The sequence below is a fragment of the Ctenopharyngodon idella genome, chromosome 24 (genome assembly GCF_019924925.1).
Source record: "Ctenopharyngodon idella isolate HZGC_01 chromosome 24, HZGC01, whole genome shotgun sequence".
Taxonomy (NCBI): Eukaryota; Metazoa; Chordata; class Actinopteri; order Cypriniformes; family Xenocyprididae; genus Ctenopharyngodon; species Ctenopharyngodon idella.
This window is the reverse complement of record NC_067243.1, coordinates 9,245,785-9,361,978: the sequence shown is the minus strand read 5'-3', so window position 1 is coordinate 9,361,978 and position 116,194 is coordinate 9,245,785. Positions and strand designations below refer to the sequence as shown.

At 38.4% G+C, this 116,194-nt stretch overlaps 4 protein-coding genes and 2 long non-coding RNA genes across 6 annotated transcripts; 1 reads left to right on the top strand and 5 right to left on the bottom strand.

Annotated features, from left to right (window-relative positions):
- Window positions 1-3,832: 3,832 nt before the first annotated feature.
- LOC127507718 (mucin-2-like) lies at window positions 3,833-78,829 on the bottom strand (the record flags this gene model as incomplete). Its single annotated transcript, XM_051885014.1, has 43 exons — window positions 3,833-4,145; window positions 4,206-4,328; window positions 4,438-4,478; window positions 4,605-4,709; window positions 4,797-4,956; window positions 38,327-38,446; window positions 38,526-38,624; window positions 38,838-38,957; window positions 39,157-39,245; window positions 39,343-39,529; window positions 39,634-39,665; window positions 40,156-40,256; window positions 42,036-42,105; window positions 42,275-42,450; window positions 42,557-42,764; window positions 42,939-43,122; window positions 43,227-43,474; window positions 43,988-44,162; window positions 53,937-54,277; window positions 54,576-54,698; window positions 55,160-55,316; window positions 55,413-55,652; window positions 55,819-55,998; window positions 56,471-56,575; window positions 56,645-56,783; window positions 57,197-57,348; window positions 63,926-64,026; window positions 64,366-64,418; window positions 64,534-64,789; window positions 65,760-65,886; window positions 65,998-66,092; window positions 66,221-66,385; window positions 68,675-68,812; window positions 68,917-68,983; window positions 69,071-69,181; window positions 69,365-69,503; window positions 69,662-69,779; window positions 72,268-72,387; window positions 72,662-72,881; window positions 73,070-73,197; window positions 73,359-73,443; window positions 78,344-78,458; window positions 78,552-78,829. Coding segments are annotated over 43 exons (6,093 nt in total), but the record flags the coding sequence as incomplete, so codon positions are not given.
- On the top strand, window positions 7,158-12,630 carry LOC127507553 (uncharacterized). Its single transcript, XR_007928376.1, has 5 exons — window positions 7,158-7,366; window positions 7,443-7,682; window positions 7,781-7,937; window positions 8,176-8,279; window positions 11,788-12,630. It is a non-coding gene; the product is annotated as an uncharacterized LOC127507553 (long non-coding RNA).
- Window positions 33,426-34,676, bottom strand: LOC127507554 (uncharacterized). Its single transcript, XR_007928377.1, has 3 exons — window positions 34,220-34,676; window positions 33,541-33,639; window positions 33,426-33,437 (listed from the first exon to the last, which is right to left on the bottom strand). It is a non-coding gene; the product is annotated as an uncharacterized LOC127507554 (long non-coding RNA).
- Window positions 78,830-83,025: 4,196 nt separating the features above from the next.
- LOC127507543 (intestinal mucin-like protein) lies at window positions 83,026-93,385 on the bottom strand. Its single transcript, XM_051884744.1, has 19 exons — window positions 93,335-93,385; window positions 89,330-89,476; window positions 89,019-89,193; window positions 88,319-88,566; window positions 88,043-88,226; window positions 87,713-87,926; window positions 87,443-87,618; window positions 87,210-87,276; window positions 86,872-86,972; window positions 86,724-86,755; window positions 86,071-86,248; window positions 85,862-85,966; window positions 85,716-85,756; window positions 85,478-85,600; window positions 85,294-85,392; window positions 84,720-84,848; window positions 84,574-84,613; window positions 83,566-83,689; window positions 83,026-83,447 (listed from the first exon to the last, which is right to left on the bottom strand). Exons 3-19 carry the CDS (start codon window positions 89,158-89,160, stop codon window positions 83,231-83,233), a joined length of 2,220 nt encoding a protein of 739 aa, XP_051740704.1. The 5' UTR covers window positions 89,161-89,193; window positions 89,330-89,476; window positions 93,335-93,385; the 3' UTR covers window positions 83,026-83,230.
- Window positions 89,168-95,617, bottom strand: LOC127507717 (salivary glue protein Sgs-3; the record flags this gene model as incomplete). Its single annotated transcript, XM_051885013.1, has 3 exons — window positions 89,168-89,193; window positions 89,249-89,256; window positions 94,314-95,617. Coding segments are annotated over 3 exons (1,338 nt in total), but the record flags the coding sequence as incomplete, so codon positions are not given.
- A 10,585-nt stretch (window positions 95,618-106,202) lies between these two features.
- On the bottom strand, window positions 106,203-112,976 carry LOC127507716 (mucin-2-like). The gene is made up of 12 exons (XM_051885012.1): window positions 112,922-112,976; window positions 112,750-112,784; window positions 109,922-110,012; window positions 109,641-109,762; window positions 109,285-109,504; window positions 108,718-108,843; window positions 108,104-108,218; window positions 107,161-107,299; window positions 106,912-107,025; window positions 106,682-106,748; window positions 106,444-106,582; window positions 106,203-106,361 (listed from the first exon to the last, which is right to left on the bottom strand). The coding sequence occupies exons 1-12, from the start codon at window positions 112,974-112,976 to the stop codon at window positions 106,343-106,345; spliced, it is 1,242 nt and encodes a 413-aa protein (XP_051740972.1). The 3' UTR covers window positions 106,203-106,342.
- Window positions 112,977-116,194: the final 3,218 nt, after the last annotated feature.

Genomic DNA, 116,194 nt, shown 5'->3' with positions numbered 1-116,194 from the left:
TAATAACTGCTTGAACCACCTTTGGCAGCAATAACCCCAAGCAAGCGCTTCCTGTAGCTGTGAATTAGACCTGCACAATGTCCAGAAGTAATTTTGGACCATTCTTCCTTACAGAACTGCTTCAGCTCACCCATATTCTTAGGACGTCTTGTGTGAATGGCTCTCTTGAGGTCATTCCACAGCATCTCTATTGGGTTGAGGTTCGGGCTTTGACTGGGCCACTCCAAAAGGTGGATTTTATGTCTCCGCAGCCATTCTGTAGTAGATTTACTTCGATGTTTAGGGTCATTATCCTGCTGCATCAACCAGCTTCTTCTGAGCTTTAGCTTGCAGAGAACCACCTTGAGATTATCCTGTAGGATATCCGGATATACTTGGGAATTCATTTTCCCCTCCACAATGGCAAGCGGTCCAGGTTCAGAGGCAGCAAAGCAGCCCCAAATCATGATGCTCCCTCTATCATACTTCACTGTTGGGATGATGTTTTCATGTTTGTACACAGTTTTCTTTTTACACCATACATAGCGCTGCATGTTCTTCCCAAACAATTCTATTTTTGTTTCACCTGTCCACAAAACATTTTCCCAGTAGTGTTGTAGAGTGTCAAGGTGGTCTTTGGCAAACTTTAGGCATGCTGCAATGTTTTGTTTGGAGAGCGTTGGCTTCCTTCGTGGTGTCCTTCCATGGATACCATGCCTGTTCAATGTTTTACGTATGGCTGACTCATGAACAGAGATGTTAACCAGCTTCAATGAATCCTTCAAGTCTTTAGCTTCACTTTTACCCCTTATTGAGCATTCTGCTTTGGGCCTTTGGAGTGATCTTGGCTGGGCGCCCACTTCTATGAGAGGAACCACAGTACAATATCATCTCCATTTATAGACAATTTGTCTAACTGTGGACTGATGAATATCTAAAGTCTTTGAGATTACTCTGTAACCCTTTTGTAAGACTTGATTTTCCTGCTAAGACAAAAACTGAGATCAAGCACCCTGCAATAAAGCAATAAAGCTTATCTGGAGAGAAGATCTCAAAGAAATAGCATAGGACAACGCCTTGCCCTCACACATCTACAGGATGCAATAGCCCTCCCCCCAAAACACACACACCCTCCTTCCTTTCCCCCTGACTCAAGTCACTGAAAGTTCTCCAAGAAGTATAATGTATCTGGTGTATCTATTGTTTATTCCTTTCATGTTTGGTATCATTTTAAATGTCTCAGTGCGATTGGTAAAATGGTCTCAATTTCACAGCAGTCACTGGTATTATGAAGAAGATTGAAAACTAAGGAGAATTCTGTCCTCCTTTTGGGTGGTGTCACTTGTGAAAACCCACTCCTCTCCCCCCAAAACAGGTGTTGGTGTAATAAAAATTTACAATCCTTTTGTTCTGGTCTTGGTATATAAGGTAAAGTGCAAAGCAGGAAGGGGGATTTTCTGTAGCCAGAAGCCCCCACACAGTGGTGGACAAGTGTCTTCAAACACTAATCCACCACTGTGAGCATGTGCATTTCAGTTGATGTTATGCATTTATTATTTCTGAATTGGCTTCTAATTGTCCAACTATGTAGTTGGCATGATACATTTTTACTTGACAAATAAAATGTTATATTTGATTTACTCTGGATTCTTCTGAAATCATTATGACCAGTAGATTATGGAGTCCGTCATTTCCGTAAATCTGCGTCAGGACAGGCCAAGCCAGAGAGCCCCATGAAAGGAGCATATTGGCACATCATGGGACTTTTTGAGTTTGTCTGTTATTGAATTAGCAAGTTGCAGTATCGTGACTAAGAAAACTGTATTTTTGTATGAACAAGCATGTGGCGGTTCGACTCAAATGCATTCGTTAACTCTGCATCCTCTGACTAGATCATAAACTGGCGAATTTATGTCCGTGAGAACGCAGTCGGCCGATGTGAATTTCTCTAAGCGATGATGAGACCGTAATGAACGAATAATTGAAATTATGAGATACCCAGAATAATCAAAAATCAAAATTAATACATAACAAATGATTAATTTCCAATTGGGAACAAAACCTAAGAGTAATAATCATTTAAAATTGGAGTCAGATTAAACGAGTGAAATTAAGTGAACTTCACAGATGCGCTGAAAAGGCATACACGCGTTAACCTTCGCCCAGGCCGTCGGATTCCGTTTTTGGGCCGATGCGGGGTTCCTTACACTTTCCAGCTACATGCATATCAACAACTCTTGATTATAGGTCTTCTGAGATTTGTATTTTTGCAAGGCATAGCTCACATCAACTAATGCTGCTTGTGGATAGCACACTGACACTTTGGGTGTTTATATAAGTCAATTTAGCTCTAAACCACACCTTTATTCTCGTTTCATTGATTGGACTCCTGGTTTGCTAACACCTGACTCCAACTGGCATTTAGTGACACCAGAAGCCTAGTGTTTCACATACTTTTACTTTTTACTTTGTTTGTTTAATGGGTGTGCTCAAAAAGACATGAAAGATGATGATTGATGTTTTATCAGCTTAGAAATATTGTTTGTGTTGATTTTTGTGACTTTGGTGAAAATCAAATTTCATGACCAATTTATGCAGAAGTCCAGAAAATTGAAAATTGGTATTTGCACTTCTGATAAGATGCTAACCGCATTTCATTGTGTCTTGTACACTGTAAAGTTATGCTACATCATGAAATGAACATGAAATGCTGTAAATGTACAGTATCTGTCAAGTTTGCATTCAATAGGAATACATAAATATTCTCAGTGCAAGACTCAGTACGCATGAATTTAGTTTTAAAATGTCTTTTTAATTGCTTTTTTTATTTCATATTTCAAGCAAAAGAGTTCACATTTAACAAAGAAAAAAGAAAAGCTCTATAGATAGTTTAAGAAATGTTAAAGAAAGCATGTGCAATTTAAATTAATTTCTGATCAAAGATACTTGAGAGTAGTTTTTCAGAGAGTTGGGTCAATGATTCACTGCTGCTGCTCACGGAAGTCCGAAGCTGCGTTTTCTTCCGCCGTTTTCAGTGAGTGTCGCTCCCATTTTATGACAGTTAGTTCTGCTACAGGAGCACTCTTCAACATGGATGTATGTGTGAGTTATTATCTCTCCATTTACGCAACCAAGATTCACTGTGCGATTACTTGAGCGTTTGGCCTGGCAACAGCTACAAGATGACAACCCAGGTTCTGTGTACCTGTGTATGCGAGAAAGAGAGGAAAACATGTAAAGCATTTCAAATTGGTCTCTTATGAGGGTGTTTCAGTTAGTATACTGCCTATGTAGGTTTCGTAACAGAGTCTGCATGTACTCACCTGCTAAAACTGGTACAATCTCCACCGCAAATGTGAGTTATGTAATCGTGAACGGTCTGTACTTGACATCCTTTAATTTGGTCCACACCTAAAAACACAGGCAATTGAACACACATGGACACATTAATAATCAACTCAAATCAACAAAAATATGCATTGTTTTCTTTTAAAAAATACTCACAAACATAGCAGCAGCCATCAGCTGTCACCTGAACGGTGCCCTGTAGAGAGAATCAAACTGTGTGTTTGTCGGGGATGAACTGTCCATTAACTTTAGTGCATGTGATTTTGTCACAGCCCTGGTTTGGAATGGGCAAAGTGGCTCCTTCCTACAAACGAAAAGAGGTCAAATTCGGTTAAAGGACAGTGCAAAAATGTTAGATTTAGATTTTCAGGGAATAATGACTTAAATTTTGGTCGTTTCTCACATTCAGAAAACTTGCAATATAGTGCACAACTAATTTTATATTACTTTTTTGTCCAGATGATGACCCTGATAATGACAATTCACTTCTGTTGTATGGAAAAAAAGCAGCATGAACAGTTTCATTTTGTATCCAACGGAGAAAAAAAAGAAAAGGTTTTGACATGAAGATAGGTTACTTTTTTTTTTTTTTACATTTATAATAATTTTAAATTCTATTAACTATTCCTTTAATTTCCATTTAACTTGAATATTTATTTAGGCCTTTTGTCCTTTTCAGCCACACCTCAAGGTGAATGAGCTTTTGACATTTGACCTTACCGGCAGTATTGAGTGAAGCCATTGATGTTGACGATGCAGTGAGTTTGAACACACTTTCCACAGCAGTCGTCAAAGCTTGTTTCAACATATTCATAACCCTGGGGAAAACCAGCATCGCTCCTGAGACAAGCCATTCAAAAGCTTGTCAAACAACTTACAGGATCACATTTCTCATTGCACTGCACAAATCCACATTTGATCTTGAACCACTGCGTTTTAGGATCCACGTCCCATGTACAGCTACATTCCTGACAGTCAACGATGGGGATGTTGGTACCAGGCTGAGGGAAGTGAGGGGAGAGAGAGTTGAACATGTAAAACTTTGATTAATCATTAATTATTCAAACTAAAATAATATATCAGAATATATTCCAGTCATTTTAGTTTTACCTCATACTCTGTGTTTTTGTGGACACACACTTTCTTTGGCTCTGAGGAGACAAACAACAAAAGAACATAAAGCTATATAGAATGATATTTAAGGTGATACAGACAGTATATGAGATGAAAACAGGCATACGAATGACACCAAAATATAGTGTGAATAATAGTGATACCACATTTGATTTCTGGACTGCATTTTCCGTTAGGCACTTCCAGGACTGGCGCATATCCGACTGCACACTTTTTATCCAAAGGTGGGCACATGATGACATTACAATCTACACCAAAAAACAGAGTAGAGGAAACTTAGGAAATGCAAACCTAAAGCAAACCCCTTTAAAAATACTGTAAAAAGCTCATCTTACTGCAAACTTGTTTGCTGCAGCATGGGTCTGAAGGATTGGTGACATTGACCAGCACAAAGCCAGGCTCAGTGCAGCTCTCAGGATTCACATCAGGACACTTCTTGGGCTTACAGATCACCGATTTGCTGGCCTTATCACAGATACACTCTTCGCAGTTGTACTTTTAAACCTCATCAAACTGCCAAAACAAATGAAAGGATTCGGTTAAATGTCTAGTCCAGTCATTATTCAGCTAAGTAATTCTTTAAAGTTGGATGAAAAATGTAAATTCACTCAATTAATTTTCTAAATGCATCTTATAGATTATATTGTGAGTCATCCTTGCATACAGTGAATTTATTATTATTATTATTATTGTTATTATTATTATTATTATTATTAACCTTGTAATGTTTATTAAAAAATGTTGATCTCGAGCTTCCAGTAAAAAATGACAAACTTTGTATGCCGGAGGTGAAGTTTGCTGGATTTCTGCAGTTATTTAGTCACCTTAAATCAGACTGAACCCCTCCACAACCAACTGCAAGCTTGCGTTAATTTTGGGGTGAATATTTACACTATTGTAAGTTTTTTGTTGGTTTGCTAGTAATACTGGGGCTCTGTTCCAAAACCTAGTAGGCTCTGTTGATGTGTACCTACATAGGAAGCTGCCTTCTATGACATTTCTAACTGACCTAGAATGCCATGAGTGACCAATTTTAAACTCTACATAGGCAGCAATTACAAATAGTGCAAATAGTTACAGCCCGTTCAAATGAACGATTCATTTGCTCGGTAGTAAAATAAGTGACTCTTTCAAAATTCCCTATAATTCTTTTAATAATTCCCTTTGAGCTAAAGTGACCTGTTTCCTTTACAACTAATATTGAGTGAACAGCTGAATTAACAGTTTTAAACACTGCTGTACTTCACGTGGTGTCCCAGAGGCATCCAGGCATCCTAAACACAAAAAGGAAGAATAAAATCAGAAAGATACATTGTTAAAAAGGGGCTAAGATATGCAGGATGATGCAGAAATGCATGTTTTTTATATCTCATTTTGAATGCCTAATGCATGCACACACTTCTTACCGCATTTGTTCACACAGATTCTGGACTCATCATGTAAACATGATGGACAGTTTATGCACCAGGATCTGAGATAACCATTGATTGCAATAAATTTATTGCATTGTAGTATCATTAATATACTATTATTTTTTTTATTAATATTTGAATATATACATTTTTGTTTAAATTTTAGTTATTTTAGTACTTCAACTTAAACTATACAAAAATTAGAAATGTTGCAACCCTGACAGCAACAAAGTGTCGGCCCAGATCCGGCCCACATCTGATCCGCATGTTATCCACATGTACCAAATGTGGGCCGGATCTGGGCCACACTATGTTGCTGTCTGGGAACTAGCTGAAATAAAAAAGGTTTTTTATATTTTTATGTATATTTATTTTTTTAGTTAATGATAGTAACCCTGTGTAAAAAAAACAGCCATTTCCATTGCCACATTAAAGTTAAATTGCAATAAAAAAAACCTGAACAATGAAAAAACACTAATTAGTTTTTAATGATCTGTAGTATTATACTGTAGAATGACACAAGATTTAAGTCTACCTCTATATTTACAGCACTTGCCGACGAGGAAAGTGGAAATATACACATTATAAGTGTTTTTTTTTTTTTGCACCATATACGGCAGTGGACATTATAAAACTTTTGATCAGCAAAGATTTGGCTTCAGGGGAGACTGCAGTTATATTGCTGCTCAGGTATGAGCTGTGGGTGGACACAGCAGAATTTGGTTAGATATTTCATGAAAATAAAGTTACAAATAAACCTTTTCCTTCAGGAGGCCACAGATCACATTTTCTTGTTTTGCAGAACAAGTGTGGAAATAAAACTGGCAATTTTCACCGAATTACTGTACAGAACTGTACAATACTTTTACAAAATCCTCAAAAGTTTACAATGACTCCAGTAGTTACTAGAGAGTTATCATGTTTCTCACTTTAGAGTACAGATCCAAATAATTAGTAATTACTTCTGAAGGATTTGGTAATACTTGAAGTCATTACTAGTGGGTTACCATGACCTTTACTTTAGAATTAATTATACATTATGCATTATTCACATTAATTATGAACCTGTACATAGTAGTTCTTAGTAGTTCTCTGGGAGGTATGAAAAGTTACTGATTAGCTAATAGTGAACTACCACCTTCAACTGAGCACTATTACTTACTAATTCATTAATCAGAGTTTCTTGTTAGATAATAGAGTGTTAATAATGCATTACAAATTTGTTCCTGTGTAGTTATTCATTAATGAAGGATCAGTATTCTAAAGTGTTACCAGTTTTTTCTTTCTAACTTCTCTCGCACACTTACACACAGAGGACTCGGCTGCTGCTTTCTGATGGGACTGTAAAAGCCACCGATACTGGAAGTGGTCCAAAGATCAAGTACAATGAGAGAAACGTCGGGATGTACCTTGTCATTGATGCTGATATCGGACTGACAATTTTGTGGGATCGCAAAACCACCATCCGCATCATTCTGCAACCTCAGCACATGGTAAGTTGAAGTCATGAATCATGATCAATTTAATTTATTTGTAGCCCAACCTCTTTGCTTTGTTTTATTTTCACAGGGAGACGTTTGTGGCTTGTGTTGAAATTTCAATGGAAATGGAAAAGATGACTTCACCACTCAGGGAAATTTGCCAACTACAAATGTATTGGAGTTTGTGGACAGCTGGAAAGTGTTAAGCACCTGCCCTGATGCAAAACCAGACTTTAACCCGTGCCTTGAGACCCCCAATCGAGAGACATGGGCAAAAATACAATGTATCATCATAAAGGAAGTTACGTTCAAAGACTGCCATAACAAGGTATAGATGGAAAGCATTTTGAGTCAATAAATTGAAGATTCCTGTTATGTGGTATACAAGAATCCAACATTTAAGGTGGGAAATGCATGTTTCCACAGGTGGATCCAAACCCATATTATGAGAACTGTGTGAAGGACTCTTGCTCATGTGACACAGGTGGAGATTGTGAGTGCTTCTGTACAGCTGTGGCAGCTTACGCTCAAGCCTGCAATGAGGCGGGTGTTTGTGTCGTTTGGAGAACACCTGAGATCTGCCGTAAGCATCTTTAATTTTAAATCTGTAACCTTTGAATGTGATTTTCGTGCATAATCTGATTCTGTGGATTCAGTATCTTCAGCCACTGTGCTGAAAAAATATGTGAATTAATTGATTGTCTAACTGATCAACGCTTAAAGTGTTTTCTTTTTTTTTTTTAACAATGTATTGCAGTTTTATTGCAATTTAGGTAGTTTGTTTGTACACGTTCATACTTGTATCCATGTTTCTCTGTCAGTTGTGTAGTGACTACTACAATAAACATGGAGAATGCACATGGCACTACAGTCCTTGTCATACACCTGATGGTATATGCAAATAACACTGGACCCATCCTGGAAGGTGAGTACACACTGTTTTGCATTTTTGAAGACTGAATGTACACACACTCGATATTTCTAGGCCTAGACAAATTCCAAGTATGGGTTATTATACTTGGCCTTTCTTGTCACATTCACAGTATATTTAGTGCTAAACTGGGATTAGAAATTGTTCAAGCATTAAAAACCAAAACAAACAAATAAAACATTTTTGGTGTAAAGTAATAGAAATGTATTTATTTTTTCAAGCAGGGCTAGAAATGGCTTTGATTCACTGGGGGACTCATTTATTGGAAATATTTATTTATTTATTTCAATGACCTTTCAGACGTATTTAAATATAAAATATTATATAACGAATACTCCGCTGCATTTGTTTATTATATATCGGTTATTGCACTATGTTGCATTGTAAGGCTATTGAGTGAATAAAAGATAGAAATCCCTTTCATTTCCCTTATAAACACCATCCCCCTCAAAATTAATTCTCCCGACTCCATCCCCCTGTGTCCCCCCTCATTTCTACTCCTGGTAACAACTAAGAATGCTTTTTCCTGAAGAAAGTGCTTCCATCCACATACATTACTTCATGGAATGGGTTTCCATGGCTGAGCAGCTGCATCCAACCCTTACATCACCAATTGCAATGCAAAGCGTCAGATGCAGTGGTGTAAAGCACGCCGTCACTGGACTCTAAAGCAGTGGAGACGTGTTCTCTGGAGTGACGAATAATGCTTCTCTGTCTGGCAATCCCATGGACGAGTCTGGGTTTGGTGGTTGCTAGGAGAACGGTATTTGCCTGACTGCATTGTGCCAAGTGTAAAGTTTGGTGGAGGGGGGATTATGGTGTGGGGTTGTTTTTCAGGGGTTGGGCTTGACCCCCTTAGTTCCAGTGAAAGGAACTCTTAATGCTTCAGCATACCAAGACATTTTGGACAATTTCATGCTCCCAACTTTGTGGGAACAGTTTGGGGATGGCCCCTTCCTGTTCCTACATGACTGCACACCAGTGCACAAAGCAAGGTCCATAAAGACATGGATGAGCGAGTTTGGTGTGGACGAACTTGACTGGCCTGACCTCAACCCGATAGAACACCTTTGGGATGAATTAGAGCGGAGACTGCGAGCCAGACCTTCTCGCCAACATCACTGCCTGACCTCACAAATTTGCTTCTAGAAGAATGGTCAAAAATTCCCATAAACACATTCCTAAACCTTGTGGAAAGACTTCCCAGAAGAGTTAAGGCTGTTATAGCTGCAAAGTGTGGGCCAACTCCATATTAAATCCTACGGATTAAGAATGGGATGTCATTAAAGTTCATGTGCATGTAAAGGCAGGTGTCCCAAAACTTTTGGCAATATAGTGTATTTTAGTACAGAGCATAAACAGTTCTTGATGCTTTACAACAGTTTGGAAATACAGGAACTGGAAACTTGGACATGTCTGGTCATTTGCGTGTAGTGGAACTGCAGCAGCTCTACCATGTCTACCTTTCTTGTTTTGCACAAGTGGGTGATAGTGTTGCCACAATTAATTCTACCCCATGTATTCAAAAATTGACAAGAAAAAAAATGACTCGCCATGACTGAATCTTTTCAGTAGATTGTAGTGTAGATTGTGTTCTCTTCCACAAGGATCCCTCCTATATGCACAGGCAGCGATTTACTTAATAAAAAAGAAATAATTAAAACAAGTTTGCAGCTATTTTGCTGTGGGAAGAAATAAGCAATGCTTCGATTCCCCAGAATCGTACTTTTCTCCATTGACCACAACCTGGTTCTTGGTCAACTCAATGACGATGACATCAATGGTAATCGACACCCTGCTTATCTTTGTGCCATTGGTGAGTTCTGTTCTCTTCACATTAAGAACTGGTGAATGAGGCTTTGGCAGTCAGACACCAGGTTATACTCGCACATGCCTGGGAACTGATAAAAGTCCCCATCAAATGTCTTGAAGTGAAAGTTTCCCCACATGCTGCAGATGCTGTTGACATGGTTTTTGGCCAGAACTGGTGAAAAAATAAAAGAGACTTACTCCAGGATTCACCTACATGTTATGTTTCAAGCATGGTTTTTCTTAAACTTTGTTAACCTTTGAGATGTTTATGAAGTTTATATAATATCTGCCTCAAGTGTGCTTTTGATTAAAACAAAGACAGAGATATGTTTACAGAGATATGTTTACATGAATTTTTAAAGTTTGAAAAGTCTTTTTTTTAGTCTGCTTATTACTTCTGTATAGCCTATTACAGTGTCACAAAATATTCCCAATGAGTTTAATGTATAGGTCCACTCAGACAAACATAAAGCAGCAGTTTTACTTAGAATCTTTTAATAATTTTGTTACTTTAGTTTCTTTGTGAATCACCATTCACTATAATCTGCATCTCATACAGTATAATCAATAAAAAATGACATATTCACCTGTTATAGTTGTTGGCTGCATAAATTCCATATATTTTGTACTTCCATAATTTTGCTTATATCCTTTAAAGAAAGAAAGATACAATCATATTGTGTAGTCTATATTGTCTTCATCTCATTGTAACTGGATTCATTTAAAAAAAAAACACAAAAAAACAATGTGTAATTAAAACATTCAGCACATTCAAATATGCTTGCACGCTTTGGCTGGGGCCGAGCCAGAGCTGGATGCGCTCAGCGCTTTGCATATATCACAAATATGCAAATATGTAAATATTTAGTGTTTCAACCACATAATGTTTATTTTACATTTCAGACATTTTAAATACACATAAGTACTAAGAAAACAATACATTTAGAGTTTGTAAAATACACGCTAATGTCTATAGAAGCGGCAATAACAATCCCTTCCATTATAATTAGATGACACGTTTTATTCATATCATATACACATTGTGTAAGGAACTTTAAACTTTATTCTTCCCCAGTTCACCGGCTCACTTACTTTCATGTATTTCAGGAGAACTGGATGAATTCACGTGTTAGATCTGATTCTCTGTACTGCAGCACAAACTAACATGGCGGCGCCCAACGCTCGTATAGTTCAACTAACGCGATCATTTTAAATGTGTTTAAACAGCAAAACACATCCACTTGCTCATATTTGACAATTGTAATATCAGATATTTCATATTATAGTTAACACATTTGTGAATATTTTGAATAAAAATGGAAAAATGAAATAAAAGCAGATCATCAGTCATACAGCGCTGCAGTGTGTGAAGAGACGAGCAATGATGTGTCACCAGGAAATGCCATTGGGCTAGTTATGATGAGCAATTGGGTGGGTTTTGTTGTAAAAACCTGGCAAACATGGGGGCTCGGCCAGAATATTTTAAATTTATGTGTGAAAGGGTTAAAACAGGATTAAATCCATGGACCACATAGTCAGTCATGGTTGTTAGACCACTTGATATTTTGACAAAATACAATGAAAGATGACTGGAACAACCAGCTGATCTACTGTTGTTTAATTACTGTACGCAATGCTTTTCTATTTTAATTATATGTAAAAATTCATATCCTGTTTCATGCTGTCACAGACACGCCATGCTCCAACATCCACCAATCACAGCGCACAGCTTCCCCTGAGTACTGATCACCGCCACCTGCACCTCATCAGCTCACTCATCACCAGCACTACTTAAGACACTCACACACACAGTCACATTGTCTGGTCTCATTCGCATCTAAGGACTTACCTGTATGCTTACCTCAAGGACGCTCCTCGCTACTTACCGGTTCCCTTGTCTCTGAGTTCCCTCCATCGTCTCCAGTCTGTGTGTGAAGTATTGTCTGCAGTCATCGTCTCCAGTCAGCAAGTATCATTCTCCATCGGCACTCTGCAACCACAAAGGACAGTATCATACTCTATACCATTCACCAGTCACGAACTTGCATCTGCATACTCACCTGTTGTCACCATCTACTCTGCTTGTGTTCAATAAACAACCTGTTAACTTATCTCCTGTCTCCTGGCTGGTCCTATTGTAACACATGCCTTGTTTCTCTTGCATTGCATGGAAAGAAAGTGTACCTAAGCAATGTCTTGTATTATCAAACAACTTACATCACATGGCCATTATTACATTAAATGTATTTTGTATTAAACCAAGTTTTTCACAGAACCATAAAAAAAAACAAAAAAAAAAACACGTTATATAAACACATTTATAAATGTATTGCATTTTGCACTTCTGGTCAGATGACAATAAAGTTGAATCTAATCTAATGTTTTGTATTAAACCAAACCAAGCTACCAAAGACAACCTGTTCATGTTTGTTAGAGATCTTGGTACTTGATGAATTTCACTTGAATGTAATTTCATTTCTTGTTAGATGCATTTGACATCCTGTTAGTACAAGTTAAACAAATTTAACCTTGTTTTTCATGATTAAACCATGTATTTTATGTATATGCTCTCTTTATAACAGGTTTACAAAGTCAGTACAGCTGATAAATATTAAATTTGTCAGTAACTAAGACTTTTGTTATTTGTTGAATGATCAAAAATTAAAATAATTAAAATGTAGGCCTATATCATCTTGCTATGATAGCTATGAACCATAAAGGCCCGTTCACACCAAGAATGATAACTATAAAGATAACTATAAAGATAACGTACTCAGTTACTGACGTAACCTCAGTTCCCTTAGATACGTAACGAGTACTTCGTTGAATGTCTTATTATATATAAGACGAGACACATATGGGGAAAACTCCTTTTTTCTCCAATTTCTGAAGCCTTTTTCAATCAGGCAGTGAAACTGCATGGCCATTGGTTCGTGAAGTTAAAATAAACCAGCCAATGGTGAGTGAGCCTGCTCGAGCCCGCCAAAAGGGACGGGGTATCGGGCTATATAAGTGACCGTCTCACCATGGCAAATCGATTTAATTTGACTGAAGCAACGGCATGAGGCGTCCTACGAGTAGCGCAACAAAGTACGCAGTACTCTGTCCGTATCTAAGGGAACTGAGGTGACGTCAGTAACCGAGTACGTTCCCTTTCGATAATACACTCGTACTGCGTCGAATGTCTTATTATACATAAGACAAGATGCATATGGGGACAGTTCAATCACATCGTGCTACGCAGGGGGATGACAGAGCATCAGGACAGAGCACTTAAAAGGGCTCACGCCAGATACCTATAGGACAGGATGGCCCGGACAACGGGGACTGAAATACTGTAGTCATTCTCCCAATCCTACATAGCCAAGGCACCAGCGGGGCCTAGGATGCATATAGTGGGCATAAAATGTAGTTATACCCGGACATGGTTGGGGACATGACAGGAAAAACATAAAAACGCAAGTCACAGCAGTGAGGCTTAAGTAGAAAGGACCTGTGTCTGAAGCGCAGGAACGTCCAGGCTATAAAACCTGACAAATGTGGACGGCGAGGCACAGATAATGGTGATGGAAACGCCACAGGACCATGCCCACGAGGAGGCCATGCCTCTCGTGGAATGCGCTCTTATGCCTAAAGGGCATTGAAGGCCTAAAGAGGAGTAAGCGAGCGCTGTGGCATTGACAATCCATCTGGAAAGTCTGGGCTTCGTGACTGGAAGACCTTTCATGGCAAGACCTTTCAGGGGCTCACAGAAAGCGGTTTTCAGCGACAGGGGACATAAGTCGGCAGTCTGGATTGGCTCAAAGAGAGGGCCTTTAAGACCTCTAAGAATCACGGATAGGTCCCAGGTAGGAACCATGAGGGGACAGGGATGGTTCAACCTCCTGGATCCCTTAAGAAAGCGAACAACCAAGTTGTTTCTCCCTAATCGAATGCCCTGCTATAGGAACATGAGAGGCTGCTATAGCTGTGACATAGACCTTAAGGGTAGAGGGAGTACGGCCTCTATCCATTAAGTCTTGAAGGAAGGACAATATCTGTGATATGTCACAAGTCAATGGATCCACGCCACGGCCCGTGCACCAGGCGGCAAAGATGGACCATTTCAGGGAGTAGAGGCGTCTTGTTGACGGAGCTCTAGCTTGTGAGATGGTGTTTAAGACATTCTCGAGGAGGCTTGCAGGCTCCCATTGAGAAACCACACATGAAGATCCCACAGCTCGGGTCTGGGGTGCCATATCATTCCTCTCGCTTGAGAGAGGAGGTCTTGCCTCAAAGGAATCAGCCATGGTTTCTTGGGCGATAACTGAGACAGGTCCAAGAACCATGGTTGGGTCCTCCAAAGAGGAGCCACCAGGAGGACCTTGTGAGCACCCTCTCTTATTTGTTTGACAACCAGAGGAATCAGAGCGATCGGGGGAAAGGCATACAGGAGGTAGCTGGGCCAGTGGTGGGCAAGCGCATCCCTGGTTTTTGAGAAATATATTGGGCAATGATAATTGTCTTCTGAGGCAGAGAGTTCGACCTCTGCCCTCCCGAAGACATCCCAAATTTTCTGAACTGTGTGGGGGTGGAGCGACCATTCCTCTGAGGGAAGGTTGTTCCGGGACAACATGTCCGCCCCTGTGTTCAATACGCCCTGTACATGCGCTACTCTCAGTGAGAGCAGGTTGCGTTGGGCCCACTCTAGGATGGTTTTCGCTAGAGAGAAGAGGGGCTTTGAAGAGAGCCCGTTCTGGTGATTTATGAAGGACACCACCGTCATGTTGTCTGATCTGACCAAGACGTTTTGTCCCACCAGGAGAGGAAGGAAGGCTTGGAGAGACCGCCATCATTTCCAGACGGTTGATATGAAGCTCGCTTTCTGGGCCGTTCCAAGTGCCGAAGGCTGGACGGTTGTCGCACAGAGCTCCCCAACCCATCTTGGAGGCATCTGTAAAGACAACCTTCCTCCTGTTCATCGTCCCAATTGCCACGCCCTGCTTGAACCAGGTCTTCCAAGAGGCCAGGGTTGCGAAGCACGCCTGGTTCACCTTGAGCAAGCAGCTACCATGTCGTCAGGCTTGGGACGGGACTCGTGGGTTCAGCCAGAACTGCAGCGGGCGCATGTGAAGCAGGCCCAGCTGTAGAGCTGGGGATGCTGAGCTCATTAGACCTAGCATCTTCTGAAACGCTCTGAGTGGCCAAGAAGCCCCAGGCATAACGTTTTCCGTAAGCTGCTGAATGGCCAGAGATCATTCTGGCGAGATCACGGTCCTCATGCGGGTCGAGTCTAAAATTATCCCCAGGAACGAGACACGTTGTCTGGGAGATAATGAGCTCTTGACCCTGAGCCCCAAGCACTCTAAGTGGTTGAGGATGATGGATATGTGAGATATAAGCTCCGCCTCCAACTTGGCCAGAACGAGTTCTGTATGTGCATACCCATCTGTCTCAGAGGGGAGAGAGCCACATCCATGCACTTCGTAAAGGTGCAGGGAGCTAGGGACAGCCCGAACGGAAGGACAGTGTGTTGATATATATCCTTGCTTTCCACAGAGGTCTGGGCCACGCCGTTGAATAACGGCACCCGTTGAGTGAACTGGAGTACATAACCTCATTTTATTATGTTCAGCACCCAAGTTGACACTCCGGGGATGGCCTGTCAGGCCTCAGCCCGCGTGGCAAGGGGCTGGAGAGGTTCTGGCACTAAGTCGCTGTGAGGGACTGTGGTGCACATATGGAGTAGAAGAGGAAATTTGCTCTCTTTTTGAGTATGTTTGTTTTTTATTACTTTCACTATAACAGTGGTGCACTGCCAGGGCATTTGAACAGGCTCTGTTCAGGCAACAAACACATTTTCTCAAGCACCCGGAACTGATTGGGGTGACAGGAAAATAGAGCGAGGCATTTTGGAAGGTGGTCCGGCCGAAGCAGGACTTAACATTCTCCTCTTCCTTTCTCAGGCATCAGGCCAACTTCTGAGGTGCAGGGTCCAGCACTATCTTGGGCCAGGGTCCCTGTCACTTCGAGGGGTGGCGCTTAGCAGAGCGCGAGTGCTGCCGGTGCTCAGGTCATGGCGCGGGCTATGTGGTTGGCGGCGTAGCCTTGGGTGGCTGCTGAGCTGGCGCAGGTTTGGGGTGGCTCGAAGCAGCAGAGCTGGAGCACTTTGGCAGGAAGTGTTGCATAGCTTGGGACAATTTCTGTGCGGCTGTGAAGCGCTAAGCAAAACCATCAACAGCGGGACCAAAGAGACCAGTGGGGGAGACAGGCAAGTTGAGGAAGACGACTTTGTCTGCGTCCTTGATCTCGGTCAGCGTTAACCACAGGTGGTGCTCCAGCACCGCCAGGCTGGCCATCGAACGCCCAATAGCCTGAGCCGTGGTCTTGGTGGCATGCAGGGCCAGGTCTGTGGCGCTGCGCAGCTCTTTGAAGGTGGCTGAGTCATGACCAGCCTCATCCAGGGCCCGCATTAGCTTAGCCTGGTACACCTGGAGTACTGCCATGGTGTGGAGTGCAGAAGCTGCCTGGCCGGCTGATGAGTACACCCGTCAAGCAAGGTCCGACATAGTGCAGCAGGGCTTGGATGGGTGGGTGACCTTCGTTTTCCATCCAATGGCGGCGGGCGGGCACAGGTGTGCGGCCACAGCTTCGTCCAAAGGAGGCAGCTTCTCATAACCTTTCTGCTTGGCGCCGTCAATGGAAATGAGAGCATGAGAGGCAGGAAGATGTAGGCGGGCTGAGTATGGGGCACACCAAAGACGGCAAGGAGGCAGAGTCATGAAGTTGGGCCGACCACTCCTCGGCATCCGAGGCCGCTATGGACATGCTGTCATCCAGCAGCTCTTCATCAGATCCCCCAAATGACACCAGGTCGCTCGCAATGGCAGAGGGGCGCTGGTCAGGGTGGGAGAAACAGACGGGTGAAACCTCTCTTTGTGGAGAGAGAGTTAGGTATGCGGGACTTACGCCGGCGTATGCTCACTCTTATCTGAGCGCTGGGATCCTCTGCCCTGCTGTTTTTTCCTCACAGGTCCCTGGGAGGAAGAAAACGAGAGGGTGCAAGGGGCGGAGTCGCTCTGTGAAAAGAAAGCCATAACAAGGTACAGATGGAAATTTGTGATGAATGGATGTGGATGGAAGCACTATCTTCAGCTCATACTCACTGATCCCTATCACCGCCATTATAAAGCTCAGATGCGTCAGAATATTTATTAATATTTCTGCGATTATGTTCATCAGAAAGAAGAAAGTCTTAGTACACCTAGGATGGCTTGAGGGGTGAGTAAAGCTTGGGCTAATTTTCATTTCAAAGTGAACTAATCCTTTAACATTGCCTGTAATAGGCTGCTATGCAGGAAAAAATGCTTAACGTACAAAAATTTTCTTTCCCTGTAGATTGCAGAGTCGTCTTGGAAGTCGAAAGTGTTTTAAAAAAAGAGGCATGAAAGAAATTGTGTTCTTCTTGGTCGTTGCTGTTGTATATGAAATCACATTTTTCAAGTGTTTTAAAATATAAGATTAGGCCAACAGGATTGGTATAATTAAGTTTAACCCTTTAAGACCTGAAGGCTTTTTTAGAGTTTTTTTTTCTGAGCGACATACACAAAAGTAAAGACTCATAACTCCAAAACTGTAGCAAGGAGAGTCAAAAGGTAGGTATAATTTGATAGAACACTTTTTACATTTTTAGAAAATATAAAAAACATTACATTTGGACATTTTTATGCTGAGAAACTGCTGATAAAAGACAAAAAAAAATATATAATTTTTTTATAATTGTTCTTTTTTTTTTTTATTTGACATGGAATAACTCAGGAAGGCAATAAGATTGGAGAAAAATTATTTTTTGGTGATGCTCTCCTTAGATGCATTAAAAAGATGAGATTCTAAGCTTTAAGATGATACCTATTTTGTGTTATTCCACATTGGAAAACGAACATGGATGGGTCCAGGAACATTGGATACACATTGCATCCCGAAAGATGAGAGACATGTTTTTAGCCAAGTATGTTAAATCATTCCGTGAGTAATATCTTGTGATCAACGCAATATATTATGTTGATTTTGGGTTCAGTCTGCTTTAAATAATGATGTGCCATTTTCTATGATCTGTGCATTTTTAATGAAGTTATGAGCACTGTGAAATCTACATATTTGTATTCAGTTAGCGGCTGTGCTGTTTTTATTGTAAATGCATATTACTCAGACTTATTAGAGGGTGAAAACAACGCAACAGAAGCATGTTGGAGGCTTGATCTGAACATGTAAAGTCTCTGGTTTTGTATGCAAAAAGAATTTTTGTGCTACCTATATGGATTCAGTTTTTATTGGCTCTTAAAGAGAGACACGCAAATGGGAGCGCCGGCGCTCCATCCGGTCTTAAAGGGTTAATGTGAAAATGTTAGATAAAATAATCATCGAAAAAAAAAAAAACATTCTTAGTTGTTACCAGGGACTAGAAATGTGGGGGAACACAGGGGGATGGAGTCCGAGGAATTAATTTTGAGGGGGATGGTGTTCAAGTTCAAATTAGTTCACTTTATTAGGGAAATGAAAGGGCATCTTTTTTTCACTCAATAGCCTTACAATACAAATTCAGCACAAAAACATAGTGCAATGACAGATATATAATAAACAAATGCAGCGGAGTATTCTTTATATAAGATTTTATATTTAAATACATCTGAAAGGTCATTGAAAGTAATAAATAAATAAATAACTAAATAAATATTTCCAAATTAGAGTCCCCCAGTGAATCACAGCCATTTCCAGCCCTGCTTAAAAAAATAAATACATTTCTATTACTTCACACCAAAAATGTTTTTTTTTTTTTTGTTTATTTGTTTGTTTGTTTTGGTTTTTAATTGCTTGAACAATTTCTAATCCCAGTTTAGCACTAAATACACTGTAAAGTGACAAGAAAGGCCAAGTATAATAACCCATACTTGGAATTTGTCTAGGCCTAGAAATATCGAGTGTGTGTACATTCAGTCTTCAAAAATGCAAAACAGTGTGTACTCACCTTCCAGGATGGGTCCAGTGTTATTTGCATATACCATCAGGTGTATGACAAGGACTGTAGTGCCATGAGCATTCTCCATGTTTATTGTAGTAGTCACTACACAGCTGACAGAGAAACATGGATACAAGTATGAACGTGTACAAACAAACTACCTAAATTGCAATAAAACTGCAATACATCATTAAAAAAAAAGAAAACACTTTAAGCGTTGATCAGTTAGACAATCAATTAATTCACATATTTTTTCAGCACAGTGGCTGAAGATACTGAATCCACAGAATCAGATTATGCACGAAAATCACATTCTTACGGCAGATCTCAGGTGTTCTCCAAAAGACACAAACACCCGCCTCATTGCAGGCTTGAGCGTAAGCTGCCACAGCTGTACAGAAGCACTCACAATCTCCACCTGCGTCACATGAGCAAGAGTCCTTCACACAGTTCTCATAATATGGGTTTGGATCCACCTGTGGAAACATGCGTTTCCCACCTTAAATGTTGGATTCTTGTATACCACATTACAGGAAACTATTTATTCAAATATGCTTTCCATCTGTACCTTATGGCATTTTTTGAATGTAACTTCTTTTATGATGCTACATTGTTTTATTGCCAATGTTTCTCGATTAGGGGTTCCACAAAATTGTCAGTCCGATGTCAATGACAAGGTACATCCTGACGTTTCTCTCATTGTACTTGATCTTTGGACCACTTCCAGTATCGGTGGCTTTTACAGTCCCATCAGAAAGCAGCAGCCGACTCCTCTGTGTGTGAGTGTATGAGAGAAGTTAGAAAGAAAAACTAAAATGATACTGCATAATAGATAATATTAAAGAGTCATGAAACACCCCATGTCAGCACAGGTCAGTTCTCAAAAACATCTCAAAACAAATTCCGAAGAAAAATGGGGAAAAATCATTTATTAGCCTTTTAAATGAAAAAATGATGAGCACTCTCATTGTCTTAAACCATATGTAACAATGTTAACATGCTGTACAGCTAGCTTTAGTACTTCACAACCCTTTAGAAACATCTTTTATTTCACTCTGAATGAGCTTGAGACCTACACCTGTAGCCTTACCCCCAAAAGTATCCCTACAGCCTTTGAACATGTAGTTCCTGTTGTTCCATAAGGCATATTCTCGTGGTCACGTGAAAATTGAGACGTCCTGAATTTTCCCTGAAGGTCCACCAAATAACGTCTCCCAACCCTTAAAAGAACTCCACATCGTGACCGTCACTGAACGTTCTGGGAATGTTACTAGGTGACAAGTTCCCCGCTAGAAATTTACGTTCCCAGAACATTCTCAGAACGTCCCCACTGGTGTTAAGGACGTTGTCTAGTAACGTTCCCAGAACGTTCAGAGACGGTCATGATGTGGAGTTCTTTTAAGGTTTGGGGGACGTTATTTGGTGGACCTTCAGGGAACATTCAGGACGTTCTGGGAATGTTTAGGGGACTATTACTATAGGACGTTCTGATAACTTCCCAAATATCCTCTTTGTAACGTTCTTATGTGACCATAAAATTAACCAAAATGGAATGTCCCCCTAAAGTCATATAAGGAACCTTAAACTGCAGCACTTTCATTACCAAAAGAGGACGTTTTAGGAACGTCCCGAATGTTCTGTAAAGGTTCCGAATTTTCGTCACCTTTAGAGAAATTTTAGGCAACGTTTCACAAGGTCACGAGAATGTCGCCTTCTGCGTGGGTGTTTTATAGAAAATAATAAAGTTTGAAGTCACTGTTATGGAGGTGAGCGTTTGCTTTAGATGGGCTCTTGATTCTTGATATTTTAGCATTAGATTTTCTCTGACTGCTTTAACTGTGTTTCCAAAACACAATTCCAAGAGAAATTCTGATCAGATTGATTTGGTTATTTAATGTGTGTTAACTATTAGTTTTGCGTTAATTAACGGTTAGTTTTTTTTTTTTTTTTTTTTTTTACATTTATTACACTGAGGGAGTTTTGAACAGTGTCTTTTAGACTCACACAGACATTATGAATCAGCATATGAACCTCAACAATGGTGACAATAAATTTAAATCTTTTTTGTCACTTTAGTAGCTTGTTTTGTGATGCTCAGAGTTAATCTGTTTATCTGAAAATTTTGTCACCATTGTCGAGGTTCATACACTGAATCTTGATGTCTGTGTGAGTCTAGAAGAATAATTTCTACATGATGATGAAAACTTTAAAATTATCAAAGCAGGATTTTATGTGTTATCATAGGACTACAACAACATGAAAGAAATACAACATTCAGAGATTTTTTTTTTTTTAATAAGAAAACTTTTGGATTATATTGAAAAAGTAGTGATGGGCAGATCGAGGCTTCGTGAAACACTGAAGCAGTTGAAGCAAATGTGCCGTAATGTGTCGAGGCTTCGAAACGATCTGACACCCGTCTCCACGGTGAACCCTAGTGGTCAGAACAGTGTAAATGCAACAAAACTCAGGCCAAATATGCATTAAAAATACCCTTTTACAAATGTATTGCAAAAGTTTTATTGAAAGTAAAATCAATCAAATGCAATTAACTAATCATCTAATAAGATTAAATATAGAGTGTCTGTATGTGTTCTTTTATCAATTTTCGGGGCTTGTTTTTCTGTTCCATGGCTCAAGCTAAACAGATCAATAAGAGATTAATAACTACCATTATTCTTTTTAATTTTTCTAATGTCTAATTAAAACATCTACAAGTGTATAAAACTGATCAGAGATCAGTTAAAACCATAGGGTAAAGCCCTAGACACTTGTTCAATTGTTCTCAGTGAATCTGCATGATTCATGGGTTCACTTTATCATCGCCCTCTACCGGTGAACCATTGAAATTTCGAACTGTTTTGAAACGTTTCGAAACAGTGATGACGTAATGAAGCCTTGTTTACTAAAATCACGTGACTTTGGCAGTTTGATACATAAGCTTCGTTTCTCCCATCATCTCTACTATACGGGCCGTCGGCCGGTACTCCCACACCACTCTCACCCACTTCAAATGTTGACTACTGTACTTAGACTTTTCTGTCAGTATGTCAAGTATACTTAAGTGAAATTTTAAGTATATTTCTGAGAAGTATATAAAAAGTAGACTGAAAGTATACTTTCTTATTTTTAGTTTAAAAGAAGTAGGCCTATGCTAATGGCACACTTGAATAAACTTTGTTTTCCTAAGGGTAGGTTGCCTTATTTTTTAAGTTAGGTCATTTTTTTTCTTTTTCTACACATCAACAACTTTGTATGACCCCAAAAACAGTTTGTACATGTTTCAGTTGGCTTACAAATAAATGAACATCATTTCTGCCTTTAGAAATATCACTTTATCGCAAAAGTGAAAGTGCCCTTTGTGGGAACGTTCTGTTAATGTCCCAAATATCCTCTTTGTAACATTCTTATGCGACCATAAAATAACCGAATTGGAATGTCATATTAGGAACCTTGAACTGCAGCACTTTCATTACCAAAAGAGGACATTTTAGGAACATCCCGAATGTTCTGTAAAGGTTCAGAATTTTCGTTACCTTTAGAGAACTTTTAGGGAACGTTGCGCAAGGTCACGAGAACATCGCCTTCTGCGTGGATGTTTTATAGAAAATAATAAAGTTTAAGTTGAATAAAGTTAAAGTTGAAAGTCACCGTTATGGAGGTGAGCGTTTGCTTTAGATGAGCTCTTGATTCTTGATATTTTAACATTAGATTTTTTCTGGTTGTTCAGAACTGATCTGTTTATCTGAAAATTGTTGATCTTGATGTCTGTGTAGATCCTGAATGAAAAATTTCAGAATATCCGGGGCTGGATTATCCATAGAAAGGATTGGGCGAGTGCTCTGGGGCACCAGCCAATAGGGGGGCACCAAGTGATTAAGATAATGACTAGACTTTTTTTTTTTTTTTTTTTTTTTTTTTAAGTCATGTTTTGTTTATATATTATTTAGCTGGAGAGATACGGATACAAAATTAACATTTAACGATACAATAAATACAGAGAGAATATAAAGAGCCCTGCCCCTTTAATCACGAAAATGAAAGTGCCCTTTAGTTTGCGGTCGCATCGCGATAGAGAACCGCGGGACCCAGTGCAACAGAGTGCGGCGCGGGACAAGATTTGATGGGCGTAGTCCTCATACATGCCTTTCATGATGGAAATAAAGATATTTAGGATGATATGTTCATGTTGGGGGGGTTAACACTGTGTTAATCCGGGCCTGAGAATACCAAAGCAAGACAGGATTTTTTTTTTTTGTGTAACAAATGTGCTTTAGAAACACACAGTTACAACAATTGGTGAAACGTCAAGGATCAAGAGCCAAACTAAAGCAAGCGCTTACCTCCATAACGGTGACATTTATACATTTTGATAAAACATCAACACCTCATGTGAAGATGCAGAGATCTAGAGAGGTCTGTTAGTGTTTAATGTTCTGTTTCTGTTATCTGAGTTTTGAGAGGTTACCATTGTGCTGGAGAGTAGAGCCTGTGCTCCAGTCAATGATGATCCAGAAACATTGATGTTTTGCTGCATGTTGCATTATTTAAAGACAGTAACTGTAGTTGTTGATTAGCTAATGACATTGCAAATGAAGAGAATGTTTCATAATAATAATCCAGGAAATACCTGTATAAGAGCTTTTTTTTGTAAACATGGGTTAAAGTTCTTCGTCGCTGCGACGGATTTCCGTTAATTGCAGAGTTCCCGCCTGTCCTAATGTCTTAAATTCACTTTTCATAATTTTAAGGCCGTAAATAGGCTTACATTTCTCAATATAGTGTAATAAATGTCTTAATTTTAGTTTTAATGGGTCTTAAATTAAGGAAAGACTGAGTGGGATGTGATCAAAGCCTGGAGTGGAGCAAAAGCACATTCCTCTCTCTACTCTAAGCGTTCTGTAATCACTCCGCTGTGGATCCACTCCGGGTTTTCCATTCCCGCTTAGTATTTGGAGAAGTGCATGTCAGGCTCGTCTGTATTTATTGTCTATGGTCAGGCTACGTTCTGAGCTAGAACTTTATTTCAGCTAACATGGACACAGTTGCAGGAAGGATCGACAAAAGTGTAAAAAAAATAAACGGAGATGGGCTTGGCTTAGAGAAATGGGTGAGAATGGAAAGCTAGTTCGTGGGCTAAATAAATCAAACAGCCAGGTACGTGTCTGAAGCCCGTTTCTGCCACAGTTCTGTAAATCATAATAATGAGAAACTTTAGTGTAATAATGACTTAGTTTCGCATAATACTGAGAAACTTTCTCGTAATGAGAAACTTCTACGCATGCGCAAAGCAGCGGAGCAGAAGGGCGTGGCACGCTAGCGACATCCGCTGGTTAAAGCCGTAAATACGAGAACACAGCAAACATGGTACGTTCTGCAAAACAGTTATTTTAGTTAAAGTCAGTGTAATCTACAATTGCAACCTATAGTAGGCCTATTATTAAATAACTTCAATTATAAATTATCAGTATATCTTCCATACTTTTCCATGCGCACAGAAGCAGAGCGGTTACCGTGGTAACGACCGACTCCTGCTTGTGCTCACCGGTGGAAACTGTTGCATGAATCAGAATATGACATTTATTCGTTGTGTAACGTCTTCATAAAATAGCATTTCTTTAGTTTAAACACTAGATTGAGGCACTAGCAACGTGAAGGCCATGACCAAATGCTGTAAATGTAAATGCATCTGTCCGGTTTGCATTCTATATGGAGAATATATATGTAAACATTATAAAATAAGTCTAAATGACCAAATGCTGTTGTGTCAAGTTCAACCCATAACACCTGAGCAGCAATATAACTGCAGTCTCTGAAGCCAAATCTTTGCTGATTGAAAGTATAATGTTTGCTGCTGTATATGGTGCATTATATGGTACATTTCCATTTTCCCCATTTGCAAGTGCTGTAAATACAGAGGTAGACTGAAATCTGTAAATTGACTTAAGATGTGATTCTACAGTTTAACATTATAGATTGTTAAAAGCTAACTAGATTATTCCCTCATTCTTAAGTAAAGAATATATCTAAATTACTTTCAGCTCACAATTTGTATTTTGATACCTATAAGACATTTGATTTTGAAGTGTTGGTGTTTGGTTTTGTTTTCAGTGCATGCAGGCTGGCACCTATCCGGGTATTCAAAAAAATCCACAAGACTGTAATTGATGCTCTGTATTATGCTTTATTGATTGTAATTCATATAATTGGAAGGAAAAGTACAACATTATATCATGCATTACGAAGGATTGTAAAGAATGAAAGAAAAAAGAGACCAGAATCCCCTTTGATATATAACTGCTTAGAGTTAACTATACCCCTAGATTAAACCACAAAGAAAATAAATGGTGCAATATTTTCTAAAATAATTTTAGCCATAACCATCAGCTTAAATCATCACTATTGTCATTTTCAGTTACATATTTTAAAATTGTTGTTTTCTTAGTGTGACATTGAGTCATGTTCAGATCAGCAGTAGTCAAGCTGTGTAGTTCTTGTCTACACATTTGGTAGGTGTGCACTTGCAGCTCTCTACGTACATGTAGACAAGAGTCTTGTCGCTGCTATCGGCACACGTGGCCAACACCGTTCGATTGCTGTATTGATCCATCTCGCAGCAAGAACAGTCGTTCATCATGATGTTCTTTTCCATTGAATATCTGTGTAGGTTTTCAAGAAAACACCAGTCAGATGAGTGTAAGCTGGATGTGCTCTTATGAATGCATCCTGATATACCGTGTACACAAAAAAGGTTTGAATGCATAAGGCACACTTAAAAATGACAAATTTGCTAAAAAATGATGTTAGAGATTTTTTCCAGTGCCAAGTTCTCTTTTCTGAGTAATTTATTTATTTATTTTTTTTGAGCAGCTGGTGCCAATGCAATTTTTAGTGGATGTGTTAAAGTAATTTCCCCTCTTTTTATGAGCATAGTTCAATGTGGTGTCCCATTACTGTTTTTAAAGCATTGTTTCTTTTTATTGAGGGAACTATTATATATGCAGAGCTGGATAGATTACTTACAAATTGTAATCAGTTACTGATTCCAAATTACATGACAAAAATGACTACTTTTTGATTACTTTTAGATTACTTTTGACTAAACTCATTTATCACATTGATTTGACTAAAAAGGATAAAGAAGGATAAAAATATATATATTTTATGTAAATCATTTTTTTTAATCATATTCAAATGACTAGTGCAATTCCACAAACCTAGAAGTCCTTCTGAACATATATAAGCAGAAGACTTTTTTTAGAAAGAAAAATTAAAAAGATACAAAAAAGAAGAGGGGAAGATCAATGAATTATGAATAATTTACTGCCATTTTGGGAATAACATTTAATCATGTAATCGATAAAAAAGTAACTGTAGTCTGAGTATTTTGAAATGTAATATAATATAATTACAAGTACTTAATTTTTGGAATCTGATTACGTAAACCAGACTACATGTAATCAGTTACCAGCTCTGTATATATGTTAGATAAACTATTATCTAACATAACATTAACCTAGCATAAAAAGTAGCAAGTTTTAAATGTATCAAATGTCTTTAACCCCTTTTTAAAATGGTGGTTTTGGCCTGTCCCACATCACAGGTCTTTAACTTCTTGACTGAATGCTCAATTAAAATCAAACATCATAATTTGACAATCTGTTGAATTGTGTTGAATTCAATTCAGCGTAGTAAAAATGATTAATAAACTAATTTTAATTACCAAGCACAATGATATTTCTCAGCCCTGTTACTCAAGCAAAAACTAATATTTTTATTTAGTTTTATGAGAAATAAGTTTACCTATCAAACAACAAATCAACATTTTGTCCCAAGCTAGTCCCTACTGAGTGAAAGCTTAAATTAGGCTGAATTTGTAACCCTGCATGTTGTCCATTTGCGCAGAGATTTTTCCACAAAATATTATTTGTATTAATTGTATCATTTAAAATTTTGTAATATTGATAATTATTTAATGTTTATTGCCAAATGTTGGTAACAGGGTTAAAAATAATAATAATAATAAAATACAATTAAAATAAAAATTCGCATTACAATTTGCCACACATTCTAAGGTTGACAATCCACATTACCTAAAGGTTAAGAATTTATTGACTAGTCTATGTTTGTGATCAACAGGTGTTGTTTTGCTAAATTATGAGTGTGTTTCTTTTGCTCTGTTAATTGTTTTGGGAGCATTGACCTCAGTCAAAGTCCCTTTAAGACAAGAAATTTTGTCAATTATTTCAATTATTATTGAAATAATAAATAAATAGCACATTGGTGCCATTGTCGCTTTCTGTCTGAAAACGGTTGCTGCAGTGACACCCTGACTTTACCAATCGGCAATTGGCTCTTATTTAGAAGGCAGGACTTATTCTGCCATATTGCATGTTGCAATTTCTCCCATTCATAATAATACGAGTGCACCATCTTTCTATATATAAAGTCTTTGCCGTAGTCTAAAGAAATGGTGTGGGGGGGGTGGGGGGGGGGTTACCTGTAATTATATCCTTATTGTAACAAATTCTATAAATATATTACAAGACAATTACAAGAACTATAGTTTTTCAAAAGGCCAAGTACAAGTTAGAATTAAGACAAGAGCACAATTGATTTTCCCCATGTGTAAAATGTGTTCTGCTAATAATTACAGATATTAGGAAAAACCTAGCAGATGACAGGAAATTAACATTTTCAATATAAGAACCGTTTAAGTAATGTTCTTTAAGTAAAATTCTCTCAAAATGCTTAAGATTTTAGATGCTTAAATATAAAATACATGCAGCTATGTTAACCAACTTTGTATGTGGATGTAACCACAAAAAAATAAACAAATAAGTGCACAATAAATCTCATGAGGGAGCATGCCCTGTGACCCCGCTAAACCCCCCAATGTTCAAACCAAAACTACACCCAACCCTTTCATTTTTTTTTAGCATTTTGATTTTACAATTCCTAGATGAAATCACTTGCCTGTGATCAAAAATAGTGAGAGCTGATGTTGGGGAATATAGCCAAATTCATGCTAAATTATTATTGATGCAGTCAAAAACTCTCACAACTGCTTTAAGCTTAGTTTGGCTATCTGAAACTAAGGAAAGTACTAGAGATGTATTTCATTATATTATTTCAAATTCTACTGTATTAATACTCTTTTCAGCAATGTTAAGACTACATCTTTTAAAGCAGAGCTCTCTGGCTATCATTTCAGTAATATTTAATTTACTGGCAATGCATACATTAATCATTGCATTTGTCTGTTTCAAAGATGTCAGAGAAAAAGCAAAAGAGTATTATTTCATTCTGGGCACCAAAGGGTCAGCCCCCTAAAAAGGTTGCTAGATCAGAGGAGGAGACAGTGGAAGAGGTGGAGGCAGAGATGGTGGAGAAGACAGTAAGATTGACAGTTGGAGAGAAAGTAGAAGAGACCATAAAGGAGACAGTGGACAAGACAGGGAAGAAGAAGAAAGCATTAAGTGGCGCAGCCACCAGGTGTACTTTAAAAAGTGAGTGGTCAACCAAATGGCCATTCATTACCATAGGCACCAGCAGCTCCAACAACTGGTGCTCTGTTTGCAGACAGGAGAACTCAGGTGTGAACAGGCATATAAAACATAAAGGTCATCAGGCCAAAGAACAAGCACTTCAATCAACAAGCAGCATAATTTCTATTTGTGCTGGTCAATTATGAACAACACTGTAGGTAAAATTAAACTGCTAGCAAAAACTTGAGAGAATTGGTGGAGCAGAGGGGCCACTGCTGCAAATATTTGAGTGGCTCCTCCCCTAACAGATGTAATCTCACTCCAAACTTTTAATAAAACTTGAGAGCTCTGATATACAGTTTAAACGGGTTCATTTTGAAATAATGTAGGCTACGTACCTTAACTTTTTACACGGTTACTTGGCCATGAAAATTTAATTTAATTTAATTTACATAATTTAAATTTCATTACATACCGTACATAGCAACGAATGCTTTTCCATTCGACGATGTTAATGGAGATTACAGACAAAAGCCAAAATCTGAGGCAAATCGGACGATGGTTATGTGATAAGAAACACATTCAAGTAGCGCCGGACGTCGGTTAACGGTCATTATTATTCAAAAATATTTAACCACTTAATCAAAATCTGGTATTCTATAATATGCTAAATTAAGAACGTGTGGATAATTGTTTCAAGATCACTGATGTCAACAGAAATGTGCAAAAAATAACTTGAGGGAAATTTGTCCCTTTCAGTAGGTTGACAACAGTGACCTCTTATGGTAAGATGTAGACAATGCACTTTTTCCCTGGCCAGGTACTGAAGGCTTTATGTATACGGTGAGATTCAAAATCTAAATTAAACATGGTTATAGAAAATTTTTAAGAGTTTTTTTTCACATGAAACCATGTACTGGAGATTACATTTAAGTAGGGCTATAGGTTACAATGATAAATAGCATAAAATGATAAATTAAGATACAGATAAAAAGAAAAGGAAATCCTTAATTTCTTCTTCAAATTACTTGTACTCCAATGCTTTGTACTATCAATGTATGCAAGCTGGCAATTTTTCAAAATAAAAAAAGGAAAAATAAAAATCCACAAGACTGTAAGTGATGCTCTTTATTATGCTTTATTGTGATTTTGATTCATTTCATTGGAAGGAAAAAAACATTATATCATGCATTACCAAAAAGAATAGTCTAGATCTTTTTTTTTTAGATTATGCTTAGAAATTCCTACACCCTTCGATCAAACCAAAGAAAACATGAGGTGCAATATTTGCCAAAATAATTTTAGCCATTAATGCACTACAACAATCAGCTTAAATCATTGTTATTGTCATTTTCGGTTATATATTTTAAAATAGTTGCTTTCTTGTGACAGATCAGCAGGTCAGATGGGATCTTTTTTATCCACAGGTGGTCTACACAGTAAAACAATGTTTGTAATTTTAATAAAAGACTGAGAGCAATGGCAAGAACCTGTTAATTGATTACTAATGGGCCATTTTATGTAATTTTACAGTAAAATACTGTTATGGATCTTATTTACAGTGAAAAACTGTAAACAATTCCCTGAGTGACACTAAATAAAATAATTGACATTAATTTTTTCTTGTTTGTTTTTGTTATTAATTATGTAACTTTTATGTTATATCTTATGTTGTTTAATGTTTCTTGCATTATTTTCGTGTCACACGTGTTGGTGTTTTGTATTTGTGTGCACCTTCTAGAATCTAGATATTAGTATTTACCTCAGCTTGTGGAAAAGTGACTTGTGATTAACTCTAATTCATCATTTGCCTTTTACCAACTGTATTATTACAGTGGTTATGAGTATATTATATAGATTTTATTACTTTAGATGGAATATTAACATTATATCATGAAATGTGCAGATTTTTACCCTAAGTGCAGTCCCCTAAACTGATATTTTTTATGGTTCTTTTATCCCAGGAAGTGTTACAAGATTTATTTCTGTAAATTGTCCATGTTCATTTTTTCCAGTGTCTTCACACATGGTAGGAGTGCATTTGCAGGTCTCTATGTACGTGTAGTGATGAAGGATCTCGCTGCCATTGGCACACTTCAGCATCACCTCTTTACGGATGATACTCTCCTCCCGGCAGCAAGAACAGCTGTGCATCATGATGTCATTTTCCATTGAATACCTGTGCAGATTTCCAAGAAAACACTGGTCAGATGACTGTAGCACAGCTAAATGTGAGTTTATCCTTATATACAGTATCCACACAAAAATTTAGATGCTTTAGAAACTTTAAAAATGCATGAATTTCATCAGATACTTGACAAAATATCAACCAAAATGGCTTTTCTGAGCCATTTTTGGAGACCTTTCAGAAACCAGTTTCAATGTGATTTGTTTTTGTGGATTTTGTTGTTGTTGTTTTGGCAACTATTATATTACAATGCGATTTATAAAACGGTTAGTTCCTGTCCTTGATTCTGATTGGTCAATAGCTGTGTTTTATTCACAATAAAACACGGCTATGACCGCTTCACCCGACGGTTCTTAGCAACCATCCTTAGCAACCACTCTTAGCAACATAAACTGTTTCAATTGATATTGTTCATTGAAGCTTACTGTATTATGTAGAAGAGTATTGTGAGAAAGAGATCGGGTGAGTGAGTTTATTACCTGGATTCAGATTTAGCATTTTCCTTCAGGTCAGTCCTATGTTCATAATAAAAAATCTGTTTAAATGTCCGATGTATTATCTTGTCCTTTTAACAGTTAAGGGGTTTTCCCATGACTGACAGCGCTAGTCAAAGCATTTGTCAGTTGCGTCTTGCTCCGTGTTCAAAACAATTCAGTCTTTTCAATATAAAAGTCTTCGCTACTGACTGACACACTCATAAAGACAGTCTTTGCCACCATCTAATGGTGTAGTAATGTAACTTCTGTTGCTGTTCATGGTCAGGGACTATTTTTTCTGGCGGAAGGAAGGCTTTAGTGAAAGTTTTTCTCCTTAATTAAACTAAACCACACAAATCAAAAAAAGTTTTATACTGTATTTGCACACATCCTAAATTTTGGTAACCCAGCTGCAAACCTCATATAAAATGAATGGCAAATAAATTAGTTTTACTCTGTAACACTAAGACTTTTATGGTTCTTCTGAGAATTCGATAGGAAAAAAAAATGTGTGTGATCAACAGGTGTGTAATGCTCTCACATTGATCCATCGTCACAGTGGCCAGCGCAGGAAGTAACTTCTACATCCTCGATGGAAGTGCATTCATTGACATGCAGACGGGTGCGGTTCTTCTCAAGAACACAGTTGCTGAGTTCACCTGAGAGATGATAGAGGCAGACATGCATTTTATGCTGTGCCTAATATGTTATTTATGTAACATCTATTAAATGTTCTGCATAAATACAATAGGGTGGACAAAACAATTTGAACATTTTTGTCAGAATGTTTTGTACAAGGAAACAATATCTTACAGATCTCGCAGCATCCGTCTTTGTCATATTTCACTGTTTCCTATAAGGACATAAATATAGAAAGGAAACATTGCTTAGAAATTTTGTAAAGTATGGTCAAATCTTAAAAACTATGGAAGCATGATATTAGTTCGGATGGAACTCAACGTCAGAAATATCAGATATATTAGATCCACCCCCAGACGCCGAATCCCTGCCAGAAGATACAAGTCTTCTATCAGCCTAAGAGTTTGACTGCGAAAGCCAGGGAAGAGCATAAGCAGGAGACTAAGCGATGATTATAAAAAGAGCAGAGTTTACTAAATAATCTTAGTTGTATGTTTCAAAGCTCAGAGTCAGATTTTGTCTGAGCGTTTTCAATGCTTAGTCAATTCTGACTTTCTTTTTCACAATTCTGAGGGGGAAAAGTCAAAATTGCCAGATGTAAGCTCAGACTTAAAAAAAGTCAGAATTGCGAGATATAAACTTTCTCACAATTCTGAGTTTACATCTCGCGATTCTTTTTTCTCAGAATTGTCAGAATTTTAAGATATAAACTCAAAATTGCGACAAAAAAGTCTGAATTGTGAGATTAAATGTCAGAATTACCTTTTTTATTTTTTGTGGCGGAAACAAGCTTCCTTAGTTTTTTGGTTCGCCACAGAATAAAAAAAATAAAAAAGGTAATTGTGACATTTTTTCATGTTCCTTTTAAAAAAAAAATGTATCCCATGGTAGAAACAAGCTTCCATACAAAACAATTATCATAGCCATCTGAACAAAATTACTTTTAAAAAACATATTGTAATTTTCTTTGATTTACTACAATTGACATTTTATGTTCTTAAAACATTACATGAAATTCTCTAACTTAAAAAAATATATATATATATTTTTGTCCCATCTTGTCATCAGTCACTCACCCTTTCTTTCAAAAGGAGTTAATTATATTGCAGCATAATGTCCAAGCTGCTCTTTTAAACAGAATATTGACCATGAGTGTCAAGCAAGATTTTTATTGAATAACTGAAATTTTGTCCCTCACAAAGAAGACCAGAAGACTACTTTTATGATGGTTTTTTTTTTTTTTTTGTCATTGTGAGCCCCATTCCTCTTGCTTGGAACAATATGAAAATGAGTAAATGAGGACTATTTGAAGGTGTTTCTTTGGCTGCGATAATTTTTTTGACATCACTGACCTCATGAAGTTAAAAAAAAAATGTGTCAAAAGCAGAACAAGGGTGTAATGTGCACTCCTCGAGTTACAGATATTCTACTTACAGGCTTACAGTCAGCTCGGTTAAAGGGCGGGCATTGTTTATAGCTCTCTTTTGTCATAAACATGCCATTCTTATTCAGACAGGTTGCATTCATACATTTGAAATTGTACTCCATTCCTTCCTAAACAAAAAGAGAGACAGGTGCATGAAGACTAAAGAACAGAGCAGAGCAGAGTCTGTCAAACTCAAAGAATGAAGAAGTTTGAAAATGTTTTTAAATGTACATTGAGAACATGTTTGGTGTTGTCTGGGGCATCATAAATACAGGCCGCTTGTGTACATGATCCACAGCACTCTCCTTCTTCTTTCACATATTCAAACCCCTTGGAGTGTAAAAAAAACAAAAACAAACAAGTTTATACAGTAGTAGTTTTAATAATACACTTGAACCTTCAACTGCATTTTCAATTTTTAAGCAATACTTAAAAAGAAAAAAATAAGTAAAACATTAGCACTGGACGTGAGCACACAATGCTGCGTTAAGGCTCGTTCACACCAAGAACTTTAACTATAAAGATAAATAACTATAATGATAACTATATTTGTGTCCACACCAACGAACGATAACGGTCTGTTAATTTTAAGCTCACGCGCTTCGGTTTCTAAGTGTACAAGTACAACATATTTTTGCTGTTCTTGTTGCATTTACACGGTTTTAACCAGCAGATGTCCTCAGCATGCTATGTTTCGAGTGAACAGCAAATGTAATGATCTAATCTAACATTAAATTTAGCTGACGAAGTCAATATAGTGGAATAAAAACAACACCTAGTCTTTTTCACTGCAACTCAAGGAAGCAAGACAATGTTGTCGAAACTAGCGCTGGATATCTGAGGTAATTTTATTTTAACGTTACACTGTTTGCTAGCGTGGCATAATAATCTCATCGTTGACACTTCTCACCATTTATTTGGAGGGTATGACCGATTGTTTTCCATACATCCATTTTCTTTAAAGTATCCTTGAAAAGGGGATTTGATTTGTAAAACTAGTCGCTTTTTTCTGGACCTCGGCGATTAACTTCTCTGCCATTTTAAATGCGCGAGCCCTTAAATCAGAATGGATTCTGATTGGTTGTCAGTTTTTTATCGTTCAACAGCTGGAAAAAAATCGTTCTGAAAGTGATCCCAACGATATTGTTTCTCTATATCGTTATCCTTATAGCTGTGGTGTGGACAGTGCTATTCTTTTATACTTAAAATGATTTTTAGAACTATATCTTTATCGTTATTTTTATAGTTATCGTTCTTGGTGTGAACAGGCCTTTAGGGTTGTGTAAACTTCCTCAATAGATGGAAAAATGTGCAAAAAATTTTATATAAGCCAAAAAAAAAAAAAAAAAAAAAATCCAGAAGCTAGAGATTCTACTCACAGGCCCACATTTAGGTGAACTCAAGTAAGGACATTCTGTTTTGGTCTTCTCGGTTGAAAATAAGCCATTAAATTCACGACAGGTAACAGTTTCACATGTGTAATAGTGGACTTCTCCATCCTAACAAAAGACAGACAAAATCCATGAGGATTGAAGAATAGAGCAGATTAATTGTCTGCTGAGCTGAACAAATGAAGTTTAAGAATGTTTTCAAATGTACCTTGAGAGTTTGTCTGGTGTTGTTTGGTGCATCATAAATACAGGCCACTTGTGTACATGATCCACAGCACTCTCCTTCTTTTTTCACATATTCAAACCCCTTGGAGTGAAAAACAAGTTTATACACTGCGATTTGCAATTATAAACATCGCAAAGGCATTTAGATTACACTGACCAAATATGATGTTTATCTGATAAAATGTCTACGAGTAGTTCGTTAAAGTACAACGTCTGGAAATGTCAAAAACCGCAAAAATTTTGCAGAGAAAATTCAAAATATCTCACTTCCTGTTGGGTTTTCAGATTTTGCTCCCACTGTAGGTATTGGGCTGTTACATGTGTCTACCGAATTTCATACCTGTACGTGAAACGTAGCTCAAAGGGCGTTTAATTGAAAATTTGTAGGTGCCGCTATCGAGCCATTTTGCCACACCTAATTCTGTAACCCATATCAGACATAAATTTTCACCACTTCTGATGCTTGTACAAAGTTTCATGAGTTTTCAAACATGTTTAGGCCCTCAAAAATGTGATTCATTGAGGAGAACAAGAAGAATTGACAGAGCAAATACAATAGGGTTCTCACACCATCGGTGCTTGGGCCCTAACAAGTGTTTGTTGTGGAGTTGAAGCTAGAGATTCTACTCACAGGCCCACAGGTAAGTGTACTCAAGTAAGGACATTCTGTTTTGGTCTTCTCACTGATTAATGAACTATTAATTTGACGGCAGGTAACGGTTTCACATGTGTAACTCTTGACTTCTCCAACCTAACAAAAGACAGACAGACTCCATGAGGATTGAAGAACAGAGCAGACTGTTTTTCTAATGAAGTGAAATGATGAAGAAAAGTTTGGGAATGTTTTCAAATGTACCTTGAGAGTCTGTGTGTTGTTGTCTGGTGCATCATAAACACAGGCCATTTGTCTACATTCTCCACAGCACTCTCCTTCTTTTTTCACATATTCAAACCCCTTGGAGTGAAAGACAAGTTGATCATTTTATTAATCAGGTGGAAGATGGATGAATGTCACTGGTCACGTGCCACATTGCAACCGATCAACAATGACGCAGTGTCATTATCTGAGAACATAATGCTGCATTGGTGCTGTAAAAACTTCCTTAATGAATGTGTATAATAAGTTAAGAAACAGTGTAATATCTCAGAAAGCAACAGCTACTGAAAATACAAACTGAACAAGTGTGTGACGTATTTAAAGGGTTAGTTCACCCCAAAAATGAAAATTCTGTCATTTATTACTCACCATTGTGTTGTTCCACATTCGTAAGACTTTCGTTCATCTTTGGAACACAAATTAAGATATTTTTGATGAAGTCTGAGAGGTTTCTGTTTCTCCATAGAGATCCAACGCAACTATCATTCCAAGATCCAGAAAGGTAGGAAAAAGACATCATTAAAGTACTCCATGTGACTCTAGTGGCTTAAACTTAATTTCATTAAGCTACACAAGTGCTTTGTTTGCACAAAAAAAAAACATAATTTACCACTTTACTTACAAAAATATTGATCTGCAACGTGTGTTCACGAGAGCTTGCGCGTTGTGTTCAGACTCGTGCGTCAACTCAACATACATGCACGAGTGTTCACGAGAGCATCACAACGCATGCGTTTTGTGTTCACGCGAGAGCTGGCATTGTTGCATGAACACGCTTTGGATATTATTTTGTAAATAAATTGCTAAGTTATGTTTTTTTGCACAAACAAAGCACTCACGTTGCTTCATAAAATTGAGTTTAAGCCACTGGAGTCACATGGGTACTTTAATGATGTCTTTTTCCTACCTTTCTGGACGTTGGAGTGATAGTTGTGTTGGATCTCTATGGAGAAACAATAACCTCTCAGACTTCACAAAAACATCTTTGTGAATTTGTGTTCCGAAGATGAACGAAGGTCTTATGGATGTGGAACGACATGAGGGTGAGTAATTTATGACAAAATTTTCATTTTTGGGTGAACTAACCCTTTAAAGCTAGAAAAACTACTCACAGGCCCACAGTCTTGTGAACTCAAGTAAGGACATCCTGTGTTGGTTTTCTCAGTCACAAATGAGTCATTAATTTGATGGCAGGTAAGTGTTTCACATTTGTACTTGACCTCCTCACCATCCTACAAAAAAGACAGACACATGAGGAATAATTCAGAGCAGATTCTTTGTCTGATGAACTGAAAGAATGTAGAAAAGTTTGAGAATGTTTTACCGTGAGAATATGTCTGGTGTTGTCTGGTGCATCATAAATACAGGCCACTTGAGTACATGTTTCACAGCACTCGCTCTCTTTTTTCATAAATTCAAACCCCTTGAAATGAAAAACAAGTTTATACAGTAGTTTTAATAATCCAGTGGCACATTTATTGTACAACACATTTATTAACAACTTTTTAAGCTCTAATTTTGAAAGAGTTAAAGGTGCAATGTATAAATTTTAGCTGTATCTGGCAACCCTCGCACCCCTCCCTTTCGGAGAAGCTACGGTGGCCGTCTGACAAAGATGTTGTCGTCTGAGACAGTAGAGAGTAGCTTGTGTGAAGCAATGAGGTTTCTTCTTACTTCTAACAAAGAACGGTCTCTGCTTCTAATAAACCAGACGACGACTACTACTACTACTTTGTGCGTATTCAACTTAGTGATGATGCAAGCTGCCTCTAAAAACACCAATGAAGAAGAAGAACAACGACAACATAGTGATGAAACGCGCTCTGTAGAGTGTATGTCCGTTTAGGGCTGCTGTAGAAACATGCTGGAGCATACTTGACATGGAGGGGGTGTATGAGATAGAAATGGCTCATTCTAAGGTAATAAAAACATAACGGTTCATTATATAAGGTCTTTATGCACCACTGAAAACATAGTTATGTATATTATATTGCATTTATGTCAATAGATCCTCCCAAATTTTACACATTGCACTTTTAAGGAAAAAATACATTCATACACTATACAGTACTGTGTATGTAAATTAAATGGCCTAAATCCATTGAATGCACATTTAAGGAATGTTCTAAATCTAATTGTTATTTCCTACCAGCACACTAAAGCAAAACATAAATAACCATCCTAAAACACAATTGTGAAGTATCAAATGTGTCTAAGACTTGCACAGTACTTTACAGTATATATATATATATATACAGAACAGTTTTAGTCAGTTTTATTTAAAGTAAAATGTTCAAATATTGATTTAACTTTAAAGGATTTAAACAAACTATGAATGAAGAACTATAACTAATACTATAAGCTGTGTAAAAATTATCACTGGATGTGAGCACACACTGCTGCATTAGGGCTGTGTAAACTTCCTCAATAGATACAATCTGAAATAAGCAGCAGCCAAAAAAAAAAAAAAAAAAAAACATTTAGAAGAAGTGTTTGGTGTGGAGTTGAAGCTAATTCTACTTACAGGCCCACAGTTATGTGAGCTCAAGTAAGGACATTCTGTTTTGGTCTTCTCAGTCACAAAAAACCCATTCAATTCACGACAGGTAACATCTTCGCATTTGTAACTGTGAGCTTCTCCATCCTATGAAAAGACAAACAGACTTCATGAAGACTGATGAACAGAGCAGATTCTTGCAGATGAAAAGATGTTTCAAATGTACCTTGAGAGTTTGTCTGGTGTTGTTTGGTGCATCATAAATACAGGCCACTTGTGTACATGTTCCACAGCACTCTCCTTCTTTTTTCACATATGCAAACCCCTTAGAGTGAACAGCAAGTATTCATTAATTCATTAACCAAACAGAAGCTGGATGAATGTGCCACATTAATGTAACTAATCAACAATGAAGCAATGTCACTATCTGAAACATAATGCTGCCGTACAAACTCCTCAATGATTGAAGAAACGTGCACAATCAGATAAGACAATGTGTAGTATATGAAAAGTGTATGACGTGTAAAGTTGTACTTACAGGCTCACATTCGTGTGAACTTGAATAAGGACATTTTGTGTTGGTTTTCTTAGTCACAAACAAGCCATTAATTTGATGGCAGGTAACAGTTTCACATATGTTCTTGTACTCCTCTCCATCCTACAAAAAGACAGACAAACAACATGAAGATTGAGGAACAGAGCAAGTTCTTTGCCAACTGAACATCTTGATTATGTATGTAACCCTCGTTCCCTGAAGGAGGGAACGAAGACGTTACATCAGAACTGAATTGATGAATTGGGATCCCAATTTGTCGTTTGTGACTGACTGGGAACTGAAAAGATGTTATCAAATGTACCTTGAGATTATGTGTGGTGTTGTCTGGTGCAACATAAATACAGGACCCTTTTGTACATGATCCATCTTTGCACATGCTGACAGAACAATCTAATTTATGGAACAGAGTGAGAGGAGACTTTAAAAAAAATTACACTTCAATCCTTAACCAAACCTCATAAAAAAAAAAAAAAAAAAAGAAACACACCCATCTCTCTGCAAACTTGTTTGCTGCAACATGGGTCAGCGGGATCGGTCACATTGAACAGCATGAAGCCGGGCTCAGTGCAGTTCTCAAGAGTCACATCAGGACACTTCTTGGGTTTACAGATCACTGATTGGCTGGCCTTATCACAGACACAGTCCTCACAGTTGTACTTAAAATGCTCATCAAACTGCAACAAAAACAAACAAACAAAATAAGTATAACTGGGATACTTCTTCAACACATAGTACAACACAATTGATTATTGATGAACAGTTTTAAACCTTGCTGTACCTCACGTGGAGTCCCAGAGGAGTCCACACATCCTAGAAGGTAAGACCAAAATCAGAAACATTCCAAAAATGGATATAGCATACATGTTGATGTGGGGTACAAGTTTTCTGTACATCTTTATTTTTCTTTCTCGGGGCCTTGATAGACACCACAGTTGGAGTCAAGATGGAGGCCCAGATCCAAACCAAGATCTGCTAGCCCAAGTAACATACTGTCAATTCTACTGGACTTAATCTAGAGATAATATTGTATTTATCACAGCATGCATTTCAGATACTCAACAATCATGGATATGACTGTTATTTACAATGTTTCCAACTATGAAAGAAAATTCTCTTCCTTCTACCACTCACTCTCTCTGTTCTCTGCGACAACTATCACAGACCCGTCAACTGCAAAATTGTTTAAGACATGCTTTTTTGGTTGTTAAATAAGGCCCCAAATACCAGTAAATTGACTAGCGCAAACCTTAGTAAATAGACTTTAACTCTGATAGATACACAAACTATAAAGGCTTCTCACCACATTTTGACACACATAATCCTGACTCCATGCTGAAGAGTGTTGTGTTCTCAGGGCAGAAGCAGCCTTCTGTGGGCACTGAAATTGAGCTCTGCGTAGGTCTGAAATGCAAATATTATTTAAACTTTTTAGTTTATTACATACATTACATTTACATCACAGTAATATTAACACTGCATCCTATGCAATTTCTATACTGTAAATCAAAGTGCCTAATTTACATTTTCTGCTAATTTTTTTAGGTTGACATCACATGACCTATTAAATGTGTCAGTGTTTTTTAAGCACTGATCTAAACAGGTGTTATATAAGTTTGCTTGCTCAGACGTAAATACAACGACAAAGAAAAGTTAGTAAAGTAGTTGTTAAGTTTTAGTATTGGGTAGGATTAAGGGATGTAGAATATGGCCATGCAGAATAAGGCATTAATATGTGTTTTATAAGTACAATAAACAGCCTATATTCAAGTAATATGCAATGCTAATAAGCAACTAGTTAGTTTGATTGACAGGCGATCTAACCAATCATAACGCCGAATCCGCCATTTTGTTCGACAAAGCAGTCAGGGGAGTTACCAGATTAACGCCGGTAGACTTGAACTTGAAAAATGGGGTGTACTGACATCTTTCCGCAATTGAAACAACATTCCTTATGATGTTCATTCATGTTTGTTTGATGCTATAAATAAACCAGTAGGAAGAGATGATCGGTACACGAGGCGCTACAGCGATCTGTCACGAGACATTAAAGAGCCACAAAACGGTATTTATTGTTTACATTTTTTTAAAAATGACAAAATTTGAGACTTTGTTTCATATCAAAAGTAACCTGCTCTGTCTTGTCTGTCGACACGTTGTCAGTGTCCTCTTTGCTCCGCTATGTATTTTTCACTGCGTGAGAACATGATGTGTTGCGTGAGAGCAGCATGGCTTGTCAGATGTAGCAACAGTAACTAAAGGGGGCGGGTCTTTGCAAACGGTCAATTGGACCCTAAACTAAAGTGTTACCAAAAATAAATAGAAAAATAAATAAATAAATCATAAGTAATGAATTTGTGGGTTAGACATAATTATTTGAAATATGAAAGCTGCAGGGTTGTATTAGCAACACAGTTATATTAGCAACACAGTAAAGTCTGAAAATACAACTTCCAAGAGACATCCATCACTTCAATTTACAAAAAAAAAGCTTGAATGCCTCTGCTCCCAAACCACTAGAATACGGAACTAACTTTTACTGTAACTTCTGACCACAGTGCAAAAAAATATGTTTTTCCTTAGTATTTTTTGTCTTAAATCTCTTAAATCAAGATGCGTTTACTTTAGATGCAAAATTACATAAAATTTGAATTTATTTTCTGTGAAAATTATTAAAATGAAGGGAGTTTATGCTTAAAATAAGAACAAATATCTGCCAACATGCTGATTATAATCAACTTACTTCAAAGGGAAGTTTTCATAACTCATTGACAGATTCCGACATTTGTTCTTATTTTAACATAAACTTAATTTTGTTCAGTTTTTTAAGACTTCATTTTAAGACTTAAGATTTAAGACCTTTTCAAGACCCCCAGAAACCCTGTTCCACATATACAGAAATGCATTTAAAAAATTAGATGCATGTGAACGTGGTCCAGAATGGAATTGAAAATGATTGTAAAAAACAGCAACAGCAAAAAAAAAAAAAAAAGGTCAAATTCAACTGTAGTCCATACCAAAATAAATAGGGCTCAGCATAAATGGCTGCTGAGATAGTATTCTCAATTTAAACGAATAGAGTTAAATGAATAGACTGAAAACGACTTAAAAAAAAAAAAATGGATAGACATTGTGCCACTGAATTATTTCAAAATACATACATGTATGTACACAAGTACATACCCGCCTCTACAAGTTTGTGGTTCGGCTGGACCACAAGGCAAGAATACTTTATCTTCTGGACATGTAATGTCTGAGGAAGAAAAGTTAAAACAATCTCTTAATTCAAATCTTTACAGGTCCTACAGAAAACAGGGCCATTATTATTCTTTTATACAAAGGATAAATCCTTTTTTTATATATATAAAAAAGGACTTTTATACAGATTAAAATAATTCAATTTATTTTATTAATGAACTTACTACAAAGGCTAGTGTAGTTTCTCCAGTAAATGCAAACCCCAACCTGAGAGCAAGCCCTTGCGTACCTCTGCAGACTGGCACACACCACTGAGGGGTCGCTTACATGAAAACTATCATACTGACAGGCTGAAAAGAAACTTTCAGCAGACACATGGGAATGGCATGCTTCAAACACCCTAAGGAAGTTAAAAATGAAAAGGGGTGATTGGAAGGGCAAATAGCCTACACTTTTGAGGCAAACGCATAATTTATTGAACTTTACACCACATAGAATGAACTCACTTGCTCTTGAGATGGTTGCAGTCATTATGGTATGGTGTTATTGTCATGGGTGTGGATATATTCCAGACTGGAGGTGTTGGACTTGGTTTAGTGCAGATTTTGCCATCTACACCACTGGCTGTCCAGTGATCGGCCATCACTGCACAGTCATTGACCAAGATCCCTCCAGGCAGCATGCAGTCATCAGTCTGGTTGTTGTTGCATGTTCCTTGTTGCAGTGATTTGGAATAATTAAGCGTAATAATACACAAAAACAAACCCCTTTATACAACAACAGCTTTCCTACTTAATTTTAAATCTGTTATGCACCACACCTTATGATTTGCTAAAAGTAACCTGATATGAATTCTAACGTTTTAAACTTTTTAATGTGCTGACTTACCACAGTGTCCTTGTGTGTTCTTTCCAAAATGCTGGAATGGCAGGTTGATGCTAAAGTCGGTGTTTCCAAATGTTACAACGACTTGTAGCTTTGAAATCTCCAAGATCAAGTTCAGGCTTGAGTTGATAACCCTCAAATCATTATTAGTATATGGCAGTGTTAGATTAACATTGTCCTTCAGTGCCTTATAGAATAACAGGCAATCGAAAAGAAAACCTGTTAATTTACAATACAGTACAGATCTAACACATACTCAAAATCTTTTTACAATCCTACTGTAGGTCTCACCTGTAGAGCTGCACCATTCATGAACCTGTGATTCCTAAGTGTTATGACTTGATTGTTGTAAGAAACAATAATGGATCTGGGACAGGATACAGGCTCATGGATATCACAGTATACATTGTCAATGAAGATCGTCAAATTGTGTTTAGGGCTAATTTCCTCCATTAATATGTAAGTGCAGTTTCCTTGGTAAGTGTAGGAGAGTCCATCAAATGTGATGTAATGTGAGCCACCCCAACCCTGACAAAAGCCTACAAGAGGGTGAGTGAGAACAATAAAAATGTTATAGACGAAGCACTACAGTTAGTTAGTCTTCCTTTTATTATTTGTACAAATTATTCCAATAGTCCTCTGACCCATCCCATTCTAGCTCTACCATCTGCACAATATAACTTTGATATTACTTATAAATTTTATATTTAGTTTTGTCCAATTGTTAACATATTGGTTAGTTAGAATGACTTAAAATACGGTAAATAAGCTTATAACTTAAAACGTTCTCCAACCAAAAATGAACATTCATCATTTACTCACCTTCATATGTATATGACTTTCTTTCTTCAGAGGAACAGATTTTTTTAGATAAAAAAATCCATCTCTGTGAGTCCATAATACAAATGGACCCCTTAAGGTTAAAGATTTAAAAGCTATTATACATGCGTTTGCTTGACATGAATGTTGTGAAGCAGACTCAAAGAGATGGAATATTTTTCATGATGATCAAAGTTAGAGCTCGAAGAACCTGAGATCGACAGTTTACTTACAATCACAGGTGTATTGCCGGCAGCAGTGGAGCTCATCATAGACCAGCACTGCTGGCTGGTTATTTTTACAAGTGATGCTCTTCGGAGGAGGACATTCATGTTGGACAATCTCCATGATGTCTCCCTTTATGCACTTTCCCATAATGCAGTCACATATGTGGAAGATCTCATTAGTCTGGAAACATTGCAAAAAGTACTAAATTAGAGAGACTGATGCTGAATGATATTCATTTTTGGTTTCTTTGCCCTATTCCAAATCTGGCATGAAGAACAAAAAATAAGGCCCCACTTTATATTAAGTGGCCTTAACTACTATGTACTTACATTTATATTAATCATTTGATACAATGTACTTATTGTGTACATACATGTTTTTACATTGTACTTATATTTTAAAAACACCTGCGTGTAATTACATCTGTAATTAATTTCTGTAATCACATTTATAATTACACTGTTGACCCATCCCTTAATACCTTACCTCTACCCTTAAACCTACCCATACCACCAAAGCTTTCCCTAACCTTACACGTATCCCACCTCAATAGCAGCAATAGTGTTTTGCAATTCAATACGAACCCAATAAATACATTGTACTTATTTTTTAATGTAAGTACATAGTAGTTAAGGCCACCTAATATAAAGTGGGACCAAAGATAATAACAAATTCTTCTAAAAAAACAAACAAACATATCATTATTACTTTGAAATAAAAAATTACTATGCTATTACACAAGAGTTGTGTAATAGCATAGTAATTTTTTATTTCAAAGTAATAATGATATGTTTTTTTTCAAAAACTAAATGAAAATATATGTAAAATGTATATTTTACAGTTTTGTTCCATTTAGGACAGTCGGGTGGTGGTAGACATGGCTCTGTATGGTTCTGAATAGCACAGGTTATGGAGCACATCATGGTCAGGCAAATCCCTGAGCCATTGTCCTTCTTATGCAATATTGACTCTCCTATTAAAAATAAAGTAAATCAAAACACATGTACAACAAAATTGCTGGAGTATTTCAGGAAATTCTAGAAAACATCAATGATTTAAAAATTAAAAGTATAGTTACTAACCAGGCTTATATTGTCTTCCTTGAACCACACAAAAACATGGACTCATGGGTGTAGTTGTTGTATTGACAATTTGCTTTTCTATAGGTGTTTTAGTGGTACTTGTAGTATTTCCAATAATAATAATTATTGATGTAATTGGAGTAGTGGAGGTGGTTGGTGTGCCAGGTATAATTGGAGTAGTGGAGGTGGTTGTCAATGTTGAAGTAGGTGGTGTGCCAGGAGTTGTACTAGTTGTAGATGGCACTTCTGTTGAAACAGTTGGCGGAGGTGTAAATGGAGTAGTGGAGGTGGTTGTCAATGTTGAAGGAGTTGGTGTGCCAGGAGTTGTACTAGTTGTAGATGGCACTTCTGTTGAAACAGTTGGTGGAGGTGTAATTGGAGTAGTGGAGGTGGTTGTCAATGTTGAAGTAGGTGGTGTGCCAGGAGTTGTACTAGTTGTAGATGGCACTTCTGTTGAAACAGATGGCGGAGGTGTAATTGGAGTAGTGGAGGTGGTTGTCAATGTTGAAGTAGGTGGTGTGCCAGGAGTTGTACTAGTTGTAGATGGCACTTCTGTTGAAACAGTTGGCGGAGGTGTAATTGGAGTAGTGGAGGTGGTTGTCAATGTTGAAGGAGTTGGTGTGCCAGGAGTTGTACTAGTTGTAGATGGCACTTCTGTTGAAACAGTTGGCGGAGGTGTAATTGGCGTAGTGGAGGTGGTTGTCGATGTTGAAGTAGGTGGTGTGCCAGGAGTTGTACTAGTTGTAGATGGCACTTCTGTTGAAACAGTTGGCGGAGGTGTAAATGGAGTAGTGGAGGTGGTTGTCAATGTTGAAGGAGTTGGTGTACCAGGAGTTGTACTAGTTGTAGATGGCACTTCTGTTGAAACAGTTGGTGGAGGTGTAATTGGAGTAGTGGAGGTGGTGGTCAATGTTGAAGTAGGTGGTGTGCCAGGAGTTGTACTAGTTGTAGATGGCACTTCTGTTGAAACAGATGGCGGAGGTGTAATTGGAGTAGTGGAGGTGGTTGTCAATGTTGAAGTAGGTGGTGTGCCAGGAGTTGTACTAGTTGTAGATGGCACTTCTGTTGAAACAGTTGGCGGAGGTGTAATTGGAGTAGTGGAGGTGGTTGTCAATGTTGAAGTAGGTGGTGTGCCAGGAGTTGTACTAGTTGTAGATGGCACTTCTGTTGAAACAGTTGGCGGAGGTGTAATTGGAGTAGTGGAGGTGGTTGTCGATGTTGAAGTAGGTGGTGTGCCAGGAGTTGTGCTAGTTGTAGATGGCACTTCTGTTGAAACAGTTGGCGGAGGTGTAATTGGAGTAGTGGAGGTGGTTGTCGATGTTGAAGTAGGTGGTGTGCCAAGAGTTGTACTAGTTGTAGATGGCACTTCTGTTGAAACAGATGGCGGAGGTGTAATTGGAGTAGTGGAGGTGGTTGTCAATGTTGAAGTAGGTGGTGTGCCAGGAGTTGTACTAGTTGTAGATGGCACTTCTGTTGAAACAGTTGGCGGAGGTGTAATTGGAGTAGTGGAGGTGGTTGTCGATGTTGAAGTAGGTGGTGTGCCAGGAGTTGTACTAGTTGTAGATGGCACTTTTGTTGAAACAGTTGGCGGAGGTGTAATTGAAGTAGTGGAGGTGGTTGTCGATGTTGAAGTAGGTGGTGTGCCAGGAGTTGTACTAGTTGTAGATGGCACTTCTGTTGAAACAGTTGGCGGAGGTGTAATTGGAGTAGTGGAGGTGGTTGTCGATGTTGAAGTAGGTGGTGTGCCGGGAGTTGTACTAGTTGTAGATGGCACTTCTGTTGAAACAGTTGGCAGAGGTGTAATTGGAGTAGTGGAGGTGGTTGTCGATGTTGAAGTAGGTGGTGTGCCAGGAGTTGTACTAGTTGTAGATGGCACTTCTGTTGAAACAGATGGCGGAGGTGTAATTGGAGTAGTGGAGGTGGTTGTCAATGTTGAAGTAGGTGGTGTGCCAGGAGTTGTACTAGTTGTAGATGGCACTTCTGTTGAAACAGTTGGCGGAGGTGTAATTGGAGTAGTGGAGGTGGTTGTCAATGTTGAAGGAGTTGGTGTGCCAGGAGTTGTACTAGTTGTAGATGGCACTTCTGTTGAAACAGTTGGCGGAGGTGTAATTGGAGTAGTGGAGGTGGTTGTCAATGTTGAAGTAGGTGGTGTGCCAGGAGTTGTACTAGTTGTAGATGGCACTTCTGTTGAAACAGTTGGCGGAGGTGTAATTGGAGTAGTGGAGGTGGTTGTCGATGTTGAAGTAGGTGGTGTGCCAGGAGTTGTACTAGTTGTAGATGGCACTTCTGTTGAAACAGATGGCGGAGGTGTAATTGGAGTAGTGGAGGTGGTTGTCAATGTTGAAGTAGGTGGTGTGCCAGGAGTTGTACTAGTTGTAGATGGCACTTCTGTTGAAACAGTTGGCGGAGGTGTAATTGGAGTAGTGGAGGTGGTTGTCGATGTTGAAGTAGGTGGTGTGCCAGGAGTTGTACTAGTTGTAGATGGCACTTCTGTTGAAACAGATGGCGGAGGTGTAATTGGAGTAGTGGAGGTGGTTGTCGATGTTGAAGTAGGTGGTGTGCCAGGAGTTGTACTAGTTGTAGATGGCACTTCTGTTGAAACAGTTGGCGGAGGTGTAATTGAAGTAGTGGAGGTGGTTGTCGATGTTGAAGTAGGTGGTGTGCCAGGAGTTGTACTAGTTGTAGATGGCACTTCTGTTGAAACAGTTGGCGGAGGTGTAATTGAAGTAGTGGAGGTGGTTGTTGATGTTGAAGTAGGTGGTGTGCCAGGAGTTGTACTAGTTGTAGATGGCACTTCTGTTGAAACAGTTGGCGGAGGTGTAATTGTAGTGGAGGTGGTTGTCAATGTTGAAGTAGGTGGTGTGCCAGGAGTTGTACTAGTTGTAGATGGCACTTCTGTTGAAACAGTTGGCGGAGGTGTAATTGGAGTAGTGGAGGTGGTTGTCGACGTTGAAGTAGGTGGTGTGCCAGGAGTTGTACTAGTTGTAGATGGCACTTCTGTTGAAACAGTTGGCGGAGGTGTAATTGGAGTAGTGGAGGTGGTTGTCAATGTTGAAGTAGGTGGTGTGCCGGGAGTTGTACTAGTTGTAGATGGCACTTCTGTTGAAACAGTTGGCGGAGGTGTAATTGGAGTAGTGGAGGTGGTTGTCAATGTTGAAGTAGGTGGTGTGCCAGGAGTTGTACTAGTTGTAGATGGCACTTCTGTTGAAACAGATGGCGGAGGTGTAATTGGAGTAGTGGAGGTGGTTGTCAATGTTGAAGTAGGTGGTGTGCCAGGAGTTGTACTAGTTGTAGATGGCACTTCTGTTGAAACAGTTGGTGGAGGTGTAATTGGAGTAGTGGAGGTGGTTGTCAATGTTGAAGGAGTTGGTGTGCCAGGAGTTGTACTAGTTGTAGATGGCACTTCTGTTGAAACAGTTGGCGGAGGTGTAATTGGAGTAGTGGAGGTGGTTGTCAATGTTGAAGTAGGTGGTGTGCCAGGAGTTGTACTAGTTGTAGATGGCACTTCTGTTGAAACAGTTGGCGGAGGTGTAATTGGAGTAGTGGAGGTGGTTGTCGATGTTGAAGTAGGTGGTGTGCCAGGAGTTGTACTAGTTGTAGATGGCACTTCTGTTGAAACAGTTGGCGGAGGTGTAATTGGAGTAGTGGAGGTGGTTGTCAATGTTGAAGTAGGTGGTGTGCCAGGAGTTGTACTAGTTGTAGATGGCACTTCTGTTGAAACAGTTGGCGGAGGTGTAATTGAAGTAGTGGAGGTGGTTGTCGATGTTGAAGTAGGTGGTGTGCCAGGAGTTGTACTAGTTGTAGATGGCACTTCTGTTGAAACAGTTGGCGGAGGTGTAATTGAAGTAGTGGAGGTGGTTGTCGATGTTGAAGTAGGTGGTGTGCCAGGAGTTGTACTAGTTGTAGATGGCACTTCTGTTGAAACAGTTGGCGGAGGTGTAATTGGAGTAGTGGAGGTGGTTGTCGACGTTGAAGTAGGTGGTGTGCCAGGAGTTGTACTAGTTGTAGATGGCACTTCTGTTGAAACAGTTGGCGGAGGTGTAATTGGAGTAGTGGAGGTGGTTGTCGACGTTGAAGTAGGTGGTGTGCCAGGAGTTGTACTAGTTGTAGATGGCACTTCTGTTGAAACAGATGGCGGAGGTGTAATTGGAGTAGTGGAGGTGGTTGTCGACGTTGAAGTAGGTGGTGTGCCAGGAGTTGTACTAGTTGTAGATGGCACTTCTGTTGAAACAGTTGGCGGAGGTGTAATTGGAGTAGTGGAGGTGGTTGTCGATGTTGAAGTAGGTGGTGTGCCAGGAGTTGTACTAGTTGTAGATGGCACTTCTGTTGAAACAGATGGCGGAGGTGTAATTGGAGTAGTGGAGGTGGTTGTCAATGTTGAAGTAGGTGGTGTGCCAGGAGTTGTACTAGTTGTAGATGGCACTTCTGTTGAAACAGTTGGCGGAGGTGTAATTGGAGTAGTGGAGGTGGTTGTCGATGTTGAAGTAGGTGGTGTGCCAGGAGTTGTACTAGTTGTAGATGGCACTTCTGTTGAAACAGTTGGCGGAGGTGTAAATGGAGTAGTGGAGGTGGTTGTCAATGTTGAAGGAGTTGGTGTGCCAGGAGTTGTACTAGTTGTAGATGGCACTTCTGTTGAAACAGTTGGTGGAGGTGTAATTGGAGTAGTGGAGGTGGTTGTCAATGTTGAAGTAGGTGGTGTGCCAGGAGTTGTACTAGTTGTAGATGGCACTTCTGTGGAAACAGTTGGCGGAGGTGTAAATGGAGTAGTGGAGGTGGTTGTCAATGTTGAAGGAGTTGGTGTGCCAGGAGTTGTACTAGTTGTAGATGGCACTTCTGTTGAAACAGTTGGCGGAGGTGTAATTGGAGTAGTGGAGGTGGTTGTCAATGTTGAAGGAGTTGGTGTGCCAGGAGTTGTACTAGTTGTAGATGGCACTTCTGTTGAAACAGTTGGCGGAGGTGTAATTGGAGTAGTGGAGGTGGTTGTCAATGTTGAAGTAGGTGGTGTGCCAGGAGTTGTACTAGTTGTAGATGGCACTTCTGTTGAAACAGTTGGCGGAGGTGTAATTGGAGTAGTGGAGGTGGTTGTCGATGTTGAAGTAGGTGGTGTGCCAGGAGTTGTACTAGTTGTAGATGGCACTTCTGTTGAAACAGATGGCGGAGGTGTAATTGGAGTAGTGGAGGTGGTTGTCAATGTTGAAGTAGGTGGTGTGCCAGGAGTTGTACTAGTTGTAGATGGCACTTCTGTTGAAACAGTTGGCGGAGGTGTAATTGGAGTAGTGGAGGTGGTTGTCGATGTTGAAGTAGGTGGTGTGCCAGGAGTTGTACTAGTTGTAGATGGCACTTCTGTTGAAACAGATGGCGGAGGTGTAATTGGAGTAGTGGAGGTGGTTGTCGATGTTGAAGTAGGTGGTGTGCCAGGAGTTGTACTAGTTGTAGATGGCACTTCTGTTGAAACAGTTGGCGGAGGTGTAATTGAAGTAGTGGAGGTGGTTGTCGATGTTGAAGTAGGTGGTGTGCCAGGAGTTGTACTAGTTGTAGATGGCACTTCTGTTGAAACAGTTGGCGGAGGTGTAATTGAAGTAGTGGAGGTGGTTGTTGATGTTGAAGTAGGTGGTGTGCCAGGAGTTGTACTAGTTGTAGATGGCACTTCTGTTGAAACAGTTGGCGGAGGTGTAATTGTAGTGGAGGTGGTTGTCAATGTTGAAGTAGGTGGTGTGCCAGGAGTTGTACTAGTTGTAGATGGCACTTCTGTTGAAACAGTTGGCGGAGGTGTAATTGGAGTAGTGGAGGTGGTTGTCGACGTTGAAGTAGGTGGTGTGCCAGGAGTTGTACTAGTTGTAGATGGCACTTCTGTTGAAACAGTTGGCGGAGGTGTAATTGGAGTAGTGGAGGTGGTTGTCAATGTTGAAGTAGGTGGTGTGCCGGGAGTTGTACTAGTTGTAGATGGCACTTCTGTTGAAACAGTTGGTGGAGGTGTAATTGGAGTAGTGGAGGTGGTTGTCAATGTTGAAGGAGTTGGTGTGCCAGGAGTTGTACTAGTTGTAGATGGCACTTCTGTTGAAACAGTTGGCGGAGGTGTAATTGGAGTAGTGGAGGTGGTTGTCAATGTTGAAGTAGGTGGTGTGCCAGGAGTTGTACTAGTTGTAGATGGCACTTCTGTTGAAACAGTTGGCGGAGGTGTAATTGGAGTAGTGGAGGTGGTTGTCGATGTTGAAGTAGGTGGTGTGCCAGGAGTTGTACTAGTTGTAGATGGCACTTCTGTTGAAACAGTTGGCGGAGGTGTAATTGGAGTAGTGGAGGTGGTTGTCAATGTTGAAGTAGGTGGTGTGCCAGGAGTTGTACTAGTTGTAGATGGCACTTCTGTTGAAACAGTTGGCGGAGGTGTAATTGAAGTAGTGGAGGTGGTTGTCGATGTTGAAGTAGGTGGTGTGCCAGGAGTTGTACTAGTTGTAGATGGCACTTCTGTTGAAACAGTTGGCGGAGGTGTAATTGAAGTAGTGGAGGTGGTTGTCGATGTTGAAGTAGGTGGTGTGCCAGGAGTTGTACTAGTTGTAGATGGCACTTCTGTTGAAACAGTTGGCGGAGGTGTAATTGGAGTAGTGGAGGTGGTTGTCGACGTTGAAGTAGGTGGTGTGCCAGGAGTTGTACTAGTTGTAGATGGCACTTCTGTTGAAACAGTTGGCGGAGGTGTAATTGGAGTAGTGGAGGTGGTTGTCGACGTTGAAGTAGGTGGTGTGCCAGGAGTTGTACTAGTTGTAGATGGCACTTCTGTTGAAACAGATGGCGGAGGTGTAATTGGAGTAGTGGAGGTGGTTGTCGACGTTGAAGTAGGTGGTGTGCCAGGAGTTGTACTAGTTGTAGATGGCACTTCTGTTGAAACAGTTGGCGGAGGTGTAATTGGAGTAGTGGAGGTGGTTGTCGATGTTGAAGTAGGTGGTGTGCCAGGAGTTGTACTAGTTGTAGATGGCACTTCTGTTGAAACAGATGGCGGAGGTGTAATTGGAGTAGTGGAGGTGGTTGTCAATGTTGAAGTAGGTGGTGTGCCAGGAGTTGTACTAGTTGTAGATGGCACTTCTGTTGAAACAGTTGGCGGAGGTGTAATTGGAGTAGTGGAGGTGGTTGTCGATGTTGAAGTAGGTGGTGTGCCAGGAGTTGTACTAGTTGTAGATGGCACTTCTGTTGAAACAGTTGGCGGAGGTGTAATTGAAGTAGTGGAGGTGGTTGTCGATGTTGAAGTAGGTGGTGTGCCAGGAGTTGTACTAGTTGTAGATGGCACTTCTGTTGAAACAGTTGGCGGAGGTGTAATTGAAGTAGTGGAGGTGGTTGTTGATGTTGAAGGAGTTGGTGTGCCAGGAGTTGTACTAGTTGTAGATGGCACTTCTGTTGAAACAGTTGGCGGAGGTGTAATTGGAGTAGTGGAGGTGGTTGTCGATGTTGAAGTAGGTGGTGTGCCAGGAGTTGTACTAGTTGTAGATGGCACTTCTGTTGAAACAGTTGGCGGAGGTGTAATTGGAGTAGTGGAGGTGGTTGTCGACGTTGAAGTAGGTGGTGTGCCAGGAGTTGTACTAGTTGTAGATGGCACTTCTGTTGAAACAGTTGGCGGAGGTGTAATTGGAGTAGTGGAGGTGGTTGTCAATGTTGAAGTAGGTGGTGTGCCGGGAGTTGTACTAGTTGTAGATGGCACTTCTGTTGAAACAGTTGGCGGAGGTGTAATTGGAGTAGTGGAGGTGGTTGTCGATGTTGAAGTAGGTGGTGTGCCAGGAGTTGTACTAGTTGTAGATGGCACTTCTGTTGAAACAGATGGCGGAGGTGTAATTGGAGTAGTGGAGGTGGTTGTCAATGTTGAAGTAGGTGGTGTGCCAGGAGTTGTACTAGTTGTAGATGGCACTTCTGTTGAAACAGTTGGCGGAGGTGTAATTGGAGTAGTGGAGGTGGTTGTCAATGTTGAAGTAGGTGGTGTGCCAGGAGTTGTACTAGTTGTAGATGGCACTTCTGTTGAAACAGTTGGCGGAGGTGTAATTGGAGTAGTGGAGGTGGTTGTCGATGTTGAAGTAGGTGGTGTGCCAGGAGTTGTACTAGTTGTAGATGGCACTTCTGTTGAAACAATTGGCGGAGGTGTAATTGGAGTAGTGGAGGTGGTTGTCGATGTTGAAGTAGGTGGTGTGCCAGGAGTTGTACTAGTTGTAGATGGCACTTCTGTTGAAACAGTTGGCGGAGGTGTAATTGGAGTAGTGGAGGTGGTTGTCAATGTTGAAGTAGGTGGTGTGCCAGGAGTTGTACTAGTTGTAGATGGCACTTCTGTTGAAACAGTTGGCGGAGGTGTAATTGAAGTAGTGGAGGTGGTTGTCGATGTTGAAGTAGGTGGTGTGCCAGGAGTTGTACTAGTTGTAGATGGCACTTCTGTTGAAACAGTTGGCGGAGGTGTAATTGAAGTAGTGGAGGTGGTTGTCGATGTTGAAGTAGGTGGTGTGCCAGGAGTTGTACTAGTTGTAGATGGCACTTCTGTTGAAACAGTTGGTGGAGGTGTAATTGGAGTAGTGGAGGTGGTTGTCGACGTTGAAGTAGGTGGTGTGCCAGGAGTTGTACTAGTTGTAGATGGCACTTCTGTTGAAACAGTTGGCGGAGGTGTAATTGGAGTAGTGGAGGTGGTTGTCGACGTTGAAGTAGGTGGTGTGCCAGGAGTTGTACTAGTTGTAGATGGCACTTCTGTTGAAACAGTTGGCGGAGGTGTAATTGGAGTAGTGGAGGTGGTTGTCCATGTTGAAGGAGTTGGTGTGCCAGGAGTTGTACTAGTTGTAGATGGCACTTTTGTTGAAACAGTTGGCGGAGATGTAATTGGAGTAGTGGAGGTGGTTGTCGATGTTGAAGTAGGTGGTGTGCCAGGAGTTGTACTAGTTGTAGATGGCACTTCTGTTGAAACAGTTGGCGGAGGTGTAATTGGAGTAGTGGAGGTGGTTGTCGATGTTGAAGTAGGTGGTGTGCCAGGAGTTGTACTAGTTGTAGATGGCACTTCTGTTGAAACAGTTGGCGGAGGTGTAATTGGAGTAGTGGAGGTGGTTGTCAATGTTGAAGTAGGTGGTGTGCCAGGAGTTGTACTAGTTGTATGTGGACGAGGAGGAGGAGGAGGAGGAGGAGGAGGACCACACTGCTTCACACATATCTGTTTTTCCTCATCAAAAATAGGATTGTCCTTTGGACATTTTGGAAAACATCCTGCACAAAACAAATTCTTCAAATGTTGCACACAAATGAGGTATTTGTAGGTTCATAAACATTTCTTAGTGGCCCATCAACCATGGCTTTTAAACTTAGCAAAAAATGTTCTGCTCTCTAAAAAATTGTACATGATAAAATTTTTATTAGTTCACAACAGAGAATAAAATAAGACAGACATTTTGGCTAGGAGCCTTTTTCAGTGTCCAGAACCTGGCAAACATTAATGTTTAGCATTATATATAAGGCCAAGAAACATCTAGTCTGCACTATGTATACTCAATATTCAAAAACTCACCTTCCACGTTGGGTAAAGTGTTGTTTTTGATAACCTGGTTGGAACAGGTTTCGTACCAAGGTGTAAATGGACTGTAGTGCCATGTGCATTCTCCTGGTTCATTGTAGTAGTCACAGTACACAGCTGACAGAGAAAATGGACATAAGTATGAACATGTACTCACAGAAAATACTCTGCAGTAAAGAAAAAATGTTGATCAGACAATCAATTGATTTGCATCATCTTTCTCTGTGAAAGCAAGATGGCTGATTCTGCATGAAAATCATATTCAAAAATTACAGACTTAGGGCTCGTTCACACAAAACACAATTTTGCTTTGAAAAACATGAGACGCGGGCAGTGGAATGGGGAAAAAACGCAAGGTATCAAGATGTGTTTTTAAAAAGTTGAACTGATTTTAATTTAGAATGCCATGTCATGTGCGAGATGCTACAAACGAAGCAAGATGTGAGCGCAACGGTCATACACGTCTGTCTAGCACATGTTTACATAGAAAAACAACGGAAAAGTAGAGCATTGGAGTGGAAAAACATGTTCTGTGTGAACGGCCCCTTAAGATGTGCACTAGAATGAAAGATGCTTACGGCAGAACTCAAATGTTCTCCAATCAACATAAACACCCGCATCATTGCAGGCTTGAGCGTAAGCTGCCACAGCTGTACAGAGGCACTCACAATCTCCACCTGTGTCACATGCACATGAATCCTTCACACAGTTCTCATAATATGGCTCTGGATCCACCTATGGGAACATGCATTTCCATGTGTTATGGTGGGTTCTTGTTTACAACATTACAGGGAACTTCATTTATTGACTCAAAAGGCTTTCAAACTGTACCTTTTTAGAGCAATTTCTGAACTTATCTTCCATTATGATGATACATTCTTTTCTTGCCCAAGCCACACGATGGGGGTTCTCAAAGCATGGATCAAAGTCTGGTGCAGAATCAGGGCATCTGCTTGATACTTTCCAGCTATCGACAAACTCCATTAGATCTGTGGTTTGCAAACTGCCTTGAGTGGTGAAGTCATCTTTCCCATTCCCATTGAAATTTCCACATAGGCCACATACATTTCCCTGTAAAAACAAAGATCACTCTACTAAAACTGAGCAGTAAGCTTATCTCTGGAGTTATCAAAATCAATGTCTTCTCTGTTAAAACAACTGCAAACAGAACATTATTACAGTCGTTTAAGCAGAATGTATCAGTGGAATGAATTCTGGATTATTCTGGATCACTCACCATGTGCTGAGGGTGCAGAATGATGCGGACGGTGGTTTTGCGGTCCCACAAAACCACCAGTCCAATGTCAGTATCAATAACAAGGTACATCCCAATTGTTCTCTCTATAAAGTTGATCTGTGGTCCACTAGTAGTATTAGAGACTTTTAAGGTCCTATCAGAAAGCTCTAGCACAGTTTTCTTTAAGTATGCAAGAGAAATAAAAAAATAAAAAATCTGAATGAAATTGAGGATGCTGTTTTATATACTAAACACATCAAGTCACATCTTTATAGTGCCTAATACAATATAAAGTGTTTCAAAGCAGCTTCACAGTAACAAACAGGAAAGTAACAAATAATGATGCAAACATCATCAAATATGAGACAAATTCAATTTCTGTAGGAAAATATTAGTGTCATTATTCAGCTCAATTCAGTCCAATGCTGATTCAGTTTAGTTCAGTGAATGTGTAAAATGTATTAATTCAGCTATATAAGCAACTCCACTGAAGGCAATAGTGTCATTCAGTTCAAAACAGTTCAATGTTTATTTATTCTTTACTTCAAGACAGTTCAATGTTTATCCTTTATTTTAACACTGAATGCGTTGTACTGAATTTTGCATGTTATTCGAGATGGTTCTGCTAAATATCACAGAGACCTAATCTTACCCCCAAAATGATGACAACAGCCTTTGAGCATGTTGTCCCTGTTGTTCCACAAGGAATATTTTCAGTGATTACATGGAAATTTCCTGTCGTATTTCCACATTTGTCCTTAAAAACAAGAGGATGTTACTAAATGACAGCACTGATAATAAAACAATAAAAGTACTTGTCTGGTACCTGAGCAGCTATATAACTGCAGTCTCCCCGGAAGCCAAATCTTTGCTGGTCAAAAGTTTTATAATGTCCACTTCCGTATATTGTGCAGACGCCTGGACACTTATTTTCTGTACAGTTCCATGTACCCCCTTGACAAGTGCTGTAAACAGAGTAATATATCAAGTGGACTTTAATCTATGTGTTTCCACAATGTTTTAGGTTCTAAAAAGCTAACTAGTTTATGTCTTCATTCAGGATTACATGCATTTGGTAGATGATTGTTATGCTTTTATCCAAAGCAAGCTACATTTAAATTTAGGTATAAATATTACATCACACTGGTGATCGAACCCATGACCTGCTAGCATCTACTGACTGAGTTACAGCAATGCCAAGGCATGCGGCCGCAATTATAACAAGGAAAAACAAATATACGCTAATAAAGGAGAGAGGAAAATGTAGAATTTTGTGAATAACAGACTTCCGCAAATTTTTGCAAATGTAGATTCTGTGTGGTCCTAGTATTAAATGTAACTTTACAAAAAGCTATGCAAAAGGCTGTTGGTTACGCACCACGTATTGCAATCTACAGTTATGTTTTTCCCTGGTTTATGAAGCTCTCCATCGTGAGGACACGGACATTCATGAGGTGTAACACAGTTTCCTTCGCCATCATCCAGTAGACCTGTAGGACACTGGCATCCAGATTTACAGTCCTGTGAGAACTGTGGGTGTGAAAAGGGAGAAAAAGAGAAAAAACCAAAGAGGGTAACACTTTAGAATACTGTTCCGTCATTAATGAATAACTATGTGGAACAAATGAGTAAATGCACTATTAACATTCCAGTAACTACTATTAACTAACAAGAGACTCTGATTAATGAACTATTAAGTTAAATTAGTTAAAAAGTTAAATTATTAATAGCACTCAGCTGAATGAGGTAGTTCACTTTTAGCTAATCAGCAACTACTATTTTTTTTCATACTTCCCAGAGGACTTATAAGAACTACTGTATACAGCAGTGTTAATTTTGGCAGCCATTTTTGATTTAGTCTTAGTCTCTATCTTCAGATGAAAATGCTCTTTAGTCACATTTTTGCCATTTTTGTCTTTCATATTTTAGTACAGTTTTAGTCGACGAAAACTCATTGCATTTTTGTCAAGTTTTAGTCACTACTTTTAGTCAAACTCCAGGTACCAACATTAATTTTGATAGCCATTTTATATGTAGTCTTTAGACAAAATAGTCATTATAATTTTTCTCTGTAGACCAATTCATTTAAGTTTATGAAAAATTTTAATCAAGGTAACGGGCTGTATTGACATTGCACTCTTAGCAGTAGCACTTGTGCAGTTCTACATATTCCTTTTCAGTGGTTTTCAAACTTTTTAGAGTGTCGTACCCCCTGAGGGATTTAACATCCTTCCGCGTCGCCTTTCCACTGCTGTTACACCTTTTCCATCAAGGGACAATATTTGCCCTCTTAAATCGATTTTTCCAGTGCAGTTTTTTACCTTTATAAATACCTTTATAAAATAAATAATGCTTTAAATTAAAAAAAAAAAAAAAAAAAAAACATTCAATAAATACAATGACGATAAAAACGAAGTGATACTTTTAAATATTACATTAAAACCACCAGTAGGTGGCGGTAAGTCACTGTCTTTATGAGTGAATCATCGAGTCATTCATTCTTTCAGTATCAAAGCAAGTGGCTGTATTTATGAATGGTTCATTTAATCACTGACGATTCGTTCGAAGCCGCAGATTCGTTCACGAAACACAACTTGTGTGCTGCAGTTCTGCTGTGGCTTTCGTTGCAAAATAGAGCAAAAATACTGACAATACTGTTTAAAATGTACATCACTTAATATTACCCTTTTGTTTGTTGAACTGTTAAATCAATGTCACATTTGAAATCGTGTATGGCAAGCCGTTTTAGCTTAAATTGTTCCCAGCGTTACTCGTCGTAATTGCATATTTACTAGTAAGAATTCAATGAGAGAGCTCCATAATTCAATTCTTACTAGTAACAATTACAATTAGAGAGCTCTCTTATTCAATTGCAGAGCTCTCTTATTCAATTGCAGAGCTCTATAATTCAATTAGAGAGCTCTGCAATTGAATTAGAGAGCTCTCTAAATCAGTTCTTACTAGTAAGAATTACAATTAGAACTCTTTAATGCAATTCTTACTAGTAACAATTCCTGTTACAGAGCTCTACAATCGTATTCATACTAGTAAAAACTTGTATTCATTAGATGCAAAACAGATTTGCGATTACACCCATTTCCCTCCCCAAATCCCACCTGCGATGCTACTCTTCAAAATAAAAGTCTTATTAGAACGAATTGTTATGTCAGAATGACCACAATACTGAGATGACAACTTGGATATGTTTTGCTATTGAAAGATATTATTTAATCACTACATGAATTCACATCTTTATACGTTTTATATATATGGTAATGATAAAGTTTACCAGACATAATATAATCTCTTTAATAAATAAATAAATAAATAGATAAATAATAGTAATATATTATATATAAAAATAAATTATATTATATTATATTATATTATATTATATTATATTATATTATATTAATGCCCGAAAACCCGACAGGCCTATTACTGATTACTAAAACTTTCCTGCATATATTTCTTAGCCTATAATTTTTGTTCTAATGGTAATAACCAAACAAACAAATACAAGCCCAAATTAGGAGTATGCGATATTGACAAATAATATATATATATTTGGGGGACTTTTTCGACAAGGATAAGGCGATATCTTGCTGACTTTTTTATGCGGGCTGGTTTAGGCCTGTATAAAACTACCAGTAAGTGGCAGCCCAATCCTGTCTTAATGAGTGATTCACTGAATCATTCATTCAAATGATTCGTTCAAAACGGTTGATTCATTTAGAAACTAAGCAAATGACTGTCTTTATGAATTGGTAATTGAATCATTGACTCAAATTATTCGTTTAAAAACACAGATTCATATCAAGTACGAAACATTGCACTGTTGCTCTGAGATGCACAACAGTTCGGCCCGGCTTTGTTTGAAACTATTTTTGTTGGCTAAACAGAGCAAAAACAGACAATATTGTGTCCAAAATGTAACTCACTGAATATTAACTTTTTGTTTGTTATAAACTATAAATATCAAATTCGTGATCACGCTAGCCTATGTTATAGGCCTATAAAAAAATAAAAACTCATTCAGGGATATTTTTGCCCTCATATAGCAGCATTACTGGCTTCATCATGCAGTGAATGTTTTGGACTCTTAAGTCGTGTTTTTGTTCGTCTTTTGCAAAGTCAGTGACACTCGATAGCGAATGTCAGCTCGTATATCGTTAAAATGACAATTCGGAGATGATAAATATCGCACACCCCTATAGCCCAAATTGCCTCAGCATTATTTTGTGAGTGGAAAATGCAAGTAAAACTCTTGCAATGCTCAAGTATTTTACAATTTTAAAATAGCTCTATATCGCTATAATATTTATCTTTTCTGAGAGAGTGTGAATTCACCTTGAAATACAACAGTAGGGGAGAGCAGGGACGAAAGTACCATTTTTCACAAAAATGTCATTTTAAAAGATAATGTTTTAGACAGCAATATATTTTTGCTGTGGTCAATAACTCACAGGTGTGGTCTATCAATACCAGGTGGTATTTTGTACAAATGTAGAACGGCTTCAGTATAATTTCACTTTGAACATAAATTGCACATTGTTACTTTCGACCCCATCAGGTGGGACGAAAGTAACACACAGGTGGGTCAAAAGTAACACAACAATACAAGCTAGATTTTTTTGTGTTAGTCTTGTTTTTATTAAATATACCTGACTATGACCTTGTTAATAAGTAACTGCAAACATATTTTGTCCTTTATCTTTGAAAAAAAATTACATTTTCATTTTAAATTGAGAATTTCAGTTTCATCAAATGTTTCAAAAGTAACCCGATAGTACAAACTTGAATTGTTTAGAATATTTTTTGGGGGGCAATGTCAATTTATTTGATAAAACATTTTTTCAACAGTTTGAACAATATGAAAATTAAATTAAATTAGCATAATATGAATTCTCAACATAATGTAGCAGTAGTCATGTTTCCAATCCAGAATAAATTCAAAATATGCATAAAAACATCTAAATAGAAACACTGCAAATACATAGGTGGGTGTGGAAAAGCTAAGGTATGGCTAAAAACTAAATGTGACTATGGTAAATGTAAACAGATTGAGTGTATAAATGGTGACATACAGAAATCAGCAACAGATATGTCCAGAAACGCCCTCTCATAAACATCTGGCTGAATCAGACCTCTGTCTGTCTTTCTGACCCTCACTCTTGGCATATTCTGCTAGTACAAAACAACATGAACATGTTTTAATAAATGCTGCAACGCAGAGAAAGCCACCACATTAGCAGTTGGACAAAATAAACTCTTGTTGCCACCGCAGCGGGACGAAAGTAACAAGTGTCGAAATCACATGATATTTGGCAGCTCCGTCAAGGGTTGCTTGCTGAACGTGCTGTCATAACTTGAAATGCAAAATGTAGTGCTGAGCTGAATTTTTGAGCCATCTAGTGGTTTAAAAGAAAATAAAGTCAAACGCGCCTTCAGCTCCGTTGTACCCTATTTCTTGTCTATAAAGCATAATCAATAATGCTATAATGTTATAATGATTTTAATCACCACCAAAAATAGTTAGGCCTATTTCTTATAGGCTAATGCTTACATCAGATCTTTAGAGCCTCAACATTGCTGTTCATCATTGAAAACGGCTTTACTAAACAACCTGGAGTGCCATTGCCCATTTTGTGAATATGCATGAGGCGTAATTATCATAATAAGGTAGTGCTGAATAGAGAGCTCTACAATGCAATTCTTACTAGTAAGAATCGCCATTGTAGAGCTCTACAATTATGTTTTTACTAGTAATAATTCCAATTGCAGAGCTCTCTAATTCAGTTCCTACTAGTAACAATTGAATTGGAGAGCTCTGCAATTGCATTCTTACTAGTAAAAATTCATTTAGAGAGCTCTCTAATACAATTGTTACTAGTAAGAATTCAAATTAGAGAGCTCTTTAATGCAATTCTTACTAGTAACAATTACAATTAGAGAGCTCTCTAAATCATGTATAGAGCTCTCTAACTCAATTGTTACTAGTAAGAATTCCAATTAGAGAGCTCTATAATCCATTTATTACTAGTAACAATTACAATTGGAGAGCTCTCTAATTCAGTTGTTACTAGTAAGAATGCAATTGCAGAGCTCTCTAATTCAATTACAGAGCTCTGCAATCATACATATCTTTAATGTGTTTTTTTTACTAGTAAGAATTGAATTATGGAGCTCTCTCAATGAATTCTTACTAGTAAAAATGCAATTACGACGAGAAACGCTGGGAACAATTTAAGCTAAAACGCCTTGCCATAGGCGCGTTCATATGTAAATTGTGTAAGCTTATTTTGTCCATTAGATCAAAAGATCTAAAAAAAAAAAAAAAAAAACCTTAGATTTACCCGCCCTAAATTTGTTCATTACCGTCATCTGTTGTTATATCATGCATTTTGCGGCTTTACAGTCCGTTCACTGATAAGAGACTGTCTGATAATTATGTAAAGGACGTACATGAGTGGATATAGTTATGCAAACCAAAGATTAAAATGATGTCTACGTCGAAGACTTAAACCACACACATGTGAATAATAGCCTTTTTAAATTGATTAATTATCCTGCTTTATTGCACTCTATATCAAATGTCTATTTCTGATTTAATTACAAAGATGCCCCGCCATGGTTTAATCTGTCCCGCCACAGTTTTGTAATGAACCTAAAAGATAATCAGAAAGTAATCCAAAAGATAATCTAACAGAAAATAAAGTATATAGTATTATAATATACTACGCGATATAGTAGTGCACTAAGCAGCTCATGATTGGCGTCTCAGAGCGGTTCTGTTCAGAGTTAATGCTGCTTGCTCCATCTCTGCATGTGCTGTGAGTTTAGCCTTCATTTTTGACTGCTCCTGAGTATATAATTTAAGCTGCATACATTTTGTTCTTGCACTGATGTTACATTTGTAGCAATTTTGACAGACAGTTTGAGATATAGGCTATATTTGAGTATTGTGTGTATTGGATAGTTTACAAAATCAAATGATGGGAACAGTTTTTGCCATCGAAATGCCATTGTTCTGAAGAAAAAGTGTCCCAATCAACCTGAATTTATCCTACTCTTTGAAATCATAATTGCATTGCATTATGTTGTTTTAAACCCTAAATATTTTACTTGTAATATTCTCCATTAACAATTATTCAGTTAGGCCTATTTGTAACAATGCCATTGTAAAAAAAAAAAAAAAGTTGCTTCAATGTACCTGGCTACTTTTTGATAGTAACTTGTAGTGTAGCTAACTGCTTTTTCAGAAGGGTAGCTTGAATGTAACTTAACTACTTTAACTTACGAGTAGCTTGTAGCTTGTCAAACTACAGTTTCAGAGTAACTTCATCTTCCCATCCCGCCGACATCTGTTGCCATCATCGGCAGTATGTGCCCACCAATTAATGTAAGCTTTCCCGCGAGTGGGTGCGGTTTCAGCGCCAACAGCAGACACGCCCCCAGCATTTGAGAGCAGAATACTGCTCATTTTTTCAAGATTTTGATAACGTTTTATTTACTTGCTGGTTTTTTATCATTCAGATTTGGCTGGGTGGTTAGTGACACATTTTTCTGTGATGTGACAAACTCAGAACATATTTAATATTGCTTTGCACACACTTTAAACAATTCGATGTGACCACGAGGAGAAGAGTAAACTTCAAATAGGTAAAGCAAAGAGCTCAAGCTCTTGAAAGGGGACCTATTATGCAAAATTCTCTTTTATATTGTTTTTGAATATAATTATGTGTCTGCAGTGTGTGTATACAACCACCCTGTTGTGGTAAAAATCCATCTACTCCATTTGTTATTTTTTATTAATAATTTAGTGTCATTTCTTGAGTATTTGTGGTTGTGAGTGCTGTATAGTTGGGGGGAGGGGTGCTAGTTCAGGTGAAAATCTGTTCCACCCTTGAAAATGGCATTAGTGTCGGCGCCTATAACCTAGTGGTTAGTGCACCGACATATGAAGCAAATGCGTTCACCGTGACCCAAGTTCGATTCCCATCTCAAGGTCCTTTGCCAATCCTGCCCCGCTCTCTCTGCCCAATGCTTTCCCAAAAAGCCCATGAATATAACTTTAAAAACAAGAGAGATTGGAAACTAGACTCACACAATCAACTTCCTTTTGCATACAAGTCTGTGCACACTCCAATCCATGTTCATCTGGGCCTGCTGTACTGCAGTTGAAGAAAACCTTTGGAGTAGGACACTCTGCAAAAGACAATTAGATACAGAAAAAAGACTCATGGGTAAGAGTTTTATATTGTAAACCACAGTTGGAGACCTAAGAAACAGAACCTTAATACTACTACCGTTAATACTATTATTGGTTATCTAAACAAGGTACTTTCACTGTGCATCTGATTGATATTCCATTCTGTGTAACCATAATTATGGATGTCATGGCCATGCCCATGTACATCAACAGCAAACTCATTTAAAGTATATTCTAAGTTCAATACAAGTTAAGCTTAATCGACAACACTTGCCCTTTAACCTGTTTAATGTTCAGGGTGTAAAAGAGAGGTATCTAAATGTATTTATTCTTACCCAGAATTTGGGTTTTCCAAGACTGACAGTGCAATGTTCCATTCAGGCAAATACTGGAGAGAAAGTATCAGATTGCCTTAGGTTTTAAATTTACAGATTAGAAAGTGTACATTTCAAGACTTTTAATTCTTTATAACTACTGCATAAGTAATAGTATCATTCTCTTACCAGTGTTCATTATTAATGTTGATAGACGAGCCAGGTTGGACTGTCTCTCCTTTGTAGTCACATGGACATTTTTCAATAGGAACACACAGTCCTTTCTTATCCTGGTAGAATCCATCTGGACATGCGCATCCATCAACGGGCACAAAGTCAACGCTGCAGCTTTGGCGCTCGGAGGCGAGAGAAAGACAGGTACGTTGGCAGCTCTGCAGCTGATAGGAGTAGTTCTGTGAGGCCGGGCAGTTCTCTGTATACTTCTCTGTGGGGATAAATTTGAAAGGAAGGTGTTGTAAAAGTGCATGTTGTGCAGACCCGTACTCTATAAAATGAAAAGAGCTGAGCTCTTTCAAAATGACAACCTCAAATCATCTAACCTAAAAGACTTTGGTGGGAGTGGACGATTGGAGGGTGAGTAAATGAAGACAGAATTTTCATTTTTGAGTGTTCTGTATACTAGTGGCAGTTTTATCATCTGCCAGTTTAAATGCGCAAGCTCTTCAAAGGGGACCTATTATGCAAAATTCTCTTTTATATTGTTTTTGAATATAATTATGTGTCTGCAGTGTGTGTATACAACCACCCTGTTGTGGTAAAAATCCATCTACTCCATTTGTTATTTTCCCCATAAATCTGAAACTGTCTCAAAATGAGCCAGGAATGTACTCCGATTTGATGTCACATTGGAACAAGCCCCGCCCATGACTGGCAACAGAGTCTGCCCTATTAGATTAGCTCAGAAAACAATTTATCAGAAATTTAAACTGATACAGCTTTAAAACACATGCAAATAGTAAACGTTGATGACGAAGAATAGCATGTTTTTGCTTCAACTCAAAAATAGGCATTACAACATGGTATAATTAATGATCTGTGGGGTATTTTAAATTGAAACTTCACAGACACATTCTGGGGACACCAGAGACTTATATTACATCTTGTGAAAAGGGGCATAATAGGTCCCCTTTAAAGCAGGATGGATTTAAATTGGCTGTTAATGTTTTTTCGTTCATCAGCTGGAATAAAATTGTCCTGAAAGTGATTCTAATGATATTGTTCCTCTGTGTGTGCTATTTTTTTTATTTAGAACGGTTTTCAAACTATATTATTATCGTTATCATTCTTGGTGTTTACTACTGTTCACTACATTCATGGTTTAGTCACACCTAAATCAAAAAAATCCTTCAGCTTAAATGATTCACATCTATCTGTCTACTAAAACATCTGCTTACCGCACACAATTCCTCTCCAGCCTTGAAGAAATATTCCTTTAGATGCACAGGCCCGGGCGTATGAGGAGAACACCGCACACAGACAGTCCTCACTCCTCTTACAGGTACAACTAGAGTACTTGCATCTCTGAAAGCACATAAACATGTTGTGTCACTGCTTATTGTGGGAGGTTGGGTAACATTCATTACAATTTTTGAAAATTGTACAGTTCTCAAGGTTGCCTGTTCCAGGTCATACTTTGTAGTAGTTGTCTGGATTAACACTGGCGTGACATTTGGCAAAGAGACTCTCCTTGTCCTTCATCATGGAACACCAGTGCTCTGCAAAGTGCTCTAAAGGCATCATAACATATGGTTACAAGCAAAACTGTATATGCCAACATTTTCTGTGTAGGTTTAACACAATACAAAAATTAGATATTGTAAATAGTCTGCCTTCTGTGCAAAAAAAAGTCTCTCACCGATCTCGCTGCTGTAGGAACAGGGGTCTTCCACCCTCTCGTCATGGTCAGGGCAGTTGGACTGGGCCTTCCAGGCATTTGCAAAGGAAGCCGCTGTACCCTCCACCAGGCCCTGAGGAGTCTTCAGGTCATCAGACAGCACTGTGTTAAAATTTCCACAGAGACCTGCACAAAGAAATTAACACCACAAAAAAAAGAGGAACATATAGGGTCACATGCACATGATATCATTGGACATCAGGTTTGATTCTCAAACTGCCCTGTTCATATAAAATCATTCAGGTGCAGCTTTTACCGTCTGCATGAATGAGTAACTGAAGTCAAGCTTCGATAGTTATGAATATAGTAACAGCAGGGCTCGATTTGATGGGGGATGGCATCCCCCTTGTTGAAAAAAATGACAAAAAGCTTCCCCTCTATAAAGCCGCTCAAGTCTCCTGTGCCCCCGCTGGTTCCACCCAGCTCCAAGTCTCCGGTGTCTCCAGATTTCACACCCAGCCTCCCTCTCCCACCTTCTCTTCCAATAACAGCCAGTGCCATCAGCCCCTCAGCTTCTCCTCTGGCTAAACTCTATGGTGTGGAATTGCTTCTGGTATTCCGGTCTACAGCTCCGCCTAGTAAAGAGGATTTTGTCGGCTCCACCTTGGCTCCTCCCTCCTTTGGCTCCATCTGGGACCATCGTCCTTACGGCTCCACCGGGCTGCCTCGTCCCTCCACCTCTGCCTTGGGCAGATGTTGCTCTGCCTGCACCATGAACTTATGGGCCTTCAGTTACACTTAGTTTCTCCGCCCATTCAGCTCCGTCGGGCTCCACTTTGGTCCTCAGTCATACCGGCTCCATCTAAGTCCTCTGGCACCTTAGCTCCACCTCGGTCACTCGTCACTTACCCCTTTTCCACCAGCATGAACCGGGTGCTAGTTCAGAGCTAGTGCTAGTGCCAGTTCGGAGTTGGTTCAACTGACGAGCCTTCTAAGAACTGGTTTGCCTTTCTACGGACTAGAGAGCCAGCACAGAGCCAGGTCTTACATCACTGTATATGTCTTATATTTCACAACAAAGCTAGCGTGGCAGCGGCAAACACAAACACAAACACACCAAGCTTGTTCGAGATGCATCGGCTTCTCGCAGAGCGATCGGCGCATGACATCAAAGCACCGCGAGAACGATCCAAAAGCACAAGGAGTCGTATGCTCTACAAACGCTCCCGCGGCACTCCGATGTCACCTGCCAATCAGTCCTAGCTGCTCCGATGCATCTTGAACAAGCCTTCCATCAACAATGGAGAATGTTTTGCTACTATTGATGCTCATGGCTTTGCAAACCTACATCAGCATCCAAACACAGCTCGCCGTAATTTGTTTATAGACGGAGATTACAATCGAGCTGCTATTAGCTCGATTAGCTGCTACTGCTATTTCAAAAATGGCGGTTACATGTTTCTTGTTGGTCACGGTAACCCCGCCCCCAGCCCTTGATGCAAGCGGTTCTTACTTCTAGACCAGCAATGTTTTGGTGCTACTTACAAACCACTTTTCCTGGTTCGGAGCTGGTGCTTTGGGTGTCGAAAGACAAAGAACTGATTTGAAACTAGGCTCTGGCTCCGAACCAGCACTCAAACTGCCTTGGTGGAAAAGGAGTAACTGTGGCTCTGCCTCAGCCTCCAGGACCATCGGTGTCGTCCAGTCTCACTGGCTCTCCATCTTTGCCTTGGGAAGGTAAGGAAGGTAGGATGGTGCCTGTGTGTTTGGCTTGCCGTCTGCTGCTCTCTTGTTTGTTCGTTTTACGACCGACAGTCGCTCCTGGACATTCAAATTTATTTATGGACATTTATAAGCCAGACATGGAATGCGTTTTTAACCATTCACACAGGAGTTTTCCAACAGACATTCTGGAGTGTATACGCCGGTGGTCTCTTAACATATCCTGGAGAAAGCGCAGGAGGAAATGCGGGAAACGGGGAGCATCCATCCATCATAAATATAATCCATATAATCCATACAACTCCAATTTCAATATAATCCATATGGCTCCGGGGGGGTTAATAAAGGCCTTCTGAAGCAAAGCGATGGGTTTTTGTAAGAAAAATATCCAAATTTAAAACTTTATAAAGTGCCGGAAGCTAGTTATTTTACTTTATAAAGTCTTAAATATGGATATTTTTCTTACAAAAACCCATTGCTGTGCTTCAGAAGGCATTTATTAACCCCCCTGGAGCCATATGGATTATATTTATGATGGATGGATGCATTTTTTTGCAAAACACGCCCCCGGTCACTATAACACTTGGAAGAGCCAGGATATTTTTTAATATATCTCCGATTGTGTTCGTCTGAAAGAAGATATACACTAAGGATGGCTTGAGGGTGAGTAAATGATGGGATAATTTACATTTTTGGGTGAACTCTTTAGTTTAGATGCTAAACTTCATATGTGTTTTTTTTTTAATTTCTCACCACAAGTCTTGCCCTGGAAGCTTCCGTCCACAGTGATGTACACCTGCATAAGAGGCACCAGCTGTACCTGCACCTGCAGCCCAAAGGAGGTCTGAAGCATGATGTGAAACGATGATGGCTTGAACACTGTGAAGTCAGCTGGGAGAAAGAGACAAAGAGTTTGAAAAATGCTTCACAAACAATCATTCCTTAAGTTTCAGCAGGTTTTAAAACAAAAGAAATACAGAGCTTCTCTCTCTCACCTGCCATGTAAGGAAGTAAAACCTTTGCATTGTGTTGTACTGTGCCGTCATAGTTAATCACCAGACGCTAATGAAAAAAGACATATTGGACACATTGAGTAATGTGTTGACTGTAGAAACTTACAAGCAGGAAGAAAAGAGGGAATGTACTCACATTGTTCTTGTCATTGTGAAATAGCACTTCTATAGATTTCAAACAGGTGCCAATAAGAGTACCACAAGGATATATCTGAAGCAATATGATGAACTTTGTCTCTTCACAGTCCTACAAAAACATAAATAGAGTTTTATAGAGTGTATTGTTTATTAATAAGAATTTCACATATTGTTCGTAAATAAAAATGTCATGACATGAATGAATACAAACAAAATAATTCTAAATTCCAAATGTAGATGTCTTAGCAGTTACAGAAGGTGAAGTTAGTGAGTGCGTACAAAACATGCTTACTTTTGAGAGCACATAGCTGCACTCTCCATGGAAAGTGAATTCTTTCCCGTCGTAGGTGGTAAAGTGAGATCCTTCCTCTACTGCGCACAGGCCAGGACCGGGAATACTCTCACAGATCCACTTTCCCTTCTCACATATACTGAATTACACAATAAAATTAAAAACAGACACAGTTAACAACCACCTTCAGGACTACTGATACAATGTAGTAATACAAACATTTGGTGTATAGTTTATAGTGCTTTTTTGCAATTAAAGACATGTAGAAGGAGAAAAGAGTAAAATGTGTTTTATTACCATTCCTCCTCCTCGTTGTGAAGAACCTGTCCTGGCGTGTAAATCTTGCCGTTGTGCCAGCACCGACATTGCGCCACAGGGATGCAGCCCATGTTTGTGATATCATCAAATACCTTTCCTATAACACATTTCATATTTATCCAAATACATACAGTACACATTTTTCCTCATTTGTTTACACACAAAAGCTGATTCTATTAGCCCAAAATTGCTATTTCTTCAACTCTCAAAACAGATATTTCGCAAACCTTTTCACAATTTGATTCCAATTTGTTGTTTTCCACAAATTCTTACATAAAAATAGCAATTGGTTTAAAACATGTTCTCATGTTCTATTGTGTATTTCAGATTACAGATTGCTAATGACTTCCAAAAGCTAACTGATGTCTAGTCAGAGCTGCCTTATTAAATAAATAAATAAATACAGTAAAAACAGTAATATTGTGGAATATTATTGCAACTAAAAATAACTGTTTTTTATTTGAATATATTTTAAATTGTAATTTATTCCTGTGATTAAAGCTGAATTTTCAGCATTATTACTCCAGTCTTCAGTGTCACATGTGCTTTCAGAAATTATTCTAATATGCTGATTTGCTGCTGAAGAAACATTTTGTATTATTATCAATGCTAATATTTTTATGAAAACCATGATACACTATAATTCAAAAGTCTGGGTAAATAAGAAAAGAAAAGTGTTAATGTTTGAAATGGGTGTGCATCACATACTGCATCACATGAATGTACCTATCATCCATAAATGGATATGTAAAATAAAAAAGGGTTCCGGTTTGACAGAAAACTGAGTGATGTGTGTGTTTTTCCCTCCGTATAGTTTATTAAATTTACCGGCTATAGCTCACACAAATGGCTGGTTTAATAAACAAAATATTTATTAAAAATAAATTAATACTTATTCGGCAAGGGTGCGTTAAATTTAACAAAATTGACAGTAATGTTATAAAATTTGATATCAGATGAAACAAAAATTCCAAGGCACTCACGTGGTTAGGTGTAAAAAGTCTTTAATAAACTGGGCTAAATCATTAAAATATTAAAAGTGTTGATCAACGCATTTTCGTTTTTTTTTTTTTTTTTGTTCTAAGCTTATACGACAGGAACAGTAAGAGGTTACAGAGAAAAAAAATACTACTTTTTATTGCAATACTCTTTATTTTACTTAAAATTGTATAATATAAAATAAATATATAGAAAGATTAACACTGGCAGCTCACAGCTGTACAGTAGCATTCAAGTATGAAATTGAATGAACAAATGTAAAAATTAAACACTATAGACTTCACTGTATACATTATACATCGATTCTTATTAAAGCTCCTGTATTAAAGTTTTCAGTCAAGGGCAGTGAGTGATTTTCTCTTTGTCTTTTGTTGTTTTATTAACATTAAAGTGATAGCTCACCCCAAAATGAAAATTCTGTCATCATTTACTCATGCTCAGGTTGTTTTAAACCTGAATTAAGTTCTTTCTTCTGCTGAACATAAAAGATATTTTGAAAAATGTGGGCAACCAAACAGTTGCTGTTCCCTATCGACTTCCATTGTAGGAAGAAAAAAAAATAAATACTATGGACGTCAATGGCTGTCAACTGTTTGGTTACCAACATACTTCCAAATATCTTCTGTGTTCAACAGAAGAAAGAAAATAATACAGGTTTGGAACAACATTAGAGTAAGTAAATAATGATATAATTTTAATTCTGGGGTGAACTATGCCTTTAAGGACAAGCGGCAGCACTATTAGGCTGCTGTCACTTTCGCTACATTCAGACTGTCAGTCCAAATCTGATTTTTGTGCATATCCGATTGAAATCTGATCAGATTTAACAGTGTGTATTCAAATCAATCGCGCTCTGACAACGGAAGTGATGTCTCGCACTCATTGAAGTATAAGCACGAGACATCACTTCCGTCATCAGAGCGCGATCAGACCTCACTAAGCGAATGCTGAACGCAGTTGGACATAGTGGTGTTTTAGAGGTAAAAAATGATATAAATACTGTTCGGTTTCTCGCACAAACTGATCGTTTCGTGTCTTAGGACATCAATGTGTCGTCACGAGCCGCAGGGTTTAATTTGGATTTGTCTAAGCAAGTTTTATTTACTCTTATAAAAGAAGTTCCCATTGACACCCATTATACAGCTGACAGACCGCAACGGTTGTTGTTAAAAATCATCATTTGTGCTCTACTGAAGAAACAAAGTCACCTACATCTTGGATGCACTGGGGGTAAGCAGATAAACATCAAATTTTCATTTTTAGGTGAACTATCCCTTTAAAATAAAACTGCTGCGTTGCAAAAAAAAGAAGAAGAAAAAAGCCTTGATGTTCATGTGGTATGACAAAGTGTCCATAAATATAATAACTATAGCACAGTTTGTTTGTTTTTTTGTCAAGAAAGTTGGAGGTTTTTAGTTTTAAGATTGTGTTTTGAAAAAACGTTTAGACACAAGAAATGTGTCTTAGTAATCGTACTGTAAAATCATCATTTATTCTATATGTGGTTTTTAAATAAACCACATTAAATAAAATATTGTATATGATGGTACTAAGATTAAATTAAATATTGTGAATTAGGTACTGACCTATTGGGCAGAAGCAGCCATCGATGTTGTGTTCCTCACACAGTGCGACTTTGTGTGAGCATGTGTCCATACAGGGGGAGCCGCTTTCAGAATGTACCATACTGTAGGGGCATGTGACAGCTGCATGGGAATACAAGTCATACAGAGACTGATTACACTGATTATGAAAATTAAAATACTTTTTCAGAACATTTTAGTGTAGTTATTTCCATTTTGACTGATGTAATTTGTATTTTAAGAAGGAAATGTATGTGATAATACACCTGACAGTGTTAATCTGTAATGTGCAAAAGCTATTAATGAATAATTTAAAAGTAGAAGGAATCAAAGCAAAGAAAAAGCTAAAGAGAAAAGAATCCTGTGAAGTCAACCGGAGATGAATGGTAGTTATTACCGCAGAAGTCAGGTGTTCTCCAGTTCGGTGGATTTCTCCCAGCATGCGAACACTGACGTGAATATTCAGACAAAGTCGCACAAAGCGAGGAGTTGTCGGTGTCTTCAGGTTCATACAAGCACATATCAAGTATACAGGTTCTGATATACGGCTCAGGGTTCAAAATCTCATTACAGGAGAACCAGTCTTCATTCTCCAAAAGATCTGCACAACCTGCCCGCTGTTGTGACAAAGGCATAGTGTTTTTTTAACCTTTAGCCTCAGAGATCCACATTAAATATCAATACTGTAATTATTTGAAGCTGTTGTCATAGTGATTGGATGAAGCCAATAGGGCATGCATTAAGAAATACATTAAGCAATCCCACCTAAATCTATTAAACCCATAGGGATAGTTTTGCGACTTACATAATTGTCACACTGGTTTAAATGGTTTTTGTCGTCATCTTCTTCAGAAGGATTTTGGCATTTATCATTTAGGTTGTAAACTCTGTGCATATTCCCAAACTCAACGAAGCCAACCTTTCGTTCGTATCCTACTCCTTTATTGAATAAGATAGGGCATAGATGAGTTTTCTAATAAAAACACTTGATCTTCTTGGAGAGCTATGAAATTAGCAATACATGAAAAAATGTGTTGTCTGTAATTAAGAAATGACAAAATAAGACAAAGGGTCAGTGAATTACCACAACTCACCTGATTCAATGAACTCATCAGGAACTCCATTGAAATTGCCACACAATCCACAGGTTTGATCTGAATATTTTGAGTCCAACTCCACCTAAAACAGAGCCATAAAGAAGGACCGATTTCAACAAATGACCCCTGCATCACGGTTAGTCTTAATATGATTTGTATCCTCGTTTTCTCATCACAGGGACTTGCCATCAAAGTCCATTTCAAGGACAGATGTCAAGGATGCAGGAAGTTTTCACAAGATTGTAAATGCAATGCAAATATTTGTTCATTTACGTTTATTTATTATTAACATTTATTAATTTATTTGTGTTAAACACTTAATGTAAATTGTAAGTGGGCTATAAACCTATTGTTTCTTAATCAAATGTGGTTAACTCAATTGTAATTCGATTCAATTCCGATGTCGATTCGAATCAATATCAATTCATCATTTGGATATATATCAGGTACAGTACATGTACATTTTTCTCAAGAGAGAACGAATCTCTCTTAACTAATGCTGTACACTATACAGGGAATGCTGTCAGTTGATACATTAGTATAAAAGGTCAAAAATAACAACTGTAAGAGCCATATTTCATCTTTATTTTTGTTCATTATGTAAATTTATCATAATTATTTTTGTTAATTAATAATTTCTGTTGAATATGTTTATTTGGTTTGTATTTGTTCTTACTGCGCATGTTCAGTGACATCATCAATGCTTGTCAATGGCGACTCCATCTATAAGAGTAAAAAAAACATGCACAGACAAATCCAAATTAAACCCTGCGGCTCGTGACGACACATTGATGTCCTAAGGCACGAAACGATCGGTTTGTGCGAGAAACCGAACAGTATTTATATAATTTTTTACCTCTAAAACACCACTGCCACAATCATCACAATCACTGTGATGATTGTCCAACTGCCCTCCACATCCGGTTAGTGAGGTCTGATCACCTTCTGACAGCGGAAGTGATCACACGCACTCATTGAAGCAAAGCGCGAGACATCACTTCCGTCATCAGAACGCGCATTTAGACCTCACCAACCGGATGCTCAAGGCAGTTGGACATAGTGGTGTTTTAGAGGTGAAAAATGATATAAATACTGTTCGGTTTCTCGCACAAACTGATCGTTTCGTGTCTTAGGACATCAATGTGTCGTCACGAGCCGCAGGGTTTAATTTGGATTTGTCTGTGCATGTTTTGTTTACTCATAGATTTTGTTGCCATTGACAAGCATTATACGACTGACAGACCGCAACGATTGGAGTTAAAAATCATCATTTGTGTTCTACTGAAGAAACAAAGTCCCTTACATCTTGGGTGCCCTGGGGGTAAGCAGATAAACATCAAATTTTCATTTTTGGGTGAACTACCCCTTTAAGATGCACTTTGGGAAAACAAAGCTTTTGACTGTTTATCATTACTGTAATATAGCATAAATTGGCTCATAAAAAATATAGTATCTCAACAAATAAGTTGTTGAGAAGATGTTGCTCAATAGGATTATGCTGTGCTGAGGAAATGTGATTATTTATTGACTTGGAAGAATAAACACTGATAAAGGAAATGGATTTAGAGTTGTGAGTACAAGCAATGGTGTCAATTTACCCAATGTATGGCGAACTCTGATCACTGATCCCTCAACATGACAAATGTCTGTGTGATGCATCCAAAGATGAATATATCCGTATTAGCGAATCAGCGCGCAGTATTCAGGTCAGGTGACAAGGCTTCTAGTCACTTTAAAAAGACACGCTAGCTACTCAAGCTGATCGAGGATTTATAATTTCGACTCCTGTAAGTCCACCATACACGTCTTACACGCTGAACCCCTGGTTGTCAGTTTGCGTTTGTGTGTGAACTCTTCTTAGACTGATTTCAAAACACTGCTTCATGAAGCTTCGGAGTGTTATGAATCTTTTGTTTCGAATCATGATTCGGATCGCGTGTCAAACCGCCAAACTGCTGAAATCACGTGACTTTGGCGCTCCGAACCGCTGATTCGACACACAAGATTCATAACGCTCCGAAGCTTCATGAAGCTTTTGAAATCGGTCATCACTATATATGTCGTTATTTTGTTGTTTTGGCACACCAAAAATATTCTCGTTGCTTTATAATATTAATATTGAACTCACATAAACTGATTTAAATATGTTTTTAGTACATTAATGGATCTTGAGAGAGGAAATGTCATTGCTGGCTATGCAGGCCTCACTGAGCCATCGGATTTCAACAAAAATGTCTTAATTTGCGTTCCGAAGATTAACGAAGGTCTTACGGGTGTGGAACGACATGAGGGTGAGTAATAAATGACATTATTTTCATTTTTGGGTGAACTAACCCTTTATGTTACACAAACCATGTTCGCCATCTCAGAGTAAGACAATATCATAATATCGTAATATACATCTTATACATAATTCACCCACTATATTGCTAAATGTATCCGATTTTTCATATCAACAGAAAAATATACACTGTTAAATATTTTATAGTGAAATTACAGTATATTCCAGGTTAATAATTGCATGACTTTCACAGTAGGACTTCTCTTGTATCTAACTGCACTCTTGGAAATTTCTTGTAAAATCTATTATCATACTGTATTTCTACAGTGCATATGTACTATGAAGGTACCCAACATGCAATGCGCATGAATAGGTTATGCTGTTGAGTTTCTTGATTCTTGTTGGTTTTATCTGTGCTGCTGAACTTATTTTTGGTTCACTTTTAGCAGTTTGTGTTGTTTATTTTGTAATGTTTTTATTATTTGTTGAGTGTCACCATTGTTGTTTTGTATGTCGAGTGTTGCATCATTAGGTGACGGAAGAAAAAAATGAAAAAAATGTCACATCTTTCAAAGGTGAATCTCAGCAGTTGCTTCACTATTGTGAAATATCCATCTACAATTATGAATTTGAAATAAGAAATTGGTAAATCTTCATGCTGAAATAACGCTAATAATTGAATAGTTTGACTTACTTAAAATCAGCCAATTAGCTTATTTTATATTCTAGCTTGTCATTGTTTTAACAAATGTTTTCATTTGTCACACTTCTGACTTGGCAAGATCAGACATTTGAATATGAATATACGAGGTCCAAGCAAATGAAACACTTATCACCATTATGGTTACTTCAAAAAAATTACAGTAGCCTACTAAACAATATAATTTCTTACAGTGGCATGGTTAGAGACAACTTTATAATGTGAATTCACAGTAAAACGATCAGTAAATTACTGTGATGTCAGCATCATTTTGCTGTTGATTAACAGTAGAAATTAGTAAGAAAATGTAAGCATGCATTAATTTCACTGTAAATTTCTGTCTACAGTAATTTATTGTAAAATAACACTCTTTAATCCTGTAAATGCACAAATGCAAATGTATAAATGTAACATTCCTGACATATTGTTTACAAACTGTTGAAGTCTCTCCGAGGTTAAAACACTGAGCGATAACATGAGACTTGATACATTTTGTTAAGTTGTACTGTATCTTTCAACATACCTTCTGATGTTAATTCATGTTTATTTTGTGCTTTAACTAGAAGTAAAGAAGAGATGATTGTGGTTGCTAAAATAGAATGACATTTCTTAAGTGCATTATCTTATTTTAATCATGGATAGGAAAAGGATATCACAGAAGCATCCTAACTTGACAAAAAAAAAAATCCTTAAAGCTGTCTTAAAATCAGACAACCCCACTGGTGTCCTAACTTCAAAATTATTTGAAAGCCAACTGTAAAAATCAAATAACAATAGTAGGGCTGGGTGGTATATCAAGTTTGTATGATATACCGATATATTTTTAATATACGATACGGTATGAGGCGATATCGATATACAGTAGTTTTATACAAGCGCATCTAAAAAACAGCGGTGGACGTCGCAGCTAGAGTGCTGCTGCGGAGGAAATGCATAATACAATTTGGCTTAAACGTGAGACATGCTTAATATTAAGGGCTTTAAAAATAACTCGTAAGATTAAGATATAGTTAACATAGGCCTATCATTTAAAGCGGCTTGCCTCGTCAGATGCTCTGACTGATTCATGCGCTGTTTAATGCTTTTGTGATGTGGCATTTTCCTAAGCACATAACTTACATTTCTCTGAACTTCTATTCTCCATCTGTAAATGTTAGAAAGTCCTTTTTTTTTTTTTTTTTTAGTCTAGTGAATTTAACTTCTGCTTTAAAAAGCATTATTTTTATTTTTAGATTGTAATGTTACAATGTTAGAATGTAAAGTAACTTTCTCTTTTTTGCACATGTAGGCCTATTAGTGTGCCAGATGGTTACATTCACTATATTTGTATTAATAGCTTTCAGTATAAACACTGTTTGTAGGACAACATTAAGCAGGATGTTAAATTAAGATTTTTAAAAAGTAAATACAGATTTTTTTTTTCTAAATCCAAATAGAAAAATGTAGAAAATACCGAGATATATACCGTATATCGCCATTTAGCCAAAAAATACAGAGATATGACTTTTTGGCCATATCGCCCAGCCATAACAATAGCCCTGTCTGAATATAGCGTCACATTTATTAATGATACAAGATGAAGAACAGCATTTCTCCATTTTAATCTCTAGCGTTTACACGGCGGCTGCTTGCGTGTCTTTGTTTGCTTGGTAACAGACCTGAGAGTTGATTACCCAACTTGATAGAGCAGTTTAAGATTTCCTAACGACAGAGAAGATGAGATTTTGTAAGATCGGATAAGAATCCTAAATCAAGTTAAAATTTGCTTCTGTAATTCTGAAAAATCCTAAATTAACTTGTCAGATGTTAAGACTTAAGATAGAAAGTTTCTGTAATATGCCCCTGGAGTCTGAAGTACATGGTAATTTGCATGTAGTGGAACTGCAGCAGCTACCATGTCTACCTTTCTTGTTCTGCACAAGTGGGCAATTGTTGCCATAATTATTAAATATTGATACTAGTCCATGTATTTTAAAAATTCACAGGAATAAAATGACTCACCATGACTGCATCTTCTTTGTTCCACGTGACAGTGATGCCCATTTTGGAACTGACCCTGGTGTAGATTGTGTTCTCTTCCACAAGGATCCCTCCTATATGCACGGGCAGCGTTTTACTAAATAAAAGAAATAATTAAAATCATTTTTGCAATTATTTTGTGTTTGCTGTGGGAAGAAATAAGCAGTGCTTCAGTTCCCCAGAATCTTACTTTTCTCCATCAAACACGACCTGGTTCTCGGTCAACTTAATGACGATGATACCAATGGCAATCGACACGCTGCTGATCTTTGGGTCATTGGCATGTTCTGTTCTCCTCACATGAACCGAGAACTGGCGACTGAGGCTTTCGCAGTCCGATAGCAGGTTATACTCGCACGTGCCTGGGAACTGATAAACGTCCCCATCAAACGTCTCGAAGTGGAAGTTTCCCCACATGCTGCAGATGCTGTTGACATGGTTACTGGGATAGACTGGTAAAAAAAAAAAAAAAAGAGAGAGAGAGAGAGAGAGAGAAATTGCAAAGACTTACTCCTCGATTCACCTACATCGATGTTATGTATCCAGCATGGTTTTGCTTAATCTTTTGCTTAATCCTTTGAGATGGTTTATTAAGTTTATATAATGTCTACTTCAAGTGTGCTTTTGATCAAAACAAAGACGGAGTCTGTGAAATTTTAAAGTTTGAAATGAGAAGACTTTTTTAGTCTTTTGTCTTTTAACTGTGTCTGTGGTGCAACTATCCCCACCACTTTTAAAAACAAAATGGTTTCTATTAGTTTAATGTGTAGGTTCATTTAGAAATACATAAAGCACCAATTTGACTTAAGCTGTGAATAATTTTGTTACTTTTTGTGAATCAGTGTGATTAGTACATCTCATATCATCCATAAACACAGTGCCATATTCACCTGCTGTAGTTGTTGGCCATGCTGCTGTTGTTGTAAAGTACATAGGATCTTCTGTACTGCCATAATCATACATAAAGTCTTTAAGCAAAAAAAAAAACAGATACAGTCATATTGTGTAGCTAATATTATGAGCATTTCTTGCAGTAACAGATCAATTTTATTTTTCTAACCTGCTTGTATGGACTGCAGCCCCACCAGCAGGACGACCCATCTCAGCATCCACATCTGGGACATCATCACAGTCCCCATGGAGGCGACAAGCATCTTCAAGAGCTAATGTGAGCTGTCTTTCAGAACTTGCTCTTTTTATAGTAAATTGTAGTTTACTTTGGAAGAATGTAAATTGATGATATAAGGTGGAACCCAGCACACGCATTAAACACCATCATCTCAAATAAACAAGGATGTGAATGTTGATATTGGGGTTGCAACTGTTTTCTAGAGAAGTTACACAGTAAAATGCACAGTAAACTTTACTCATATCTAATGTCTATATTTTTTTTTTTTTACATATGAGCTATTGTTTGTTCTGGGTTAGCACGATACATCTATTTGCATGTAATGTATGTTTAAGGCATTATTTATTATAAAAGCATTATTATTTAAGGCATTATTTTGTCTATTTTTGTTCCACCAGTGAAAATAGTACAGAACAAAGTCAAAGCAGGACAAATCATTGCGTGTTTTCAACACTGTAAGCTCAGACAAGTGTGATATAAACAGTGAAAAGTTCTAATGCTGTTAGACTGTTGGAATGCCAAATGACCAAAACTAGCAGATAAATAATTTCAGCATACATCTGTGTACATATGAAATGGTGCACTGTAAAAAAAAAAAAAAAAAAAAAGAAAAGAAGAAGAAGGTCTTCTGACAAATGTTAAGAAAAATCTCATTGCATCTGTTGGATTTAATATAATTCCCTGTCGGAGTAATATGTTTGCTTCTAGTTTGCCCATATCATGTTATGGGCTTTGAAAATCAAATGTAATGGTGAAAGAATGTTTGTAGTTTCTTGCATTGCTAAATGCTAAACAATCTTTTATTTCCTTAATTCAGTAGACTGCCTGTCACTCAGCAAAAGTATTTAAGTTGTCAGTTAATTTAACTTAAACTAATCCGTTAATACAGTAGGTTGCCTTATTTTTTTAAAGTTAGTTTTTTTTTTTTTTTTTACAGTATACAACAACAACCTTGCATGACCCAAAAACAGTTTGTACACTTTTCCATTGGTGCACAAATAAATATAAATAATAAATCACTTTCTGCCTTTAGAAATATCATTTGGTTTATCACTTTAACACAGGATTAAATCCATTCACCATATTCACCTTCCATGATTGTTAGATCACTTGACAAGCTTCCAGCGAAAGTCAATATTCAAGATATTTCAACAGAATACAACTTAAGATCTAAGACTGGAACAACTAGCTGATCCACTACTGCTTATTAATGCAATGTTTTTTAGTTAATCATAGGTAAAGTCCATATCCTGTTTCATGTCTTGTTTCATCCTTGTTTCTGTTGCATTGCATGAAAAAAAAAAAAAAAAAGATTACTTAAGAGATGGTATTATCAAACAACTTACATCACATGGATATTATAATTATTACATTAATTTTATTTTGTTTTAAGTGAAGGTTTTTATAGAACCATAATAACACTTTATCCCCCGGTTTCACAGATGAGGCTTAAGCTAGTCCAAGACTAAAATGCATGTTTGAGCTGTTTTAACTGAAAGCAACTTGTACTGATATATCTTAAAATATGTCAGTGCCATCGTTTTGTCTCAAGATGCACACCAGTAATGTTTTTTTCTAGGGTACATTTATAAAAGCTGCTTAAATACCCTAATTGTACTAAGGCCTAATCCTGGCTTAGGCTAAGCCCTGTCTGTGAAACCTGGCCTACATATACTGATATATAAATTTCTTGGTTTTCTGCTTAAATTGCTCATCAGATCTGATCTTCATCAAAGTCACAAATGTCAACGAACACAATGTTTCTAAGCTGATAAAACACAGTTATGATCTTTCAAGTGATGGTGGAAAAAGTAAGTGAAACAGTGCTTTAATAACTGCTTGAACCACCTTTGGCAGCAATAACCCCAAGCAAGCGCTTCCTGTAGCTGTGAATTAGACCTGCACAATGTCCAGGAGTAATTTTGGACCATTCTTCCTTACAGAACTGCTTCAGCTCACCCATATTTTTAGGACATCTTGTGTGAATGGCTCTCTTGAGGTCATTCCACAGCATCTCTATTGGGTTGAGGTTCGGGCTTTGACTGGGCCACTCCAAAAGGTGGATTTTATGTCTCCGCAGCCATTCTGTAGTAGATTTACTTCGATGTTTAGGGTCATTATCCTGCTGCATCAACCAGCTTCTTCTGAGCTTTAGCTTGCAGACAACCACCTTGATATTATCCTGTAGGATATCCTGATAAACTTGGGAATTAATTTTCCCCTCCACAATGGCAAGCGGTCCAGGTTCAGAGGCAGCAAAGCAGCCCCAAATCATGATGCTCCCTCTATCATACTTCACTGTTGGGATGATGTTTTCATGTTTGTACACTGTTTTCTTTTTACACCATACATAGCGCTGCATGTTCTTCCCAAACAATTCTATTTTTGTTTCACCTGTCCACAAAACATTTTCCCAGTAGTGTTGTGGAGTGTCAAGGTGGTCTTTGGCAAACTTTAGGCATGCTGCAATGTTTTGTTTGGAGAGCATTGGCTTCCTTCGTGGTGTCCTTCCATGGATACCATGCCTGTTCAATGTTTTACGTATGGCTGACTCATGAACAGAGATGTTAACCAGTTTCAATGAATCCTTCAAGTCTTTAGCTTTAACTGTGTCTAACTGTGGACTGATGAATATCTAAATTCTTTGAGATTCCAGCTACATGCATATCAACAACTCTTGATCGTAGGTCTTCTGAGATCTGTTTTTTGCAAGGCATAGCTCACATCAGCTAATGCTGCTTGTGGATAGCACACTGACACTTTGGGTGTTTATATAAGTCAATTTAGCTCTAAACCACACCTTTATTCTCGTTTCATTGATTGGACTCCTGGTTTGCTAACACCAGACTCCAACTGGCATTTAGTGACACCAGAAGCCTAGTGTTTCACATACTTTTCCCACCATCACTTTGTTTGTTTAATGAGTGTGTTCAAAAAGACATGAAAGATAATGATTGTTTGTGTTTTATCAGCTTAGAAATATTGTTTGTTTTCTTGCAACTGTATATACTGTATACACACATTTATAAACATATTGGTATTTGCACTTCTGATTAGATGCTAACCGCATTTCATTGTGTCTTGTAAACTGTACAGTTATGCTACAACATGAAATGAACATGAAATGCAGTTCACAAGTTTACATATTCATATAATTAAATAGAGTCAAGTTATGCGTGTTTGGTGTGCTGTCCGGGGAATGGGCTCTGAGCTCGGAATTTTGGCTGGAACCCAGAGTACTCCCCCCGGTGTAATAAAAGTAGATAGAACTAGAAGTGAGGAGATGGGGTGGAGGAGGGATGCTGATAAACTCTCAGACGAACAGAGGTAAGTCTGCTGAATTTTTACCTCTTGTCATTGGTTGAGTTTATTAAGTGAATGCTCTCCACCTGTGTTAATTAGGTTAATTATCGGAACCTGCTCCTCCCGAACTTTGTTAATAAAACATCATTAAATGTAAATGTACAGTATCTTTCCAGTTTGCATTCAATAGGAATACATACATCTTCTCAATGCAAGACTCAGTACGCATGAATTTAGTTTTAAAATGCCTTTTTAATTGCCTTTTTTTTTTTAATTTCAAGCAAGCAAAAGAGTTCACATTTAACAAAGAAAAAAGAAAAGCTCTATAGATAGTTTAAGAAATGTTAAAGAAAGCATGTGCAATTTAAATTAATTTCTGATCAAAGATACTTGAGAGTAGTTTTTCAGAGAGTGGGTCAATGATTCACTGCTGCTGCTCACGGAAGTCCGAAGCTGCGTTTTCTTCTGCCGTTTTCAGTGAGTGTTTGGATCGCTCCCATTTCATGACAGTTAGTTCTGCTACAGGAGCACTCTTCAACATGGATGTATGTGTGGGTTATTATCTCTCCATTTACGCAACCAAGATTCACTGTGCGATTACTTGAGCGTTTGGCCTGGCAACAGCTACAAGATGACAACCCAGGTTCTGTGTACCTGTGTATGCGAGAAAGAGAGGAAAACATGTAAAGCATTTCAAATTGGTCTCTTATGAGGGTGTTTCAGTTAGTATACTGCCTATGTAGGTTTCGTAACAGAGTCTGCATGTACTCACCTGCTAAAACTGGTACAATCTCCACCACAAAATGTCAGGTCCATTTTCTTCTCTGATTGACAGTCATTGTGATTTATGTAATTGCGAACGGTCTGTACTTGACATCCTTTAATTTGGTCCACACCTAAAAACACAGGCAATTGAACACACATGGACACATTAAAAGTCAACTTAAAGGGACAGTTCACCCAAAAATGAAAATTTGATGTTTATCTGCTTACCCCCAGGGCATCCAAGATATAGGTGACTTTGTTTCTTCAGTAGAACACAAATGATGATTTTTAACTCCAACTGTTGCGGTCTGTCTGTCGTATAATGCATGTCAATGTGAACTCCATCTATAAGAGTCAAAAAAACATGCACAGACAAATCCAAATTAAACCCTGCGGCTCGTGACGACACATTGATGTCCTAAGACACGAAACGATCAGTTTGTGCGAGAAACCGAACAGTATTTATATCATTTTTCACCTCTAAAACACCACTATGTCCAACAGCCCTGCACATCCGGTTAGTGAGGTCTGATCGCGCTCTGACAGCGGAAGTGATCACACGCACTCATTGAAGTATAAGCGCGAGACATCACTTCCGTCATCAGAACGCGCATTTAGACCTCACCAACCGGATGCTCAAGGCAGTTGGACATAGTGGTGTTTTAGAGGTGAAAAATTATATAAATACTGTTCGGTTTCTCGCACAAACCGATCGTTTCGTGTCTTAGGACATCAATGTGTCGTCACGAGCCGCAGGGTTTAATTTGGATTTGTCTGTGCATGTTTTTTTGACTCTTATAGATGGAGTTCCCATTGACATGCATTATACGACTGACAGACCACAACGGTCAGAGTTAAAAATCATCATTTGTGTTCTACTGAAGAAACAAAGTCACCTACATCTTGGATGCCCTGGGGGTAAGCAGATAAACATCAAATTTTCATTTTTGGGTGAACTACCCCTTTAAATCAACAAAAATAGGCATTGTTTTTTTTTTTATAAAAAAATACTCACAAACATGGCAGCAGCCATCAGGTGACAGCTGATCAGTGCCCTGTAGAGAGAATCACAAAAGCAGAATGTCATCAATATGATTTAATCACCATGATTGGTCAGTATAACATGTAAATGTGTGTTTGTGTGAAATTTGAAGTACTGACAGGCTGACAGTTGGAAGCGTTGAAAGGAGGACACTGGACTGTGTGTTTGTTGGCGATGAACTGTCCATTAACTTTAGTGCATTCGATTTTGTCACAGCCCTGGTTTGGAATGCTCAAAGTGGCTCCTTCCTACGAATGAAAAGAGGTCAAAAAAAGGACATTGCAAAAATTTGAGATTTAGATTTTCAGGGAATAATGCCTTAAATTTTGGTCTGTTTCTCACACACATTCAGCTTTTTAATCCTTATGATGACAATTCACTTCTGTTGTATTGAAAAAAGCAGCATGACAGTTTCATTTTGTGTACAAAAAAAAAAAAAAAAAAAGGTTTTGACATGAAGATAGGTTACATTTTTTACATTTATAATAATTTTAAATTCTAATAACTATTCCTTTAATTTCCATTTAACTTAAATATTTATTTAGGACAATAGGTTACATTTTTTACATTTATAATAATTTTAAATTCTAATAACTATTCCTTTAATTTCCATTTAACTTAAATATTTATTTAGGCCTTTTGTCCTTTTCAGAAACACCTCAAGGCGAATGAGCTTTTGACATTTGACCTTACCGGCAGTATTTGAGTGAAGCCACTGATGTTGACGATGCAGTGAGTTTGCACACACTTTCCACAGCAGTTGGTTAAGTTTGTATAAATATATTCATAACCCTGGGGAAAACCAACATCAAATGAAGTCAATGAAATTGTACATGTTCCTGAGACAAGCCATTCAAAAGCTTGTCAAACAACTTACAGATTCACATTTCTCATTGCACTGCACAAATCCACATTTGATCTTGAACAACCGCGTTTTAGGATCCACGTCCCATGTACAGCTACATTCCTGACAGTCAACGATGGGGATGTTGGTACCAGGCTGAGGGAAGTGAGGGGAGAGAGAGTTGAACATGTAAAACTTTCATTAATCATTATTTAATCAAACTAAAAGTTTGTTTTTTTAAATAGTAATATTCCAGTCATTTTAGTTTTACCTCATACTCTGTGTTTTTGTGGACACACACTTTCTTTGGCTCTGAGGAGACAAACAACAAAAGAACATAAAGCTATATAGAATGATATTTAAGGTGATACAGATGAAAACAGCAAAACCAAAATGTAGTGTGAATAATAGTGATACCGCATTTGATTTCTGGACAGCATTTTCCATTAGGCACTTTCAGGACTGGAGCATATCCGACTGCACACTTTTTATTAAAAGGTGGGCACATGTTGACATCACAATCTACATTAAAAAAAATAAAATAAAAAAAAACAGAGTAGAGGAGACTTAGGTGATGCAAACCTAAAGCAAACCCCTTTAAAAATACTGTAAAAAGCTCATCTTACTGCAAACTTGTTTGCTGCAGCATGGGTCTGAAGGATTGGTGACATTGACCAGCACAAAGCCAGGCTCAGTGCAGCTCTCAGGATTCACATCAGGACACTTCTTGGGCTTACAGATCACCGATTTGCTGGCCTTATCACAGATACACTCTTCGCAGTTGTACTCGAAAACCTCATTGAACTGCCAAAACAAACAAACAAAAGGATTCAGTTAAATGTCTAGTCTGGTCATTATTCAGCTAAGTAATTATTTAAAATTGGCATGAAATTTAAATTCACCCAACTGATTATGTAAATGCATGTTATAAATTATGAATGATACATCCATGCATACAGCAAAGTTTTTTTTTTTTTTTTTTTACCGTAATGCTTAATCAAAATATTGAGCTCGATCTTCCAATAAAAACGACAGACTTTGTAAGCATAAAAATACATAGCACACAAGAATATTGATGAATATATTGATACTTTTCGGTACCGAATGAATAATAAGAATGAATTCTAATAATTCTCTCGTGCCACCTGCTATCTTGGATTCATTTTTTCACAAAGCTTGTTGCAATGCATTCTGGAATTATCTTGAAGTTTAATAACTATGAGATGAAATACTAATATTGAGTGAACAGCTGAATTAAAAGTTTTAAACACCGCTGTACCTCACGTGGTGTCCCAGAGGAGTCCAGGCATCCTAAACACAAAAAGGGACAAATAAAATTAGATAAAACCTACAAAAAGGGGCTAAGATGTTCTGATGCAGAAATGCACACTGAATTTGAATGCCTAAAGCACGCATACACTTCTTACCACATTTGTTCACACAGACTCCTGACTTCTTGTTGAAAAGCAATGTGCCCTCAGGACAGAAGCAGCCCTCTGTGGGCACTATAATGGTGTTCTGTTCAGGTCTGCAATTAGAAGAGTATTTAAACTTTTTTATATCACCTGAGATTCATTTCAATAAACATTTAAGAACAAATCTGCATAACAGGCTTTATTAGCTCTTAAACCGTATAATATAGCGGATTATTTTGAAGTACATATCTGCCATTTTCCCATCCCTTAATTTACAAAACTGAATGAGAACTAAACATTAATTTCCACAATTGTCTAAATTATTTAAAAATGTGGATAAATGGGCATACATATCACAGCTTGGTGGCTCAGCTGGACCACAAGGATTGAAGACTTTATCTGTTGGGCATTCAATATCTGTGGAAAAAACGCAAATGCTACACTTAAATACTCTATAGCTTCCAATAATATGGGGTCTAGAGATCAGAAAGAAAAATAAATTTTAACCTGGAAATGTACAACAGAAAGTTTCGATAAAGGAACATTATGATATAAAATTAATAAAATAGTTTTTATAACTTACTGCAAAGGCTAGTGTAGTTCCTCCAGTATATGCAGATCCCTAATTGAGAACAAGCCCTTGCGTAGCTCTGCAGACTGGTACACACCACGGCAGGGTTGCTCATATGACAACTATCATATTGACATCCTAAAAAGAAGTTTTTGGGGGACACATGGGAATGGCATGCTTCGAACAGCCTGAAGAAGATAGAAGTAGCAAATATCACTTTCAAAGCCTAGTGTATTCAAATTTATAGTTATAAAACAAAACAAAAAAAAAAAATCAACTCACTCGCTGCTGAGGAGGTTGCACTCAGGATGGGCCTGGCATGGCTTAGTTGTAGGTTTGATTTTACTGTGGATAACTGCAGGTAATGCAGTTGGTGGAGTGCAAATTTCACCGTTCACACCACTGGCTGGCCAGTAATCCGCCATCACTGCACAGTTGTCCACCAAGATCCCTCCAGGAAGCATGCAGTCATCAGCCTGGTTGTTGTTGCACGTTCCTTAGTGAGAATTATTTGGAACAATTCAGACGGATAATGCACAAATACAAATCCCTCATATATCATCCACATTGTGATGTCACCATCCATACAAAAATGAGGGGTGGCTGACTTACCACAGTGGCCTTGTGTGTTGCTTCCAAAATGCTGGAATGGCAGGTTGATGCTAAAGCCAGTGGCTCCGAATGTTATATCAACACCCAGCTGTGGAATATTCAGGAACAGGTCTAGGCCTGAGCTTATAACCCTCACACCATTGAAAGCATATGGCAGATTTAACTTAACATCATCCTTAATAGCCTGTTAGGACAAGAGACAAGAAAAACATAGGATACTTACACTGTAATGCAGACAAAGCACACATTAATCATTCCAAATCTAGAAAGTCTCACCTCTAGGTCTGCTCCTCCAATGAGATTGTGATTCTTAAGCGTTATGACTTGTTTGTTGTAAGACACAATAATGGATCTGGGACAGGATACATGCTCAATGGGGTCACAGTAGACATTGTCAGTGTAGATCTTTAAATGGTATCGAGGCCTTATTTCCTGCATTAATATGTAAGTGCAGTTTCCTTGATAACTGTAGAAGAGTCCATCAAATGTGATGTAATGCGGGTCACCCCAGCCTTCACAAAAGCCTATGAAAAAGTTTTTTTTTTTTTTACAAAATTAAAAAAAACAACATTTAATTATTTGAACTGGACAAGCTACTTGAATTTGGCCAATACTGTGTGTATTAACTGTTGAAATTATCACTTGAAATTTGAAGAATTAATATCATTACAACCACTTTATTATTTTAACCAGTGACAGAGACAGGCAGGTGCCAATCTATTACAATTTGTTTTATTTACTTGTACCACATCAAAGGAAAGAATCTTAATGAGACCCAAGTAAATCACACATAATAACTGCATTGTTTACATTCAAAATACTATTTTAAAATGTTTTCTTCTTTTAAAACACTAGATGTTCTAAGGAGAAAAAACAACAATTTTCAAGGAAACCATGAAATCAACAGTTAAAATCAAGCACATTGGGCTTGAAAAGAGATCACTGCTAATAATTTAATGATTACAAGATTACTCACAGTCGCATACGTAATATTGGCAGCAGTAGTGCTCATCATAGACAAGCACAGGTTTTTTGCCATTTTCACAGGTGATGTTCTGCAGTGGAGGACATTTAAATGGAATAATTTCAATAACGTTGTCTTCAATGCACCTAGCCATGGTGCAGTTACACAAGATGAAGGTCTCGTTGGTCTGGTGATAATGAAAAATGTGCTAGAATTAGAAAAACTGATACATGCAAAATTACAATGCAGTCTATGTTGTTTTCTTGGAATATAAATGACATCATAGATACACCACATATATTTAAACAAAAATGAAATTGTACGTTTTTATCCCATTCAGGACAGTCGTAGCGCGGAGTTGGTGTAGGAGTAGTTGTTGGAGTAGATGTAGTAGTTGTCTTAATAGTAGATTTTGTTGTAGTAGACTTTGTGGTAGTTGTTGATGTAGGTTTAGATGATGTTGTAGATTTCGTTGGTGTTGTAGATTTTGTAGTAGTCGTCGGTGTGGGGGTAGGTGATGTAGATTTTGTTGGTGTTGTAGATTTTGTAGGTGTGGGGGTAGGTGATGTGGTAGGTTTTGTTGGTGTTGTAGATTTTGTAGGTGTGGGGGTAGGTGATGTGGTAGGTTTTGTTGGTGTTGTAGATTTTGTAGTAGTCGGTGTGGGGGTAGGTGATGTAGATTTTGTTGGTGTTGTAGATTTTGTAGGTGTGGGGGTAGGTGATGTGGTAGGTTTTGTTGGTGTTGTAGATTTTGTAGGTGTGGGGGTAGGTGATGTGGTAGGTTTTGTTGGTGTTGTAGATTTTGTAGGTGTGGGGGTAGGTGATGTAGGTTTTGTTGGTGTTGTAGATTTTGTAGGTGTGGGGGTAGGTGATGTGGTAGGTTTTGTTGGTGTTGTAGATTTTGTAGTAGTCGGTGTGGGGGTAGGTGATGTGGTAGGTTTTGTTGGTGTTGTAGATTTTGTAGTAGTCGGTGTGGGGGTAGGTGATGTAGATTTTGTTGGTGTTGTAGATTTTGTAGGTGTGGGGGTAGGTGATGTGGTAGGTTTTGTTGGTGTTGTAGATTTTGTAGTAGTCGGTGTGGGGGTAGGTGATGTGGTAGGTTTTGTTGGTGTTGTAGATTTTGTAGTAGTCGGTGTGGGGGTAGGTGATGTAGATTTTGTTGGTGTTGTAGATTTTGTAGTAGTCGTCGGTGTGGGGGTAGGTGATGTAGATTTTGTTGGTGTTGTAGATTTTGTAGGTGTGGGGGTAGGTGATGTAGATTTTGTTGGTGTTGTAGATTTTGTAGTAGTCGTCGGTGTGGGGGTAGGTGATGTGGTAGGTTTTGTTGGTGTTGTAGATTTTGTAGTAGTCGGTGTGGGGGTAGGTGATGTTGTAGGTTTTGTTGGTGTTGTAGATTTTGTAGTAGTCGTCGGTGTGGGGGTAGGTGATGTAGATTTTGTTGGTGTTGTAGATTTTGTAGGTGTGGGGGTAGGTGATGTGGTAGGTTTTGTTGGTGTTGTAGATTTTGTAGTAGTCGGTGTGGGGGTAGGTGATGTAGATTTTGTTGGTGTTGTAGATTTTGTAGTAGTCGTCGGTGTGGGGGTAGGTGATGTAGATTTTGTTGGTGTTGTAGATTTTGTAGGTGTGGGGGTAGGTGATGTGGTAGGTTTTGTTGGTGTTGTAGATTTTGTAGGTGTGGGGGTAGGTGATGTGGTAGGTTTTGTTGGTGTTGTAGATTTTGTAGTAGTCGGTGTGGGGGTAGGTGATGTAGATTTTGTTGGTGTTGTAGATTTTGTAGGTGTGGGGGTAGGTGATGTGGTAGGTTTTGTTGGTGTTGTAGATTTTGTAGGTGTGGGGGTAGGTGATGTGGTAGGTTTTGTTGGTGTTGTAGATTTTGTAGGTGTGGGGGTAGGTGATGTAGGTTTTGTTGGTGTTGTAGATTTTGTAGGTGTGGGGGTAGGTGATGTGGTAGGTTTTGTTGGTGTTGTAGATTTTGTAGTAGTCGGTGTGGGGGTAGGTGATGTGGTAGGTTTTGTTGGTGTTGTAGATTTTGTAGTAGTCGGTGTGGGGGTAGGTGATGTAGATTTTGTTGGTGTTGTAGATTTTGTAGGTGTGGGGGTAGGTGATGTGGTAGGTTTTGTTGGTGTTGTAGATTTTGTAGTAGTCGGTGTGGGGGTAGGTGATGTGGTAGGTTTTGTTGGTGTTGTAGATTTTGTAGTAGTCGGTGTGGGGGTAGGTGATGTAGATTTTGTTGGTGTTGTAGATTTTGTAGTAGTCGTCGGTGTGGGGGTAGGTGATGTAGATTTTGTTGGTGTTGTAGATTTTGTAGGTGTGGGGGTAGGTGATGTAGATTTTGTTGGTGTTGTAGATTTTGTAGTAGTCGTCGGTGTGGGGGTAGGTGATGTGGTAGGTTTTGTTGGTGTTGTAGATTTTGTAGTAGTCGGTGTGGGGGTAGGTGATGTTGTAGGTTTTGTTGGTGTTGTAGATTTTGTAGTAGTCGTCGGTGTGGGGGTAGGTGATGTAGATTTTGTTGGTGTTGTAGATTTTGTAGGTGTGGGGGTAGGTGATGTGGTAGGTTTTGTTGGTGTTGTAGATTTTGTAGTAGTCGGTGTGGGGGTAGGTGATGTAGATTTTGTTGGTGTTGTAGATTTTGTAGTAGTCGTCGGTGTGGGGGTAGGTGATGTAGATTTTGTTGGTGTTGTAGATTTTGTAGGTGTGGGGGTAGGTGATGTAGATTTTGTTGGTGTTGTAGATTTTGTAGTAGTCGTCGGTGTGGGGGTAGGTGATGTGGTAGGTTTTGTTGGTGTTGTAGATTTTGTAGGTGTGGGGGTAGGTGATGGGGTAGGTTTTGTTGGTGTTGTAGATTTTGTAGTAGTCGGTGTGGGGGTAGGTGATGTGGTAGGTTTTGTTGGTGTTGTAGATTTTGTAGTAGTCGGTGTGGGGGTAGGTGATGTAGATTTTGTTGGTGTTGTAGATTTTGTAGTAGTCGTCGGTGTGGGGGTAGGTGATGTGGTAGGTTTTGTTGGTGTTGTAGATTTTGTAGTAGTCGGTGTGGGGGTAGGTGATGTTGTAGGTTTTGTTGGTGTTGTAGATTTTGTAGTAGTCGTCGGTGTGGGGGTAGGTGATGTAGATTTTGTTGGTGTTGTAGATTTTGTAGGTGTGGGGGTAGGTGATGTGGTAGGTTTTGTTGGTGTTGTAGATTTTGTAGTAGTCGGTGTGGGGGTAGGTGATGTAGATTTTGTTGGTGTTGTAGATTTTGTAGTAGTCGTCGGTGTGGGGGTAGGTGATGTAGATTTTGTTGGTGTTGTAGATTTTGTAGTAGTCGTCGGTGTGGGGGTAGGTGATGTAGATTTTGTTGGTGTTGTAGATTTTGTAGGTGTGGGGGTAGGTGATGTAGATTTTGTTGGTGTTGTAGATTTTGTAGTAGTCGTCGGTGTGGGGGTAGGTGATGTAGATTTTGTTGGTGTTGTAGATTTTGTAGGTGTGGGGGTAGGTGATGTAGATTTTGTTGGTGTTGTAGATTTTGTAGTAGTCGTCGGTGTGGGGGTAGGTGATGTGGTAGGTTTTGTTGGTGTTGTAGATTTTGTAGGTGTGGGGGTAGGTGATGTAGATTTTGTTGGTGTTGTAGATTTTGTAGTAGTCGTCGGTGTGGGGGTAGGTGATGTGGTAGGTTTTGTTGGTGTTGTAGATTTTGTAGTAGTCGGTGTGGGGGTAGGTGATGTGGTAGGTTTTGTTGGTGTTGTAGATTTTGTAGTAGTCGTCGGTGTGGGGGTAGGTGATGTAGATTTTGTTGGTGTTGTAGATTTTGTAGGTGTGGGGGTAGGTGATGTGGTAGGTTTTGTTGGTGTTGTAGATTTTGTAGTAGTCGTCGGTGTGGGGGTAGGTGATGTAGATTTTGTTGGTGTTGTAGATTTTGTAGTAGTCGGTGTGGGGTTAGGTGATGTGGTAGGTTTTGTTGGTGTTGTAGATTTTGTAGGTGTGGGGGTAGGTGATGTGGTAGGTTTTGTTGGTGTTGTAGATTTTGTAGTAGTCGTCGGTGTGGGGGTAGGTGATGGGGTAGGTTTTGTTGGTGTTGTAGATTTTGTAGGTGTGGGGGTAGGTGATGTGGTAGGTTTTGTTGGTGTAGATTTTGTAGTAGTCGTCGGTGTGGGGGTAGGTGATGTGGTAGGTTTTGTTGGTGTTGTGGATTTTGTAGTAGTCGTCGGTGTGGGGGTAGGTGATGGGGTAGGTTTTGTTGGTGTTGTAGATTTTGTAGTAGTCGGTGTGGGGGTAGGTGATGTGGTAGGTTTTGTTGGTGTTGTAGATTTTGTAGTAGTCGTCGGTGTGGGGGTAGGTGATGTGGTAGGTTTTGTTGGTGTTGTAGATTTTGTAGGTGTGGGGGTAGGTGATGTTGTAGGTTTTGTTGGTGTTGTAGATTTTGTAGTAGTCGTCGGTGTGGGGGTAGGTGATGTAGATTTTGTTGGTGTTGTAGATTTTGTAGTCGTCGGTGTGGGGGTAGGTGATGTGGTAGGTTTTGTTGGTGTTGTAGATTTTGTAGGTGTGGGGGTAGGTGATGTGGTAGGTTTTGTTGGTGTTGTAGATTTTGTAGTAGTCGTAGGTGTGGGGGTAGGTGATGTGGTAGGTTTTGTTGGTGTTGTAGTAGTCGTCGGTGTTGGGGTAGGTGATGTGGTAGGTTTTGTTGGTGTTGTAGATTTTGTAGTAGTCGTCGGTGTGGGGGTAGGTGATGTTGTAGGTTTTGTTGGTGTTGTAGATTTTGTAGTAGTCGTCGGTGTGGGGGTAGGTGATGTGGTAGGTTTTGTTGGTGTTGTAGATTTTGTAGTCGTCGTCGGTGTGGGGGTAGGTGATGTGGTAGGTTTTGTTGGTGTTGTGGATTTTGTAGTAGTCGTCGGTGTGGGGGTAGGTGATGGGGTAGGTTTTGTTGGTGTTGTAGATTTTGTAGTAGTCGGTGTGGGGGTAGGTGATGTGGTAGGTTTTGTTGGTGTTGTAGATTTTGTAGTAGTCGTCGGTGTGGGGGTAGGTGATGTGGTAGGTTTTGTTGGTGTTGTGGATTTTGTAGTAGTCGTCGGTGTGGGGGTAGGTGATGTGGTAGGTTTTGTTGGTGTTGTAGATTTTGTAGTAGTCGTCGGTGTGGGGGTAGGTGATGGGGTAGGTTTTGTTGGTGTTGTAGATTTTGTAGTAGTCGTCGGTGTGGGGGTAGGTGATGTGGTAGGTTTTGTTGGTGTTGTAGATTTTGTAGGTGTGGGGGTAGGTGATGTAGATTTTGTTGGTGTTGTAGATTTTGTAGTAGTCGTCGGTGTGGGGGTAGGTGATGTGGTAGGTTTTGTTGGTGTTGTAGATTTTGTAGGTGTGGGGGTAGGTGATGTAGATTTTGTTGGTGTTGTAGATTTTGTAGTAGTCGTCGGTGTGGGGGTAGGTGATGTGGTAGGTTTTGTTGGTGTTGTAGATTTTGTAGGTGTGGGGGTAGGTGATGTAGGTTTTGTTGGTGTTGTAGATTTTGTAGTAGTCGGTGTGGGGGTAGGTGATGTGGTAGATTTTGTTGGTGTTGTAGATTTTGTAGGTGTGGGGGTAGGTGATGTGGTAGGTTTTGTTGGTGTTGTAGATTTTGTAGGTGTGGGGGTAGGTGATGTTGTAGGTTTTGTTGGTGTTGTAGATTTTGTAGTCGTTGGTGTGGGGGTAGGTGATGTGGTAGGTTCTGGTGTTGACGTGGGAGGACTTGATATTTTGGTAATTTGAGAATCAACCGGTTCAGTTATTGTTGGACCAGTATGAACACTCATTGTTTCAATTGTCATCATTGTAGTAGTCATCGGTGTGGGGGTAGGTGATGTGGTAGGTTCTGGTGTTGTTGTAGTAGACTTTGTGGTAGTCGTCGGTGTGGGGGTAGGTGATGTTGTAGGTTTTGTTGGTGTTGTAGATTTTGTAGTAGTCGTCGGTGTGGGGGTAGGTGATGTAGATTTTGTTGGTGTTGTAGATTTTGTAGTAGTCGTCGGTGTGGGGGTAGGTGATGTGGTAGGTTTTGTTGATGTTGTAGATTTTGTAGTAGTCGGTGTGGGGGTAGGTGATGTGGTAGGTTTTGTTGGTGTTGTAGATTTTGTAGGTGTGGGGGTAGGTGATGTGGTAGGTTTTGTTGGTGTTGTAGATTTTGTAGTAGTCGTCGGTGTGGGGGTAGGTGATGTTGTAGGTTTTGTTGGTGTTGTAGATTTTGTAGGTGTGGGGGTAGGTGATGTGGTAGGTTTTGGTGTAGTCGGAGTTGACTTTGTGGTAGTTGTTGGTGTAGGTGAAGATGATGTTGTAGATTTTGTAGTAGTCGTCGGTGTGGGGGTAGGTGATGTGGTAGGTTCTGGTGTTGTTGTAGTAGACTTTGTGGTAGTCGTCGGTGTGGGGGTAGGTGATGTTGTAGGTTTTGTTGGTGTTGTAGATTTTGTAGTAGTCGTCGGTGTGGGGGTAGGTGATGTGGTAGGTTTTGTTGGTGTTGTAGATTTTGTAGTAGTCGGTGTGGGGGTAGGTGATGTGGTAGGTTTTGTTGGTGTTGTAGATTTTGTAGTAGTCGGTGTGGGGGTAGGTGATGTAGATTTTGTTGGTGTTGTAGATTTTGTAGTAGTCGTCGGTGTTGGGGTAGGTGATGTGGTAGGTTTTGTTGGTGTTGTAGATTTTGTAGTAGTCGTCGGTGTGGGGGTAGGTGATGTGGTAGGTTTTGTTGGTGTTGTAGATTTTGTAGTAGTCGTCGGTGTGGGGGTAGGTGATGTGGTAGGTTTTGTTGGTGTTGTAGATTTTGTAGGTGTGGGGGTAGGTGATGTGGTAGGCTTTGTTGGTGTTGTAGATTTTGTAGGTGTGGGGGTAGGTGATGTGGTAGGTTTTGTTGGTGTTGTAGATTTTGTAGGTGTGGGGGTAGGTGATGTGGTAGGTTTTGTTGGTGTTGTAGATTTTGTAGGTGTGGGGGTAGGTGATGTGGTAGGTTTTGTTGGTGTTGTAGATTTTGTAGGTGTGGGGGTAGGTGATGTGGTAGGTTTTGTTGGTGTTGTAGATTTTGTAGGTGTAGGGGTAGGTGATGTGGTAGGTTTTGTTGGTGTTGTAGATTTTGTAGTAGTCGTCGGTGTGGGGGTAGGTGATGTGGTAGGTTTTGTTGGTGTTGTAGATTTTGTAGTAGTCGTCGGTGTGGGGGTAGGTGATGGGGTAGGTTTTGTTGGTGTTGTAGATTTTGTAGGTGTGGGGGTAGGTGATGTGGTAGGTTTTGTTGGTGTTGTAGATTTTGTAGGTGTGGGGGTAGGTGATGTGGTAGGTTTTGTTGGTGTTGTAGATTTTGTAGGTGTGGGGGTAGGTGATGTGGTAGGTTTTGTTGGTGTTGTAGATTTTGTAGGTGTAGGGGTAGGTGATGTGGTAGGTTTTGTTGGTGTTGTAGATTTTGTAGTAGTCGTCGGTGTGGGGGTAGGTGATGTGGTAGGTTTTGTTGGTGTTGTAGATTTTGTAGGTGTGGGGGTAGGTGATGTGGTAGGTTTTGTTGGTGTTGTAGATTTTGTAGGTGTGGGGGTAGGTGATGTTGTAGGTTTTGTTGGTGTTGTAGATTTTGTAGTAGTCGTCGGTGTGGGGGTAGGTGATGTGGTAGGTTTTGTTGGTGTTGTAGATTTTGTAGGTGTGGGGGTAGGTGATGTGGTAGGTTTTGTTGGTGTTGTAGATTTTGTAGTAGTGGTAAATACTGTTGTTGTTGATGGTGGTGGCGTTGTACAACTGAAACAGCAGTAAACCCGTATTTCATAGTCAAAACATTTATAGGGTCTGTATTTCTGTTGTTCCTTCTCACACACCAATCCATATGAAACATTGCACTGGGCAACTTGTTTTGAATGATGAATATAATCTTCAAAGCTCATGTTATGTTGGCCCACAGCCCTACATTCAATATCTTCTGGCTGTTCACAGATCTGTTTTCCACTTCCTGCAATATTTTCATAAGTCTCCAAGTCATTCCCTCCTCCTAATGCAGGATTATATACATTAAACCATTCAGACCACACACATATAATACATGGTGACGGTGATGGTATAGGGGTAGATGATGTGGTAGGTTTTGGTGTTGTTGTAGTAGACTTTGTGGTAGTTGTCGGTGTAGGGGTAGGTGGTGTGGTAGGTTTTGGTGTTGTTGTAGTAGACTTTGTGGTAGTTGTCGGTGTAGGGGTAGGTGGTGTGGTAGGTTCTGGTGTTGTTGAATGTGTACATTCCTCCACACAGATCTGATTTTTCTCATCATAAATAGGCTTATCCTCTGGACATTCTGGATAACATCCTAAAAAAAAAAAAAAAAATGAAATCACGAAAAAAAAAAAAAAATTATCCTTAATGTATCTAACTAGACAAAATCAGGTGAACTTTTTCTCATATAAGAGTACACAGACAGGCACATTCTAAAATGTTTAAAATGAAAAATGCTGAATTTGGCTTACTGTACTAAAAATATAATAAAAAAGAACCAAATTTCCCGCAAACACTGCTTGTTATAAACAAACTACCAAATTGTCCATAGAGGAATGCAATATTTGTCATTTTTAATGCTATTAAGGAAACATCCTACTATTGCTTTATATAAAACTTGCACTTCACATTTACATTCTGGGCTCATCCATCTGTCTGCATCTGTTCATCAATTAGATGTCTACCAGTACATAAAATGGTTTTCTATCGATAAAAGCATAACCCCTAACTGTCACTCCCATTTTGGGGGAACAGACCCCAACTTAAATTGTTTTAAATCTTGAATACTTTTGAGCACAGACTTAAGTTTGGTCTCCTTAATAAATGAGACACTTGGCTGATTATTTTAGAAGTGAAAGAAAAAATATGGAAGTGAAATAAAAAAAATAGTTATTGAAGTTTTAGTTTAGAAAAATGTAAAAATATGATTTCTTATAATTTATATAAATTATGTTTTACAAAACTGTTTTACTCTAAAACTGCAAGAAAATCAAAGCCAAAATCTAAAATCTAATCAAGTTGTGTTTCAAATTTTAGGTTGATATCTCAAAAATTGAGCTTTCAGTAAGATTTTGTTTGGGTGCAGTACCACACAGTCCAGGTTCCATTGGTGACCACATAAGGACTCATCCATTTCCATATAGCCTATGGTTTGAGTGACCTGAACCATTTATTTCCATAATGTTTATAAAATTTATGAAACTATTCAGAAGTAGTATAGGCAGAATGGCAATATTACAACACATAAAAGACATGCAAAAAGTTTTTCATTTTCATTGCTATTTCAAAATAAATGTCTGAACATGCCTTATAAGTCTGAAAATACTGTTGTTGCGAATTAATAAATTACTGTTCCTCTTTCTGCCATCCGTATTCAACTTACGAAGAATACAGAAGTTGAATATGGAAGGCGGTCTGGCGGAAGCTAGTTATTTTACTTTATAACATGTTAAATATGGATATTTTTCCTTACACAAACGCATCGCTTCGCTTCAGAAGGCCTTTATTAACCCCCAGAGCCGTGTGGAGTACGTTTATGATGGATGGTTGCACTTTTTTTAGAGCTTCACACAGGTGGTTTCCATACACTGCCATTATAAAGCTTTGGAGCATCAGGGTGATTATTAATATAACTCAGATTGTATTCATCTGAAAGAAGAAAGTCATATACACCTAGGATGGCTAGAGGGTGAGTAAATTAACAAATCCTTTAACATTGCCTGTAATGGGCTGCTATGCAGGAAAAAAAAGCTTAACGTACAAATATTTTCTTTCCCTGTAGATTGCGGAGTTGTCTTGGAAGTAGAATATGTTTAAAAAAAAGAGGTGTGAAAGAAATTTTGTTCTCCTTGGTCGTTGCTGTTGTATATGAAATCACATTTTTCAAGTGTTTTACAATATTCTCCCAGGGAATGAAAGATTAGGCCAACAGGATTGGTATAATTAAGTTTACTGTGAAAAAGTTTGATAAATAATCATCATCATCATCATCAAAAAAAAAAAAAAAAAGAAAAAAAAAAAACATTCTTAACTTGTTACTGGGGCTGGAAATGTAGGGGAACGCGGGGGGGTGGAGTCCGGGAACACTCAGTCTTCAAAAAGGCAAAACAGTGTGTACTCACCTTCCAGGTTGGGTAAAGTATTATTGCAGATACCAGCAGGGTTGAGACAGGTTTTGTAGCAAGGTGTATGACAAGGACTGTAGTGCCATGTGCATTCTCCTGGTTCATTGTAGTAGTCACAGTACACAGCTGACAGAGAAACATGAATATAAGTATGAACACAAAAAGTATGAATACAAACAAACTAAATGAAATGCAATGAAACTACAGTACACTGTTTGAAGAAAGAAAACACTTTAAGCATTGATCAAATTAGACAATCAATTCATTCACCTCTTTTTCTCCAGCAGAAGAGACTGAATCCACAGATTTAGAATACGCACGAAAATCACATTCAAAGGTTACAGATTTAAAATGTGCAATAGAATTAAAGTTGCTTACGGCAGATCTCAGGTGTTCTCCAAACGACACAAACACCTGCATCATTGCAAGCTTGAGCGTAAGCTGCCACAGCTGTACAGAAGCACTCACAATCTCCACCTGTGTCACATGAGCAAGAGTCCTTCACACAGTTCTCATAATATGGGTTTGGATCCACCTGTGGAAACATGCGTTTCCCTCTTTAAAAAATGTTGGATTCTTGTATACCACATTATAGGAAACAATTCATTAACTCAAGATGCTTTCCATCTATACCTTGTTATGGCAGTCTTTGAACGTAACTTCCTTTATGATGATACATTGTATTTTTGCCCATGTCTCTCGATTGGGGGTCTCAAGGCACGGGTTAAAGTCTGATTTTGCATCAGGGCAGGTGCTTAACACTTTCCAGCTGTCCACAAACTCCAATACATTTGTAGTTGGCAAATTTCCCTGAGTGGTGAAGTCATCTTTTCCATTTCCATTGAAATTTCCACACAAGCCACAAACGTCTCCCTGTGAAAATAAAACAAAGCAAAGAGGTTGGGCTACAAATAAATTAAATTGATCATGATTCATGACTTCAACTTACCATGTGCTGAGGTTGCAGAATGACGCGGACGGTGGTTTTGCGGTCCCACAAAATTGTCAGTCCGATATCAGCATCAATGACAAGGTACATCCCGACGTTTCTCTCATTGTACTTGATCTTTGGACCACTTCCAGTATCGGTGGCTTTTACAGTCCCATCAGAAAGCAGCAGCCGACTCCTCTGTGTGTGAGTGTGCGAGAGAAGTTGTTAGAAAGAAAAAACTAAAATCATACTGCATGAATAGATATTATTAAAGAGTCATGAAACACCCATTTCAGCACAGGTCAGTTCTTAAAACAAATATTGCATTCAGTGACTGATGCTCATCAGATTTTTCTTTCAAATGTTGAATAAAATAGGGGGAAAATCCTTTACTGACCTTGAGCAATCATTGTCTTATACCATATGTAACAGTGTTAACATGCTGTACAGCTAGTTTTAGTATTTCACAACCCTTTAGAAACATCTTTTATTTTACTCTAAATGAGCCTGAGACCTACACCTGTAGCCTTACCCCCAAAAGTATCCCTACAGCCTTTGAACATGTAGTTCCTGTTGTTCCACAAGGCATATTCTCGGTGATCACGTGAAAATTGCCAGTTTTATTTCCACAATTGTTCTGTAAAATAAGAGAGCATGACCTTTTGTGTCCGGAAGGAAGAGGCTTATTTGTAACTTTATTTTCATGAAATATCTAACCAAATGCTGTTGTGTCCACCCACAGCTCATACCTGAGCAGCAATATAACTGCAGTCTCCCCTGAAGCCAAATCTTTGCTGATCAAAAGTTTTATAATGTCCACTGCCATATATGGTGCAAATGCCAGGACACTTATAATGTGTACATTTCCACTTTCCTCGTCGGCAAGTGCTGTAAATATAGAGGTAGACTTAAATTTTAAAAACTTTATAATACTATAGATCATAAAAAGTTAATTAGTGTATTTACTCGTTTTTTATAGCAATTTAACTTCAATGTGGCAATGGAAATAGCTGTTTTTTACACAGGGTTACTGAAATAAAAATGAATAAAAACTATATAGATAAAAAAGAACTACTAAAATGGCAAAAACACAAACCCAAAAATTACTAAATTGCTGAAAATGGAAAATATATAAAAAGAAAACTAATTCAAAATATTATTAAAAATATAATAGTATATTAATGATACTAAAATAACACTGGTTTTACACACCATTTATTGCAATCCATGGTTATCTCAGATCCTGGTGCATAAAACTGTCTATCATGTTTACATGGGCAGTTATCCGGTTTAACGCAGTGTCCTCTGCCATCATCCAATAGACCAAAAGGACACTGGCAGCCAGACTGACAGTCCAACGAGAACTGGGAAGAAAACACAAAAATAAGACCAGCAAAATAAAGCGATAGACTTTGGGAAAGAAGAAACTATGGACTCACACAGTCAACTTCCTGTTGCATACAAGTCTGTGCACACTCCAATCCATGTTCATTTGGGCCTGCTGTGCTGCAGTTGAAGAAAACCTTTGGAGAAGAACATCCTGCAAAAGATATCAGACGCAGATGCTGCACCATTCATGTACTTTTTATGTAACCATATTTAAAGACCATTTACATTTTACAGGTAAGGGTGTACTATTAGTGCTTTACTGATATGTTAACCAAAAGCATACTTATTGACCTATGCAGTAGATGAAAGTAATATTTCATACCCAGAATTTTGGTTTTCCAGGAACGACAGTGGAACTTTCCATTCATGCAAACACTGGACAGAGAAATAAGATCAAACTGTCTAATAAATTCACAGTTTGCATTACTAATGCACTAATGCTAATATTATCATCCACTTACCAGTGTTCATCCCTAATGGTGACAGACTTGCCGGGATGGATTTTCTCTCCGTTGTGGTAACATGGACATTTTTCCATAGGTACACACAGTTCATTCTCATCCTGGTAGAGTCCATCTGGACATGCGCATCCATCAACGGGCACAAAGTCAACTCTGCAACTTTGGCGCTTAGAGGCGAGAGAAAGACAGGTACGCTGGCAGCTCTGCAGCTGATAGGAGTAGTTCTGCGAGGCCGGGCAGTTTTCTGTATACTTCTCTGTAGGAATCAGTTTGAAAAGAATGTGTTGTAAAAGTGCATGGAGAAAAATGACAAGCATTCTTCTAATCTTCTAGCCTAAATAAGGCTAGAAAAAAAAAAAAAAACCTTTTTGATGCCAAGGACATCCAAATATGATAATCCCACTTGTGAAGGATGCCAAATATTAAGGCTGTCAATAGATACATTTTTTTTTAATCACACACTTATCGTGAAATTAAGCATACACTATTTTGCCATCATTGCCTATATCTAGCAAAGTAAACCATTAGATTGAAAGTGATTTTCACAAAACTGTATTTTTCAGCTTTTTTCAAGGTAAAGATGTCTTTCCAAAAAAGGACACCAAATAACCAAATGATATGATTTAATATAATTCATACATTTATGTACACCAAAGCACCCATAAAAATCAACAATGCTTTACAGGTTTTCTCAACTATCTAACAATAGTTTTCAGGTACAGAAATTGAATAAAGTAATCAAATATAAAATAACTGCATATAAACTTATTTGAATAATTAAATAAAGATGAAACATTAAGTTACAAAAGCTATTCAGTCAAGAGTGATTTCTTCGTCTTTTGTCAATTAATTAACATTAAAAACAGAAAGCAGGAATATTAGACTGCTGTCCCTTTAAGACATAATTCAAAGCACACTGATCTAATACACATGCGTTGTCTATCTCATTTTTCTCTTAAGACATAACCTACTATGTTTGTTAGGATACTCGCTAAGATGGGCATGTTGACATAATTTTTGTGTGAATTTGTCCGTTTAGGTGCAAGACTTGAAACAGAATTTGCGCGAGAGTATTTGTGTGCTGTGACGCGGCTCTCCATGTACGCGCTTCGGATGAGCACACATACAAATCTCCTCACAGAGCACGCGAGTTCTCTTTCGCGTCTAATGGATGAATCTTTAAATTGGCAAGGTTTAAATGAGTTTAGTTTAACAACATGAGATCAGGTCTCACCTGCGCTCGCGCGCTATCAACACCCGTGATGACGGCATAGATGACTGGGCATAGAGCACTCGGCACGTCATTGAACATTTGTTTACAGTGACTGTTTTGTCCACGTTCTTTTGATCACCGCAGTTGTAACGTATTGGAAACCAGAATGCTCAAAACATACATTAGCCGATTCCGTCTGTCTGTTTTGCACGTTGTTTTCAACAAACCATATCATAGATGCGTCGTCAGATTTGGGATGAACCGCGGTGCAAGCGCGTGCCGAACCGTGGGTGGAGAACCGAACGGTTCGATTTTTTTACAGTGAATGGTTCCATCCCTAACAGCAACATACACAGGACAAATCCAAACATTATCCTGAATGTGTGTGAAAATGTGTGTGAAAGTGTACTGAAATGTGTCTGTGCATAAATACAATGTGCGATCAGTGCGTCGAGAGCGCTCATACATGATTTGTTTGCCCATCAATATAACAGACTCGCGCATGCTTAATGTACGACTCCTGTACGTCACCGCAATCGTCTTTACTTTGATTGCAATCCTCATCCATCAAAACTTTCATAGCAAGAAGCTGGTTTGCTTTATCCAGCCGAGAAACATAGTTTTCATAACAGCAGGTGTTTCGACATTCCGTTCAACAGCGTGATGCGGGAGGGCTCGCGCTCTTCAGATGTATGACACAATATGACAGAGAGCTCGTGTTTTAAAGCGAAACAGACACTGGAATGAATAATTCTTTCTGCTATCTCTGATATAATCAGCATGGACCGGAGACTGTAAAAAAAAGATGGACGACGCAACGCCGCTTCCTTCCATTATAATGAACTGAATGTAAAACGTACGACGATGGGCGTTGACATGTTACGCAAAAACGTCAGTTTGGAGCCTGGACATGCGCAGAAGGAATCGTCAGTGGAGCCCGGAGGCGGAGTCGCGGTATCAAGATCCAGATTACTGCGTCATCATTGATGTATTTTAAATAGGCTATATAAATTATACACAATTTAAAATTCTACCTATAAAATAATAGGCTATTCTGTTTCTAGAGCAATAATATTTTTGAAACAGCAAATTCAGTAGATAAACTCAATATAATATGCCACTAGAAACAACTCTAAAATGTCAGAAATGGTCCTGCCATTTTAAATAAAGTTGAACTAATGTAACAGGAGATCGATTGCTGTAGACAGTGCTCTATAATTAATTAGAGTAGGCTATCATTAGTTTGTCCTGCTAATTATTATTTTATACCCATAAAAATAATTAGTAACTGCCAGATAACAATCACCTGCTTTTTCCCAACATGGCTAACGTCAGGCGTGTTATCTTAACTAATAACATTTATTAATTAGCTTATAAAGCCCACATTTAACGTTACCGAAAAAAGTTCAGTGATCCGTCAGATCCTGTAGGTCGGTTAGTACAGTTTACTGCTGAACAACTCATTTTGTCCGACAGTCCTCAGAGAAGCTGTCAGTCACAACTGTCAATCATAACGACACACCCCATTTCTATAGCATCAAATTGCTAGCTAAAATCAAACTTATCACAAAAACGAACAATTGAATATATATCAGCATGATAACAACTACCTTAAATGACCAAAACCATCTTTCGGAAAATTTTATTTGAAATTTTGTAATTTATTTTTTTTGTTTTAACTCAAGTCCCGTTTGTTTGCATTGAGAGGGTGAGGTTTATGACCTGTACTGCATCCAGCCATCAGGGGGCGATCAAAGAGCCCGCAGCTTCACTTTTCAGGACGTATGAGGCACACCCGGCATGGACTCATCTAACTGCGTTACGTAAATTACATTATGACGCGATTTCACATGCTTCCGTAATTTTTTTGCGTTAAATGCGTAAAATTATTTTAACGTGTTAAGGATTTTGAATTAATTGCATGCGTATATATATATATATATATATATATATATATTAGTGTGAAAAATGGTGAGCATTATTAAGCCATATTGCTTTCAAAATAAAAAAAAAACAGCTTTCATATTATGATATTTCATTTTATTAATGTTAGATGTAAACCTAATTCATTAATTTTATCATAATTTTATATTTTATATGCTTTAAAGCAGTTTTACAGAGAATTGCGCCATGGAAAAACTCCCAAGAAATATGTAACACAAGTACAAACTATTGTACACTGCAAGGAATGAGAGATTTTTTTTTCTTGACAAAATTATTTGCATTTCTTTGCTAGTGTGAAAATCTAGTGTTGTCAACTAAAGGGCAGTTAACACTGCACCGACAGACACTGACCAACGGCATCATAACGATTCAATCGGTGAAAACGAGAGCGAACCAACGCCAGACACATCTGACAAAACTCGACGAAAGTGTCTGTTGCCATCTGTCGGTGCATCTCAATGTGAATTGGCCTTAAATAAATCACACTATCTTTAGAAAGCAGAATGACAGCAACATAAAATGTTTTTACTTTTTAAATACACAGTTTTCCACAGACCCCCCTTGGGACGACCTGGTTTGAAAACTCCTTGCCCATCCATCTGTCTGCCAAATTAACAGCGTTCAGCCTTCTTACCACACACAATTTCTCTCCAGCCTTGGAGGAATATTCCTTTAGCCGCACAGGCCCGGGCGTATGAGGAGAACACCGTACACAGACAGTCCTCGCTCTTCTCACAGGTACAACTAGAGTATTTGCATCTCTGAAAGTACATAAACATGTTGTGTCACTGCTTATTGTGGGAGGTTGGGTAACATTCATTACAATATGGAAAATTGTACAGTTCTCAAGGTTTCCTGTTTCAGATCATACTTTGTAGTAGCTGTCTGGATTGACAGTGGTGTGACATTTGGCAAAGAGACTCTCCTTGTCCTTCATCTTGGAACACCAGTGCTCAGCAAAGTGCTCTAAAGGCATCATAAAATATGGTATTTTATACAAAACTCTTATTTAACAACAAAATGCATATATATATTTCGTATATTTATATTCAGTATGTATAAGTAAATGCACAGTGGTGCTCCTGTGCACCTTCAAACCCTTCCATACATTTCCAAACAATACAAATATAAAATTGAAAACTGTCCACTCTGACTTCATACTGATTTTGGATTTTCTCTCACCGCTGTTACTGCTGTAGGAACAAGGGTCGTCCATCCTCTCAGTGCGGTCGGGGCAGTTGGAAAGTGCCTTCCAGGCATTTGCAAAGGAAGCCGCTCTACCCTCCACCACTCCCTGAGGAGTCTTCAGGTCATCAGTCAGCACTTTATTAAAATTTCCACAGAGACCTGCACAAACACACAAATGGACATGATGGATTCACTTCTTAATTCAGATGTTTTTTCTTGCTTTTAAAGACAGAGGTCTCACCACAAGTCTTGTCCCTGGAAGCTTTGGTCCACAGTGATGTACACCTGCATAAGAGGCACCAGCTGTACCTGCACCTGCAGCCCAAAGGAGGTCTGAAGCATGATGTGAAATGATGACGGCATGAACACCGTGAAGTCAGCTGGAGAAAAGAGTCAAAGAGTTTGAAAAACATTTCAGATATATATCTTTAACACACAGGCTTTAAACCACAGAAACAAAATAGCTTCTTCTTCCTCACCTGTCATGTAAGGAAGTGAAACTTCTGCATTGTGTTGTACCGTCCCATCAGCTTTAATAATCAGAGGCTGAAGAAGAAAGCACACGTCATAATTTTATTTTGCACAAGCTACATTTCTGTTTAAATGAATCATTCAATATTCAACTAAAAGGACCTGTCTGCTATAAAAGCCAAATATACAAGTCTTTTGTGTTGACGTTGTTGTTGAGGAAGTAGAGCGTTATACACACATTTTTCTTGTCGTTGTCAAACAGCGCCACAACTGATTTCAAGCAGGTGTCCGTTTCATGAGTAAAACAAGGAACAATCTGACCCAATATGATGAACTTGGACTCATGACAGTCCTACAAAAACACAAAATGCAAAAGTTAACATTTATAAGCATTTCACATATTCCTAATGGATACAAACAAAACAAATCCAAGCTCATATGTCTTAGCAACTACAGAAGATGTATTTAGTGACTAAAACATGCTTACTTTTGAGAGCACATAGCTGCAGTCTCCATGGAAAGTGAATTCTTTCCCGTCGTAAGTGGTGAAGTGAGATCCTTCCTCTACTGCGCACAGGCCAGGACCAGGAATACTCTCACAGATCCAGTTTCCCTCCTCACATATACTGAATTACACAATAAAATTGCAAAGAAACACAGTAAACAACAAGCTTCAGATGCCAACATGGTAAACAACACTTCTGTTTTATTATACATTTTTATACACTTTTCCTATTCATCCAATGTCATCGTAATTTAGCATTTAGTCAGGCATATGCATTTAAAGGGATAGTTCACCCAAAAATGACATACGCCATGACGTACTATGCTATGTCCTACACTATAAGGACATAGCATCACGTAGTACATCATGGCATTGTGTACTACGTCGTGGAAGTTTTTGACGTACGTTGAATGCGTATGGCTGTCGCGCCGGAAGCCAGTTTATTTTACTTTATAAAGTTTTAAATAAGGATATTTGTCTTACACAAACGCATCGATTCGCTTCAGAAGGCCTTTATTAACCCCTTGGAGTCATATGGATTCATTTCTTTTTTTTTTTATGGATGGATGCTTTTTTTTTGTCTTCAAATCTGGGCAGCCATTCACAACAATTATAAACCTTGGAGGACTAAAGGATATTTTTAAATATATCTCCGATTGTGTTCGTCTGAAAGAAGATAGTCATATACAACTAGGATGGCTTGAGAGTGAGTAAATCATGGGATAATTTTCATTTTTGGGTGAACTACCCTTTAATTCTAATATTAACAAATGAATAATTTTCTTCTATATGAGTAGTAAAATGCTTGAGATATATAAAGGGACAAAGAATCCACTGGGATAAAAAAAAAACAAACAAAAAAAAAAACAGTAGTGTTACACACATTTTACTCAGGTATCCTCATATTACAGATATGTTTAATTACCATTCTTCCTCATCTTTGTGAAGAACCTCTCCTATGTTGTAGACACGGTCATGCTTGCACTGACACTTTTCTGCTGGGATGCAGCCCGTGTTTGAAATGTCATCAAACACAGTTCCTATAACAAAGACGCTGCATTAACAACTTTATGTGGTTCTTCATTAAGAAAAAGGCCAAGAAAAAAAAAAAAAAACTACATACATTACCATTCAAAAGTTTGGGGTTCAGAAAGATATTTTTTTTTAAATGTTTTTGAAAGAAGTTTCTTGTGCTCACCAAGGCTACTTTACTAATGAAAAATACAGTAAAAAAGCAATATTGTAAAATTACTGCAGTCTTTAGTGTCACATGATCCTACAGAATTCATTCTAATGTGCCAACTTTCTGCTCAAGAAACATTTCTTATTATTATCAATGCTGAAAACAGTTGCGCTCCTTCATATTTTTATATAAATAGAATGTTCAAAAGAACAGCATTTAATCGAAATCAAATAATGCCTTTATTGTTCAGCATTAATGCATCCTTGTTGAATGAAAGTAAAAATTTTCTTATCCCAAACTTTTGAACAGCATTGCATATCAATAAACACTGTTTATGTATAAATACTACTACTGACCTGGTGGGCAGAAGCAGCCATCGATGTTGTGTTCCTCACACAGTATGTTTGTGTCTCTGTGTGAGCATGTGTCCATACAGGGGGAGCCGCTTTCAGAATGTACCATATTGTAGGGGCATGTGACAGCTGCATGGGAATACAAGTCAAACAGAGACTTACACTGTGTCTACACCGGAGGCGACATTTCTCGCATTGTGTTGCAACAGCTCAAGGCCGTCTACGCAGGATGCGACAAAGCGACCATTTTGCAATCCATTTGTTCTTCATGTCAGAAGTAGTGCGAGCACTTGAAGTACGTCAGAAATAGAACGGGACATCAGTTTACTGTCTGGAATTTGTCATGTCGCTTCGCGTCGCATCCAGTGTAGACAGCATCACTAATTGTAATGGGTTCTATTTGCTTTCGTCGTGTCGTGTCTGGTGAAATTACCATTTAAAAAAAAAAAAAAAAAGACAAAATTAAACAATAAACATTATTAAAGAATTATATACAAAAGGATAAAAAGCAGAGAAAAAGCTCAAGATAGAACAATCCTGTAATTTTTAGCAGATCATGGTATTTCTTACCACAGAATTTTGCTGTTCTCCAGGTCGGCGGAGCTCCTCCAGCGTGCGAACACTGGCGTGAATATTCAGACAAAGTCGCACAGAGTGCGGTGGTGTCTCTGCCTTTAGGTTCACGCGAACAGATATCATTTGTACAGGTCTTGATATATGGCTCAGGGTTCAAAACCCAGCTACAAGAAGACCACTTTTCATCCTCCAAAAGGTCTGCACAATCTGCCCGCTATTGTGAAAAGGACATAAGATATCTTGAACCTCAAAGGTCCAAATCAACAATGCTGGAATTCTGAGTTGCTGTTGTGACATAGATGTGATTAATAGTTTAAATTGGAATTAACAACTTTTTTTCTTTAACTTACATATTTTTCACATTTGTCCACCACATTTTGCTCATCGATGTTTTCAAAAGGATCTTCACAGTAATGTGCTGGGTTGGGAACTCTGTGCTTATTTCCAAACTCAGTATAGCCAACCCTCCGTCCTGTATTATATAAGATACAGACACATCTTGTCTGATATTCTTAAACCACTTGGATATTCATCAGATTAGAAAAACATGAGGATTAATCATTACTGTTCATAACTGACAATAATGACTAAATTCAGTAAAGTAAGAAATCAGTCTGTAAAAGTAACTTACCGGATTCAATGAACTCACTATAAACTGGAACTCCATTAAAATCACCACACAGTCCACAAGTGCGATTGGAATATTTGGAGTCCAGTTCCACCTAACAAAATACCAGACAAAACTTCTTGGTTAAATCATCTGACTTGGCATTTTTGGCCATTTGACATTAAGTCAGTTCTAATGATAATTCATCAAAGCAAGGACTAGACTGGAATATGAAATAGACATCACTTGTATTCAGTCTTGTGGGAAAAGGCCAGTGGACGCCCTTGAAACCAGTAACATGGTATAATGATGGCCTCAGGCAATAATACTTTAGAACTAATTTATTACCATTTACATATACCATAGTATTTTCACAGTTCGCCTTCAGTATACACCAGTGAATATCACCTGCAGACTAAAATTCACTGTTTTGAATAACCATGGCATGTTCATAAGGATACAATTACAGATATTTCAATGTGTAACAGAAAATTTCCTTATACAGTATTTCACTTCACATGTTGCAGTTTGCACAATATGCTAAATCATTTACTGGTTACTTCCTTAAAGGTCTGCTAACGTGGTTTCCTGTGGCGTAAACTAGTTTTACCTCAGTTAAACACTGTCATGTTGTGTAATAAATTCTACTCCCCAAACTACTCAAAAAAGTGCTTTAGGAATACATGATTATAAACATGAAACATGATTATAAACATCAAATGTAATGCCTCACAAACCACACGTCTGCTCCATTTACATTTTGTCTATTTCAGAATACAAAAAAAAAAAAAAAAATGCTCTCAGCATGCTCTAAAAGTACAAGTTCTATCAATCATGTATGTCGCCGTTTTAATTATTGGCTGTTTTCCGCAAAATCCCGCCTATTTGAGCACTTGTCCAATCATCATACAGACAAAGTCCCTTTAAAGGGTTAGTTCACCCAAAAATGAAAACAATGTCATTTATTACTCATCCTCATTTCGTTCTACACCTGTAAGACCTTCGTTCATCTTTGGAACACAAATTAAGATATTTTTGCGTGTTGCACTTTCTCCCATTCCCAAACAATAAGAGTGATGCATCTTGTGTTATTCTATCCGCTTGTTAAGTCGTGACGTAAGGAACGCCGTTTCCGGGTCCAAGCCTCGACTCGTTTCACTTGAGAATGCCATCTCGACGGCCGTTTATGAGTGCTATTTATTCATAATAAACATTTAACAATTTAAAGTTAAACATTTAAAATACTTACAGTCTACACAACAGTCTCCATACTCACAGCGTTACAGATATTGATATTTTAACGATTTATAAAAGATGAATCACTGTCTGGCCATCTGGGATTTTGGTATGGAGATAAAGGTTACGATTATAATTTTTTGGTAGTATCGTGTGTGTATATTAGCACCGTTTGTTGTTTTCTTGTGGTATGAGATAGAGCGTTTGGACTCGGAAGTGCTGCTGCGTGACTTAGCACTTAACAACCGAATAGCAAAAACTAGTGCAACGCGCAATATGGCAGAATAAGTTGCATCTTCTAAATAAGAGCTAATCGCCGATTGGTACAGTCATCGCGTCACTGCAGGGGCCGTTAGAAGCTCCGGTTCCTATAGAAACAATCAGACGCGCGCCTCCGAAATGAGACACAAGAGACGCGCATTTAGGACTGCGCATGCGCATTAGCTTGATCCAGCCTGAAAAATACCATTTTTGTCATGATTCGAGCGTTTAGAAACAAAATGTATGAGACAGTTGTTGTCAGATTTCATTGGTGATTTCAAATATGAAATTTAATCGAAAGCTTGGCAAACAGCTTTGGAGAATTTGATGTTTCCCCATTCAAAGAGATAGGAGCTGCACTTGCATGCCCGAGAGGCGTTTCAAAGATGGCCGCTGAGTGAAATGACTTGTCTTAAAGGGACTTTGTTCTATAGTCTTTGATACAGAGAAGCCTGGCGCTCAGGTGGAACATTCAGAAAATACGGTGATTGACATATCATTGCCCAGTTAAGAATTAGATTATTTTTTCCAATCCAAAAAGCAGCCATGTACACCGAATCTTCATATGCCGTTTGATTCATTTACATCACCAACTAAATAAATCGTACTTTTTCCAAGCTAAGAATCCAAGTTTACAGTCTAAACTGAGTTTAAGGATATAAAAACCATGAACCGCAAATTAGTGGAAAGAAACCATGTCTTTCGATTGAATTGTTTTTGGGAGCTTCACGCTAAAACAAGCATATAGCGAGATCACAGCTGATTCTCTTTGGTGAATCAATTACTGAGCGCTAGAAATGTAGTCCGATTCACTAACAAACGGCTCATATGAGTCAGTTCTTTTTAGTGAATCAAAAACATAACGGTAACACTGTAGTCTGATTTACTAACAAATGACTCATCCAAGCCAGTTCTTTTAGTGAATCAGAATACTACAGCAGCAGTGTCTGATTCGATAACAGATAACTCGTATTGTATGAGCCAGTTTTATTCATCAATCATTCAAAATAGACTCAAGTTACCGTTTTGAAGCAAGTTTAGTGTAGTTAGGTTTGTGAAACTTAAATCAGACTGATATCCATATGAAAATCTATAGTTAAATTTGTTTTGAACTCATAACGAGCCACATAACCTCACCATAACTGCATCCTCTTTGTTCCACATGACAGTGATGCCCATTTTGGAATAGAGCCTAGTGTAAATTGTGTTTTCTTCCACAAGGATCCCTGAGACATGCACAGGCAGTGTTACTCTGAATAAGAAAAAAGATTCAAATGAAAAATTGACTGATCAGAAAACTTTTTAAAGCCTTTGCTGTGGGAGCAAATTAGCACTTAAGTTCTGCAGAATCTTACTTTTCTCCATTGATCACAACCTGGTTCTCGGTCAACTCAACGGAGATGTCACTGATACTAACTGACACCCTGCTGATCTTTGGGCCATTGGTGTGTTCTGTTCTCTTCACAAAAACTGAGAACTGGCGAATGAGGCTTTGGCAGTCCGACACCAGGTTATACTCGCACATGCCTGGGAACTGATAAATGTCCCCATCGAACGTCTTGAAGTGGAAGTTTCCCCACATGCTGCAGATGCTGTTGACATGGTTACTGGGAGAAACTGAAGAAAGAAAAAAAAAAAGAGAGAGAGAGAGAGAGAGAAAACAAAGATTTGCATTTAAAATGTGAGTTTTTAATATTGAGATAAATTAGAGCATTTTGGAAAAATTTCATTTTTCTACCACAGCCTATAAAATGAACTAGGCTAATTTATTAAATATAATTATGAAATTATGTAAGTGGCATTTCATACGTTGATCATTGATATAGTATGTATGAGAACGTATATGCTTCTATGCTTACAGCAGATACATGGCTTTATTTCCATTTTAATGTCCTTAAACTCTAATTTGAATTACAATTATTCTATTTGCAAACTCAATTCAAATTCAGGAATTTAAATGACATTCCTGATTTGTTAACATTTACATTTATACTTAAAAAAAGCGCAATCCACAAAATTACGCAAACATTTTTCACAACTGACCATATTTAGTAACTTCTAAAGCAAGTCATCAATGGAGCTGATAGTATCAAGTTCAAAATTATGAAACTATGAATTCACAAGTGTTATCAGGTGGCTGGTTCCTTTTTTTTTTCCAGACGCTGATGCTGTTTCCAACCACAACGTCATGCTATTTGACAAGATCATTTCAGCTTCAAATGATTATTTGATCAAGTTATTTAGCACCAATAATGCCATGGTCAAAGTCTATGGAGCTAAAATTATGACAATACTATTTGAATTTGAATTGTGTAAATTTGAATTATAGACAAGTGTAATTTAATAAAATTGAATGTTATATGGCATTTTACATAGTTCTGAATTTGATTTTTTAAAACTTGAATATTAAACATTTGAAATTGAACACAACTGAAATGTTTTCATGCCAGAATTTTATAGACATGTATTTTCAAAAAGCAGATTTTTTTGTTCTAAAATTTTAGACTGCAAATATCCAGTTTTTAAAAATACAGCTTCAAGTTTTCAAGATGAAGAAGAAATTCAGAACATCAAATTCAATATTGTAAATTCAAAGCTCAGAAATTCAGATCGTACAGAAAGTAGATCAGAGGCCATCCGCAGGGAAGAGTAGAGGGTCTCAGAATAGTCGAACGGAGCATTTCGGCCAATTACAGAGCTGCAGTTGTTTTTCTGAGGTGAGTCTGTGCTTAAACATTTATGAGCTGTATTTATATGTTAGGTTGGCTTTTTCAGCACTATATTTATTAGGGCATTCCTCAAGTAGAATGGTTTTGACTGACGGCGCTCTGAAAAGTGAACAGACGCGCTGAATTAGAGACGGTAAAAGTGAGTGGGGCCAACATCATTGGTCTTATAAAGTGGATGGGTCACCCACATACAAACCCGATTCCAAAAAAGTTGGGACACTGTACAAATTGTGAATAAAAAAGGAATGCAATAATTTACAAATCTCATAAACTTATATTTTATTCACAATAGAATATAAATAACATATCAAATGTTGAAAGTGAGACATTTTGAAATGTCATGCCAAATATTGGCTCATTTTGGATTTCATGAGAGCTACACATTCCAAAAAGTCGGGACAGGTAGCAATAAGAGGCCGGAAAAGTTAAATGTTCATATAAGGAACAGCTGGAGGACCAATTTGCAACTTATTAGGTCAATTGGCAACATGATTGGGTATAAAAAGAGCCTCTCAGAGTGGCAGAGTCTCTCAGAAGTCAAGATGGGCAGAGGATCACCAATTCCCCCAATGCTGCAGCGAAAAATAGTGGAGCAATATCAGAAAGGAGTTTCTCAGAGAAAAATTGCGAAGAGTTTGAGGTTATCATCCAAAGATTCAGAGAATCTGGAACAATCTCTGTGCGTAAGGGTCAAGGCCGGAAAACCATACTGGATGCCCGTGATCTTCGGGCCCTTAGACGGCACTGCATCACAGGAATGCTACTGTAATGGAAATCACAACATGGGCTCAGGAATACTTCCAGAAAACATTGTCGGTAAACACAATCCACCGTGCCATTCGCCGTTGCCAGCTAAAACTCTATAGGTCAAAAAAGAAGCCATATCGAAACATGATCCAGAAGCGCAGGTGTTTTCTCTGGGCCAAGGCTCATTTCAAATGGACTGTGGCAAAGTGAAAAACTGTTCTGTGGTCAGACGAATCAAAATTTGAAGTTCTTTTTGGAAAACTGGGACACCATGTCATCCGGACTAAAGAGGACAAGGACAACCCAAGTTGTTATCAGCGCTCAGTTCAGAAGCCTGCATCTCTGATGGTATGGGGTTGCATGAGTGCGTGTGGCATGGGCAGCTCACACATCTGGAAAGGCACCATCAATGCTGAAAGGTATATCCAAGTTCTAGAACATATGCTCCCATCCAGACGTCGTCTCTTTCAGGGAAGACCTTGCATTTTCCAACATGACAATGCCAGACCACATACTGCATCAATTACAACATCATGGCTGCGTAGAAGAAGGATCTGGGTACTGAAATGGCCAGCCTGCAGTCCAGATCTTTCACCCATAGAAAACATTTGGCGCATCATAAAGAGGAAGATGCGACAAAGAAGACCTAAGGCAGTTGAGCAACTAGAAGCCTGTATAACATTCCTATTCCTAAACTTGAGCAACTTGTCTCCTCAGTCCCCAGATGTTTGCAGAGAAGAGGGGAATGCCACACAGTGGTAAACATGGCCTTGTCCCAACTTTTTTGAGATGTGTTGATGCCATGAAATTTAAAATCAACTTATTTTTCCCTTAAAATGATACATTTTCTCAGTTTAAACATTTGATATGTCATCTATGTTGTATTCTGAATAAAATATTGAAATTTGAAACTTCCACATCATTGCATTCCTTTTTTATTCACAATTTGTACAGTGTCCCAACTTTTTTGGAATCGGGTTTGTACAATGGATCATACGCCCACGCATTATACCATTAATTTCCGCTCAATACACACTATTGTAAGCCATTTATTCATGTTCACACAGTGCGCGTCTGTACTAGTCAATAGAAAGGCAAGAACTGATTGATTATAATCAGTGATATTGTGTACACTGAATGCGGCGCAGCCCGATGCGACAGGTCAAATCCCCTACAGCAAACGAATTTCCGTTATTTCTGACGCAGTCCACGCTCTTTGCAGCGGTCACTACAAGCTGTTGTGACGCGGTGCGTCGCGTCCGGCGTAGACACGGTGTTGCGCCACGCCGCCTGCATCCAGTGTAGACATTATATTACTGATTAT

What these genes read in the sequence shown, in the direction of transcription:
- LOC127507716 (XM_051885012.1), bottom strand. Translation starts at nt 112,976, where the DNA reads ATGTGGGGAAACTTCCACTTCAAGACGTTCGATGGGGACATTTATCAG. An exon ending in GAGAACAGCAAAATTCTGTG is followed by an intron (nt 108,844 to 109,284) that starts GTAAGAAATACC and finishes ATTCCCATGCAG; the next exon opens with CTGTCACATGCCCCTACAAT. An exon ending in TGGCTGCTTCTGCCCACCAG is followed by an intron (nt 108,219 to 108,717) that starts GTCAGTAGTAGT and finishes TCTTTGTTATAG; the next exon opens with GAACTGTGTTTGATGACATT.
- LOC127507543 (XM_051884744.1), bottom strand. Translation starts at nt 89,160, where the DNA reads ATGGCTAGGTGCATTGAAGACAACGTTATTGAAATTATTCCATTTAAA. An exon ending in TTGGAGGAGCAGACCTAGAG is followed by an intron (nt 88,227 to 88,318) that starts GTGAGACTTTCT and finishes TTGTCCTAACAG; the next exon opens with GCTATTAAGGATGATGTTAA. An exon ending in GCAATGAGAAATGTGAATCT is followed by an intron (nt 85,393 to 85,477) that starts GTAAGTTGTTTG and finishes GGTTTTCCCCAG; the next exon opens with GGTTATGAATATATTTATAC.